Below are 127,500 nucleotides of genomic sequence, written 5' to 3'. Positions count from 1 at the left end.
CACGACGTCCAAGGTGGGTTGTGTTATTGTGTACCGTCAACACAAGCCTTTCTTTAACCCCATTGAGAAGCTAGATGTAAGCTCTTTAAACACACACACACAAACACACACACGTTTTCCATGGGAGCTAATGTTATGCGTGTAATAAGCTAGCATCCACATTATCCTAGTTATATTTACAACGACTTATTCTTTCATCTTAGACTTAGATCCATATCAGATGTCCGTAGCTGGCGTGCTTTGGAGATGAGCTAGCTTCTCCGGTTCACCAGAGACATAACGTAGTTATTTAGACAATAAGAGGCATCATTAACATTCCCCAGGGATGTAACGATTACACGTAGCTTATCATTAATGTGTAAGTTATCAGTTAGTTAGTCAACACCATCACCTGTTACAGACTTAGATCCAGATCAGATGTCCGTAGCTGGCGTGCTTTGGAGAAGAGCTAGCTTCTCGGGTTCACCAGAGACATAATGTAGTTACATAGACAATAAGAGGCATTATTTGGAAATTTTGAATGAATCTTGGACAGCTGGTAGACTGGCCCTCTCAGATTGTTCTGCTTGAATTGTATTTGTGTTATTTCAGAATAAAGTGAATGGTGTTCTATTGTGTGCAGGATGTGTTGCAATTGAATGTAACGTTACATGTCAGTTTCTTGACCTGGTGATGAGCCCTATTGAGCGAACCTGTTGAAGAGCTTTCCTACCACTGAGACAGGCCCCAATAAACACACCTGGAGGTACATGTGGACACAAATAATTTAAGGGAGCTGGTTTTCAGTACAACAGCTGTATTACAGAAGCTGTACTGTGCAGGAAACAATAGAGTTTGTATGGGTTGGAGTGGTTTTACAATCACGGACTGACTCCCATTTCCACAGTAATGCAAGATGACTATTAATCAATACTGTCCAATAGCCAACATGGAAGGGAAACCATGGTGCAAAATATAATATAGTGTATCTTATCCTGATCTCAGGAGCTTCTGCCGCACCATTATCAGGTTTAACACTTTGTTGCTTTTCCCAACAGACTGGGACACCGTTATTCATATTGCTGTGGTGGACTGCGCCCAGGATGACAACTTTGACATCTGCAAGGAATATGGAGTAAGCTTCTACCCTACCTTCAGAGTAAGTAATTGTAGTTTACTTCACCCTTCTGTAACACCTTCTAAGTATGTATAGTGTTCACAGCTACCCTTCTTTCAGAGTATGTAAAAAAATAGGGAATGTGTACGACTCTCGAAGGATGCTCTATATAAAAAACAATGCTCCATCCATTTATATTTAGCATGTATTGATACCCTAGCATCAGAGTGTGTGTTATAAATGTCCTCTTCTACCGTCATGTATAGCATGGAGTTATGCTGCTTGGATGTGAGTGTTTGTTCTTGTTAAATAACCGACTATGTCTGAACCTTCTCTTCAGTATTTTGGAGCACATGCATCCCCTGCTGACTTGGGAAAGACGTATAGAGGTGAAATTTCCTTCCTCATCTAACTACTCAAGAAATCATTGTTAAAGTGTAATTCTGGTGAAAATTCTGGTGAAATTTCCTTCCTCATCTAACTACTCAAGAAATCATTGTTAAAGTGTAATTCTGGCGAAAATTGAGCCCAGGATTTTTGTTTTGGCATGTAAACCCATCAAATAATCAGATATGCGGATACTTTTTTCATTGAAAATCGAGTATAGAGTTTGCCCGGTGCAATTTTTGTCCTCCATGTTATTGGCTAGGAGCACAGCGAACGCTTCAAAATCTGCATTTTTTAACCACTAATAAAGCTCAAAATAGCACCAAACCTCTGCAGTAGCATGATTTGTGTCCCTACACATAAAACGAAGCATCAACCATTTAGTTAAAAAATGACCGGTAGGTCCATATTTCCAGGAACACAAGTCGATTACCAGACACAGTAAATAATATAATAGAGACACAAACAAATTTAAAACAGCCAAGTATCAAGAGGGGAGTTTGTTAAGTTAAATTTGTTGGCGCCTCTATTATATTGTTTAGGGTATTTTATGGTGCTATTTTGAGCTATATTAGTGGTTAAAAAATGCAGATTTTGATGCGTTCGCTGTGCCCATAGCCAATAACATGGAAGCCAAACATTGGGCCGGGCAAACTCTATACTCGATTTTCAATAAAAAAGTATCTGGAGGGCTTATTTGATGGTCTTACATGCCAAATCAAAGACCCTGGGTTAAATTTTCGCCGGAATTACACTTTAACCAGCCCGTCTCTTTCCAACTCGCAGCGACGACCACCCAGACGGGAAGGGGTGGGACGTTTTATTCACATGATGTGTTCTCAAAAAGCAGAACGATACTTTGTCACATCCATCCGGATACAGCTGATTCACCACATACATACACAATAGCATGGTCTGGGTTTGTAGAGACTCAACACACTTTGGGACTTCCGTATGTAAGATTAAATAAAGGATGTAAATATCTTCAGACGACAGTCCTGCTATCGGGACCTTTAACAATGCAAAAATAACTTCAAGACTGCAAACCGACATGTTGATGTTAACCAATACCTGTTGATAAATCATGTATAGATTTCATCGAATGGGATTAGATTCATTTAGCACGCCTGTCCCTTCCTCCCTTGACCAAACCTCTGTGGTAAAATCAGATTGCAGTGTTTATTCAGCCTTAAAGGACAATTTCAGTATTTTGAACATTGAGCCCCCTTTCTGGCTTGTCTAGGATGAAATAGAGTGGTAAACACCGAAATTTTGAATACTGGTCCTGTCTCGGGTATTTGGCTAATTTCGAATCGCCCCTGGCTGCTTCACAATGGCTGGCTATGGGCATTCACAAACCTGTCCATAAAACACCCCTAAACGTTTGCTTTCAGAAATGTGAAACTCATAGAGTGGTTAGTGGTGTTCGTTGATGTTCCTTATCAAGTATCATAGCGAAATACAGTTTCTGTCGTGTTTTATTTGGCATTTTGTAAATCCATTGAAACAGAAACCGGACCGGAACCAGAAACGGAAAGGGGGTTGGTTGTAGTCTTTTCGCTCAGTTCTCCGTATCAACAGTAGGGCTAGAACCGAGCGAAAAGACAAAATGCCAAATAAAACACGACAGAAACTGTATTTCGCTACGATACTTGATTAGGAAAATCAGCGAACACCATTAACCACTCGATGAGTTTCAAATTTCTGAAAACGAACGTTTAGGGTTGTTTTAAGGACAGGTTTGTGAATGCCCATAGCCAGCTATTGTGAAGCAATGTTCAAAATTTCGGTGTTAACCACTCTATTTCATCCTAGACAAACCAGAAAGAGGGCTCAATGTTCAAAATACCGGAATTGTCCTTTAACCAAACTAAGCTTTGCATGTTCATCTGTTCATGTTCGTCTGTCCTATTCGTCTGCTTCGTCTAGGTGCTGATAGAGGGGTGCAGACATTGAGAGAGTTGATGATCAATTTCCTCCAGAACCACACCAGGCTTGGGAAGCCCGACCACTGTCCACCGTTGGAACCCTTCAAGTAAGACCCGCTCACACCAGCACAAACCCTCTGGAGTATCCCCAGAACAGAGCACGATACACAACTCGCTGCGAAACCAGCAGCCCTCAGTCTCACATAAGCATATCTTAGAGACAAATGGAAATTGGGTTATGCGTGCATGTTGTTTACCTAATGTGTTATATTTCCAAGAAGAACAGCTTATTCTAGAACAAAGTACAGTTATAAATAAATGGTAATGTTGTGGCATGTTGTGCTGTTTTCCTCTGGGAAATCAAACAAAGTTTGATCACACTTAGTTTCTTAATTCTTTATTTTCTTACTTATTTTGCTGCGTCACTTCGGTTGGCCATCAGAATTCAAATCAGTGAAACAGACGTTTATAAACAACAATACACCATTAATTAAACAATAACGGCTGTACAGCAGACACCGCAACACGCCACCAACAAGACATCTAGACAAACACCAAAACAAAACCACCACATCAGTCCACTAAAAATCCATCAACACCGCACACCCATGCGCATGCAAATAGCCAGCCATAAGGTCGGCAATGCTCTGACGTGGTCGTAAATAAATGTAAATGGACTGCATTTATATAGCACTTTTCTAACCAGTGGCCTCAAAGCACTTTACAATATTGCCTCACATTTACCATTCACGCACACATTCACACCCCTACGGCAGAGTCAGCCATGCAAGGCGACAGCAAGCTTGTCAGGAGCAGTTAGGGTTAGCCTTGCTCAAGGACACCTCGACACTCAGCTAGGAGGAGCCGGAGATCGAACCAGCAACCTTCAGGTTACTAGCCAACCCGCTCTACCTTCCTAGCTACTGCCGCCCCAACATAACGTAACAGCACAGGCATGGCTAGGGTCTATCTAAACAAATCCGCACCATTTCCTCAACCATCAGATGGCCAGCGATCCGTGAGCTTAAATAACCCCTTAACTTGTAAAATACTAGCAGTTAACAATATTGCAACAATAAAGAGCACCGCTTCAAAATCTTCGTCCTAGACTCAGTTGCCGGAAATGATGTTACAACTCTGGCATTGGCCTCCGTGTGTCTAATTGTACAGGTAATGACATGGTAATGCTTCGAGAATCAGCTGATGAACATTAAATTAGGCAACAATTTTTTTTTCAGCAAATATATGTATGTATGTATGTATGTATGTATGTATGTGTATATATATATATATATATATATATATATATATATATATATATATATATATATATATATATATATATATATATATATATATATATATATATATATGCAGTATTTATTTAGTTTGCGAAATCCCACGTTGTCTAACGTCCTGGCTGACGGAACATGGCAGGACTACGTTAATATGCTTGTGAGACAGGTCGTTATTAAGATCTCTATTTACTGGATGTACTAATAGGGTTACGTCTGCGTTCCATTGAAATCTCATGTTAACTGAGTGGGTTCCGGGCATTAGTCAGAGGCATATATTTCTCCGGTCTGATCATTTGTGTTTCCAGGAACACAACAATGGTGCAAGCTAAACTTTACATTTTGAGATGGACTCTGCAACAATATGACCCTTATATTTGAGTGATTCCCAAGTGGCCATGGTGTAAGCGGGATGAGACATTATCTCTGTTTTAAACGGTCTGTCTGTCTGTGCTTGTGTCTGTAGTTTGGGCGACCTGCTTCCTCTCTTGGGTCAAAAGTCAGCCCACTACACTGCCATTATCATTGAGCAGCCAACTTCGTACGTAGGACGAGAGGTAACACATCCACTCCCACATGCACATGTGATACTTGATACTTGATTATAAATGTAGCTTGCAAATCTGAAAACACAAACACATTATCAATATTACCCACGGATGAAGAGAAATCCATAGCAAAACACACTCACCGTCAACACATTAGATGGGTCATCAAAAGAAAAAGCTACACCACTTGTCATCCTGTCCGTATGTACAGTATTCTTTACCCTTCTATTTATCCGCAGGTAATACTGGACCTGTCGAAGTACACTGGGATTGTTGTGAGAAGAGCTTTGTCTACAGACACCCCCCTAGTGGATAAACTGAAGATCACAGCCTTCCCATCAGCCTACTTGCTACATCCCAATGGAACACACACACACCTGCACTTGTGAGCACACACACACACACACACACACACACACACACACACACACACACACACACACACACACACACACACACACACACACACAGCCAATAATTGGGTCTGCTATTTCAGTAGACCCAATACAATACCTGTTCTCTCATCTAGGTATATGCAGCTGCGTTTCTTCTTCACGTCCTACCTGAGAGGGTTGCTAGGAGTTCAACGCAGACAGACTGAGGACCACAGCACCCCCAACCACATGGGGGAGCTGTCTGAGCATCGCAGCACTGATCCCTGGAGGGAGTTTGACAGGTGAGACTTGAGCACATCCTAATCATACTGTCCAGAGAGTCTGGTTGAAACACACCTGGGTTAGCTCCAGTCTTTGTTTGTTCGATTTGTGCTGTTACTAGTCCAGGAAATGCATTGTCTTTAAATGCCTCTCTCTCTGTTTAATCGATCCGTGTCTTCCTGTCCATCTGCCTTGTCCATCCATCTGTCTGTTGGTCTCTCCAGCTCCAAAGTGTACATGGCTGACTTGGAGTCCGCCCTGCACTACCTGCTGAGAGTTGAGCTGGCTACCCACAATACTCTGGGAGGGGAGGAGCTCAAGACATTCAAAAGCGTTGTGACAGTGATTGCTAAGGTACCCTTCATCCTTTGTGTGCGTCCAACACTTTTGTTCAATTTGTGCCTGGGTTGTTTAATGTGTGTTTAATGTTTGTGTGTGTGTGTGTGTGTGTGTGTGTGTGTGTGTGTGTGTGTGTGTGTGTGTGTGTGTGTGTGTGTGTGTGTGTGTGTGTGTGTGTGTGTGTGTGTGTGTGTGTGTGTGAAGCTGTATCCAGGGAGGGCCTCTGTGCAGAAGGTGATGGAGAACCTACTGGATTGGCTGGTGAGGTTACCACTGGAGAGCATCCCATACCAGGCCATCCTAGACCTGGTGGATGACAAGATGAGGGTCAGTAGTGACAAGCCCTTTACCGCCTAAATTCCGGGGAAACACGCAAAAACAGTCATCCAGTAGAGACGTCATTTTTTTAATATGATTTTCAATAGCAATGTATTTTACGGCATGTAGTTGACTACATCGCTCTCTCTCTCAACAACACACTGACTGCGCCCCTCCCCTATGCTGATTCCGAACATGACCATGCTTGGGAGAAGGAAGGGTTGCGTTGGTTTTTCCAACGAGAATAAATATACTCTAATGTCCGAAATACCAAAAATTTAAGAGAATTTAAGAGTTTTTTTTGTATTTCGATTCATTGAGATGTTGAACTGTCTGTGATAGTCTCCACCAATATGCACCAAGCTGTATTATATACAGTCTGTAAGTCAGTTGAAGCTGTATTATATACAGTCTCTGGTAAGTCAGTTGAAGCTGTGTTATATACAGTCTGTAAGTCAGTTGAAGCTGTATTATATACAGTCTGTGGTAAATCATTGAAGCTGTATTATATACAGTCTTGGTGCGGTACACCCACACTATAGCTTCACTGGCCACACAGTTCTTTACCTGCTTTTAACTGTTAGTCCCAGCTAGTGGGACACACTTCTATACACCAATTTGAATCCTTTGGAAACATTTTGAAAAAGCAGACATCTCCGGTTGAATACAATATAATTTAAATGAGGCTTTTGGTTAGTGAATGGTACTCTGTAATTGGCATGTTGTGTAGCAATATGGCCCAGACGATGACTCTATAGAGAGGAGGGCTGCTGCCTGACCATATTCCTTGGCAGGAAAACACCGCTAGACACAAGGGACTCATAGCACGAACCCGTCTTCAGTTCCAAACATCACATCACCCTTATAATGGGCGTGAATAACGTTGTTATTCAACGTTATTAATGTTGAATATCCACTATCTTTCTAATAAAAAAATAAAAATAAAACACTTTCAACCCTTCAGCTATCTGAATGGGGGGACATACCATACACCTATAATGTGTATTGTAACGTTATATAGTTTCCACATGCCTTCAAAGTGCTTATGAAGTTATTGTTAGTATGATTGTTTTGACCATGGTTAGTAGCATAACATTATCCCCTGTAAACAACCCCACATAACATTATCCACAGCTGTAAACTACCCAACATAATATTATCTACGGCTGTAAACTAGCCCGCACAACATTATCTACAGCTGTAAACTAGCCCACATAACATTATCTACAGCTGTGAATAGGAGGTAGATAAGGCTAGGGCTAAGACGCTTACACAATCTTGACTTGAAAAATGATCTTGCTTATTGCATTTAATTGTGCAATGAAGTATGCAATTGGCTCAGTCAATATTAGCATTATAGAAACTCAGGTGCTCAGAAATTACTGCTTACTCTGCTTTGGAATTTAAACTGGGCAGAAATGGATACCAATTACGTTTTGTGTTTAGCAGTTAGCTGATGAGAGAATAAATGACATGAGAATGAAACCCTTTGAAGTGGTGACTGCTGAATTAAAAGAGAAATTGTCTGGCTTCTTGAAGCCAACATACCCCAGCTTTAAGAGGGCTCAGTATGTCCTTTGAGCAAAGACCCTTGGTGTGGCACCTGCTGTCACGCCTCACGTTGATGTTTGAATGAGGACATTATTTTAACTAGCGTTCCTCTACTGTCTCCCCAGATCTCCAGTCTGTCCCTGGGGGCGGAGGTTCGCTGGGTTGGTTGCCAGGGCAGCAGGCCAGGGCTCCGAGGCTACCCCTGCTCTCTGTGGACATTGTTCCACATGCTAACGGTGCAGTACGATGCTAGCCCAAAGCTGCTGGCCAGTACAGGTACACACACACACACACACACACACACACACACACACACACACACACACACACACACACACACACACACACTAACACTGTGCATTGGTGGTATTGTGGTCACACAAACCACCGGTTTGAAAACATCAAGCATCTGTGATAGGAAGGGGCTTCCTGTATGTTTTCTACAAATCATGCTAGGGGTGATAGCATGAGTGGTAGCACACCTGCAGAGATCTCCATCTGAAGGCTCCAGCTCTTCACCAGAGAATCCCTTTCCCGCCACAACACAAAAAAAACAAGAAGGCTTTCCGGGCACTTCAGGCTGTTTTTAGTGGAGATGTTTGTTGTAATCTTGAAACACGTGTTGCGTGGCACTGTGTCCTAGCTCTAGAGGGTGATCCCGCGGCCGTCCTGAAGGCCATGCGGGGCTACATCGGGACGTTCTTCGGCTGCGAGCAGTGTGGCCGTCACTTTGAGGAGATGGCCGCCAAGTCCCTGGACCAGGTCAAGACCACGGACGATGCCGTGATCTGGCTCTGGTCCAAACACAACCAGGTCAACAGCAGACTGGCCGGTACGCACACAGACTACCACACACACACACACACACACACACACACACACACACACACACACACACACACACACACACACACACACACACACACACACACACACACACACACAGACCCACACGTGCACACACACACACACACAGACCCACACGTGCACACACACAAAATCTCACAAACATAACATAAGGCATTTCTACACTGCCAAGCCGGTGTTGTCGCGGCTTGAAACACACAAAAAAAGTCTTGCCTGTGTAAAACCGAGGGGGTATATTCCGCCTTCGGCACGGAACTGGCTTTCTTGGTTTGTTGGAGTAGGCGGGACTACGCAAGGAGAGTAGACCTCTTCAGAATCGTTTGCATACTCCCAAAGTTTTTTAGTTTTTTTTTTTTTTATTCAAGCCAATTGCATGCAAGAATGACTTGCTGCAAACGCGATTAACTATTTACAAGGGCAAAAACACCACCATACTTTTTATTTTGCTGACCACACGTTTTTTTATCTCCAGTTAGAACTACTCATGTTGATATTGCTGCATTGTCTCTGTTGTAGAGAAAACCTAGCAACACCTCTACCCAGGTCCTGCCCCTGGTACCATGAAGCCGTCTAATCACATTTACATGAAAATGAAACTCCCAATATGTATAGAGTTCGAAAGGGGAAATTGGGGTGCGAAATCAGGCTGGTATATTACCGCGGCCAGTGTAAAAACGAGGACCAGGGCGGGCATTTTTGTCAGTGTAAAAAGGACTATAGACTCATACAGCAGCTCCCACACTGGTTGTATCCCCCTCTCTCCGCTAAGCACAAGGCAGGTTTCCTAGATGCTTTTACTGATTGGCTCCAGGAGGAAGCCACTAAGATTGATCACAGCCAATCCCTATTGCATTGTTCTGTCCCGCAGGTTTCTTGTTAATGTTTGGCCACTCTTTAAAATAACTGCTTGTAATTCATTAAAGGTGAGAGCTAAGAGCTCACATTTGGGCGGAATTTGTTAGAAAGGCTACAGCCATCCGATATGTATTAGTGAGTGAAATGCTCTGGGAGAACGTCTGTTTTGGTCGACTGCGCGCCTGCATCTGTATGATACTATTTATATTTAGACCGCCCTCGCCTCATTGCTTACCCATCAGGGCATCTCTTCCTTGATTGGTTCCTTGATTGATTATTTCAAGTGGTTGGTTGGGCAGTTTGAAGCGGTGATTATGACTGGATTGGTTTATTTGTTAAAAGATGTGAAACAGCGTAACGTGTGAAATATATTTCCGATTAAAAAAACAAACAAAAGGTCAATTTTTGTGGTGGGACTAAATATAAAAAGGCTGTGTAATGTCATCCACTCTGACTTTGTGACGTAATCACAAAAACTGAGCTGACAAAGAGATAAAACAAGGTTTTTTTATTGGTTGTAATGTCTTTACAGAGAACCAAACACCCTGTTTGAGCAAGTAGTAGTTTTTAAGTTTTTAAGTATAGATTTGAGCTAATACATACATTCTAACCTACGATTTCAAACCTTTTTTGCATGTTGGTACAGATTTGGACCAGGATCCATCAACAGCACGACATGTATCCCACTCCATCACTTTCCTTCTAACATAAGTCATGATGGGGTTCCCTTTAACTTGCGTGTCTTGCAGGTTCCCTCAGTGACGACCCGGTGTTCCCCAAATCGCCCTGGCCCAGCCCCGCCCTCTGCCCCGCCTGCCACCAGGAGAAGGAGGGCGTCCACACCTGGAACGAGGAGCAGGTCCTGGCCTTCCTCAGAGAACACTACGGAGCTGCCAACCTCTCTCCTCGCTACCTCCCCGAGCCTCAACGCCACCTGCCTACCCGCCCTCCGGCGCCTCCCCAGGGACCCCAGGGACCCCAGGGCGCAGTCCAGGCCCTGCAGCAGCAGCAGCCCACCCCTAGGGCGACGGCGGTGGTGCTGAACGGGGGGAGAGCCCAGGGGGCCCAGATCCGGCTCCACTCTGGCTCCGGAGGGTGGATCCTGGGCTTCACCAGCGTTGACATGAGCCTGTGTCTGGTCCTGTACGTCTGCTCCTGCCTGATGCTCATGCTGCTCTTCTTCTTCTTCAAGATCCGCTCGAGACGCTGGAAGCTCAAGAACGGCCGGCTCCACGTGTAACCCGGACCGGACTTTGGGGTTTGTTGAAACCCAGATCGGACTTGGTTTTTGGTATATATATTTCTTGGACAGGAGGATGAGGTTTCTTTTGTAATGCATCGACGCCCTCCCCTGGACTCTCAGGACTGCGGTTTACTTCGTTCGGTTTACTTCACCGCACCAGACGCGTCATCCAAGCAGACGTTGTCACAGATCTCCGGGGGTCATTGGACACGACAACAGGGAGAATCAACATGGAGACTTTTGAAACGCCATTTAGTTTACAGAGCTTGTGTGTGTTGGGTGTGGGCCGGAGCGAAGGGCTTTGGCCTGGTCTCGGTTGTGTTGAACTAAAGTGGAACTTTTTCTTGAGAGGAGAATAAACTGCCATCCACTTCACGCGGCTGATTGTTTTTAGATGAGACGTATTCAGTTGGCAGGGCGCCACAGCCGCCGCCGCATCATCACGGCTGACCAGGGACCAGCTCACAATGTGCCATAGATTGATAAAACACAACCGCTAACTGGCTACAAAGAGCATCCGTCTTCTTTCTGTCGGCATTGCAGCTTTTTGTTAGGTATTACAGCAGGGTTCATATAACTTGAATCAAATGATGATTGATCCCCTTACGTTCCTAATTCTTATTCTTACAATCTGTATAGGATCATGTCATACAGGATTTGTAAACCTCAATATAGCTGTTTTCAAGAGAAGCTAACAAAAAATATACAGAAGATAAAAACACTATAGAATAGCTCTATAGAACTGACTGTATTTTGTATTGCATAGAACCAGATCAGAGCCATTTCATTTACAAAAGTCTCAGTTTTTGTATTGTTTTACATTTCGGGCAAGTCCAGCAACCGATCATGAGATGAAATGTTCGTTCTCCTTAGAGCTTCTATCTAACCAGGACCACAGTCAGTTCTATAGCTCTTGAACAAGTATTATTCAACCCCTGCTTTGCTGACTTTTTAAATTTACTTTACAGTAATCCAGCATGTAGTTGTTTTCATAGAAACCCTCGGTGAAGCAGGTATTTGTGCAAATGGTCTTCTTTTCCAAAAATATCTGAGTCAGTCCTTTTGAACAGAGTCAACCTATTTCAGGATCGTGTTTTTGTTTTTGTTATCAACTTGAAATGTGTTTGTTTGACGGTTTGAGGTTTGAAGAGCCTCCATGATACATTTCTATAAATTAACTGGAGTTTATTTTTGAGTGTAAGCATAGAAACCTGCTAAATATGAACTAAAGTCCATTTGTATGACGACGTCTTAATCATCTTAAGTTTTCTTAGTTTTTCCTTCTTTAATCAGTTGAGTGTAGATTTGTAAATTAATGATTTGTTATCTAAATAAATGTGTGATCTCATGTTTTTATATTTTTATGGATTAAAGAAGATGCTTTGAGACCCATCCCCAAAGGTTCAAAAACGCATGTTACCAATTGACAACATAGGATTGGAAAATATTTGATACATAGTATAAGAAATCTGCACTATACTGAATTTAGTTAAGTTTTTTTTTTTGATGAGTGGAATATCAGAAAAGAATTCTATATAATATACCCTTTTAATTAATTAATCTAGCCTCAATGACCTGTCATGTTTATAGTTGTCGATAAGAGAACATTTAGGGTAAAATAAATTGAGGATTCTACACCCAACTGAACGCTAGGTTAACTACATAATTTCGATCAACTACACCATAACTATAGTAAACAAAATGTCGACACCCCAATACTGGTGTAGCTACACCCCAACTGTGCTCATTTGTAGGATAGATCCACCCTGGGAAACCAATGCCTTAATTCAGGTGAACTCAAGGTTAGGTGCACCCTGTCCATCACTAGTGTACCTGCACCCCAACACTAGGTTACCTGCACCCTAGCCCTGTCAAACACTAGGGTACCCTTACCCTAACCCTGTCCAACACTAGGGTACCTTCACCCTAACCCTGTTCAACGGTACACACACCCTAACCCTGTCCAACAGTAGAGTACCTTCACCCCAACACAAGGGTACCTGCACACTAACCCTGTCCAACAGTCAGGTACCTTCACCCTAGCCTCTCAATTCAAAAATGTTGGTTGATATCTCATGTATGATGGCAGTTGTGCACATGTCTTGGGGGATAGGGCGTTTCACTTGCTTAAACATTTATTTTGACCAATCAAGTTACAGGAGACAGGGATCTGCAAGCAGCGAATTGGCTGTAAGCAGTAAAAATAAATAAACTGTAAAAAAAATATATATGTAAGGTTTTCAATCAACACCTCATGGACCAGCCACTAAAAATATTTAAATCACCTTGTGGAAGCTTCTTCCACTCTCTTAAATGAGTTTCCTTCGGTAGAATATCTCTGTAACTCAACAGAAATCAACGTGTACAGTGGGGCAAAAAAGTATTTAGTCAGCCTCCAATTGTGCAAGTTCTCCCACTTAAAAAGATGAGAGAGGCCTGTAATTTTCATCATAGGTATACCTCAGCTATGAGAGACAAAATGAAAAAAAAATCTAGAAAATCACATTGTCTGATTTTTAAAGAATTTATTTGCAAATTATGGTGGAAAATAAGTATTTGGTCAATAACAAAAGGTCATCTCAATACTTTGTTACATGCCCTTTGTTGGCAATGACAGAGGTCAAATGTTTTCTGTAAGTCTTATAAGGTTTTCACACACTGCTGCTGGTATTTTGGCCCATTCCTCCATGCAGATCTCCTCTAGAGCAGTGATGTTTTTGGGCCACACAGACTTTCAACTCCCTCCAAAGATTTTCTATGGGGTTGAGATCTGGAGACTGGCTAGGCCACTCCAGGACCTTGAAATGCTTCTTACGAAGCCACTCCTTCGTTGCCCGGGCGGTGTGTTTGGGGTCATTGTCATGCTGAAAGACCCAGCCACGTTTCATCTTCAGTGCCCTTGCTGATGGAAGGAGGTTTTCACTCAAAATCTCACAATACATGGCCCCATTCATTCTTTCCGTCATACGGATCAGACGTCCTGGTCCCTTGGCAGAAAAACAGCCCCAAAGCATGATGTTTCCACCCCCATGCTTCACTGTAGGTATGGTGTTCTTTGGATGCAACTCAGCATTCTTTCTCCTCCAAACACGACGAGTTGAGTTTTTACCAAAAAGTTCTATTTTGGTTTCATCTGACCATATGACATTCTCCCAATCCTGTTCTGGATCATCCAAATGCTCTCTAGCAAACTTCAAACGGGCCCGGACATACACTGGCTTTAGCAGGGGGACACGTCTGGCACTGCACGATTTGAGTCCCTGGCGGCGTAGTGTGTTAGTGATGGTAGCCTTTGTTACTTTGGTCCCAGCTCTCTGGAGGTCATTCACTAGGTCCCCCCGTGTGGTTCTGGGATTTTTGTTCACCGTTCTTGTGATCATTTTGACCCCACAGGGTGAGATCTTGCGTGGAGCCCCAGATCGAGGGAGATTATCAGTGGTCTTGTATGTATTCCATTTCCTAATAATTGCTCCCACAGTTGATTTCTTCACACCAAGCTGCTTACCTATTGCAGATTCAGACTTCCCAGCCTGGTGCAGGTCTACAATTGTGTTTCTGGTGTCCTTTGACAGCTCTTTGGTCTTGGTCATAGTGGAGTTTGGAGTGTGACTGTTTGAGGTTGTGGACAGGTGTCTTTTATACTGATAAGGAGTTCAAACAGGTGCCATTAATACAGGTAACAAGTGGAGGACAGAGGAGCCTCTTAAAGAAGAAGTTACAGGTCTGTGACAGCCAGAAATCTTGCTGGTTTGTAGGTGACCAAATACTTATTTTCCACCATAATTTGCAAATAAATTCTTAAAAAATCAGACAATGTGATTTTCTGGATTTTTTTTTTTCATTTTGTCTCTCATAGCTGAGGTTTACCAATGATGAAAATTACAGGCCTCTCTCGTCTTTTTAAGTGGGAGAACTTGCACAATTGGTGGCTGACTAAATAGTTTTTTGCCCCATTGTATGTGTACTCCTCCCCTTGCAGTTTCTGTTTTTCGGCCCAAGGTCTAAGATGACCTTCGCTCTCACCTTGTTCAACACCAGGGTAATTACACCCTAACCCTGTCCAACCCTAGAGTACCTTTGACCCTAATCCTGTTGAACATTAAGTATGTGGGCCTACAACCCAATTTATGTCATAGCAAGGTTGCCTACACCCTAACTTGGGTCAATACTGGGGTAACTACACCTATAGTTTCAGTACACTATGGTATGAATGCCCTAATTCAGATCAATATACGGGTATCCACACCTTAATACTAGCCAGCACAATGGATCAATCAGGACAAATATCGTACTGGATGATCAAACCATCGTAGAATTCTCTCCTGGCTTTACTCATACAAAGGTTACCAATATCATTTATCATCAAGTTCCTTGTACCGATTAGATTCATGCATTTAAAAAATTCATGGTTTTCACTTGACGTTCCATCCTTAGTAACTTTTTTCTGCAGCCTGCCAGTTCTTTGTACCAGGTCTGTTTAGCCAAAAATTGCCGGATAGGTGTTGTTCAATCGGATGCACTAACCGAAGAGGAGACAATACTTGGTTTTGCTTCTACGGTGTCCCATCTGAGAAAGGAAACACAGAGAGGAGCAGAGTGGGGATTTGTGCTGTTAGACTTGCCGTACCATGGGGAGGTCAAAGACAGGCGAACCTTCAAAGAACACCCGTCTCTGCAGCAAACATTTCATCAAAGGTAGGTAAACTGAATATTTCAGGTTTTGTATTTTAAGTCTTTATATCTTTATGTTATCGTTCTGACATAGTATTCGTATATATACTAATGAGGCTGGTGCTGAGGATGGATCACATAGGCCCGAAACACTTTCACTTTGTTCACATACTTAGTTTTGGTTCTTTTGAGAGGCGATCTAAATATTGTGGCATATTCAGACAGAAGATTGACAGGTCTGCATGATGTTGTAACTGTGTTGTCCCCTCCAGCTCTCTGCGGACCAGACAACATTGAATAACAGTTCTGTTTTGAGAAATAACATCTTGTATTGGAGATTCACTGATATTTTGTCCACAAAATCGACAATGACCAACACACATTTATTCCTAAAGACAGAAGGGCTGTATTGTCATCGTTTACATGTTATGTAGGCACGCACATGCTTAATGCTATTCGGCAGAATCAGTTCAAGGTAGTAATTCTGCCAAATGATATTGATAATGGATGTTTAAGTGAATCCAGGAGAGACGGTTGCCAGGGTTTAATCCCCCAGACTGGTATTGTTCCTTAAGGCTAGGGTAGGCATTTGGAGAAACCAGCTAGTGTCAGTTCGATTTTGAAAGTATCCAACTGAATAAACGACCCGCCTCCTTTCAGCCATCCCTCCAAAGCCACTCCACCAAAACACATGAGAACACATCTCTCTAGCTGTAGTGATAGGTCTGCCTGGCGCTGTGGAAGACTCCAGTCATGCGCAGTGAGGCCACTGGCAGAATGCAAGAAAGTAGCCGGGTAGGTAGACAGACAGGTAGGCTATTCAATCATTTCATTCGGGCCGAATGAAATGATTGAATAGCCTACCTGTAAAGCATCATCACGTCATTCTTTGACATGATGATGCTTTCATCAGGCTTTATTCTCTGCTGTCTGGATGTCAGCATGATTTTCAACAACTATGACAGAAAACCTTCGAAAAGAAATTGCCTACCCTAGCTTTAAGTGAAAATGTTTACTTTCAGGTCTAAAGGTAGGTCTTTTTCAAATAAATACGAAAACAATTCCTGAATTGGCATTGCAATACATCTAGTGAAACATCTATAAGAATATCCTCCAAATTACAATGAGGAGCTAAGCTGGTCCTGTACCCGATAACCAAGGGCATCGTTTCCAGTGACAGAGCAAAGTGACCAACACAAGGAGATAACCAAGGAAGAGTGGGATGAAGACTAGGGGAGGATTACATTACTGTGCTATGGCATTTCAGGTCACTGTGTCTCACATTTGACCGAACTTCTGATTCATAGTCTTTTTAAATCATGTTTGTATCATGTAATGTATACCAATGAAGAGCTTATTTTATTGTTTTGTTGTTTTTGTTATTTCAAACCTTGTTGTGTTGGATACCGATTGATACCCACAGCTGTGAAACAACAACAAACAAACCAACAGACTTTGTTTGCTTTTTCTCTCAGCCTTTTCTGTCTGCATGTCTGTCTGCCTGTGTACCTTTGTGTCTGTCTGCCTATCTGTCTTCCCCTCTACATCTGATATTATACAGTAATATATGGTTATGAAAGCTGAGCCTGCAACATTTCCTTGTGTGAAATGTCCTGGGCGTGTTTATGTGAGTGTGTGTGCGCTCATGCACTTGCCAGTGCCCGCTCTATATTATGTGTGTGTGTGTGTGTGTGTGCGTATGGGGCGGGGATATGGGTACAGCTCCTAGCTGGCAAAGAGACGCAGTATGCACACTATGTACGCAGCATGCCAACTCAGCTTCAACACTGCAATGCAGCGCTGTGCATTTTAACGCACACACACAGACACACACTCACACACGCACTCTCTCACACACACACACACACACACACACACACACACACACACACACACACACACACACACACACACACACAGCACACAAAAACACATACGCACACACACACACACACACACATACACATAAACAAAAACACACGTACAGACACACACACGCACACATACACACAGCTAAATGTTTGGCTCCATGTTAGTGTAAGAGACATTGTTTAATATTCAACCTGGAGCGCTGTCTGCTCCACAGAATAAAGGAACGATGTAATGCATGTCTCTCTCGCTCTCTCTCTGTCCCTCTCTTTACTTCTCTGTCTCAGAATGCTCTCTCTCTGTCTCTCTCTCTGTCTGTCTTCCTCTCTCTCTCTCTTTCTCTCTCTCTCTCTTTCTCCTCTGCAGGGCAGTTAGCCGCATTAGCTCCTCTCTGTCCTCAGATGACTCTCCTCTCTCCGCCTCCCCCCCTCCCCTCCCTCTTTCCTCTGTCTGCTGTGTGTGTGTCTATGCTCCCCCCCTCCTCCTCCTCCCACCTCCCTGTGTGACACATACACCAGACGATGCTGAGAAGCCTCCCTGATAAGCAGCCAGCCTGCATGGAGGAGCAGAGAGGAGAGCCGAGAGGAGCAGAGGATATCAGAGGACAGGAGGTGAGAGACACACACACACACACACACACACAAACACACACACACACACACACACACACACACACACACACACACACACACAGCACTTTGTTGACAACGAAGACGATTCAGAAGAGGAGAGGAGGACATGGGACTGTCTCTGTTTGTTTTTCCTAACTGTCTGTCTACCAGCCCGATTTCTTAGAACTGCTTGTCTGACTTTGTTATAACTGTTTGTGTTAGTGTGTGTGGCTGCTAGTTTGTGTCTTTGTGAGTGTGTGTGTGTGTGTGTTTGTGTGTGTGTGTGTGTGTACGTGTGCATGTGCCTGTCTGTGCGTGTCGGTGCGTTTGTGTGCATGTTTGTGTGCATGTTTGCGTGTGTGTGTGTGTGTGTGTATGTGTGTGTGTGTGTATGTATTTGTGTGTGTGTGTCCGTGCGTTTGTGTGCATGTCTATGTGTGTGCGCACCGTTGCGCACACACACGCTTCTTGTTTATTCTCAGCCATTCAGGTTGAAGATAAACAACAAGAAGGGTAGCGCTGAAACAAGTAACATTCAGATGGGTAACATTCAGGTCAGTATTCAGGTCAAACATACCCAGGTCACACCTAGCCTGGTGCTAGTAACGTAGCGCTAAGAGTTACTGGAGCCTCTTTAGAAGTCTTCATATTTTTCAAGATGGGCCCCATGAGTGGTAATAACGTCCTTAAGTGTTTTTTTATGACAGAGTAGCTCTGTGGGTTAATTTGGTTCTCGACTTCAAACTGATTCTGTGTTGTATTATGTTATAGGGGGTTATATTGTGTGTCTTTTGTGTTCATCTGTAGTGGTTCTATATGTGTCTTCTATGTGTTATTTGGGTTCTATAGATGTTATTTGTGTTTGTTAAGGGGGTTCTATAGTCGATTGGTGCCTTTATATGACCTATTGGATAACAATATATTCTTATATACTTATTTCCAGGATAATAATCATGGAAATGATAATAAAGTGTTTATACTGTACTCTTGAGTCTGAAAGTGGTACTTAATCTTAGGGTTATTGTATAAGGTGTCAGCTTGTGACAGAGGTCACTAATGTCCTTGTTATGATCAGGGTTTACAAGTGTATATATTAAGATAATTTGAAGTGTAATTACATTTTGCTATGTAGATAGATTAAGATAATACCAAGTACTAGGGGAAATCATGTATAAGGATTTAGTATAATCCTATTTTGACCTAATGGTACGCATCAGACATGGCGGTAAGTAATATAGATGACCATTTTACGATGTTCAGTATGAATTAACCTTGCGTAGGATAAGACCTCGTCCAGTCCGTCTTGTATTAAACTGCTTGGACTGCAAATCAGCTGAAACTTCTTGGTCTGAATCTTTAACTTTATTCAGGAGTATTCTCCTTTCAATCGTGGTTCTGTGAGTTAAGGGTGTTATATATGGGTTATGTGTGTTAAGGGGGTTCTATAGGGGTTATGTTTGTTAAGGGGGTTCTATATGGGTTATGTGTGTTAAGGGTGTTATATATGGGTTATGTTTGTTAAGGGGGTTCTATATGGGTTATGTGTGTTAAGGGGGTTCTATATGGTTTCTGTGTGTTAAGGGGGTTCTATATGGGTTATGTGTGTTAAGGGGGTTCTATATGGTTTCTGTGTGTTAAGGGGTTTCTATAGCCGTTATGTGTGTTTAGGGGGTTCTAAATGGGTTCTGTGTGTTAAGGGGGTGCTATAGTGGTTCTGTGTGTTATGGGGGTTCTATAGGTGTTCTGTGTGTTAAGGGGTTTTTATATGGGTTATATGTGTTAAGGGGGTTCTATAGGGGTTCTGTGTGTTAAGTTGGCTTTTGAGGGGTTCTGATAGTGTGAGGGATTTCTATATTAAGTCTGTGCGTTAAGGTGGTTCTATAGGGGCTCTGTCTGTTAAGTTGGCACTTTAGGGGTTCTATATGTGTAAAGCGAGTTCCACAGTGTTTCTGGTTAAAGCGGTATTTAAATAGTTTTGTTAAGGCGGTTCTATGTTGGTTGGTTGTTTTCAGATTGTCCTATCCTCTTCTATCTAAATTGTGTTAGAAATATGTAGTATAGAATGGAGTAAACGTTCAAAATGCTGCAGGAACATCCAAATATTGCTTAAACTGCACCAAAATCATCTGATTCGTACACAAAAACACCCAGCTTTTTGTTTTATTTTAGTCTGCATTTATGAATATTTTATGACTGATATAATTCTCTGTCATAGGCTAGTGATATGTCTAAAGATAGACGGTCGCTTTCTGATGATGTCACAGGAGGTAGAAAAAGATAGTGGAGTTGCATAGGGAGAAACCTTTTACATGATGATGTTGCTCACGTCTCTCTCTCTCTCTCTCTCTCTCTCTCTCTCTCTCTCTCTGTCTTCCAGATGTGCCGGCTGCATTCCAAATATGAGTCCCCCTCAGCCACAAGGTCTCTCCGCCTGGCCTGACCTTCCCGTGCAGCTCCAAGACTCCAGAACTTGGCACCGATAAACCAACGACCCCTCAACCCCGACTGTATGCCAACCTCTACATGAAATGGAACTCAAACATTTTCTCTGTGGCATTTGGTTTGTCCCAAAAACATAGCTGGAGTCCACCGCTCACATCCCCCCTCCGAGAGACGAGACCCTGCACGCCCCCTCGGAGAGACACCTCCACCTTCCGCCTCCTCCCCTGCCTGGCTACCAGCACCCTCCACCCACCATGTCGGAGGGGCTGCTGCAGGTGGAGATCCCCGACTTTGGCAGCAGTGTCCTGGGGAGTCTGAACGAGCAGCGGCTGCTGGGCCACTACTGCGATGTGTCCATCCTGGTGCAGGGCCAGGCCTTCAAGGCCCATCGGGCCGTGATGGCCGCCTCCTCGCTCTACTTCAGAGACCTGTTCAGCTCGGCGCCCGAGTCCTCCTCGTCCCAGGTGGTGTTCGAGCTCCCGTCCTCGGTTACACCCGCATGTTTCCAGCAGATCCTGTCCTTCTGCTACACGGGCCGACTCAGCATGGCCACCAGCGAACAGCTGGTCCTCATGTACACCGCCGGCTACCTGCAGATCCAGAACATCGTGGAGAGGGGCATGGAGCTGATGATGATGAAGGCGTCCTCCGCCTCCTCCCCGCTCTGCTGCGACTCCCAGGTTGGTGTGTCCACCAGGGTCTTGTTCAGTTCTATGGCTCAGGACCCAAAGTGGAGGATCCAGCCCGAGTCGGTGGGTCACAGGTTGACGACACACACTGGAATTGGTGCCCAACGCACGTTTGGTGATCCTTTCATTGACAAAAGTATCGCCGATTCCTGTGTGTTCGTAGTGGGGTCCCACGGATGCACTGAAATCTTTTGGGTCCCGAGATGAAAAATAACCCTGTTCTGAAGATGAGGCAGAGATCAATCCTATGTTGATAGAGTGTGTCCAATTGGACCTCTTTTTAACCATCACCATGGTAACGTCATTGATCAGCAGTGATCAGTCACTTCATAAGTTTCTTCATCTTGAATCAGACAAGTTCATCTAAATGTCAAGGTTTCTCATCTATAACATTCATTATGAAGTACTTTTCACAACCAGAAAATATTCTTCCACTATTTCTTAACTGAACCAGCATGCATGCATGAATTAATGCTATTATAAAGTATTGACATGCAAGTCATCCAAACTATTATCCATTGGAACGCTCAGTCATCGATTTCATCCCATACTCACTTCGATATTAAATACAAAAAAACATTTAAACGGCTGACATGCTGGATGCCAACTGAGTTTTACTGGTCCACAACAAACATTTAAAGACTGATATTCATTCTTGTTCTGACTATAGTCCGGCCTTGCCCCCCGGAGGGCACTAGATTGATCTGTATTTAATTCATGATTTAATGGATTGGTGGAATTGAATGGAACGCATCCCCCACAGACGGCCTCGGCGGAGGAGCTGAGCGGCTACGAGGCGTCGGGGGAACAGCAGCAGCCACAGCAGCAGCACCAGCGTCCCCAAGAGACGCTGCTCTCCTCCCAGCCGGCCCTGAGCCCGGAAGAACTGCTCCTGGCCGTCAGCAGAATCAAGCAGGAACGCGCCGACACGCCTCCCCCACCAGAGGAGATGGAGGAAACGACGGGAGAGGAGCGAGAGAAGAGGAGGTAATTGTGCAGAAACCCTCAGTTCAGGAACGGTATACTCAGCAGTCTGGAAGCGCAGCAGACAAGTCTGTTCAAGGAAGGCTGTTGGCAGCTCTGTCCAGTAACACATCAGAACCACATGTCCAGACACACTTTGTGTGTTTTTGAGTCTGTTGACACAAAAGGCTGTGATATTCACAATATGTCCTTGGTGTCGGCACAAATACAGCAGAGAGAACCAATTGGTAAGAGACTGAAATCCAAGAAAGAATTGTGGCAGGTTGCTTCTAGAAGAATGTTGTGGCTGGAATGCCATACCATTAGCCCCAATGTCAAATGCTTCCAAGATGCAAGTGTTTGATCTCCTCTCCTTGTTGTTCTGCTCCTAGTGATTTTTCCCCTCTCCTCTCTCCTTGTTGTTCTCCTCCTAGTGGTCTCTCCTCTGTCCTTGTTGTCATGTTCCTAGTGGTCTCTCCTCTCTCCTTGTTGTTCTGCTCCTAGTGGTCTCTCCTCTCTCCTTGTTGTTCTGCTCCTAGTGGTCTCTCCTCTCCTTGTCGTTCTGCTCCTAGTGGTCTCTCCTCTCTCTTTGTTGTTCTGCTCCTAGTGGTCTCTCCTCTCCTTGTCGTTCTGCTCCTAGTGGTCTCTCCTCTCTCCTTGTCGTTCTCTTCTTAGAGGGGACACTACGAGGGACATCCAGGCCACTAGGGGCAGTGCGTTGTGTTACCTTGGGGCTGGAGGAGGGTTGGTTCCGGGACTACAGTCCTATCTGCTGGCCACTGGAGAGCGCTCCAGCCCGGCCGGCTCCAGCCTACCCACCGAGTCGCCCCCCTCCCACCCTCCAACGGAAGAGGAGCTGGAGGACGACTACTACCCCCCCGGCATCTATGGACACATCTATGGACACCCAAGCAACCCCTACAGTACTGCCTCCCTCTATCTATTGTCTGTCTGTCTATCCCTTTCCCTTCTATTACTACATTGAAACAGTCAAAATTAAGTATCCACTTTTTTAAATCCTGCTGAAACTACACCTCTCTTTTCCCGGGTTAAGTCCAAGAGAAGATGGAGATGCTGCCCCTACCATTGGCTAATGAGCGGCGGCCCTGCGTGCTAATTGGTCGAGACACCATGGCCCTTCCTGCCAGCCTAGTCAGTCAGATTGGCTACCGGTGTCACCCCGCTCTCTACACAGAGGGAGACCCAGGGGAGAAGGTGGAGCTGGTGGCAGGTAAAACCTCATAACCACGAATCTCACTAGAACCAAACATTATACACACACTCAATAGACGTATTTCCGTGTGTATTAATGTGGGTTCCTGCCTATGCATGTTTGCGTGTGTGTGTGTGTGTGTGTGTGTGTGTGTGTGTGTGTGTGCATGCCTGAATGCAGGGTCAGGTGTCTACATGACACGGGGTCAGCTGATGAATTGCCATCTGTGTGCTGGAGTCAAACACAAGGTTCTCCTCAGACGGCTCCTGGCCACCTTCTTTGACAGGTATCACCACCACCATCTGGATCAGTACAGCACTAGGAAATCGTTACATTGTGATTATAGTCCTACTTAAACCACACTTCTTAACCTCCAACTTTTTACATTCAGAATTTACAAAGAGTGTTGCCTAATATCCTACTTCATTATATATAAATTTATTTTATATATATATATATATATATATGATCTATGTTGATGAATAATATTTCTTGTCATAGACGTTGAGAAAAGCAACGATTTACCATTTTGAATTTGCGTATGTTTATGGCAATGGTTTTTGTGTATGCTCGTTTGTGTGGATGTGTACGCATGTGTTTGTGCGCATGTGAGCGCACATACTGTTTGACGTATCCCTTCTCTGGAAGCTTCCTGTGTCTGCGGCGCTGCTTTACATAATGCTGCTCTGTCTGTCACACTGTCTGAGAACAGCAACAAGAACGCTGCCTATAGCAGCTGATTGGGTTATTATGGTTTCCATAGAAACACTCTGGCCAATAGCTGTGGCACAGGGATCCGCTCGTCAACCAATGATCCAAGTCGAAAACCCCTGGACAACAGAGTGTTAAACACAGTCAAACGTAAGACGCACACTACACCCACACACACACACTCTCGCACACACATACACACTACACCCACACTCTTGCCTGCACGCACCCACACACACAAACACACACACACACAACCGCACACTGTCTGTTGTGTCGCTTATATGAATGCGTAATATCGACGAGTATTTCTCACCTCCTCCCAACTTCCACTCCCTTTCTCTTCGGTCCTCCCCTCTCCTCTCCTCTCCTCTCCTCTCCTCCCCTCTCCTCTCATCCCCTCTCCTCTCCTCTCCTCTCCTCTCCTCCCCTCTCCTCTCCTCTCCCCTGCTCTCCAGTCTACTGTCAGAACTTCGCTCCCAACTTCAAGGAGAGTGAGATGAACGTGATCGCGGCAGACATGTGCACCAACGCCCGGCGGGTCCGCAAGCGATGGCTCCCCAAGATCCAGTCCCTGCTCCCAGACGGGCTACCGGCCCCCAGCCCCCACCCCCGCAAGGGTAAGAGAGGAGGAGGAGCAGGAGGAGGAGGTGGAGGAGGAGGAGGGGGGGGAGGAGGCGGGGCCCAGCGAGAGGCCAGCCCTGCCCCCTTTGAGCTTGATCTCCGGCAACTCAGTACCTCATATTTGGAGATGGAGACACCGCTGTACCCGGCGCCGCCCAGAGAGAGGGGGGAGGCGGAGAGAGAGCGGGAGAGGGAGCTAGAGAGGGCGAGGGAGAGAGAGAGGGAGGCGGCGCTGCTGCCACACCTGCAGTACGCTGGCTGTGGCGCGGGCAGTGAGGAGGGGGGGCTGTCTGGAGAGTCTGCCGTTCCTCATGAGACTGAGCTGAGCGCAGACTCCGCCCCACCCGCCAGCGCCTCCCCTCCGCCCGGAGACACCCCCTCCGCTCACAGGGGATTGGCCGATCAGGGCGATGGCGCGGCGGACCCTCTACAAGACAGCCAATAAGCTTTTGAATTGCCTCTGCCTACTACCTTTATGTAAATAACACAACAGCTACCTGTCAACTCCGACTGTGTGTCTTTCTATCGACCCGTCTGCCCGTTCTTCTGCTTGTCTGTCCTGACTCTTTCTTTACACCTGCCTCTCTGTCTTCCTATCTACCTATCTCTCCATCTACCTGATTCTGTCTCTCTTTCTATCTACCTGTCAATATCTCTGTCTACCTCTCAAGTCTCACTCTCAGCCCCTGTCTGTGTCAAACCCGTCTGTATGTTCGTCTACCCGTCTGTCTGTTTGTCTGTCTGTCCACCTGTCTGTCTGTCTGCTGCATGTTTCCGAGGCCCCTGCAGTCCAGCACACAGACCCTTAGAAGCCGGCCATCATTCAACCAATGCTTGTGGTGTCCCACTACCACCACTATGATGATGATGATGATGATGATGATGATGATGACGATGACGATGATGATGATGATGATGATACTGACAGCTCTGATGGTCAATCAATTAAAGCTTGTTGAGAACCCAATGGGTTGTCTGGATGGTTTCCTGTTCTTTGGAAAAGAGCTAGGTGACACTATGCAGAGAGAAATAATTGGCCAATGGCGCAGGACATCCCGGCTCTGCATATAGGTAAATCTTATTAAATTATATCCCCAAAGAAACTTTTCAATGTCACATACGTTTTCCGTTTAAGTCTTCCGTTCTCCGGGTATACAGAGTTGCTGGAGCAGGAGCGCCCTCTGTTGAAAGTGAGATTTATGATTAAAAATTAAAAATGTATATTATATATTTTTATTCTTCCCTTCTTACAACACAACATGTCCGGCAATAGGCCTAGAGCCCCTTAATTTTATCCTTCACACGCATTTCTCCAAAATATGGAAAATCATCACAACAATGAATTGTTGAAATGATTTTAAAAAGAATAAGAAAAAGCAGGAAACAAGTAGGCTACAGATGAATTCATTTGCCACGCAATTGAGGTTGGCTAAATAACTTATTTTATCAGTAGTATTTGTTCATAGGTACAAAATAGTTAGGAATTATATATTCTGGAAGTGCCTTTTCACGCAGGTAACATTTCCAAAGATTGTTTGCAACTTAATTTTAACTTTATGATTTTTGTCAAAATCATAAAGGTGCTTTGGCTCCTGTTGAAAGGTTGTCAGACACCAAACCCTCTACAGTTATTATGTTTAAAAGTGGGACCTGTTCAATTGAAGATGCTAATGTATGTTGCGTTGCACAGCGGACAGTAGACTTCAGTGGCACTGATGGCTGCTGGGACATGTAGTGTACATTCAGGCCAGATTGGCCTCCTAGATACTCCGATAACCAATCACAGCACAACAACACCCATGATGCTGCCGCTTTTCACCGCGCATGCGCACTCACAGTAACAAGACAGCTGATAACTCATCTATTATGCTACTTCGCTAAATAAAAAACCTTCCAGAAAACTACCCGACGATCACCGCTGGACAAACTTGAGGACAAAAAAAATAAAGTAAAACATGTCTCTTACCTAGTGCTACCGGAATGTCGCCGTAAATCGGGTCGATGTTTACATAACGTAGCGAATCCATAGGTGTCGTTTGGCGATCCTTGCTCACCGTTCGGCGCCTTGAAACAATGCATACAAAGCTCGGCTAGCAGCTAGCCTCGGCCGGGGTTATGGCTCTTAACGCTACCATATGCAGCTACAATACCTCCGCTAAATTCAGAAAACATATGGTTGAAATACATTGCACGTCTCACACACACATATATAATGAAGACATGGGCCAGGATATGCATAGCTCTGTGGTAGTTTAATGTGATTACATTATAGGTTGGAAGCTAAGCTTAGCTAGCGACCAAAGCTACTATATTGCAATGCATTGCCCGCCATCTTTTTAAAGCGATATAAATGGGATGTTTCGCTAGCTAGGAAAATACATGCATCCTTAATGCTTCGTCGATTTTACGTGTCTTGTGTTCCTATGAATTCCGACAATAACAAATCTTACAAAGCTGTAGCAGCAGAAGGTTCGTATTTGGTTAACTTAATTGTACATTAGCACTGTTTAGCATGAGAAGCACTGGCTAGCGTCTTAGCTGGACAGCCGCAGCGTGCATGCAGAGACACCAGATATTTTAGTGGTTTGATGTTTTCTAAGTGTACTCGTTGATGTTTGCTCGACTACTCGACTTAAATTGGCGGAAGCTTCTGAGGTTTGGCTCTTGGTTGTTGGCTAGCTGCAATGTGCTCTCTTTGGTACGGTGGTTTGCCTGCCGAATTCTGCACATCGTTTCAACATCTGTCCATGTTTTGATCTAGATTGTTGCTATTCTCCAATTTTCTCCGTTTATTCCTATTTTATACATGTTTCGCATTGGCTGTACTATTACTATACTACTATCAGTGTGATCTTAGCTGGAAATTTGCTACTGTTGTTATCGTTTTTTATCTTGTTATTTTAACGTTATATTCCTTGGTACCAGCAGTATTGTGTATGTAGAGACCCACGATTCAGATGTAGGTATTTTCTTTATATTGCTATTATAGCTTTATATCATACATTTTATATTACATTTTATTTTTAACTGAAACTAGTTTTGGCTCAGTAAGATTATGTCATTCAACACGCTGTGTATCGTTAGACCCAGGGAAACACTGTTTTGTTAGGAATCCTAGATTATATTGGCTCATCAAGTGTACACAGAGGTTAATAAGGGATATACTAGCACTTCCCAAATGTTAATGAGCAGAAGATTGTGGTCATGTTTTAGAATGTGTGTGTGAAGCTGTGCCAAGTTTATTTGTAGGTGTGCTAGGCAATGTGAATATGTACATGTTTGTGGAGTTGTGTTGAGCAATGTTTGTAACATCCTCCCTCCTGCTGTGCTACAGAAAGTGGACGGTCTGGCTGAGGTCTTGAGATGGGATGTTGCCTCCCCACTGGGAATAAGGAGGAAGCACTTCGGCAGGACTGAGATCCCTACCACCCATCTAGACAGAAAGTTGTCGTGTGCTGCGGTCCCTCCCCCCAGGAGACGACGCCGTTCGACTGTCGTCCAGCATGTCGGACGCCCCGGAGACCGCCCCCCCTACACCCCCGACACTCTCCAACCCCCCTCCCCCTGAAGTCACCAACCCTACCAAGCCGGGCAGGTAAGACACTAACTGAGCTCCCTCTAGACCACAGCACTGTGGTAGCACCAGTAGATGCTGAGCTCCCTCTAGACCACAGCAGTATGATACCACTATGGGAGGCTGAGCTCCCTGTAGGCCACAGCAGTATGACACCACCAGTCGAGGCTGAGCTCCCTCTAGACCACAGCAGTATGATACCACTATGGGAGGCTGAGCTCCCTCTAGACCACAGCAGTATGATACCACCATGGGAGGCCGAGCTCCCTGTAGGCCACAGCAGTATGATACCACCAGTCGAGGCTGAGCTCCCATTTGTACACAACATAGGTTTCTGGAATCAAGGAGAGAACCCCATGGGGCTCCATCTCCTTTTTTAGAGGCTATCTCTAAAAAGATGCAGTATGACAGGAAACTTGACAGAAGTAATGAGAAAAGGCTTCTATTCTCTTCTATTCACATGTTGATGCCAGCAGATCAGTTTTTGGCTTCCGATGTGTGCCAGAGCTGATTCATACCTACTGGGATCTCGTAAAGTTATTCAGTGTGGCATAGATCAAATAAATGTTCTTGTTTTATCATGTTCTGCTATTGTAAAACACAATAATTTTGGTCAGAAAAAAATTATCTTAGAATCAAAATTGTGTCCGGATAGGAACTGGATTAAAGATAGCCATGTGACTGCAAATTGGAAGGACAATGCTGCCCAGCCTCCCCTCTTTGGTTAAGATCTACACAATAGCTACATTGAAACTAAACAGCAGACATGCATAACACTGCATGTCCCCTGAGTTTACGGTCTATCTGTATATCTGTAAAACAGCTACGTGGGTGTGGTGTTCCCTCTGTTGCTCCTGCAGGAAAACCAACCAGCTGCAGTACATGCAGAACGTCGTGGTGAAGACTCTGTGGAAGCATCAGTTTGCCTGGCCCTTCTACCATCCTGTGGACGCCATCAAACTCTGCTTGGCCGTAAGTCCACACACGCACCCAAGTTATTTTATGCCTGCACTATATACTATATATTTCTAATGCAGTAATTTAGTAAAAAAAAAAAAAAAACGAGGTTTCTCAAGAATAAAAACACGCCCATCCATGAGGCAATCCATCAAGGTGTTATCTCCTCAATGAATTTTTTTCTGGTCCCCCACCATGGGAAAATTACAGACACAGTTACTGAAAATGGTTCAGCTCTAACTAGCTACTGTGGCAAAACTTATGTAGTACATGTTAATGCTAAATTACAATTGAAAGAGTCACCTAGTCGATAGACGTCTAACTGTTGACCTGGAGAGCTGTGGATTATGGAACCAAAGTCTTGAATAGGTTTGATTTAGCAGCAAGCAGATCAAAATTGATCTGTATAATCAATACTCGTGTTAAATGTTCAGTCGGTGCAAGGTTTGAATCTGTAAGGTTTGATGAGCAAAAAACGTTTTTCATTGCTTGCTTTTTCGTTCTTACAGTTTCATCATTTTTCAAGACTGTTAAATCATCAATGATCATTAAATCATTGTTACCTTTGATCTTAACTGGGGGGAATGAGGGGCAAACGTGTAATTGGGTACTCGTCAGGCCATCCGTAAACTATTATAAAAGTATTGTTTTCTAAAATCCTTCTGCGGCATGTTATGTTGCTATTTTGACAAAGTTGTGCACCAGGATACATTAAATATTCATAAACAGTGTCCGTTGTGCAGTCGTGCATTGTTGGTAAGGTTGCTAGTATTCCGGGAGTAAAGGTCTGACATAAAATCTGAAAGGGAAAATTATAGCAGCATATTTCTGCTGTGGGGTTGTATTAAAAATGTCAAGACATTTCAATAGCAGCTTATGCAGTTTGAAAGTCAGGTTGGTTTTTAACGTGGTTTGGTAAAAAAAGATGTTGGACGTATCGGCGGGTAATAAAAGACGACAGTCCCCATGTTTCTTGTGGTTTATACTGACCGTATTGAACCGATTTGCAAAAAATTAACATTTAACTTTGAACATTGTACTCACCAAACAATATACAACCCGGCCCTGCAAGCTCCGGGCTGTCAGTGTAGCGGGAGAGCTGTCTTGTGCCTCTCAGGAAGCAGATGCCATATCCTTCACAAGATCTGAGTCACAGCTACAAGTGAAGCTGGCAGGGTTGTGACGTGTTGGGTGCCAGTGTGAGGGTTAAACCTCTGGGCCGCTCAATGGGGCACGAGGTTGATTTGAGAGGGACTGGGTGACCTGTCTATTAAAGCACGAGTATAAACAACGCGACTCAGAAGCTGAAAACGGATGATGATAACTATAACAACAACTAAGATAGATATTTAATACAAATGATTTTACACCCAACAAAGTGAACCCTAATGCAACTTAAATTGAAGTGTGTGTGTGTCCCGGTCATTCACTGTCCCATAATGTTATATTTCCCCATAAATAGTATTCAATTCGCGTACTATTGATTAAATAATAGGGTTTCGGGCATACCAAAAAATGCTACACTAACGTCAACCAAGACAGTGAAAAAATCTCCAACAAGAACTCATCCAACTAACTAATTAAGCTAGTTTAATCAAGCTCAACAGGTTTTTCTGGCCACCTTTGTCTTTCGCATTACAAGCATTGCAGCCGGCCTTATCTCGGTCCAGTTTGCAAAAGTGTAAACAACCACTCTTGGACTGCATTTGGTCCGCCATTGGCCTGACTGTGTTGGAACGCGCCCCATGGACAAGCCTTGGCGTAGTCACGCGCTTGCTCTCTTTCTCTCTTACTTTTATTGTCGCCTATTCTCTCCCACCAGATACGCTCTCTGCCTTGGCACATAGTGGAAATTTGGCACCGATTTATTCATCTTGATTAGGTGCTCTGTAGTACCACGATAATTCAGTCAGCCCATTTAAGAGTTCTGAGTTCGATACCCAACCCTAGGGGACGGGGGTTTCAAGCCTCCTCTCCATGGAGCCATCGTTTGGTCAATATTTCTACCCAATAGGTGAATCTCAAAGGAGCCCTAACAGCAGCCTAACTGAACTAAATTCCCACTGGATACGTCTCACGTTTGAAAAGGTTGGATGGATATAAAATGTAGACTATTTAGACTGCTAGCTGTAATATCTGTCTGGACTATCACTGGGTATGGACTGGATGTTGATCATGATGTGTGCTTGCTAGGATTACCATAAGGTGATCAAGAACCCCATGGACATGGGCACCATCAAGAAACGCCTAGAGAGCAACTACTACTGGAGTGCCAGTGAGGCCATGCAGGACTTCAACACCATGTTCACCAACTGTTATATCTACAACAAGGTAAGACACACACATGCACAATGCCCTCTCTATGTTACCGCACCACAAACCAGGCATCACATTTAGAGTGGGTTGATGGGTATTTAGTGTGCCTTCTGTCTGTGTAGCCAACAGACGACATTGTGCTGATGGCTCAGGCCCTGGAGAAGATCTTCCTGCAGAAAGTGGCCCAGATGCCTCAGGAGGAGGTGGCTCTGCTGCCCCCCGCACCTAAAGGAAAAACCAAGAGTAAACCCCCTCTTCCTGCCACTACAGGTAACGGTCACTTACCGATCTGAGTAATGGAATCTCACCTAAGTGATGTAATCCGATCTGAGTAATAGAATCTCATTGAAGTGATGTAATCCGATCTGAGCAATGGAATCTCATTGAAGTGATGTAATGGAATCTCATGTAATTGATGTAATGGAATCTCATGTAAGTGATGTAAAGGAATCAAATTTTAGTGATGTAATCCCCTCTGAGTAATGGAATCTCATAAGTGATGTAATCCGATCTGAGTAATGGAATCTCATTTAAATTATGTAATCCGATCTGAGTAATGGAATCTCATTTAAGTGTTGTAAACCGATCTGAGTAATGAAATCTCATTTAAGTGATGTAATGGAATCTCATCTAAGTGATGTAATCCGATCTGAGTAATGGAATCTCATTTAAGTGATGTAATGGAATCTCATTTAAGTAATGTAATCCCCTGTGAGTAATAAACCTCATTTAAGTGATGTAATGGAATCTCATTTAAGTGATGTAACCCCCTGTGAGTAGTGAACCTCATTTAACTGATGTAATCCCCTCTGAGTAATGGAATCTCATTTAAGTGTTATAATTCCCTCTGAGATATAGAATCTCTTTTAAGTGATGTAATCCCTGTGAGTAACGGAACCTCATTTTATTGATGTTATTCCCTCTGAAATGTGGAATCTCTTAAGTAATGTAATCCAAGTAAAGGGTTCTCATTTATAGGAGATTACAAGGAGATATGTGTAAATTGCCACTCTCTTCCTCTCTTACCCAGATTCGACAAATTGTTGAGTTAGCATTTGCTTTACGTTATGGTAGCTTAGCTCCAGTTCATATGAGGTCAGGACACTTTTAATCAGTTTCCAAAGGTCTCGATTTGTTCAGAATAGTCGCTCATTCAAAATGAGTGCTTTAGGATTGTAGTTTGTCTGCAAACACAAAGATAATTTGGCGATATTTTCAGCGCTGTGATTATTGAGCTACCAGTCATGTGCCGCTGGCGCAGTTACATTATGGGCTGCTTCTGGCTGGGTCATCTAGGTGGAGGGTTACCTGTCAGCAGAGCATCACAGGAACCCTGATTATCACCTGAGTATGCCAAATGAACTGTTTGTAGATAAAGCACAATCTTGTTGTGGTGTTACTGGCACTCATTACGAATAAGCGACGAATGGGAACACACTGGAAATCTTTGGAAAGTAATTCAGATTGTTTTCCTCTCACTTGAAACAGATCTCGTCCAATGTAACACTGCCAGTATTGGAAGGGGCTAACAGAAAAGCTAATTCTAGCTGAGAATACTCCCCTTTTGGATGCATAATTATGTATTTGGAGTTAAAACAACTTGTATGAATCTGGGTAAAACAGGCAAACACTAAATAACAGATCTCAGCGTATCCCTGTTAATAATGTCAGCTCATCCAAGTAACGTAATCCCTTCTGGGTAATAGAAACCTATTTTAGCAATGGAATAAAATGTCAGTAATGTAACCCATCTGAGTAATGGAATCTAATTTTAGTGATGGAATCCCATCTGAGTAATGGAATCTCATCCAACTAATATTATTCAAACCAAACCATTTGTAGGGGAATCTGTTGAAGTCACAGCCAGCTGTAACTATCATATACATATAGTCCTGTTAACCCTCTCCTCTGTGCCTCCGTCTCTTGTCCAGTGAGCCAGGCTCAGGCGGAGTCCTCAGCCTCCCCTCCAACCTCCTACCCCTCCCCCTCGCCCTCCCAGACGCCAGTCATCTCGCCCACGCCCACGCCCACGCCCACTCCCACGCCCACTCCTACTCCCACTCCCACTCCCACTCCAGTCCAGACCATGCCCCCGGTCTCCGTGTCTACGCCACAGCCCACGGCAACCATCATGCCTTCTGCTCAGCCAGTCGTCAAGGTAACGACCACCCTTGTTCTCGCCACACGCAATCATTGAAAGACGTCACGAGTTTGACGGCTGCCAATGTTAGTGGACCTCTGTGACAAAGACAGACAAGAGCACAGTATAACCTGACTGTCCCGTCTTTCCTGTCCGTCTGTTTGTTGTTTCTCTGTGCGTGTGCGTGTGTGTGCGCGTGCACGCGTGTTTCCCCTCCAGAAGAAGGGCGTGAAGAGGAAAGCGGACACCACCACCCCAACCACCTCGGCCATCTCGGCAGGGCGGGCTGACTCCCCCCCGGCCCAGGACGGCGGCAAGCAGGCCAAGATGGTGTCGGCCCGCCGGGACACTGCCACGCGGCCCCCCAAGGCCAAGAAGGAGGGGAGTGGTGGGGAGGAGGCGAGCGAGGCGGGCCCCGCCGGCACGCCGAGCCGGAAGGGGGGGAAGCTCGGGGAGCAGATGAAGCACTGTGACAGCATCCTGAAGGAGATGCTGTCTAAGAAGCACGCCGCCTATGCATGGCCCTTCTACAAGCCTGTGGACGCGGAGGCCCTGGAGCTACACGACTACCACGACATCATCAAGCATCCCATGGACCTCAGCAGTGCTCGGGTAACACACACACACACACACACGCACAGAGGGTTTGGGCCTTTTTGTAAAAATATACCAAACCGTATTGAAACCAATCCCTGCCCCACATTTCTCTCAGTTCCACATGCATTAGTATGAGGGGATTAACCATTCTGATCTGTCTCTCTTTCTCCCCCCACCTCCACTCTCTCTTTCTGTGTTTCTCATCCAGAAAAAGATGGATAACCGAGAGTACAGCGACCCCCAGAGCTTTGCCACGGACGTCAGGTTAATGTTCTCTAACTGTTACAAGTACAACCCCCCGGACCACGAGGTGGTTGCCATGGCGAGGAAACTGCAGGTATACCTGCATGTCTCACCCCTCGGTCTGTCCTCCCTGTCTTTCTATCTGTCCGGTTACCCATCTGTCATTCTGTCTTGACCACTTGTCTGTCTGTTAGGCTTACCTTTCCGTTCTGTTTTTCAACTAGCTCTCTGAGACTGGTAGGCAAGTGTGGTGACCGTGTGTCGTTCGTCCGGCCGGCTGGCCTAACTTCCCGTCTCCCTGTGTGTCTGCAGGATGTGTTTGAGATGCGCTTTGCCAAGATGCCAGACGAGAGTTCGGAGGCAGCGGTGCCGTCCACCACCCCAGTGGTCAGTAAAAGCACCGCCTCCTCTGACAGCAGCAACAACTCCTCCTCCGACGAATCATCTGACTCTGAGGAAGAACGGGCCACACGATTGGCTGAGCTGCAAGAGCAGGTGGGTATGGCCTACTAGGCTTGGGACATCGCGCGCAATGTAGCAATCGTCCCATCGCGCCCCGAAGCCACCGCCGGCTGGTGATTCCATGGTGGGTGGGGCCGGGTTTTCCCTACCCAAGCTGCGTCGTGCTGCTTCATCCGACCTCGGCAACTCGCCAGAGAGTGCGAGCGAGCGACCGCTGTACATGCCGACAATATCGAGTCACTCCATAGAAATCTGACACAACATACGTGAAAAATACACATCCAACACTCCCAATTTCCCGGAAAAAAACAACGCGGCGATAGAAACACACGAGAACACATATCTGGCATTGAGAAAAATAATAATAATAATTAAGAGTAATACTAATTAAATCCATTGCCGATAGCATCGTCAATAAGCCCAAGCCTATGGCCTGCCCGTATTCAGCTGTGTAGAATAGCTGGATATATATATTCAGCTGTTCAGAGTAGCTGTAGCAGAACTAGCAGAGGGGAAGGTATGCATAAGGAAACGGTCACCAGCGTGACACGGTGCGCTTTTCGTGTGCTCCTTGTGTTTGAGGAGCACAGGGCAGACCGTTTCCCAGGGAGCGTCAGGTGGAGGCAGGAACAGGCAGTTGGTGAGCAGGAGAGAGTGGATGCAGCTAGCTCAGGGAGTGTTGCTAAAGGGTATGCCGTTAAAGGGTTGGTTGGTGTTTGTGTTTCTCTGATTTCCTTTCAGTTAAAGGCAGTCCACGAGCAGCTCGCCGTCCTGTCCCAAGCTCCCGTCAGCAAACCAAAGAAGAAGAAAGAGAAGAAGGACAAAGACAAGAAGAAAGAGAAGGACAAGGTGAACAAGGGAAAGCCAGAAGAGGAGAAGAAACCCAAGGCCGTCGCCCAGCAGGCCAAACCAGCCAATCAGAAGAAAGCTCCGACCAGGAAAGCCAACAGCACGGTGACCGCCACCAGGTATGAGCACCGTCCGAGAAACGATGAATGCAGACTCTCCTCTACTATTGTATTGAGCACCTTCAGCATCCGACCAATGAGAATCGCTCCCTCCAGGCAACCCAAGAAGGGGTCCAAGGCGGGCGGCCCAGCCAACGGAGAGGAGGGGGAGGAGCCATCGCTGCCCATGTCCTACGACGAGAAGCGACAGCTGAGCTTGGACATCAACCGTCTTCCCGGGGAGAAGCTGGGCCGCGTGGTGCACATCATACAGTCCAGAGAGCCCTCGCTGCGGGATTCAAACCCCGACGAGATCGAGATCGACTTTGAGACGCTCAAGCCGTCGACACTCCGAGAGCTGGAGCGCTACGTCAAGTCCTGTCTGCAGCGCAAGCAGAAGAAGCTACTGCGTAAGGGCCTCCTCGTGTGTGTGTGTGGGGGGCTGTGTTGGTCTGTGTGTGTCTGTGTGTGTGTAAATCCTAGGAATGTGGATCAATACCCAAGTACTGAATTTGGAAGGCACTATTCGTTGCCCAAAAGCTCCAATAGAGTAAAATCCAAAAAGTGTTTTGGTAGCCGGTTGTTATGGAGGTTTGCAGTAGATAAATATGGCAACTAGAAAGAGTAGCGTGTGGATGTATTTTGATAAAATCAATCAGTCTTATTTCATTACTCTATCATAAAAGTAAAAATTTGATGCTTAATAATTATTCTTTGTGAATTATTATTATTATTATTAATAATTAGTATTATTTGAAATGCCCATCCCTAACAGATCCTAGTCAAGACGGTATGGTTGTATTGACACTGCTTCTGTTTCTCCCTCTCTTTCAGAGAAGGCAGCTGGGGGCGTGGCATCGGCGGGCGGGGCTAGCCGTTTGAGTGGCAGCTCCTCTTCGTCCTCGGATGACAGCTCCTCGACAGGCACCTCCTCTTCCTCAGACTCTGACTGAAAGCACACACAAATCAAACACACACACACACCCACACGTGCATTCTAATGCTAAGTTTTATACTGTAAAAAGACCACACACATACAGAAATACATATATATATATTAACACACACACACAAACACATGCAGATATGCAGACACACAAATACATACGTGGCCAGATTGGGAGACTGTGTAAATAGGCTGAGCTGTTTTTAGTTCCTAGTGTCTTTTATTGAAACCTAGACAGACAGACGCACCCGACCAGACGTGCAGGACAGAGCGAGAAAGACGGACGTAGAGGAAGGAGCTCTCCTCGATGCGACATGACCTACCGACCTGTTGACTGACTGTCTGACTGAGGGAAAGGGGGGGTGGGGGTGGTGGTCTTTCCTTTTTGTTATTTTTTCTTCCCATCATGATTTGCCCTCCGAGGAACACTGAACCTTGTTGCTGTGGAAACCAAGATTTTTTTTTTTTCCTCTCTCTCCTACTGGGATGGCCTGCCCAGACCTCTGAAAACATTCCAGAGCCAGCAGTAGGTTGTCACATGAGCAAACAGACTCACCACAGGGTGGCGACATCACAGGAAGGGGTGTGTCCACACCCCCTGTCCTCCTTCCTACGCCCGTCCCGCAGGCCTCCTCCTCGCGGCTCCTCCACACGACGGCGGGGTCCTCGGGAGCGCCTTCATCAGAATCCTCTTGGGGGCACATGTGTGTGTGTGTGTGTGTGTGGCTCTCACCAAGGCCGCATCGCAATTTCAGCTTGTTGGAAATAAACTGCTCTTATTGGCAGAGCTGTGCCCGTGCAACACAGGTCATGTATGTGTGTGTGTTTGGTTGGTATGCGTGCAGTCGGGCTGGGCTATGATTTTTTTTTCCAAGGCCCACACATTGCCCCTTGTATCTGCTGTCATGGAAACAGTGAGCTGCCTCGGATTTGGTCCGCATTACCCACAACTCCCTCCTGTTTCCTGCATCGATGCAGTGCTAGCCGATCAAATCATCTCTCATCTCTACCACCCTCGGCCTGTATGTCTTTGAGTTGGGGCTAGAAGCCCTTGGGTTACCCTTTGACCTCTGTGTAAGAGGGAATCTGTGGATGCTCTGTCCTGTGTTGTTGTGGAAACCAGAGCTGGTCAGGATTATTATGGGCTGTCATCAGACTTGCCAGACACGTTCAGACACTAACACCCCACCCTCTCCCCCTTTAAAAAAAAAAAGTCCCTTCCCTGCATATTCACCTCTTTGTTTTTAGTTGATGGTCGAGCGATGACTATGATAATAGCTAATTTTTGTATTTTAATAAGAAAGCTGAAAAAAAGTTTTGTGTATTTGCATGCACTCCGGCTGTACGTTTCTTCTGTCTGTTTTGAGCACTGTAAAGTAGCCGTACGCTTAGAGGGACGCTCCGCTCGCTAGAGTAGAGACAGACACGCAAAACCAACTAGTCCAATATTTGATGTAATTACTTATATGGGATCCTTATTTTCTGAGTTTCTTTGTTTTCATAAATAAACACATAAACCTACCCCAGTCTCGCTCCCTTATGCACACATAAAAACAAATGGTTTTGATCATGAAGATCACGTGAGTAAATTAATTTATTGGAGAATTCATATTCAACCGCCAACGATAGTCGCACCACGAAAGGTGGTGTTTGATTAATACTAATAGAGCTTTGCGACGTGTTAAATGAAAGGTGGATCCTATATAAATCTTCAGCTTGATTGACTGCCACTGCCGCGTGTTAGTGTTACCATGACAACCGGATCGGGACAGGCGCCTTTTCTCGATCCGACTGCTGCTGCCGCCACCCCATCCCCGAAGTTCATGAATACGAGTACATCCACAAACACCAGGCTCCCGAATAATTCATAGGTTGGAAAGATCGGCGTGTTAGACTACATGATGAGGCAGATCTTGGACCTGCTGCCCTCCGTGGGAACGACCCCGTCCCCTAAGGTCTTCCTGTCGCGGACCACCACGGCCTGGTTCCCGTGGCTGCTGTACCAGGCGGACTGGCTGCGGCTCAGGTAGTTGGCCGGAGGGCCGCTCTCCAGCTCCGTCTGCTGCTGCTGCCAGATCAGCAGCGAGGTGTCCCGGTACCGGAGTCGGGCGTAACCCTCCGCCAGAGCCTTCCGGGCTAAGGGAGGTCTCTCCTCCGTGGTGGGAGCCTGGTTCACTTCGGCACCACCGAGGGAGTCATGGGCTAAGGGAGGTCTCTCCTCCGTGGTGGGACCCTGGTTCACTTCGGCACCACTGAGGGAGTCATGGGCTAAGGGAGGTCTCTCCTCCGTGGTGGGAGCCTGGTTCACTTCGACACCACCGAGGGAGTCATGGGCTAAGGGAGGTTTGAGCTCCGTGGTGGGAGCCTGGTTCACTTCGGCATCACCGAGGGAGTCAGACATCGCAGCCCGGGACGAGGCATGGTGACGGGGGTCACGGTTCTCCTCACCGAAGCGGGTTACCGTTTAGGCACAGAGCACCAGAAACACACGTGAACTCCACTCATCAGAGAAACGTTAAGAGCTCTTCTGGAAGAACCAATCGAATAAGATCCAGTGAGTTACCTCAGAAACTGCTACGTCGGCGGACAGGCTGAGATTTAAATGCCGTGGCGTCGTCGTCGTCAAGCAGTTGATCCGTTACCAAGCAGCTCGGATATGACCGTTTCCTTTCCAACTCGTTAAAGTACAAGATAATTAAGCGAGAGATATCACACATTTGAATCTTTGACTTGTGGATATAAATAAAATGTACAATAAACGAAAACTAGAAGCCAACAAAACGTTAGCATCCGTTCCAAGAGAGCCAAATTATAACGGTGAATACAACTTCCGGTTTGAATGGGCATCTTTATTTCAAAATAAAAGTCCTCACATATGGGAGTGAAAGCTACGTTGTAATGTAAAACATGTGGCCAATGCCCTAAGAAAGAATGCATGTTAAACATCATAATTTCGATCTGGTGGGTATTTCCCTCTGCACTTCGTACTTCCCTTTATAACCTAGTAGGGGTTAAACTAAGGATGATTTTATAAGTGGTGGTTGTTTATAACATCAGGTGCATAAATAAAATACTGTAACAATATATAATGTGTTGTAGTGTAATTTTTTGCTGCCATGGTTATGCCTTGTAAAAGCTATGATTTTCCAGTGTCAAGCAGCAGCAGTCTAGAAGAACAGCTGGGGGTTGGTTCTGCAGAAAAGGGCCATGATGTCTATTTTTAACACAGCTACTCTGAGAGAGTCACATTCTGACTCTCTCTAACCCCCCCCCCCCCGATTTCCTCCCTCTCTCTCTCTCCCTTTTCCCTCTCCGTCTCTCTTCCCCCCTCCTTTCGCTCGTTCTCTCTCCCCCCTTTCTACCTAACTCTTCCCTCTCCCCCACTCTCTCTCTGCCGCCCACCTCTCTCTCTCTCTCTCTCTCTCTCTCTCTCTCACACACACACACACACACACACACACACACACACACTCACAGTCACTGATACCACCATGCCGGCCTCGGCCCGTCATCGGTCCCGGGACAATGTCCTCAACCGTCCAGAGTTCCTCTCTCTGAACCAGCCCCCTGGAGCCTCTGGTCCAGAGAGCCGACCCAGGGCTCGACCTCGTACCACCTCCCCAAAAAAGCCGCACAGCCAGGAGAACGGAGCCTTCAGGTAAGTCGGAGCCCACAGTCAGCCGCCCGCCGTAGTGCTGCGGCTGCTCCCTGCTTCATGATTCCAAACTTGGAACGGAGGACAGGAGTAGAACCTGGTTTACATGGCATGACTCCCAAGGCAGAGGCCCGGAGCTGTTTGTGTTACAGGATTTTTGCTAGAGCTCTTACCCTACTAGGGCACACGCTGGGTGTGATGGGATTGTGTATCACAGAGAAATTGTGTGAAATTCAAAGATAATACAACTAAATAATGGCACGATGGGTGACAGCAGGGGAAGACAGACAGGTGGATAGAAAAATAATACAAATAGCAGCGATTGAAGGGAGTAAATTATTGTACAGAAGAAAGGAAAGATAGAGAAAAAGGTTAATAATGTTTAGTTGTTGATTTAGGTTAATGAGGAGTCTGTACTCTCCTTGTTGTTCTGCTCCTAATGGTCTCTCCGCTCTTCTTGTTCTACTCCTATTGGTCTCTCCTCTCCTAGTGATCTCTCCTCTCTTCTTGTTGTTCTGCTCCTACTGGTCTCTCCTCTCTCCGTGTTGTTCTCCTCCTAGTGGTCTCTCTTCTCTCCTTGTTGTTCTGCTCCTAGTGGTCTCTCCTCTCTCCTTGTTCTCCTCCTAGTGGTCTCTCTTCTCTCCTTGTTCTCCTCCTAGTGGTCTCTCTTCTCTCCTTGTTGTTCTGCTCCTAGTGGTCTCTCCTCTCTCCTTGTAGATCTGCTGATAGAATTCTCTCCTCTCTTATTGTGGATCTGCTCCAAGTGGTCTCTCCTCTTTGGTGATCTGCTGACGGGGCTCTTCCTCTCTCCTTGTTGATCTGCTGCTAGGGGTGCGCGGCAGGATGTTCCGGATGCAGGAGCTGGGGGGTCAGAGGGCGGAGTGAACGAGTCCCAGCCTCCGGAGCAGGACTGCATGCAGCTCAACCCGTCCCTGGGAGGCATCGCCCTGAACTCCCTGCTGGCCATTGACATCTGCTTGTCCAAAAGGATGGGGGTGTGTGCGGGCCCCCGGGCCGCCTGGTTGTCCATAAACTCCCTGGTGGTCCTGCTGGCCTTCAGCGGCCACGCCGTGCCCTGGGTGTTGGGAACGCTCATCAGTCTGTACCGCAGCAACACACTGGCTGGACAGGAAGTGCTGGTCAACCTGCTGCTGGGTGAGAGACTCACTGACACGCACATACACAGATGCATGCATGCACGCATGCACACACACACACACACACACACACACACACACACACACAGAAGTGTGTGTGTGTGTGTGTGTATGTTCATCTTATCTTATTGTTTCTTATCCACAGAGAGGAAGAGAACATTCTAAAGTAGTTGCACCTTTGTAGGAATGAGGTCATCTTCCTTCTTAGACACTCCTATTTAAACTGTCAGCAGTGTGCAGCTCTCATCCATTGTGTCTGTTAAACAGCAACTCAGAGTAGCGATGCTGTCACGCATGGTGATGAGAGAAGAGGCCCCAGCGGTGCACAAGCTGAACTCACACTCTGACATGCACCTTTTATCTCACAGCTCTGGTGCTGGACGTTCTGACCGTCGGCGGCCTGCAGAAGTTGGTCAAGCGCAGAGGACCGTGGGGTTACCAGCCGGGGTTCTTTGACTACATCGCCATGGATACGTATTCATTCCCCGCCGCCCACGCCAGCCGAGCCGTCTTGGTGGCGGGGTTCCTACTGAACCACTTGGTTCTGGCGGTAGGTGGTCGTGTCCTCTGAGGCGTGCTGGTTAAGCTAATGAGTCTCTTGTGTAGTAAATTGCCCTCCCCCTCCCCTGATGTGCTCCCCAGGTTCCTCTGAGGATCCTGCTCTATCTCTGGGCCTTTCTGGCAGGGGTGTCCCGCATTCTGCTAGGGAGACACCACCTGTTTGATGTGGGCTGCGGTTTAATCCTGGGGTATCTTCAACTTCACCTGGTAGAGAATGTGTGGCTTGACTCTGACACCTGTCAGATAATCATCTCCATCAGCACACTTAACTGGGCTCAACTCATTTAGCAGCCCCGCCGACCACACCAGATGTTGTCACCCTGGTTTGCACAGCTTCTGTCTACCCTACAGTTCTTCTGCTTTGGACTTCTTGAGACTTCTTTAGACTGGTTCAGGGCTGTGATCTCAAGGGGGTCTAGTTTGATTAGGAGTGGGTCTGGGTTAAGTTAGGTCCAGTAGAAGCAGAACACGGGATTTGTAGAGCTCTTAGTGTTAAATAAAGCATGCAGCTCTTCAACGTTGCAGAAGTATGGAACTTAAAGGTGCTGTAGGTTTTTGAGGGCTATAATTTGAGGGTAATTCACAATTTGTAACCATCTGTCAGCTATGAGTGAGTGAAGTTCTCTGTGAGAATATATCATTTCTGGTAGAATGCCTGTATCATCAAATTTTGATGACAGCTCACTAATTTATGATCAATCAGGGCATCTCTTGCCTGATTGGTTCGGGGAATCCACCTTGCCTGTCAAACACAGGTCCACAGGTCCACCACTTCAATACTGAGAAACCTTCAAAATCATGCAGTCTTCTGTCCTCTCTTGTCAACTCTCAAATCTCACCTACAGCAGCCTTAAAAGATGGCAGCATTAAGCCTAACATAAAGTCAGATAATTTTAAGTACTTACATAGGCAGAGGTAAACTCCTATATTTTTCCAACACAATGGAAAAAATAATATACTATTTACATTTTGGTCAGGAAATAACCTGAAGTACCTCAAGAATAATTAACGCACAGAACAACAAACACATCGTTCCTATTTTCCATTCTTCCGGAACTTCTCTTCTATGTGTTTACATTTATGAGAGAGAGAGAGAGAGAGAGAGAGAGAGAGAGAGAGAGAGAGAGAGAGAGAGAGAGAGAGAGAGAGAGAGAGAGAGAGAGAGAGAGAGAGAGAGAGAATAAACATGTGCCTCCATTTGACTGAAATAAACAAAATTCATACAACCTTCCATGCAACCATTGTCCATTTTACTTACATACACAAATGCTGAAAACAAAGCCTCTTCTTTTTTATCTGCATCCAGTGGTTTGTAGTACTTGTATCTTAGAGATTTTCAATAAAGGGCTTACCCATCAAAAACAAACAAGTGTTTAGAAAATAAATAAGAATCTGCAATAAAGTTATTTAAAAGTTATATTAACCATAAAGTATTTCAAAAATAAACCTCAGATCATAACTTTCTAGAATGGACACAGCTCAAAAAAAAGCAACGTTTTCTGCGTCTGCTGCAGATGTATCAATATCATTTGTAAACCTATGATTAGTATTTGACTGATTAGGAAGAGCTCGTACATTCATCCAAGTGATGAGAGCTTTGCCCATGGTATGACCCTTACCAGTTGCCTTATGACGAAAACATTCACTTCGCGCATACTCAGTGTGTCTGCGCAGCACATTCTGGTGTTTAGCTAGTTGGGCCACACACGTCTGGGGCATTCTATAGCAGTTACGAGTCGAGCATCATAAGGTGATTCGTCAAATATCTTCATAAATTACAAATAATATCTGGTTACACTCCCTAAATATAGAATTTGTACAATACTTTAATACTTGGGCATTGTTTGCTAACACACAGTTAGCAACACTGTCGGGTATCGTTAGCTTTCTGTGAGCACAGCCACTAGGTGGATCAAGAAAACAAACGCATCGTGTAAAACGCCATTACGAACTGCTTCACCAGTTTGTCAGCCGAGACACGATGGCGACAGAAGAGAAGAAGCCGGAGACCGACAACATTAAACATTGCTCGTCGTCGGGATCTGGCAGTAAGGTGCGTTAGCTCGTCGAGGTAGCATGCTTTGACATGTCACTAGCCACCGGGCTGTCAAACAGCAAGACAATCACTGATGTGTTCTTCTGTTTAGAAGGTAGGCCCATCCAGACCTGCAACATGAATAGCCTCAGAACTAGTCCTACAGTGTGATTGTTGTTGTATACGATATACTTAGCTAGGTGTTGCAAAACGCTTCCTCTTGTCAACGTGGAGAACACGTTGTGATCTCAGGGCTCTCTGAGTGGTCAGCATTAACTTTGCTTAGTTAAACTTGTAAAAGAGTCATTGGTCATGTTTCGTTTTTTTTGCTATTCTACAATGACCTATGTTGTACATGTGTTGGATGTCTGTGGTGTATTGTCTCTAGGATTACAATTCCAGTATACAGCATCTCGGTTAATATTGTCATAATACAGACAGTATTGTTCCGTGTGGATTGACATGTGAGGATTCCTTTGTATTTCCAGTCCAACCCAGCCAAACCAAACTATGCTGTGAAGTTTACGTTGGCCGGACACACCAAGGCGGTCTCCAGCGTCAAGTTCAGCCCGAATGGAGAATGGCTTGCCAGCTCGTGTAAGTCCTTCCTCAAGCGACTGCACTGTGACAAGAAGCACAGACCACATGTGTGTGACAATCTGCATGGCATGTCATCCATTACAACCCTGCATCCCATACATCTCCTTGACAACCCTGCATCACATGTCATGACAGTGCCTCGTAACTAAGCACATCGATTAACACTTTTGGCCGTTAATCTTTGCGGTTTCACAACCAGTTTAAGCACGCTGAGTTGCACCTGAGATGGACCATCTCAGAAGTCGGGCCACAGTGAGCCCGACCCGCCCATTAGCGGGCTGCGGCGATGTTGTCCCTGTTTGCTGTTTGGAGCAAGAAGTGATCTTGAATTGTAGGAATGTCATATATATAATATACATATACAATATACTTATATGTTGGTTCCTACAAGTAAAGGGTAATGTTTAGATAGAAGTGTAGTGCAGTGGTCTTGGTTTGACAATATTTTCTTGAAAAACCAAATAGCTTGTGGAAATAGGACATTTATTTTGGATTAGTCTTCGTCTAAAGACTAAACATAGGACAATATTGCACACTATTAGACACATTTTCCACATGTTTTTTTCCTAATATCAAGGACACAAAATAAGCAATAAGTGTATGTGTTGTTGTTTCATGGAGACAAGTGCTTGACCAGTTAAAGACACACCTTCAAGCGGCTCCCCTGGTCGGAAAGGAAATGCAAATAGTGCTTGGCTGCTGCGCCTAGTCTGCCGGGCCAGAGTAGTAGGGTGGAGAAATGCCACTTGTCAACCCTGCATCCACATGCCATCTCAATGTCAACCCTGCGTCCCATGTCAGCTCCTTCATCTCGTCACTATCAGATAGTTTGTTCAATTTTCAAACAGGTGAATCTAGCGAATTTGGGAAGATGATCCCCAGGAGATTCTCTAACTGTGGTTACATCCTTTTCTGTAGCGGCGGATAAGCTGATAAAGATCTGGGGAGCATACGATGGAAAGTTTGAGAAGTCCATCGTCGGTCACAAACTGGTAAGGAGTCCAGTTAGCTCCACACCGGCACTGTTCCAGTCCAGGTGTCCTAACGAGTCTTAAAGCGAGTCTTAATGTGTGTTCAGGGTATTTCTGATGTGTCCTGGTCGTCTGACTCCAACCTACTGGTCTCCGCCTCGGATGACAAAACACTCAAAATCTGGGACAACTGCTCTGTAAGGCACACAAAATACACATTGCAGAAATACAAATGCATGCATTGAGTTCTCAAATGACCCCACACACACCATATTCATTCATGAATTGTAAACACAAGTAAATACACGCAGGCATTTATTAATTCTAGACACTCTCACTCACTCACTCACTGACTGACTGACGCACGCGTGTGTGCTGATATTTGGAATGGCATACAGATCTTTAAGCTAAAACTCTCGCTAGTTTACAGCTAACGACTTAAAGTCTGTCTGTTTGCCCGTGTGTCCAGGGAAAGTGTCTGAAGACGTTAAAGGGACACAGTAATTATGTCTTCTGCTGCAACTTCAACCCACAGTCCAACCTGGTGGTTTCGGGTTCGGTAAGTCCTGTGTTAAATACTACTAAACTGTACTCATTAACCTGTCCTCACTAAACACCACACTGCAAACGTGTCATCATAAACGACACCTAATCAACATGTACTCGTAAAGCCAGCCCTATAATATATATATAATAATGTAATATACAATAATGCTTGTCCGAAAAGCAAACTTATAAACATGGCCTCTAAAGCCCATGTCCTGTTGAGGAAAAAGCTAAATGATCCATCTTGTCTCACCGTCTTTGCTTGTGTGCTTGTAGTTTGACGAGAGTGTTCGTATCTGGGACGTGAAGACGGGGAAATGTCTGAAGACTCTTCCGGCACATTCTGACCCGGTCTCAGCAGTAAGTCGCACCACTGACCGCTCAAACGAAGCATGTATGCTCTGTGTATTACTCTATTAAGGATGTGTGTTGGTCTCCAGGTCCACTTCAACAGAGACGGTTCGCTCATCGTTTCTAGCAGCTATGATGGTCTTTGGTACGTTTATTTACTGACACACCTATGGGCACACACAGATTCTGACTGAATTCTCTGCTTTGTAGGCTATCAAAAGGAGTATTCCTCTAATAGTAATAAAGGTAGCCTTCCATCAAAAAATCTTGATTCAACCTTAGCTACGCATCGGATTCTAAACCAATCTACCTGTTTCTAGCCGTATCTGGGACACAGCTTCAGGACAGTGCTTGAAGACACTAATTGGTGAGTAGTGGGGATGTATGTTGTATTAACATGACACATATTTAATTTGACATGTCATAAAGAGGATTTAATGGACTGTAACATGACCTAGACGTCTAGTTTATAGATCTGGCAACCATTGTGCTGTTTCCTCTAGACGATGACAACCCTCCGGTTTCGTTTGTCAAGTTTTCTCCCAATGGGAAATACATCCTGGCTGCTACTCTTGACAAGTCAGTATTAAAACATAAGTTTGCCCCAATTATGGAAAGTGGCATTTGTCTTTCATCAAAAAATTATCCAAAGAACGTAACATGAGATTTCTCTATGTTGCTCGAAAGTTTGAGCCAAATCTTGCATATCGCACCTTTTTAATGAATTCTAGTTGGTTTTTGGTTGCTAGCTAGGTGAGTTTTGATGTGAGTAGGCGTACAGCTCTCTGATACTCTGTTGTGTTTCACAGCACATTGAAGCTTTGGGACTACAGCAAGGGCAAGGTACGGTCTGTCTGCATGTCGTCATGTCTCCCTGTTGTGTCTGTGTGTTTATGTATGTGTTATCTAAACTGTGCTGCTCCTATAAAGTAGTAACATCCTCTTCTGTTCCACTAGTGTCTAAAGACATACACAGGACACAAGAATGAGAAGTATTGTGTCTTCGCCAACTTCTCCGTCACCGGCGGCAAGGTGTGTATATGTGTCTGTGATCGTTAAAGAGATCAAATGATATGATCAAGTTCTTGTGAAACCTTGTTTGAGAAATTGTAAATGAGTGTAGAGTTCAGGGATGTGTGTGACTTGAAGACTCCCGTTCAGCCACCTGTTGGTTTTTGTAAAACCTTACTGCTGGACGACGAGCAGTCCTCCTGTGCTAGAGGCCATCCTGAGTCACTGGCCAGGCTTGAACCTATTCCCCCTGTGTTGTAGTGGATCGTGTCGGGGTCCGAGGACAGCATGGTCTACATCTGGAACCTGCAGACCAAGGAGATTGTCCAGAAACTACAGGGACACACAGGTAGGACCCCGCCCGCGACCTACCTAGCCTGCTCTCCTCCTCGCTGCTTCTGCACACAGGCCCGTGTCTCACCCTCTGTCCCTCAACCTCTGTCCCTGTGTGTCTTCAGACGTGGTCATCTCCACGGCGTGTCATCCCACGGAGAACATCATCGCCTCGGCAGCTCTGGAGAATGACAAGACCATCAAACTGTGGAGAAGCGACATTTAGAGCAGCTCAGCGGTTGACTTCATGTTCAACGGACTGACGGCTCGACTGTTTGATTAACTGACTATTACACAGATTTACCACGGACTGAACTGTTTGACTGACAGCTGGATTGATTGATTTGCTTTAGGGAGGACTTGGAAGAAGAACTGAGCACTTGCCTGACTGTCGGGCTGATTAGCTGCTGTAGATAGTGGCTGTCAGAGAATGTACTTTAGAAGAATCTCTTGGCTGTGTTATCACGGCAGACCAGATGATGTTCTACACACGCTTCAGGAGTGGAGAGCTTTGTCCCGAATGTATCTTGGGTGCGGGTTGGTTTCTGTTAATAGCTGCATTTATCTGGACACATCTGAGCCTCTAGACTCACCCAGCACCCGGTCCTCACATCCCTCGGTGCGCTCGTGGATCGGTCCTCCCATTGACCGGTTCCTCACGTTAACACCACCCGTTTTCTTCAGCTCTTTCATTTTAATCAGTAGTTTTGAAGGTCTAATAATTGTAGTCTCTCTTCTTTTGTCTCCGCTCTTATGACACTGCTGTCATGCCTTCAGACGTCGTATTTGTAAATCTAACAGAATACTGCAGTTTATATCCGGCTTGAGAAGTCCACTGGAACGTTTAGTTTTTCCAAAACCCATGACCACAAATGTCCGCCACCAACACCATCCAACCTTAGCGTGGATGACTTTTTTGTTGTCATTTATTTCCTTGTAAATAAATATTGCTGTTTTTGCCTACGAGGCAATGGTGTTGTTTGTTTACAGGTAAACATTGAGGAAAACACGAGATCCTTAGCATTGCTTTGGGTGCATAGTAGACATCTGTTTAGATCTAAAGTCGGATGGCAGACGGGCTCAGATGAGGGAAATTGGCTGTAAAGGTTTCAAACCAACACTGTAGAAATACATTTATTTAAAAATGTCAACCTTTTTCACAAATTATTTTTCTTCAATATAAATTAAACGGGACACAATGCGTATCTCGACCCCTTGCAGTTGTATGTTTCCATGCTCTGTCCTGTCTCCCCAGAAGTTCTGCTAGAACAGGTATGGTAACGGTGGAATGAGCTCCCTACTGACATCAGGACCGCTGAATCCCTATCCACCTCCCGCCGCAGGCTCAAACATTTTCAGACATGTGTAATTGAACAGTTTAAATTAAATATTGACATATTTAAACAAAACAGGAAACCCAGCAATCAAGGCAAGCTTGGCCAATTCAAATACAGGCCACATGCCACAGGCGTGTTCTCCCCATCGATGTGTGGTTCTACCGCCACCTGATGGACACTCTGGACAGAAGAAAAATAGGTATCAACTAAGATACACACTATTCAACATTGCTGATATAAAAGTGGATGTATAGTTTTAGAAAATGACAAGTTATGGCCTATTCTTATTTTATTATATATTTAGTCTTGGACATGTGTGACACCATATGTACCCCTGGGCTGTTCAAACTTCCACATCGGGTCACATTATCTTACCTCAAAAAGCATCAGTGCGTGTCTTGTTAAGACATTCGTATATGAGTACAACATAAGTGTAACCGTCATTATTTACACCCTCACAGTTAATCTACTCTTGTTTCCCTTGGACGTATGTATTACCTCCTTCATGTAGATATGTACAAAAATGGCAACTGTATTTATTATGTAAATTAATATCGCATATACATTTATAAACATATTTGATTAATCTACTTACTTACGCTTTTTCATACTTTTTTGTATTTCACTTGTGACAGACCATGTTCCAGTGGGTGGCAGTAGTGTGCAGGTTCTGCACATTTTTAAAAGCAGAAGAAGGGTTTGGGTTATCGGTTGTTCTTGTGATGGATGCATGATCTTTGACCAGATGTGTTGTTGAATTTACAATTCATATTCTAAAAAAGAGCTTATTTGAAACCATGGCAGGAGGAGTTAAGTGTCCGGAGGTCTACCTGGACATGCTGTCGCAGCCCTGCAGAGCGCTGCACATTCTCCTCAGCTTCAACAAGGTGCCGTTCACCGTCCGGACCGTAGCGCTAAGGAAGGGTGAGCACAGCCGGTCAACTAACTCATCGGTGAACTAGTCAACTAACGATGGGCAGTCAGTACTTTGAACTCATTGAGATTTCTGCCTCGAGAACTTTCTCTTGCGGTGACCTTTGACCGAGTAAGACAGCGGTGGACTTTGGCAGGGGACGCACCTTACCTTCAGTTTTAAACCCCCTTACTAACGGCGTACTAAACTACCTTTAAGCATGGACCTAAAACGTATACCTAAACACAGTACAATGCCTCACAAGGAGTCGTCCAACTTTCATAAATTTGAAAGATATTCATGTTGACATTCGCACTTTCGACATGACTTGTATACTATTGGTTTGTGATACAAGGGATTCATTTAATCATTACCAAGGCATCAAACAAAACCACTACTATCGTGTCTATGTGAATAGCTTAATTCTTCTTGGATATATAGGTACGTCGTACCACTTGTGTCCATCACAAATAATAACACAGTATGTATCCTATGTTGTATATGCACATTGCATACACATTGCTTGTCTGCAGGAGAGCAGAAGACTCCTGAGTTCACAAGTTTGAATCCAATGCAGAAGGTTCCAGTCTTGGTGGACAACGGTTTTGTCCTCACTGAAAGGTACAAAGACTTCCTAACGTGACCTTTGACCCTGGACTGAAGGCTGTTTGGTTGACTATGTTTTTGTGTCAGTGTTGCCATTTTGAAGTACCTGGTGACCAAGTACAGCCTCCCCGAACACTGGTATCCAAGCCAACCAGAAAGGAGAGCTAAAGTAGATGAATACATTTCTTGGCATAACACAAACACTAGGCCGCACACCGCCAGAGTCTTTATAACAGAGGTAAACACAAACACACACACACACACTGTACGATTTGCACAAACCGTTTCTCTTGCTCACTATTCCTGTTGGTCTGTGTTCCTACCTGCGTGTTTGTCCGGTGTGTGTACTCAGGTGCTGATCCCCCATATGACTGGTTCTGCTGTGGATGGCCTCAGAGTGGAGAGGGCTCTGGCTGAGCTGAAGGACACTCTGGATATGCTGGAGTCCATGTTCCTCAAGAGGCAGCCCTTTCTGTGTGGGGACGACATCACTCTGGCTGACCTCCTGGCTGTCTGTGAACTCATGCAGGTGGGCGCCCGGACACGCAGGCCATAACGTCTTTCTGCCAAGTCTCGTGGCAACACCAAGCTAGTGGCATTCTGGCTAGTATTCTAGCCATTCTTGAGATGTTTATCTCAGGATGGAGTCCCATCTAACTCAATTGGAGATGGTTGTAACTTGGAGCCATTTTGGTTTAGAAACGACAAAGTTAAATTATCAGGTACTTTCTCTTTTTCATCCCAAAACCTCATTGGGATGTTTCATGTTTGCTTACAATCTATACTTTTATCACGCTACACCCAGAAATTGATGAATAAATTAAAGTCATCGACCAATATGGTCACAACCTCTTTTTTTATATTCCCATTAAGAAGTCAAACATCTCAGTACCACCATGGGACAAACTTAGAGCTGACATTTTGTTTGGGGCACACTGGAGTCTTGAATAACAGAATAATTGCCATTCTAAGAAATCTATACACTGAAAGTATTGAATGACGCATAGCATAAATACTGCAATATATATATATATATAAATATATAACGTTTCAAAATCAGTTTAAATTGTTCGATTGACTATTTCCTCTTCTAGCCACTAGGGGGTGACAGAGACGTGCTGAGCGATCGGCCAAAGCTGCAGCGATGGAGAAGCCGCGTCCAATCAGCGCTTGGGGAATCATTTGACGACGCCCACTCTGTGTTGTACAAAATTCGTGACAACTTTAAATCCAAACTCTGATGTTCTTTGACATAACACAGGATAGCCACAGAGCTGTCAAACATCACAGTGCCTTCTTTTTGCTAGAATGTTTTTTATTCAATTAAGTGGAATGCAATTTGCAAACGTGCTTGCTTTTATAATCTAGAATCCATCAGTACCAGATACCAAACTCAGATTCTTTAATTTACACATTGAATTCAGAAAAGGTTGTATAATACGGTGTGTTGTTTAATCAGGGGACTGATTGCTGTGGTCTGGTCTAATAACTAACCAGCCTACTCTCCTCTACTGGCGTCCTTTAAAATGAAATGAGTGATGGGACTGTCAATGTTGTCGTTAATGAAACCTTTTCGACAGAGAGCCTTGGCCCATACTTCCATTATCATGGTTGAGTTGTCTCCTCGGAGATCACGATAAGTGTCATCACACGTTGTCAGGCTACATCATGATTTTTTTTTTTGTCCATGATTTGAAAAGCAGCATATAAAACAGACCAACAAGCCAATTCACCAGTGAACAAAAAATGGTTTAATTATAAAAACATATTTACAGTGACTCAGTGATGTTTGCGGTCATTGTACGGTCCTCTTGGGGAAATGTCCGTCTTCTCCCTCCTCGTCCTCTCTTGGCCTCTTGTTATGCGAGAGTTCCTGCTGGGCACACAAACACACTACAGTGGGCGGCGGTTCACGTTCCTCGGCGTGGCAGAAGCAAACGTACGCCGTGCTCAGGTTTGGGCTCTACATAAATAGAAACCTAAATACATGTTGGGGTCCAATATGTGTTACCGTGTCTGAGTCTTTAGGAGGGTACATCAATTTATTGGCCAGGGCCAACATCACAGGGTCCTGAAAAGCACACAAGTCACTTATTCAATAACAATGTCTGAACACATGGTGGACTAATGAGAGGGGTTTAGATGACAGTTCATGCTTTAGCCTTTAAATGTTTCTATCTGTAACTCATAGTTTAGGGGGAGTGCTTTACCTGTAACCATGGATGTTGTAAAGCTGACGTGATGGACAGTCGGAGGGAAGGATCGACCACCAACAACTTCCTCACCATGTCCTTGGCTGGAACACAAAGTCCAGTTTTAATGATGCTTGCACACCACCACACAGCCCCCTTTAAGAGTGCGTCAAGTGTGACATCCAGGGATTGCATAATTCAATGGAGATTAACTATGCCTGTGACCTTAAGAGGGATACAAATAAAGCTTTAAATCTACCTCCATGTGTCCTTTTTGCTTTTTCAATCTCAGTACATAGCCAGAGAAAAATCATAAAGTTACAGGAAAACTGACAAACGCTAATGGCAGAGTAATGCGTATTTCCACATTCAAGGAGAATGTTCTGTTCCAAACCATGTGAACGAATATCTACATCAAGTTGAAATCCACTGAGCCCCTCAGATTTCGTCTTACTTGGCACCTTTTGTGAGGCGAGCTTGTCAAAAAGATCGGACATTTGATTGAAGGCTGTGTAAACCCTGGCTTTATTCTACATTGAGAAGATACGAACTAAACGCGTGTATGTTTAGATCTGGATGTAGCCAGCGCCGGTGGACAGGGTCAATAGAACAGGTCATAACGAGAGTTCATCAACCAACTGCAGAAGAGAATACGGGTTGTACTTGAGGTGTATCTTGATGCTCTGAACCTCTGTATGCCATGAGGTTCAGATTGGAAACCATATGAGCCATATGACTCAATTGGGCTATTGGCACTCCCTGTTCCACTATTGATGGAACAAGGGGAATCGGGACACTAATTAAGAGCAGGATATCTATCGCGTGGCGTGTATTGGACGCATTATAAACAAGCCAACCAATTAGAAGTCCCTCCATGGCAGATTTATGGGCTTTGGGGTGTGTGTAGCATAGTGTAGTCTTTGGGGTGTGTGTAGTTAGTATATAGTCTTTTGGTTGCTTGTAGATAGTGTATAGTCTTTGGGGTGTGTGTGTGTATATAGTCGTTGGAGTGTGTGTAGATAGTGTATAGTCTTTTGGGTGTGTGTAGTTAGTACATAGTCTTTGGGGTGTGTGTAGATATCATGAGGTATGTAGTGTTTGAGTTGTGTGGGTGGTCTTCGGGGTGAGTATAAATGGCATGTAGTGGTGGAGAGGATACCTTGGTCAGAGATCCCTTTCCATTTAGAGGGCACCATTGTGAACTCCCCCTGGATGATCTGCTCCTGCACCGAGGGGCGGGACGGGTGCTCGTGGAACGGCGCGTAGCCCCCCAGACTAGAGGGAGACACGGGACCATGGGGTCCGTAGAGTTTACATAACAAAGGCACACACGGTCAATGATAGTGTCTTCCTACTGTTAATATTCCTATCACCCATTGCGGGGATACACTTTGTGTTTTGTTTGTAGTTCTTAATGAAATAAAAACCTAAAAGAACCCTAAAGTACCTCTTTGGTTTACATGACTGTGCTATTCTGTCTGCTGTGACGCACTCATTCCCTCTCCGGGATTCATAAATATCCTCTCATTATTTAAATCAATAAAATCCCCCCCCCCCCCCGTGGGGTAAACATGGAAGAGAAAGAGGAGACTGAAGAGAAAGCTGTAGTTTTTTTTTCATGCCGACACACACTGAAGTGCGTGTCTTCTAGCAACAGGAAGGCAGCATTAAGTGCAGTGTGGGGGGGGGTGAAGAGCTTACCAGACGAAGAGCAGGACCCCAAGGCTCCAGGCGTCGACGGCAGGCCCGTAGCCCGTGGTGGCAGCGAGGGTGAACACCTCTGGGGCCAGGTAGGACGGGGTCCCACACAGGGTCCGGGACAACGTCTCCCCCTCCAGAATCTTGGACTGGTTGAAATCTGTGACCTGGACCACATGCATTGTGTTGACAATACTGGAATGCATGTACCTTATTGTGCATATACCTTGGTGACACAGATGTGTGTGTAGCCCGGTCAGAGGTGTGTACCTTAATGAGACAGGTCTTTGCCTGAGAAGCCAATAGAATATTCTCGGGTTTCAGATCTCTGTGGATGATGCCATTCCTGTGGAGGTACTTCACGCACGCACGCACACGCACACGCACACGCACACGCACACACACACACACTCCGGGTTAACTTTGTGTTTGGAACCAAAACCACAGCTGAGAGTCAACAGACACGACGACCTCCGAACTCCCAGAGTGGCTGTGAACCAGTCGTCTCACCTCCACTGCCATCAGCATCTGGTAGAAGTAGAGTTTAGCCACAGCCTCATCCAGGCCATGTCCCGCCTTCACCCTGTTAAACAGCTCTCCCCCCTCCATCCTGACAGACAGACAGGCAGACGTCCAATCAAGAGAGTTCCTCAGAGTTCGTTGAAAGGCTTGAGGCGGTCGTTGACTTACAGCTCCAGGACGATGTAATACGTGTCCTCTGTCTGGTAGAAGTCTTCTGTTTTGATCAGACATGGCTAGAGGAGGAGAACAAACCAAGTTACGGGCTTAACAGTCTAACGAGTGTCTGGGGCCAGCACATCTCGGTTTACACACACCAGGCAGATTCACTTGGTGACCAAAGACTTAAGAGTCCTACTCTAAATGAGAGAAGATATAAATTACGACCCAGTGTTCCTTGCTCTGTCAAAATGATTCTATTTTGAAATTGTGAAATTTAACTTTAAACTTTTAGCATTCGAAACATGTCCAGTGGAGGTACGCAAATCACTTTACGCACATTTTAAACCTCAGACAGTACATCACAAACTAATTATGAACACATCAATTATTTTGTAACATAGAACATTGTCTGCGGTGTCGGTCAATGAAGGTATAATAATGTCTCCCGACACTTTCTAACCTTTTTTTTCTGTGCAAAATTTAATTAATACAAGAAGCTTGAAAGAAAAAACAAAAATGAGACACGCCAACCAGTCAGCATCAGATAGCCCAGCCTCTCCCCCCGGCCCACCCCCTCCCAGGCAGGACCCCCCACCGTAGCCCACTCACGTGGTCTATCCGCCGCAGGATCTCGATCTCCCTCTCTGCGTTCCTGGTGGTCATCTGAGCACAAACACAACACATGACTGCTCAGCCAACGGACAGCCGGAAGACAACAGCCGAACTCCAGGCCGCCGCCAGGTGTACCCCCGTCTTTTTCAGTTAACGTGGTGGGGGAAAGGGGGGCGGAGCTTGCTGTGAAAAGTGAAACTAGTGCAGCGTTAACAAACGGGTGCCACCTTCTTGATTTGCAAAGCCTTCTTTGAACTATATGAACATATGCGCTAATCATGGCACTATTCAAACAGGGTTCAAAATGATTTGTCTCTCGCCACTGAGGGCTGTGCATATTTTCTCCGAAATGGGGAATAGCAGAACGGGAGGGGCTGAGGATCTATAGAGTTGAACAACTGACGAGGCGACACAATAAGGGAATTTAAGTGCATTTATTACTCTGTGTATTTAACAAGGACACCTGTGAAAGTACCCTGGGTGACTCCGAATATCTGATACTACTTGTGTCCACAGCGGTCCGTGCTGGTCTGAGGATCTGACGTTGGGCGTAGTGCAATGCGTTGCAGGGGTACAGGAACAGGATCCACACCGACGTGTGACTCACCCCTACTGAAGGGAAGTTCTTCTTGTTGATGATTTTGACCGCCACCTTTTTACAAGTGGCCCTCTCAAAAGCCAGCTTCACCTCGCCGCACACACCCCTGGGAGAAGAATTAAAACAGAACCACCAAAAAACAATCAAATGTAAAACCGGCCGAGACAAGCATTGATGTTGAGACAGACTAGACGTACGTTCCGATGCCCCTGGACACCAGGTACTTCTCCTGAAACTCTTTGGGGAAGCTGGTCTGGTCGTCGCTCATGAGGTCCATAAACACAAAGACTGCAGAGACATGGACAGATGGGAGACCGTTAGAGACAGACAGTTATAGAAAGACAGACTGTTATAGAGAAAGACAGAGAGACAGACTTGCAGCGAGACAGAGGGAAAGCCCGTAATTGAGACCGAGAGTTACAGACAGGCGGTTAACGAGAGATAGTTATAGAGACAGAGATACGGACACAGTTATAGACCGACTAATGCCAAGCTCACACAGCCTGATTAACATTAATAAACACCACTCCTGTTGCGTAGCATTAACCAGCTCGTAATTCCCTCTCTTCGCGCCATGCCCACCTAATCTTCTAATGACTGTCAAAACAGCTCAACAGTTTTTGTTGGCATGATTGATAGTGTGCAGGTCCAATCATCCCGACTGCTTTACTTTCCGCCACATTCAGCAACCCTAAACCCCTAACACCCATGACCCTATGAATGGGGATTCATATGTTACGTCATACGTTGTTCCTAACACCCTGCAGGTCCTCTTTAACACTGTAGCTCACATTCTTTATGAGTGTTTGTGATGCACTTTGTAACAGCGTGTTTGAAATAAAGCTATATAAATAAAGCTTTGTTAACTTTCTTTCTTACATTACAGGACTTTCGATCCGATTCTGTCATCAAAGAATTCCTCAAGAGAAATGTTATGGTCCTAGTGTAATCTGTGAACGGTGATCTGTCGACCCGAACGTTTCTCTGATCTGAGGTGATCCAAGACACGATTATTATTATCCTAGAGTTCTTGGTATTATCCGAGAGACCCCTTGGTGGTTGTATCCTACCTTAATCAGCTAGGCTGTGCTAGATTTAAACTGCTCTCCTCGGATGGGATTGTGAGAGATTTAAAAGTCCTTAAGTGTGGGCTTGGCACCACCGTCTGCCTATCACTGACTCTCTCTCCCGTCTCTCTAAAAAGACTAGTTATAGACTCACTCAAAGCTCCCTCCTATCCCGACCGAGCGACCGACTAGACACAGAAAGAATCAAAGACAGCAAGTGATAATACCGAGCAATATAAATAATAATACTAATACTGAGGAGGCCCTCCCGGACGCCACGCACCGCGGTTGCGCTCCTCCGCCAGAGAAACCACAGAGTTGTTGACCAGCGGGTGCTTCTTTCCCTTCCCCACCAGCGTCCCGTCCACAAAGGTCCCATTGTTACTCAGGTCCTCCACTAGGAAGTTACCCCCCTCCTGGAGGAGAGAGTGATGCATGAAAAGAGAGAGACAGACAATGTGACCACGCTGCAGACATGACGACGTCAACCGCTTGACGTCGAAGAACGTTGAAGTAGGTTCTATTATAAAAGACGATGATATGGACGGTCAAGACGAGACACATCCAGATTATCATAACAGGACGAAGAGTTTCCTTGATCCTTGATATAATAAATATAACCCAAGTAAACCAGAAACAATTATAAAATGGAGATTGATGTGTGAAACAAATTATTATTAAACAACCTAGTGGACGGCTCAGGTTAGCTTCGGACCACCTGCGATCATGGTCTCTGAACCATTTTTTTTGTGAGATCGATTATGGTTTTTGTGAGACACGCCAAGGCTGTTAGAAATCAATGGTTGTTGTAAGACAGACTACGGTGGTTGTGAGACACACTAAGCTTGTGAGACGGACTAAGCTTGTGAGACAGACTATGGTTGTGAGACAGAGGGTTGTTGCGAGACAGACTATGATGGTTGTGAGAAAGACTATGTTGGTTGTGAGACAGGGCCTCGGTAGCCATACAGGCCCTGTCTGTGTGATGACTGGGTTTGTGCAGCAGGAAGGAGTACCCTGTAGATGCGGAAGTGCTTCTTGCTGTAGATGAGGAATGATTGGAGCCGTGGGTCCCCAATCACATAGTCACATTTGGAGTCCCGCCCAAACAGGTATGCATCCTCCACACAATCTGGTAACACATGAAGAAAAGGTAGCTCTGTGCCAAGCCCAAATGATGCTTTTTGCAGATGCCAGATTGCGGGTTTACTGAGATCACCAGTGTTTACCAGTCTGCTGTCACCACTTGAGGGAATTGGGTACTGCTGTCCCGGATCAATTGCTTTCACAAAAATCCCACGCTGTGCTAAAGTATCCCTCCATCATAGCTATGCAATGACTGTGCTTGTTATGGATCAGCATCTCAATAGATCCTTTATGCAAGAGTTGTGCAGTGTAATGTAAACATGTAGTAAAAGATCGTTACTGAAAACATTTACTTGACATGTCTTGATTAACATAAACAATCTCAGGCTGAGGCTGTTTTTATCCGCTGAACAAGGTGCCTGTGCATATACATTTAACAGGAATGAACATATAAGTATTATGCCATCCTCAAAGTCAAGGTAAATCTGCATTTCATGGGATATCGTTTAGATATAGAGATAGTATAGATAGTGTTCTTCCCTACGAGCTACCAGCCAGGCGGCCCGTGGTTCTACTCACTGAGGGAGCGGAAGCCCCTCTTCATGGGCAGCATGCGGCCCCAGGGAACCGGCTCGGGCTCCTCCGGCACCGAGGCCAGCGTCACCGGGATGGTTTCCACGCTGCTCAGCGTCCCCGATGACTGGCTGCTCGAGGTCGGCCCGCTGGAAGAACCAGATCCAGTAGCAGTACCAGAACCAGAGCCAGAACCGGCCTGAGCCTGGCTAGCGGTAGGAGGCGACTGTGTCGGGGCCTGGGAGTTGGACAGGCTCTCCTCCTCTTTAGAGATATCTTCAGACATGTTGACCTGAGGTGGAGTGTCAAGTAAGTTAATCTGCAGTGACAGCCTGGGGGACTTTCTTTGTGATGGCTGTCCATTGTCATTTCATGACCAGGTTTCATGACCAAACGTGTTGTGAAAATGTGATGCACATTGTGCACATTCCCTAAGCCCGTTTCGGGTTTAGGGAATAGATAGAATGCATTGTTTTAAAATATTAGAAATCAGTTTTCAAACAGTGTGAGATACACAAACAACAGGAAGTTGGGCAACAGCTAACTGTTAGCGGACACTTGACTCAAAACAGGCAAAGTAGTCACTCACGAGTTTCTAGGATGCCAGGTTACAATTCATTTGTATTTTTCCGTCCACACATTCCCTCCAAAAGGCCATCCACCAATCACTTAACGTTATTCCTAGTAATCACAACTGATAGCTAGTGACCCTTAGCCCAATTAGCGTCTACATTCAATCGCTAGTATGCAAATCGGACCGCAGTGAACGACATACCGCCAGGCTCACACTTACAAGTCGGGATATGTGTGTTCTGGTGAGGCTTTAAATCAAATCAGCTCCACTGGCAGGCTCGCGGACGCTTTGTGCAGCTCTGTGCAGTTCCAGCTCACATGTGGGATTTCCCGGGACTTGGACACACCCCGCCCACCCCCTACGTCACAGCCATACGGTAGCCAATGAGAAGTTGACAATTGAACACGTGTCCTTCCTGTTATTTATTTCTGTTGATAGATCCCTTTCCGTGTTATCGTACCCCGTTTCAGCTAAACATTTGGATGTTCTTGTTTTTAGAAAGGATTAGCGGCTTCGGTTTTAAGGCTTGAGAAGAAACCGTGCGGGCTTCCTCTGCTGGTCAGTGAAGTGCTGCTCTACGATGACGCAGGATCTTTGACCTCCCTGCTGGTCTTCAGACTGCTAGTCTTCAGACTTCAGACTGCTGGTCTTTAGACTTCAGACTGCTGGTCTTTAGACTGCTAGTCTTCAGACTTCAGACTGCTAGTCTTCAAACTTCAGACTGCTGGTCTTTAGACTGCTAGTCTTCAGACATCAGACTGCTGGTCTTAGGGTGTCTCACTGTCCAGAGACATGTCCAAAAACAAGAGCTCCGCCCTCCTCATCGTAGATGGTACGTATCTCACTACTCTGGGTACAATCAGAGATGAAATAATATAGGAATGCAATCAAATGGAAGTTGTCCTTGCAATACGTTGACGTTGTGTTGCTCTATTTAGCAGTGTGTTACTGTGTTAATACATATCATGCTGTGTTACAGGGGACGACGAGGTCCAGGAGGCTGAGGCCAACCCCTTCTCTTTCAGAGAGTTTGTCCGCCACCATGGACCCGCGCCGGGCTCCGAGGAGACGAGAGGCTCCTACAGGAGGAAGGTAGTCCGATGGCCTGATCGGCAGGGCACACATGACTCACAGCTGCAAAGACAAAGCAGTACAATCCGACAGTGAAACTATGCAAACACCAGCATATCTTGACTGCATATTAATTATTTTAATACTTTAAATAGTAATGGCATGTGGAATTTGTTTATTGTTGACAATTTGTCTTTCTGAGGTACATATTAACATTAATGTATGCATCTTGACCGATCTTTTTATTGTCTAATGCTTGGCTCTTCTAGTAGATGTCCAAATACTTAAGGTTATCTTACCCTGACTGTTGAATATGGCTTGTGGGTGTTATGATTAACGACATTAGTTTTCTAAGAAACATCACTCACTAGATAAGTGATTGTATGTATGACATGCATGGGTTTTAAAAGGTTGATGATGTGTGTCTATTTAGGTGCATGACACCACCAGCAGCCAGAGCAGAACGCCCACCTTTGCCCCGGCGATGGAAAGCAGTTTCTTCTGGGAGCCCCTTCACAGTGTGCTGAGGGCCCAGGTAGGTAGTGAAGATGAAATCATTCAAGTCTATCCATCTCACTCACTGGCTTGTTTGACCTTCCTCTCTGCTCAAAAACAAAAGACAAATGCAAGTGCTTTATGCTTTCCTGATTACTACATTTCTCAGTGGGAAAAACTGGGATTAGGTTTCCCTCCATTCAGAAGTTTGCTTCCCCCTGCTCTCTTTAAACCAGTTGATATTCTATAGAGTGCTGCTTGACACGTCTTGATCTTTCTCCGTCGGTCTCTCTCCCCCTCTCTGTCTCTCTCTCGCTCTCTGTCTCTCTCCCCCCCGTCTCTCTACTCCTCTCTCCCCCTCGTCTTTCTCCCCCTCTCTGTCTCTCTCTCTGGAGGAGGATGAGGAGGGAGGGGCAGAGTCTGGACTGGCTGCTGCTGCTGCTGAGGAAGAGGAAGAGGGGGACAGGAGCTCCTCTCTCTGGCTTCCAGACGAAAACGAAGAAGAAGAAGAAGAAGAAGAAGAAGCTAAGGAGATAAGGTAGGCCAGAGAACAACAACAACTGATATTTTGTGTTTCGGATCAGATTTTACACACACAGCCGACATCTGCTCTCAGACCGTTGCAAAATATGTTTTATATCGCGTCTCAGCAGGACTGGAGGAAGAGGAGGGGAAGATTATGAAGGAGATGATGAAACTACCATATTGGAGATGCCAAACTCTCTCAGCAGAAAGAGTTCAATGCAGCAGGTTATGACACACACACGCTGACACACACCCACACACACAAATGACACACAGTAAGAGACTCATTCAAATAAGTGTGTGTGTGTGTCTGTGTGTGCAGCTCCAAGAAGAGAACATGGTTCTGAGGAGGCGCGTCAGCGATCTCCACAAGTCGTCCAGCGCCTATAAAGAAAGGTGAGCTCTGCTCCCTCCTGCCTACACAGGAAGTCTGGCCATAATTGACACAGCATGCATCTCTTCTCATCCCTCAGGATCCAGCAGCTGTCGGAGGAGCTAATCCGCCGAGGGCACGAGGAGGAGAAGGAGGCGCAGGCCCTGGAGAGCATGGTCCACTCGGTGGAGCAGAACCTCCAGCTCATGACCGTAGGTCCTGACCCCCAACCCTGACCTCTGAACCCTACCCCTGACCTCTAGCTCATGATCCTAGGTCCTGACCCCTGACCTCTAGCTCATGACCCTAGGCCCTGACCCCTGACCTCCAGCTCATGACCCTAGGTCCTGACCCCTGACCTCTAGCTCATGACCCTAGGTCCTGACCCCTGACCTCTAGCTCATGACCCTAGGCCCTGACCCCTGACCTCCAGCTCATGACCCTAGGTCCTGACCCCTGTCCTCTAGCTCATGACCCTAGGTCCTGACCCCTGACCTCTAGCTCATGACCCTAGGTCCTGACCCCTGACCCCCACCCCTGATCTCTAGCTCATGTCCCCCGACTTCTAGCTCATGACCCCTGACCTCCCCTTGACCACCCCTGGATGAGCCATGTCGAGGCTCTAGAGAACCAAGCAGTGCCCTCAAAAACCTCCTCTTTTCAAAATAATGTGTTCTAAAAACGTGTATTCGGTATTGCAAATCAGTACTGTGATATTTGTAGGTACACGTGGTAACTTAGTCACCATGGTATGGCTTGTTTTGATGATTAGGTTATGGTTTGGTTCTGATATAGCATAATTTGGGTCAGCCGCAAACCCTTTGGAGTTCTTGTATGGGCCTTGAGCCTCTAGACCAGAGCCTTTATTCCTACAGACCAGACCCAGGAGAGGGTGGTTATACGTCTAAGTGTGTGTGAATATCTGTGTTTCAGAAGCGAGCTGTGAAGGCAGAGAGCGGCGTTTCCAAACTAAAGCAGGAGCTGCAGCAGCTCCAGGTACAGCCTCCCAGTTGTGTGTTGTTTTGTCTAAAGCACAGTAACAACAACAGTCAGAAGTACTAGTGAAATCATTGTGTGTGTGTGTGTGTGTGTGTGTGTGTGTGTGTGTGTAGGGTCACATGGAGATCATTAAATTAGAAAATGAACGCCTTCTAGCAGAGCAGCTTGAAACCATGACAACCATGAAACAAAATGCTCAGACGGCTGCAGATTACCTCGGCAAGACTGCCATCCAAGCTCGCTCTTCTATCAAGTCAGTATGAAGTCCTACCCTGCTACCTCCCAGGACCCTACCATCCTACCTCCTCACCCCTAACACCCTACTATCCTACCTCCTAACCACTAACACCCTACCATCCTACCTCCTAACCACTAACACCCTACCATCCTACCTCCTAACCACTAATACCCTACCATCCTACCTCCTAACCACTAATACCCTACCTCCCAGGACCCTACTATCCTAAACACTAACACCCTACAATCCTACCTCCTAACCACTAACACCCTACCATCCTACCTCCTAACCACTAACACCCTACCATCCTACCTCCTAACCACTAACACCCTACCATCCTACCTCCTAACCACTAACACCCTACCTCCCAGGACCCTACTATCCTAAACACTAACACCCTACCATCCTATCTCCTAACCACTAACACCCTACCATCCTACCTCCTAACCACTAATACCCTACCTCCCAGGACCCTACTATCCTAAACACTTACACCCTACCATCCTACCTCCTAACCACTAACACCCTACCATCCTACCTCCTAACCACTAATACCCTACCTCCCAGGACCCTACTATCCTAAACACTAACACCCTACCATCCTACCTCCTAACCACTAACACCCTACCATCCTACCTCTTAACAACTAACACCCTACCTCCCAGGACCCTACTATCCTAAACACTAACACCCTACCATCCTACCTCCTAACCACTAACACCCTACCATCCTACCTCCTAACCACTAATACCCTACCTCCCAGGACCCTACTATCCTAAACACTAACACCCTACCATACTACCTCCTAACCACTAACACCCTACCATCCTACCTCCTAACCACTAACACCCTACCATCCTACCTCCTAACCACTAATACCCTACCTCCCAGGACTCTACTATCCTAAACACTAACACCCTACTAGGGATGGGCGATATGGCCTAAAATCCATATTGCGATATACATTGCAGCATCTTGCGATAACGATATATATCACGATATAAAATCATAAAATATCAGTTTCAAAACAGGTTACATAGACTCTAAGGAAAGCCAAACTGCTAAATGTATTTTAAAAAAAGAGAAATATAGCATGTCATTTCGAGAACATTTATTGTGAAACACTGTAATCATTCAACATAATGTTGCAGATAAATAAAATTAGTATTGGGTTTCTTTCCTTAAGTGCAAACCATTCTAAAAGGCACAATACTTAGTGTAAGTCCTTTGTTCTTAAATGCCACCCAAGATGCAGAGAACAGGGAAAACTGGTGTCTTTTTAGATAAGGAACAGACACTGACAATTAGGGATGGGCATGATTAATTGATGATCGATCATTGATTGTTAAGATTTTTGTCGATTACGTGGTATTTTTTATCGATCAAAAGGAGGTTGACCCAGCCGGAGAGGTGGTCTCGGCTATATTCAGAATATTGTTGCTAGATGCCACTATCTAACTCTTGTCTGTCTGTCTGTCTGTCTGTCTGTCTGTCTGTCTGTCTGTCTGTGAAGACAGCTGTTGGGAGAAGCAGAGAATCTCCATTTAGTGTCACAGCTGCTGCAGTCAATCGACAAGATCTCAACGCACACCTCTGACATCCACTAGTGCAGTGTTTCCCAATTTTTTTTCTGGGGACCCATTTTTTTAAAATTACAAACCATCGCGACCCAATATAAAAAATAGTACAGTAAAACACGTATCTTGTTTTAAAAACAATCAACATTAATTAATTCATAAAGATAAGATAAGATTGAACTTTATTAATCCCCCGAGGGAGAAATTTGGGTATTTCAGCAGCAAGAAGTAAGCCAGTCAAGAAAAAGTAAACTTTTTTTTTTACATACATTTATTTGGCGACCCAATTAAATCACGTGGGTCGCGACCCAGTCTTTGGGAAAGACTGCACTAGTGCCATCTGGCCATATCCACTCAAGCCTTCTCACAGCTACTCGTCTGGTCTGATCATTTCCACGGAGACCTCCTGAACTAACTGGACTTCTTGTGAATTTTTCTTTTGTCTGTTCCTTGGCTCTAAAAATACCATCAGCTGAGACTATTTATTTATTCTTCAAAGCCAGATCATAGTTTGCCTTTTAAACAATTTTGAAATGCTAAATATAAGACGGAGCATCTAAATAGCTCGATATTTAATTTTTCTTATAATGTATTTTTTATTGTCATGAATCCTAAATGGTATATCACAGATATTGAATACTGCAGATAGCATAATTAATGCAATGACACTTTTATATAACATTAATCTAGAGGTCTTGGTTAAGCATTTTCTTGTAAACTATTAACCCCCCCATGTGCTATGTTTGATAAAGATTTCTTTGTGATAGAATATTGTAATGTAGACGAAGAGGCCATATGAACGCAGCTTCTCAAAAGGCCAAGTAATTTCTGTCATGCTGTTCAGTTTACAAATGGGTTTGATTCCGTGTGTTTCATAGCCCTTCAAAGTGATTGAAGCACTAAAAAGTCAAAGATTGCGATGGGGGGGAAATATTGACGCACTTGAACTTCCAAAACCAGTGCTGGAACCACGCTGCGATTATTAGGATGGCAGGGTGGACTAAATCAGGCTAAACAAAAGTCAGCACTATACTATACTATATATTTTGTTATATATTTTACAACGGGATAGATGGAGATACAACTGTTGAAACAACCTCTCCTTTTTGAACAATTATTGTATAAGTATTTTTATTGAACCCTTAATAAATCAGCTCTGGGACTGACGGTGTGTCTACTCTGTTTTGAGCGTGCTCAAAGTATTTATCTGTTGCTGCCAGTGGTGAGTCCATCTCTGCAGCTGGACCAGCAGTCGCTCTCTGTCCATCCTGAAGCGCTCTGACTCTGCTTTGGAGACGTCCTCATAGCGCTTTACACACACACACACACACACACATACACAAGCACACGCACAAAGACAAAGACACCTTATTTTCCAATCTGAGCACACACCGTACAAACTATTTATACTTTATTTATATGCACTGTTTTGCTTTGTAGGCAATTATAAATATACTACCTGAATATGAATATGTCCTGCACATGGGTGTATTTTGATATCTGTTTGGACGTGTACTACAAGCTGCATACATGTATAGATAATAGTGTAACTATCATGATTACCTTCAAAGCTATGTCTCTGTGTAGAAGGATTTCCTGGTGTATCGGGCTGCTGACAGAACCAGCTGTTGCCATGGCATCAACACAGGTTTCTATAGTTGTTTGACTAGATGAGCTTGTTTCCATGGTTACAGTGGACGTTGCATTGGCCATGGTCATAAGGGTTTTGTCTTCGGTAGCCATGGTTACCGTGGATGCTGTCGTATCATCCACAAGGGACTGTGAGATAGGAAGTCCTGTCCCAATCCTGGCAGACACAAAACGCGCAACACATAAACAAAACAAACACCACAACATAATAAAAGCTCCCCACACACAAAGGAAAATAACGGAGGATACTCGTGGACATAGTTTTTTTTTAAAGGCATGATATTATGCCACCAGGTGTGAGTGGGATTACAAGCCGATGAAAATCTGCCTTTTCCTGTGTTTTAGTGACATCACAAGCGGCTAATCACACTCACACCTGCTGGCATAATATCAGCCCTTTAAGTTATTTTCCCTATGTTTGATGACACCAATGAGCGATCCATCCGCGACAAATGACAACGGTCATGGCTTCTCCTTGGACACCTTTAGAAAAGGCCAAAGTTTCGGTCATTTCGATGGAAGGTATCTGTCGTTAATGTGATCGAAATACCCTTCTCCTGAGGTGTGCAGGTTGTATTCTTTAGGGTGCTTCATAACGGTCATTATGTATTCTTTGGTTTGAATGGTCTATGATAGCGATATACCAGCATATCGTTTGAGTGGGATAGTTTGAATTGACGGGCATCTTTTGTGGTTTCACCTCCGAGCTTTAAGGTTACCTGCTGTCTGTCTGGACGCTGTTGGGCATGAGCAAATCCTTTCCAGCATCAGTGTCTATGGTGACAGAAAAAACAGTAATAATGATGATAGGACGTTCAATCCTGCAGTACATGTGCTTATCTGAAGAGGGGTCAAAGGTTACCTGGAGTAGGGAGCTGTTCTGAAAGCTCCAATGTAAGGAGGTTGTCCACTTGGCAAACTAAACTCTCTGTCAGGGACGACAGGGATGCTGTGATGTCCTCCTGTCTGGCCTGCATGCACTCCTAGAGGACAGTGTGGTGGCTGAGGTTATTCGTTGGTAGTGGAGGTTATCACGTTCTGCTGTTGCACAATGTGATTCACCTAGGTGAGTTAAATGTTTGTCGTGAGGCAGAACGACTTCAACTGGCCTAACTACTGTACTTCAATGAATAAATATAGATAAATATTTGTAGAAAATAAGTACTGCAGGTGCAAAAATGTTTCAAATGTATTTGGCAAGCCAATTCCTTCATACTAGCTTCATAGTACCTAGAGGACTGGACTACACACCTGTAGTTCTTCATACTAGCTAAAGGAACTGACTACACACGTGGGGCCTCTACGGATTCTGTTTTTTGCTTAGGAAATTTCCTTTCCTTACGAGAGGAAAGGTGCCTTGATGCAACCTTTAACCTACCTTTAGCATAGGTTACTCCTGACCAACTTTTACGAAAGTAAGGAGATGTTTGTAACCCATATTCCTTTACGGCGGCAATATTTAAAGCAACAGGCCACCGACGAAGTTTACAGACTCTACGCGTAGACGCATGAGAGACGCGGAAAGCAGAGGAAGAGAAGAGAAGAAAAGAAAGAAAATGCCAACTTCACATTTAAGGAAGATTGCTGGGGGCAGTTTATTTCAAAATCAACATAAGTTGATCTTCTTTTTTTCACATGTGAATTGGGATTCAAGAGGCCTAAAATATTCCTGTAGGCCAAGTCCGACCTAAGTGATTCTCACTGTTGGCGACAACCTGATTGAAATCAATAGAACAAGAATGCATGGATCAAAAGAGCGCTTGTTGTAGTCCAACTTTGGAAAATAGTAGTTTCACACTAGAGACTCTAGAGGTCAGCAATACTCGCAGTCGCGTAATGACGTCGGTTAGAAAAGTGGAGTTTAATTCATTTTAAACAGTGCTGTCTTTTCCTATATATTTGAAAGGAAGCACCTTTTCATCTCGCCATGACCCGATGACGTTTTCCATAAAGGTTATGGAAAGGTGACATAAAGGTTAGGAGATTTGGCTTTCCAAATTGGGCCCTGTAGTTTTTCATACTAGCTAGGGGAACAGACTACACACCTGTAGTTCTTCATACTAGCTAGAGGAGTGGACTACACACCTGTAGTTACTCATACTAGCTAGAGGAACAGACTACACACCTGTAGTTCTTCATACTAGCTAGAAGAGTGGACTACACACCTGTAGTTCTTCAAACTAGCTAGAGGAGTGGACTACACACCTGTAGTTCTTCAAACTAGCTAGAGAAGTGGATTACACACCTGTAGTTCTTCATAAATCCTGTTGATGCTGCTGCGGTACTGGCTCTGTCTGTCCTCCTCTCTCCTCCTCAGGGCATCCAGCTCCTCTTTACATGCTGGATGTCCCAGGCGCACTTTCAGCTGGCTGGAATGCTTCCTCTGCACACACATTGTATTACTTTATTTAAGTCCACATAAATACCAAAGATAATTCAGGATATAAAGAGAAGACAAGCAAAACAAAGGATGCAATGCAATACACAAATTACACACTAACAAATCCTCATCATGGATACAAAAAGCTGCGTGCGTGCGCACACACAAACACACACTCACACACTCACACCACTCTCTCGCACACACACACACACACACTCTCTCTCACACACACTACTTACTCTCTCTCACACACACACACACACACGCACAGACCTGGCTGTGATTGGTGGCGCTCGCCGTCTCCTCCATCCTGGTCCTGAACTCTTCCACTGCCTTCATCAGCTCCTCCTCCTGCCGTTTCCGATGGTTACCAAACATCACCGGTGCCAACGTGCGGACCACCTCCTCTAGCTCACACAGCTGCTGACCAAACTCTGTATGATACACACACCCACTCACTTTGAGTTAAAGGGAAAACAGTAGTGCTGTGTGTGTGTGTGTGTGTGTGCATGTCCGTGTATGTGTGTGTGTGTTTGTGTGTGTGTGTGTGTGTGTGTGTGTGTGTGTGTGTGTGTGTCCGTGTGTGTGGGTGTGTGTGTTAGTTTTACCTTGTATACTTGTGGTATTAAACTGCTTGGCCTGTTCCTGGTATCCCAGCAGCCTCTTGATAAACCTTTCAGCCCATTGGTCAAATTCCTTCTTCCTGTACAAATCCTGCGCAAGCATTCAAGCATATATATATGCATTATACAATGTGTGTATATTCTTTGCAAAATATTAAAGCATATTAATTAAAATTTCCAACACTTGATAGAAGTTTAATTTCTACTGTTTTCTATCCCAAAGTTTTTCTGTGTCATTATACACCGCCAGCAAAAATAGTGTTAATAAACCCCTGATCTGATTGGATGGAGGTTTGGAGGGAGAATTGCGGAGAAGTGCGGATTGATGGCAGGATTCAATAAATGGGCGGGGCTATAGTGTTAAATTTGAACTATTGTATCTATGTTGTATCTAATTACAGCATCTACTTAAAAAAGTTAAAAAAAAGTCTGATGACTCCCTCTATGCCCTAGACATGTCCAGAAATTATTATTTCCTTCTACAAGGTATTGGATTCAATCTCCCTGGTGGGTCTAAGACCAATCGCTGGCCCAGCAGTCTTTCTATGTTATAGCAGACCAAAAACGGCCTTGCCTCTTGTCTCATCTCTTATGGAGATGCTCTACTGTAGAGGTCTCCTTTGTGGACTGGATGAAGCTTCCCATGAGTGTATTTGTACATTGGCTACATACACAGTGTTGGTTTGAAAGCTTTACAGACACTTTTTAACAGTTAACCACTGCTGACCGAGTTTGTGTTGGCTGTTAACAGCCAATCACAGGCTTACAGATACCCGCCAAATAAGAATTTTGCGGGGATAAGTAGCGAAATATAAGAAGCGAAAGAAAAAGACACGGCCTGTTCACCCAGATTTGAGTCTGCTGTCAGACTTCAGATGATCTGTGAGAGTAGTCTCAGAGCATCCAGCCGACAGACGGACCAATCGGAGGTTGCCGTTGTTCTAGGAGGCGGGTTATGATGTAAGGGAACAGGCAAGGTGCCGATGTCTCCCTCGAGTTGCCTTTTGACAAACCGAGTGTCTCAGGACTGAGAGTTGGTGTTCACTAGACGTTTACCTCGGCAGCCTGCAGAAGCACTTCATTTGCCGTCCTCAAAAAACTGTTGACAGTTAACTTAAAGGACCTGGTAGGTAAACACGTACACATGCACGCACACACACACACACACACACACACACACACACACACACACACACACACACACACACACACACACACACACACACACACACACACACACACACACACACACACACACACACACACACACACACACACACACACACACACACACACACACACACACACACCGGACACAGATAAAGCATTTGTTCAAGCCTGTTTTCTCTCTTTGATATAGAATTATTTTCTGTCAATGTTGCAAAACAACAATAGATGTCACCTCCTGGAAGTTTCTAGAGGGAACGTACCGTGTGTTCTGCACCAGGTCTGGGTCGCTTCCAAACATTTGAACCCACTTTTCATTCTTGTTCGTCCGAGGCAACCTTCTCAACCTAAACACACATATACACATTTTAATATATTTTTCCCCTGTTCAAAAATGTATTGTATACAAATATATACCGTATAAAATATATATTATATATATTTGAGTTATAATTTGAGACTGTCAGCAGAAAAAGGCTACCTTAGATTCAAATATTTTAAGGTAGGGGTTATTAGGTGCAAGTGCAATAGCAACCACCAATATGGAAAAGAGCTAGAGGAGTACTAGCAGGCTCCTCCCTGGTTCACCAAATACATATCTTTTAGTCAGAAAAAAAAAGTATGTTCCAATTCAAGGGTTTACTTACCCTTTAATCAAAACTATGATATTCAAGTAAAAAACATGAATGCATTAAAATTATGGCACAATTGATTTAAGTCTCATTCATTTGAATATTTACTTGTTGAGCACTCCCATGGTGATGTCCTCAGAGGAGGCTCCGCTCACAGCAGCAGCAGCCAATGGGAGCTCTCCAGTGGGTCGGGTCGGAGGTCTGGGCAGCTTGGAACGAGGTCTGGCCGCCACAGCAAACGATCCCTGCAGAGTGTGCTGTAGTGCAGGAGACCCAATGCTGGAATCCTACACACACACGCATACACACCGAACACACACACACATGGGAAAACACCCACCACACACATACACAGACACACAAATACACGCACACAAACACACACACACACACACACACACATGGGAACGCACGCACCGCACACATACACACAGACAGACACACATATACACATACACACACACGGAAACAAACTCACCACACACGCACACACGTTATATACATAAGGAGGTACTACATAATCTGACAGATTATAAAACGATAGATAATATGGAGTAATTAATAAAGAGTAATAACTCTCAGAAGGATGTGAGATGCAGAAAACCAATTAAGAGGACAGGAAGTAGCATCCTCTGCACAGGAAGTGACATACCCTGTTGCAGTCCAAGTACTGGTAGCGTTTCTTTAGCTTTTCACCAAGGGCAGACAGACTAGTAAACACCTTCTCCTGAGACACCTGCAGAAACACACACACACACAGACACACACACACACACGCACACACATGGATAAACACACACACACACACACACACACACATATACGCACACACACACACAGACACGCACACACACACGCAAACACACACACAAACACAGACGCACACACACGCGCAAACGCACACACACACACACACACAAACACACACACACACACCCATACGTAAGCGGGTAGACGATAAGACAATTCGAAGATTCGATGAATATGCCTAGCACTACAAAAATATAAAAAAATACACAAACAAGTATACTATTCATTTGATGACTCAAACTTTGAGGTGTTGTTAACTGAGGTTGATTGCTACAGGTATTGAAGTAGGGCTTAAGTCATACCTCAGCTGTCTCTGTAAGTCTCCTCAGGTCTTCAACCTGTCGGCTGATCAACATCTTCTGCTGGTTACTATGGGCTGCCTAACACACACACACACACACGTATACGCACACATGTACACACAGACGCACACACACGCACACACACACGCACACACACACATACACACACATACACAAAGTTTAACTCGGAATGAGATATGTTCAGGCAGACAGACATGCAGACAGACAGGTACCTCAGCCTTAATTTGGACCTGGACATTTGACACCACTTTCTGGATCTTCTCTGAGAAACTTATCTCCACCAGGAGTGGGGAGAGCTTCTCCTGCAGGCGATCCACCGTCCCCTTCACCTGTCAAGGGAGGAGAGGAAAGTAGCAGAGGAGAGAACATAGAAACAGAGAGAGCAGAAGAGATAAATAATACAACGCAAGGCTGAGCTCGGGTCAGAGTCCAAAACTCCAATTGTCTCTCTCCAGGTTAAACACTTGGACACTGAGAGGTTTGTAATTTGATTTGCTAATGTAAAATGTCCTGGTCATTTTTTTTTGGTTTACTTCCTCCTTCAACATACATTTGAACAACTTTTAAGTACTTCATTTTCATTCAAAAAAGAATGCTTTGGCTGCGATGGAATCAGTTACTCAGTTACTAACTAAACTGTTTCCCTGCATTCAGATTTAAAATGAACCCATTGCCAAAAATGTATCCATCATCTTTGCTTATAATTCTACCTGGCTGCCTCAGTTTCATGTCTTTGAATGTATCACAGTGCTCTTCTTTGTCTTTCTGCGGTCGCACCTGGCTTTCTCGTCGGGGGTGAAACCAACGAGCATCTTCAACTCAGTACCTGCTCTAAACAGGCCATCTCCAGTTTCTCCATGTCCGCCTGGATGCTGTCTTCCAAGGAATCGATCCTCCGGGACGTCTTTTCAAGGAGCCTCAGCAGCTGGTCCACCTCCTTGGGGCTGAAGTTCCCTCCTTCACCGAACAGCCTACCGTTGGAAAGACGCACGAGCAGAAGGGGCTGCAGCTAACCATCACGATCATCGTCCATTCATCTCACTTTAGTATATGCTACACGTGAACCTCCTAAGATGGCGCAATTTGATTGGTTCGCTATCTCAGGATATTGGGCAATATCCCATGATTGAGATCTCAAACTCGTGATATCGTTTTCATCACATCGTCATGCTAATAAAAACGAATAAACCCAAGAGTGTTCATGTGTAGTATACTAAAACAATTATTCACCTCAGGCTCCGTGAATTATTCGCCGAAGGCTTTGGCGAATAATTGTTAAATATCTAGTTTTTCTCTTCGCCGTCTATAAAATTTCATTGATTTGTATTTTAAACACTAGAAATCCCGTCTGCCCGTGCATGTTTGGTATTTGTTCGTGATGAATGAATGTTGATTCTTCAGTTTATCTTTGATCAAAGAAAAATAAGAATAAAAACAGAAGATACAAACAAAAAAAATATGAAATACTTAAATACAGTAAGGCAATAGCATCAACAAATGTGAGATATAGAAATGGTTGCATAAGCACAAAAATGGCCGTACAATATACTAATGTAATGTAACCTTAATGCGCTTCATATGGTGAGGTATTGGACAATACATTAGAAATATGAATGCTGTCTTATTGTACACATTCCGCAGTAGCATCTGGGCTGTACCTGAAGGATGTGACCAGCTTGGCGTTGCTGTCTCGAACCTGCTCCAGGCGCTGTTGAACAGAGTGCCTGAAGGCCCGCAGAGAGAGCTGGATGTCCTGGATATGCTGAACCAGACGGTCCTGCAGGTTGGAGCTAAACCCCTTCAGACTGGGGAGCAGGGGGAAGAGTTAGGAAGGAATGAGTGGGAGAATATCAGAGAAAATTAACCATTGTTTTCATCTATTGTCATCTTCTGTCATCAACAATCATATCTGTGTTCCGCTATTGTGCCAAGTATAGAACAGGAGTTGGCAGGTGAGCTACGTTTCTTCAACGAATTGAAGAGTGGTGTCTGTGTTACGTGTGAGAGGTGGTCGCTGTGTTACGTGTGAGAGGTGGTGTGTTACGTGTGAGAGGTGGTGTGTTACGTGTGAGAGATGGTGTGTTACATGTGAGAGGTGGTGTGTTACGTGTGAGAGGTGGTGGCTGTGTTACGTGTGAGAGGTGGTGGCTGTGTTACGTGTGAGAGGTGGTGTGTTACGTGTGAGAGGTGGTGTATTACGTGTGAGAGGTGTTGGCTGTGTTACGTGTGAGAGGTGGTGTAATACGTGTGAGAGGTGGTGTAATACGTTAGAGAGGTGGTGTGTTACATGTGAAAGGTGGTGTGTTACATGTGAGAGGTGGTGTGTTACGTGTGAGAGGTGGTGTGTTACGTGTGAGAGGTGGTGTGTTACGTGTGAGAGGTGGTGTGTTACGTGTGAGAGGTGGTGTGTTACGTGTGAGAGGTGGTGTAATACGTGTGAGAGGTGGTGTGTTACGTGTGAGAGATGGTGTGTTACATGTGAGAGGTGGTGTGTTACGTGTGAGAGGTGGTGGCTGTGTTACGTGTGAGAGGTGGTGGCTGTGTTACGTGTGAGAGGTGGTGTGTTACGTGTGAGAGGTGGTGTATTACGTGTGAGAGGTGTTGGCTGTGCTACGTGTGAGAGGTGGTGTAATACGTGTGAGAGGTGGTGTAATACGTTAGAGAGGTGGTGTGTTACATGTGAGAGGTGGTGTGTTACGTGTGAGAGGTGGTGTGTTACATGTGAGAGGTGGTGTGTTACGTGTGAGAGGTGGTGTGTTACGTGTGAGAGGTGGTGTGTTACGTGTGAGAGGTGGTGTGTTACGTGTGAGAGGTGGTGTGTTACGTGTGAGAGGTGGTGTGTTACGTGTGAGAGGTGGTGGCGGTGTGGAAGCGCTCCTCCATCGTGGAGACGCTGGTGATGAAGCGGAGGCTGCTTGCACTGGTGGAGGTCTGGAGGTCACTCATGTCGCTCCGACACGCATCCAGCACCTGGAGCACAGCCGCACCCTGGGACAACACACACTCCCTGTGGACATGGAGCTCAGCTACAAACACACACACACACACACACACAAACACACACACAAGACAAAAATAGATGAAGAAACACATTACAAGCTAACAGACACAAACACATGTTTGATTAAACTTGAGTGTGTGTGTGTTTGTGTATGCTACCAGAGCGCATGTTGTGTATGTCCATCTCAATGCGCTGTGGGCGGAGTTTGTGCAGCTGCAGGCGGAGCTCTTGTTCTGAACCCAGTGCTTTCTTTCTGCTGGCGACCGTGGCTGCGCTGGAACTCAGGACGTCATGGAAGTGCTGCTCCAGGTGATCAAAGAATAATGTACGCAGCCTGGAGAACACACACACGCTATGTCATCTGCCTTTGCGTTTGCAGGACAGCGGAGGATGTTGTATATGAAATGGGTTTGTACATGAAACAACATAACAATGTCTACTCATCATGCCTCCATTTATGCAGGTGAGGGTTATTTAATCCATTGTCATGGTTCTATCGTACGAGGTCTTCATGAACAAAATGAAGAGTTGGCGGAGAAAGCTACCAAACGTATACCTCACCGAACTTCTTTTACTATGTTTCTAGCACTTTGCCAAAATTGCTGCCATGTTAAACTTCCTGTGCGATTAGTCAGAAAGTCAAGGCCTAGGTATGCTGGCCGCTGGTAGCTGATGGTAGAGGACATGGTTGGGGTTGTTCTAAGGAGTTACTCTGTTATTTACTCTCAGGATTATACAGCTAATAAACTACATTATAGTTATGTTTCTACATTGTTCTACTTTGACATACCTATAATGTTTCTACATCATGTCTCCACTATGTTCTGCAATTATGCATACGTGGGTGTGTGTGTGTCTGCATGCTTGCATCCGTGTGTTCGTCTGGGTGCCTGTGTTTGTGAGTGTGTGTGTGTGTGTGTGTGTGTGTGTGTGTCTGTGTGTGTGCATGTGTGTGTGTCTCACTGGGTCAGTGACTGGGTCAGCGTCTCAGTGGGGAACAGGATGAATTGGACTTCATCCCCCAGGCTGCCAAGAGGATTCTGCACCGGAAGTTCAAAGGCGGGGCCACTGTAAGCCCCGCCCCTCTTGGATGTAAAGGTCACTTCAGTGTCAGAGATATAAATCTCTGCAAGAGATGACTCTGCCTAGTTCACCAACACACACATACACAACAAGAAAAGAGATTGTGAGCCTTTTGACAAACTTTTTTAAAGGCCCCATGGCATGAAAATGCCATGAGGTTTTTTAACATTAATATGAGTTCCCCTAGCCTGCCTATGGTCCCCCATTAGCTAGAAATGGCGTTAGGTGTAAAACGAGCACTAGGTATCCTGCTCCGCCTTTGAAAAAACAAAGCTCAGAGACAGCGATTTGGAATGTTGTTGCCTCCCCTTTCTCTACTTCGCCCGCCCAGAGAATTTGGCCCGCCAATGAGACAATGAGCTACGACCCTGCGAGCGCCAAATGTGTGTGTGTGTGTGTGTATGAATAAACACACTGTAACGCAAGTGTTGTACACTTCTTTGTTATTTGGATAACCGTTCTGCTGTTGGTGTTATGCGCATAACACGTCAGGTTCTCTGACGTCTCTGGTATTTCCACAACGAGACTCGTAGTGGGGATTATCTCAGCCATGGTTATTCTCAGCCAAGTCTATTTCAGATTGATGTGAAAGTGGAAGAACCGGAGACGTCGGAGAACCCGACATAGTCGTTTGAGATTCATAATATCGTCTGGAGGCGCACACAGCTTTTGGCCGTGATAATATATATTATATGGTATAGATATCTATGTATAATATGATATAATTTAGATATAGAGCTCCAGGACTCCCGCTAGAGCACCCGGAGTGTTCTAGAATATTATTTACAGAACACAGCCAAAAGCTGTGTGTGCCTCACCATTGCGATACATCCACTGTAAACATGAGCGCATGGTACCGTGGCCGCAAGCTGCTCAGGGCCACAGGTCAGGAGTGAAAAAAAGAATGTTACCGGTCAGTTATTAAGTTTATATGAAGCCTAGCCAATTGGCTTACACACCGGAAAACCTCTCTGTATCCTATTGGACGGATCTTACCTCCTTCAGTAGTCCATCCTGGGGATTCTGGGTGAGGTCAAGCTCATTCTGTGTGCTGATTGGAAAGCTTCCGAACTTTTCTATACTTTTCCAATCTGAAGGCACAAACAAAAACGATTTCCGGCTAGCTTAGATGAAACTAAACCATTATGAGTCAAGACAGGTGGGTAATCATAAAGACGGTTGAGGCAGACAGAGAGACAGACAGGTTAACAGACTGACCAGGGTTATCACAATGGTAAAAGGAGAGAAGTTCTTCTTGTTTCTGTGAAAATAAGTAAACATTTTATAACACATCAATAGATATTCACCTCCCTAGCCTTGACATCTGTGTGTGTGTGTGTGTGTGTGTTTGTAGATACTATAATTACCAGGGTGTGGACTTCGCCAACATGGTAATATTGGCTGACAGCAACGCTGTAGGTGTTAAGCTCATCCACAAGAACAGCTGGAAAACTCTCCAGCACTTCGTCCATTTTGCTGTACCACTCTCTAGAGCTGCAAACACACAAACAGGCAGTGCTTTCTTCATGTTTGCTATTGTATGTCTTAAGGGATCCATATTCCCATAGTTATTATAGGATGATATGCATTAGGTAGGATGCCTCCCAATTCAACCAGTAATCATATCACATGTTTTAGTCTATCTTGACTTGATTTCGATCTGGCATGCTTGGTTTGTCACTTTTGCAAGATCCAATGAAATCCTGATGCATTGCATCCCCTCCCTCCCTAATGTCTTGCTCTACCTGGGGATGCATCATTCATGCCTGGTTGGTTTGGAGGCGGCTCACCTGTTGGGCATCTCATCCAAGTAGGCGAGGGCCACATCCAGGGACTTCTTCAGGGCCTCCTCAGGGCTGTCCTGGCGCAGCCGGTCTAGTAATACGTCCAAATGAGCCTCTTTCCTCTGGGAAAAAAAGACCGTAAAGCACCATGGGGGAGTTTGGTTAGACTAAAAAATACTATTTACTCCCTTAGTCATTTAGCAGACGCTTTTATCCAAGGAGAATACAGGGATTTTTTAACCTCGAATATACAGGCAATTCATGAGCAGGTAGGAGTTCGGGGCCTCTGGCTCCAGGATGCCTACAGGTAAGACTGTGGACACTGGGCTAGGAGTCAGAACACCCTAACCAAAGAACCTTCTCGCCTTCAAGGCTTTGGTACTTCCTTTCTGCGTGCAGACCTTTATTTCCTCTTCCTGTTGACATCGAAGGAGGCGGAGCTGCTCCTCAAGCTGCTGCTCTCTGCTCTCCATAGCCCGGCTGTGCGTCTCCCATAGCAATGCTGCTCCGCGTAAAACATTCCAGACAGTCCTACTCAATATCCCAGCATGCCTTGCCACCACGTCCACGTCTCGCTACAGGCACAAAAACAGAAGGGAGAGGGTAATTAAGAGAGGAAGAGATGAATGAAGATGAAAGAAAGGGCAACGTGTGAGACAGGAGACAATGCAGAGAAACAAACATTGAGAGTGGAACAGAGTGGAGAGAAATGACGGTGAGCATTTGACTGACATCTAAGATGGCCACTCGTTCCTCAGCCCGCCTCTGATGTGGCCCCATCAGAGGAAGGATCTGGGAGCTGACGATGTGCTTGACCTCCTGCTCGGACAGCTCTAGACCACACAGCGCCTGCTGTGGGAAGAAGCAGGAAAACAGGATTTGTAATGTTGGGAATGGCAGTTCCGTGCCACAAGCATTTTAGGCCACATATCATCGGAGAGGGCACACCTACATAGCGATAACATGTCGGATGGGCCTCGAAACCACCACCCTTCAAAGTGAGGACATCTGTTTTTCTAACAGGTGTGTTGCCATTTTGGATGAGTTATTGTAGGTTAGCTCTATTTATTCAGATGAGTTTGAATAATGAATAATATACCTTGCATCGCTCCACTTCCAATAGACTGGCCTGCCAGCTCTGGTCAAAGCTGCACTGGAGCTGACGTACAAAGTTATCATGACAACCATCTGGAAAAACACACACGCACGCACGCACGCACACACACACACACACACACACACACACAGTAATACTAACTTTACACAAACATTTATACACAGACCTATACACCCCATTTATATTAATATATTCATATATAACAGTGACAGTAACAGTAGATGGTTATTGGAATGGGAATTACCAATCTTTTGATTGAGAGCTGTCAATTGGTTGTACCAATCGGTGACCAGAGCTGTAGTGCAGGTGGGCGGGGCCAGAGAGCTGTAAAACAGTGTTATGGTTTCATATCATCTGTGGCCCTAGGATACAAAGTTACAGCCAACCCTTTCCTCAGGATACAGAATCGTACGGTAGTCCTGTGACGACCAATCACATAACGCCTGTCATCCCGTGATGACCAATCAAATTACCCACGTTATTATGTCATAACAAATCACATAACCCATGGTATCCTGTGCTGTCCAATCACATAACACATGGTATACTGTACTGACCAATCACATAACACACAATATCCTGTGATATCCAATCACATAACACATGGTATACTGTAATATCCAATCACATAACACACGGTATCCTGTGATATCCAATCACATAACACATGGTATACTGTGATGACCTATCAAATAACACACGGTATCCTGTGATAAGATATACTTTATTCATCTCAGCAGAGAAATTTAGGGATGATGACCAATCACATAACACACGGTATCCTGTGATGTCCAATCACATAACACATAATGTCTGTGACAGTGTTGAACAATCCTGGTACCAGATGTGCTGGATGAGACGTCTCTGTTCTTCAGACAGAGCTTGTTGTGTCCTTCTGATCTCCACAACTGCTTCCTGGACAGAGTCAGGGTTCTGGACTGATTCATCACTGACCAGTTCCCTGCAACACACACACACACACACACACACACACACACACACACACACACACACACACACACACCGTGTATATATATATACAGTGGGGCAAAAAAGTATTTAGTCAGCCACCAATTGTGCAAGTTCTCCCACTTAAAAAGACGAGAGAGGCCTATAATTTTCATCATAGGTAAACCTCAGCTATGAGAGACAAAATGAAAAAAGAAAATCCAGAAAATCACATTGTCTGATTTTTTAAGAATTTATTTGCAAATTATGGTGGAAAATAAGTATTTGGTCACCTACAAACCAGCAAGATTTCTGGCTGTCACAGACCTGTAACTTCTTCTTTAAGAGGCTCCTCTGTCCTCCACTTGTTACCTGTATTAATGGCACCTGTTTGAACTCCTTATCAGTATAAAATACACCTGTCCACAACCTCAAACAGTCACACTCCAAACTCCACTATGACCAAGACCAAAGAGCTGTCAAAGGACACCAGAAACACAATTGTAGACCTGCACCAGGCTGGGAAGTCTGAATCTGCAATAGGTAAGCAGCTTGGTGTGAAGAAATCAACTGTGGGAGCAATTATTAGGAAATGGAATACATACAAGACCACTGATAATCTCCCTCGATCTGGGGCTCCACGCAAGATCTCACCCTGTGGGGTCAAAATGATCACAAGAAAGGTGAACAAAAATCCCAGAACCACACGGGGGGACCTAGTGAATGACCTCCAGAGAGCTGGGACCAAAGTATCAAAGGCTACCATCACTAACACACTACGCCGCCAGGGACTCAAATCCTGCAGTGCCAGACGTGTCCCCCTGCTAAAGCCAGTGCATGTCCGGGCCCGTTTGAAGTTTGCTAGAGAGCATTTGGATGATCCAGAACAGGATTGGGAGAATGTCATATGGTCAGATGAAACCAAAATATAACTTTTTGGTAAAAACTCAACTAGTCGTGTTTGGAGGAGAAAGAATGCTGAGTTGCATCCAAAGAACACCATACCTACAGTGAAGCATGGGGGTGGAAACATCATGCTTTGGGGCTGTTTATCTGCCATGGGACCAGGACGTCTGATCCGTGTGACGGAAAGAATGAATGGGGCCATGTATCGTGAGATTTTGAGTGAAAACCTCCTTCCATCAGCAAGGGCACTGAAGATGAAACGTGGTTGGGTCTTTCAGCATGACAATGACCCCAAACACACCGCCCGGGCAACGAAGGAGTGGCTTCGTAAGAAGCATTTCAAGGTCCTGGAGTGGCCTAGCCAGTTTCCAGATCTCAACCCCATTGAAAATCTTTGGAGGGAGTTGAAAGTCCGTGTGGCCCAAAAACATCACTGCTCTAGAGGAGATCTGCATGGAGGAATGGGCCAAAATACCAGCAGCAGTGTGTGAAAACCTTGTAAAGACTTACAGAAAACGTTTGACCTCTGTCATTGCCAACAAGGGGCATGTAACAAAGTATTGAGATGACCTTTTGTTATTGACCAAATACTTATTTTCCACCATAATTTGCAAATAAATTCTTTAAAAATCAGACAATGTGATTTTCTAGATTTTTTTTTTTCATTTTGTCTCTCATAGCTGAGGTATACCTATGATGAAAAATTACAGGCCTCTCTCATCTTTTTAAGTGGGAGAACTTGCACAATTGGAGGCTGACTAAATACTTTTTTGCCCCACTGTATATATATATATATATATATATATATATATATATATATATATATATATATATATATATATATATATATATATATTTATACATGGGCATTTCTAAGAAATAACTAGGGGTGTGAATCTATTGGCACCTCACGATTCGATTCAATTCCGATTATGAGGTCAACGATTAGATTCTAAAACAATTGTCGATGCATCTCGATGCAACAAAAAAATGTATGTATATTTCCATGCGTGATTTTCCAAAAGATATATATACATCTGAGTTTGCTACTCAGAGATTGCTAATCACTTCCTACTTTTGTGATGATCATTAAAGACATCAACAGATGAATTAACTTAACTAATATTTTATTAGAGAAAAAGCTTTTGTCACAAATATGACTTTCTATGAACAATGCAATAATCATTTCAGCTTGCATTACAAAACAATATGGAAGTATGTAAAAAATAGGGTTCGGTTTTCTTTTCTTTCTAATCTTTCCTTTCTATGTCATTAAAGAAAAAGCTGCTCTTGAATTAGAAGCAGTTCTTGTGTCTGGCTGCGAGTTTGCGTGCATGCTATGCGTAGGCTGAATGGCAATCGTGTCAAGACAAATCAGATTGGCCAATACACACTGAGGATAAATTAAATAATTTTAAAATTACTAAAATTATCCCTCTCTGGTGAACAGAATGTTGCAGCAGGCGAAAAAATAAAACAAAACAAAAAAAAGAAATCACGATGCATCGAAGAATCGATTATTTTTCCCCCTAGTAATTACACTCCAATTATAGCTCATAAATCCTACCGATAAGTAACAACGTTGTAACTTAAGAAAGATACAACTTAAAAAGTTAAAAGTTAAAAAGTTACAATTAGCTTTTACCTCTGTTTTAGAGAAAGCAGCTGTAATCCTTTGTCTCCCATTAACACTACGTGAACGTTCCACTCTGAATCTGAAGCTACCTCGGGTAACGCCGAGGTGCCTGAAAGTGTACACATGGATGTCACGATGTCGAGCTAAAATGTATGGGATGGTAACAGTACATGTATGAACCAATCGATTTGGCACAGGACTGTTGGTTTGCAGTTAATTCTAGAATTTTTCAACCCACCAATTACAATTACTGAACCGAGACACCTTAACCAAGGGATATACAGTGAGTTCTTCTGTGTGCCATTACAAAAGTACTGCAGCAAGCCTTGAGACATACCGGAACCTTTCTATCTCCTGTTGTACCCTGCCAGCCTTCCAGGTCTTAGATATGTCTTGCCAGCGATGACGAAGGACAGACTCTTTTTGCAGATCTTCCTCCAGAAGATGAAGACGTAGACGGGCGATGCTACGGCGGTTAGCGAGCAGGGCGGTGTTGATCATCTGTATATATAACAATCAGACAGGTTAAGGAGAGCTGGTAGCTAGAAATCAGAATCGCAGGTTAAATGGCTATTACTACCATAGTACCGATGACCATAGTTTCAGTGGCCTCATTCAGAGGTTAAAGGTATGCGTAAACGTACCCATAGGTGGCAAAGTCATAGGGCAGAGGCAATACCATAAGTTAAGTTAAGTTAAAAGCTAACGTTTATTGATGAGTTCACCCATGTCACTACCATAGCCTCTGCGTCGAGCAGTCTGTAGAGGTCACAGGGGTTTAGGGAGCTGATTCTCTCCAGAAGAGTGCAGTACTTCTTGAGTAAATCAGCGATCTAAAGAGAACACAAAAACACATTATGTTTGTAATCGACATAGTCAACATCGATGGATATTTAATCAAATGCAAATGAAGGAGTAAAGAAGAATAAGGGATTCCTTCTTTGTCTTCCTCCTAGAGTGGTTGTTAGAAGGACTAGTCTTGTCTTTACCTGCTGTGTCCGTTGGATTTCATATCCATTCAGATTTTGGTCTAATTCACAGATTCTTCCTCTCTTTAAAACAGACGTTTCCTTGACCTGCTTCCAAACATTGTTCAGCTCCTACACACACACACGCACATACATATTATATACACAAACACAGATCTAATATGCATTTTATGATGACAAATGATATTATATGGCATTTATTATCTTAATGTGGAAGCATTTTCCATGCATCAAATGCTGAGCTGTTGTGTCGTACATACTGTGTAACATATGGTATACCTGAAGGCTGGTTGGTTGCTGACACTCCATACCCCCCATCAGGGTCTCCAACCTCTGGTCCATCTCTTCAAGGCATGAGAGCAGGTCCTTACAAGTACTTCTACTTCTCTCCTCATAATCCTATGGGGCAGGAGTTTTTAAACCTTTTCATCTCTGGACCCAAAAGACAATCTTTATGTGTCCGTGTGACCAAACTGCACACATAGAAACTAGAAACTGCACACACAGTAAAAAGAGTTTTTAGTAAGAGGTTTTCCTTTGGGCCCAAAGATGAGCACTCAGGAGGAGTTTTCGGAGTGTTCGGACTATGTGTTGTTTAGTCGCAACCTACCTGCTTTTTTGACTCTAAATACAAAATGAATCTTAAAATATGATTATGAGGAAAATTATGCTATGAGGCTAAGGATATTGAGCCATTGCGTTTTTGCATTTGTGAAGTTTATGGTGCACAGTACTTAGGGTATATATAGTGTGCAGTGTATACTTACCATTGTGTACACTTTGTCATATGTACACAAGCTGGGCTATAAAGTGTAGTTTGTACATGTGAATGTATAGAATATCCATTTTACAGGGAGGCGTATAAAGCGTATGTCTAGCCTACCTTGCCAAGCACCGCCAGGTCTCTGTGGAAGTTCTTTACAGTCTCTCTGTGGTCTAGCTCTCTCTTCACTCTCAGGCGCTCAATCACATCAGCACTCTGCCTTTCAGCCACTAGAAAGGGTAGTTCATAATGGAGTTATTAATGTTATATTGAAATAAGTTCGGCAAATGCCTTCCTACAAAATGTTATCTATCGGCAAATGTATATTATGCACAGGGAACATTCTTTACATGTAATGACAAGCATACACAGCTAAAAGCTATAGGAAAGTCTTTAAAAATGTATGCATCAGCATCGTCAGAATGTAATACTGTGATATGGAAGCTAACCTAGCCTATGGTTTATCATATGTAGTCTACTACACTGGATGAAATAAGATAGTATGCATTTCGGAGTGGTAGATTAGAAATAACTACAGAGGAGAGCATCTCATTGCTATCCTCTGTAGTTTTTCACTGGCCTTTTTCAAAGATGTTTAATAATAGGTCAGAAGACAGGAGTATCTCATGGAGTTAATTATGGGTATTGGCATGCCTATTGCCGACATACAGCCATAATAAACGTAAATGATGTAGCTACACCTTTTTTGGTCCCTACTATTACACTTGTGTGATAAAGGCCTACAACACAGAGGCCCACATTTGACGAGTACAAACCAACAACATCTGGAAGTCCTCTGACTTCTTCCTCCAGCTGCTGCTCTGCACTGGTGGGCAGTAATCTGTCACAAACACACACACACACACACACACACACACACACACACACACACACACACACATACAAATACCAAACCCTGTAAGGTTCAAGACGTAGAATAATATACTGTACAAACTCTGTGTGTGTGTGTGTCTCTGTGTGTGTTTACCTGTTGTTAGTGGTGTACGTTTGTGTTTCAGGAGCAGTCCTTTCTCCTCGACTGTGATGGAGGGAGAGGGACAGCTGGACCTAGTAAACCATTCACCCGACAGGACTCTAAGCGTTATGTATAACACATACATATTGATACTGAGAAACACTTTTATAAGCATACTGTTGACACAGTTTTATACTAAGGTCCGCTGACCTGTGCGTCAAACATCTGTCTGTAAAGCCTTCCGCTGGGGATCACCCTGCTCTCCGCCATGCTAGCAAACAGGCAGGCTTATTAGGTTGGTAGGTCGTCAAGTTGAATAAGACAAACCGTCGGTTGATACCACGCTAAACCCGTACGCCTGGATGAAGGAGGTCATGCGGCTCCGATATGTGTAACCTTAGTTTGGTTTAGCTTCGGGTGAAACGTATTATCCTCTTTCAGGTTTGATGGTTGAACTGTTCGCGCGTCCGTTGCCATGACAACTAACCGCTATACGCCACGAGCGCCCTCCTCCGGTCCGGCAGCATCCTGTTGTAAACATCCACCTGAGATCCGCACATGGACCACACAGCAAATTGACGACCCCCAGGCCTATTTATAATAATAACAACACAGTATTGATGCGACCCCGCCGGGGTCGCCTAGGGGATCCTGGGAGTTAAGTGTTTTCAGGTGATGAAAGGGGCTTTTGAAGTTCTTGTTTGTTACTAGGTTAAGTGGGGTTAATGGGTTCGGGGTGTTATTTAGTTGTGTGTTGTTCAATGCTAACATGTGTGTTTATCGTTGTCGCCACCATCACTGACTATGTCATGTTTGTTCATTGGGTGTGCTGTTTTCTCATGCGTTTGTGTGTGGAATAAAAGTAGCCTGCAGTCGTTCAAGAGATACAGTTGAACCTGACTCCGCATACTTCTTGGTCGCCGCGACACTATGTATTCAAGTAGTACATTAGTGTTTGCGGATATTGAATATGAACTGTGCGCTCCAGTAAGCTCTTTTTTTATATATATTTTTTTACGACTATCAGACTTGAGCGGCGCAGGCAGAGATGATTTAATAAATATCTGCTTGTATAAGATAGCAGAACTAAGCGCTGATTATGTCAATTTATTACAGATTCTAGTATGCCGTTTTGTGGGCCGTTAGGGTAGTAAATGTGCATTTAGCATTTCGTTTCAGTGATCTTACATAAAGTATGTTCCATAAGCTTATTCAAATGTGTGGTCTGTGGTGCAAATGCAAATGGTACCATTAATTTTGTCTGATCATATGATTGAAAGCCAAATTGGGATATTAAGATTTTTTTAAAAAGTTACCTATAAGGCAATGCAAGCTATTTTTATAATTTTCCTTTGCATCACATCAGTATCAGAGGTTGCTATTGTTGCTTTCTGAATCAGTCTGAGCTTGAACCATCAGCAGTGCTGGATTAAGATTTAGCTGATGATGATAGAAAAGTGAAAGGAAAAGACAGATCATAGAGAAATATCATCAGAAAAAGAGAAGGGATATGGAGAGACTTGAAAGGAGAAATGTCAGAATAAAGAAACATCACATACCACTTAGTCCTACTAACAGAAAGCTTGGTGGGAAAACAACCATTTTATTCTTATTAATTAACATAAACACACAACACACAAACTTCTGACAATAGCAAAGCTATGGTGTTGAGAAAATCTCTACAGCTTGACGCACGCACACACGCACGCACTTTAGTTCAACACTGTTTGGATCGAGGCATGCTGACAATTGCATTCAGTCTGCTAAGCTCCTTAACAAGGTGCTTTAGATAAATCTCCAGGGTTTTGTACGCAGCCTGGCACCAGCCTGGCCTATACAAGAGACTCCAAACTTCTTGTACTGCATCATTATTTAAATATGAGCTTGTTATAAGGTTGTTTTTGGTTTATTCTCAGCTGGCCTGGCCTGGGATCAAGGTGTACTGTACTCTGTTCTGTCATCACTGCTGTCCTGGTCCTGACTAGAGTCCTGACTAGAGTCCCGACTAGTGCCCTGACTAGAGTCTTCGATTTCCACGGGTCGACATGTGGTGATGCCAGTGAAGTGAGTGGCAGGAGCGCCTTCCCCTTCCTGTTGCAGTTTGGTATTCTGGGAGGAAAACACAGAAAAGACTAAAGTACAACAGACCAAAACACAAAAAGGATAACGAAACACTGTGGCACTTGATACTTTACTATACACATTTTGCCTGTTTCTGTTTATTTTACATGACAGCTCTCTGGTGCTACGGCAAGTTAAAGTCGGTTAAATCAGAATTTTTGATGGTTGAATTCTTAAATAAGGGTTTTCTTTGATTAAGATAAAAACTAAGTAAGTGTGAAGATATGAAAGACACAATAGACGTGAAAGTCACTTCTGTCGCCTTTCTTGCCGTATTCAGGACCTTCACCTCTTTGATTGGCTGGATGGTGGCCAGGAGGGCGGGAACCGTGAAACAGGACAGGAAGCGTGCCTTCAACATCTGGTAGGCAGGATTTCCAGCACAGTGCTTGGCCACTAGTTTTCGCACCGCAGCCACATTTTCTTCTGCTGTAGCCTCACGTCTAGAATCTAAAAACAAGGACTGCTATGAGACACTATGTACCGTATTTTCCGCACTATAAGGCGCACTTAAAAGCCGGTAATTTTCTCAAAAAACGACAGTGCGCCTTATAATCCGGAGCGCCTTATATATGGATCAATTGGTTAATTGGTTGATCCATACTGGTTGTAAACGGCGCTCTGTCAAAATGTTTCAGTATGAAAAACCAATAAAAACAATTTAATAATAATAATAAAATGTTTCACTACGACTACGATAAAGCCACACCGCTTGCAGCATTACGGCTATCGTAGTCAGTGCACACAGCATTTTACTGCGCTTACTCACGGAAGGTCACACTATACGATCACAGAGCCAGGAAATCGGGCGGAAGACTGGCCACACTACAAGATTCGAGGGTGCGATGCTCTACTTTGTATCATTCACGTTTGCAAGATATTTAAAAAATCTAAGGTTTGGAACTGCGTAATTGTGTTTTACTTTTTTGTCATAAAGGTTCCAGTTTTATATCTGCTAAATGCAGCAACTCGTCCTCACAGTTGCGTTGCGCGTGACGAGCTATACAATAAGCACAGCTCTATCTAGTGGATGCATAACGCATCCCCAGTCAAACGTTTGACTGCAGTATCTTCTATGCTATGCGCTTTATAATCCGGTGCGCCCTATTTATGAAAAAAGTTCTAAAATAGGTCATTCATTGAAGGTGCGCCTTATAATCCGGTGCGCGTTATAGTGCGGGAAATACGGTACTAGTTTTACTTGCAGGGCGTAAAATAATAAATTGTATAAATAAGACTACAATGAAGAACAGTTATATATACATTCTATGTACAGTATATATTCAGAAATAACAAATAAATGAGTGACTACAGTATCGCATTAGCATGACATTGTGATTAAGGGCCATCTAAAGGGCCATCCACTTGACACAAGGCAGGTATTTCTATGAATTAAATAACAGTGATTCAAGTAATTGTAGATCCTGCAGAAATCAATTTGCAGCTCTCAATGCTACCCCTGTCCCTGAGGTACATTAAATACAACCCAATGAGCCGGCATGTGTTTGGCATGTACCTGGGTCCTCGGGGTGGGACACCTCCTCTCTACCAGAGGCCACGCTGTAATTGTGATCTGGAGTCTCCGTGGTTAGCAGCAGAAAGGCATTCTTGCTAAGGCGCTCCTTCGAGGCCAGCAGTGCGTGCAGCGTGTCCAGGCTGGCGACAAATGGCGGCAAGTAAGGCAGGGCCACGCCCAGGCCCGGTGCCTTCACCCCCCCGGCCCCCCTCATCCAGCGCTGCACCTCGTCAGCCGGCTCACAGAACATCAGAGCGGGGTCGAACTGGAAGGGGCAGGCCGGCAGCCCCGCTGGCCTGGGGGCCACCTGCCTCCACTGGGGACTCGGCGGAGGAGGAAGTCCCTGAGGGTGGAGGGACAGTGGAGCCGGGCAGGTGGAGACAAAGGCTGGTCTGTCGGCCGTAGGGACGGAAGGTGGTGGGACGGCGGTAAAGACACTAGGTTGTACAATGGGAGATAAGTTGGGCCTCTGCTGGAGGCATGTGGAGGTAGCCTGGGGAAGGGTATGTGCTAATGGCTGAAGGAATACAGGCCTGGGGAAAGCTGGGGCTTGGTGCCATGGTGGAAGGGCCATCTGGAGGCCTAGAGCTGGCGCACTGACCAGTCCATTCGGCGTCATTAGGAGCACCATCTTGTCAGGATTCAGGACGAAGCCATTGGGTAAGGCTAGAGGAACTGCTTTCCCAATTTGCTCCTGTCTCCGCGTTGGTGGTGTCTTACATTTGGCTTCGGTCTAGGTGCAAAAAGCAGGAAAGGTCAAATGACATCAAGTGACGGGCCTACAAAAGGTTTTTATATGTACGCAAACTGTATATTAATGCTGCTTCTCAAAGATCAAACCGTACCCTACTGAAACGATATAGCCCCTTTTATAATTTACAACTGTAAAAGGTACAGAGTTAAAGGTAAAACTGTAAAAAGTGATCTGTGCAACTGGTGGAATATATGACTGACGATTGCCTTATGCCGTCCCCGTTTGTTTTTATGCCAAATGTTTACATTCTGTATACCCACAGCCCAATCTTTATGTAAAAAAATATTCAAAACTCTGTGTTTGGCAGAATAGATCCATAAGCGGTTCTAGTTTATGAAAACGAGCCGTCCTGTGTTAAGAAAACACCCCAATCCTTTAAAAGAGAACCAATCGGCAGAAATTAAGGAGAACCTTCTTATTTTATGTTTGCATTTACAGATACTTTTTTTTAAAGCAGATAGTCAAGTGTGTGTTTCACAACGAATATCAGTCAGGCCCTGGCTGGGCAGAAGTGATATCCACTTCAAAACTCACAAAAACTCCATTCCATCAGATTAAATAACTTAATGTCATACCTTACCTTTAACCCATAAATGATAACCCTAACCCTATTACATACAAGTTGTTGATTTCCATATTACACCAAATGATGTTTATCATCTATACTTCATGAAATAGTTACTATTATCAATATTTCACTACCTTTTGACTTCAGTTAAAGTGTATTGTTAATTTGTTGAATGTTGCAAATGCAGGTACCTTGGCCTGAGCCTCTGCTTCCATAGCTTTAGCCTTAGCCGTCATCCTCCGAAATCTCTTCCCCTCTTGGGTCTCCTCGGCACTGCTCTGATTGGCTGACAGCCCTGGGGAAGGCTCATTTGCCCGCCCTCTCTTTACTCGTCTTAATGGAGTAAACCCAGGGGACAAAGGGGAAGCTGATCCTGGTGTGGATGGAGATGCTGGTCCGGCTGGTGGCGCCGCTGAGGAGGGGGAAAGCGAGGGCCGAGCCTGAATTGGAAGCAAGGCCTTGGCAGGAGAGCAGGCAGGGGCAATACGGGGCAGTAACCTCACCACTCCAGGGCTTTGCTGCCGAGGGACCAACACTCTGGGAGGAGGAAACCGGAGAGCAGCCATCTGAGGAGGTACGACGGGCTGCATGACGGGATGAACGGTAGACGGAGCGCCTGGACTGCTGCAAGGATGCACATTAAGAGGCATGCTGGGACTCTGAGGCGCCATCTGAGGGATGAGCATCAACGGGACTTGTGGAGAAGGTGGCGCCTGTGCCTGTTGCAGTAGAGGCTGTTGGGCTGGGAATTGCCAAAGCTGAGGCAGACATTTCTGTAGTTCTTTGCGTTCCTGAGCCCGTTTCTCATGGAGCATACCCTGCACTGTAGTTGGGTTGGGTATATGGGGAAGGAGGCGCGGGGGTGGACCTCGGGCTTCCCGTTGCCTCTTTTCTATAATGTCCTTACAGCCCAGCAGGTCCACCTTGAGGACCTGCAGGAACAGCCGGAAGAAGGGGGTGCTGCCCAAAGACAACGCCTGCATCCTCTGCCGCAGGGCATACGCCCCCGTCTTGCCGCCAGCGTTGGGATCCGGGACCAGCAGTTTCCCGATCCACGGGGTCACCGCGGCCATCAGCCGATAGTCCATGGACGGGTTGTTCCTGGCAAACCAGCGCCTCTTGCCTGGTTTCTTCTGGGAGACGCTGTTTTGCTTGCAGTCGGCGCGTCTTGTTAGGAAGTCGAAGAGCTCCCCACAGGACACCTGCAGCAGGGCCAGCGGGCTGTGCTGGCCTCCACACAACAGGACCTTGGGCTCCAGACCAAGCAATGTTTCCAGGAAGTTTCCTCTGGCGTCCACTAGAGTGGAGCGCACCGGCTTTTCCCTGTGCTGGACAGGGCCAAAACAGGGCATCTCCACCACCTGGTAGCTAAAGGTACCTAGAGCCTCCCGTTTCTTCTTGGTGGGACACTTTATGGTCTCCGGAGGTCTCTCCTCTGGCGCCACCACTGGCTTTGCCTCCTCCTCCTCCTCCTCCTCTTCCTTATTCTGCTCATGCTCCTCCTCCTCTCTCTCCAGTTTCCTCTCTGCTTCCATGACTTGCTTCATCTCCTCGTCATCACTGTCCATGTACACCACTTTTTCATCATCCTCGTCCTCATCTCCTGTGCTCTCAGTCAGCACCACCTCTTCCTCCTTTTTAATAGCACGCTTACCGGCCGGTAAACGCCTCCTTCTCTTCTTCTGCACCGGCTTCTCTTTTCCCAAGAGTGTCAAAGTGGCCTCCTGGAGACCATTGAGACAGAGAGGTAAGGCAGATGTCCACAGAGACAGGTAAGAGAGTGTCACAGACACGTATACACAGTGTTCCTTTCTTCGTGTGTGTGTGTGTGTGTAGGTATGTGTGTAGGTCGTGTGTGTTTTCGTGCATATGGAAGGCCAAAAGGGTCAAAATTATGTCTCAATGTGTATGTACATTGCTTTAAATTGATGTAAAATACGGCATTCAAGCTTTCAATAATGACACATTTTACAACATCGCATTCTATTAATTCTTTTTTAAGTATGAATTTTCTTTACCCAATATTGACTATTTTGGCCTTCCATATGCGCTTTCGTGCCTGTGTGCTTCTATTTACTTTCTTAACAAACTTCCTCCATTCTCTGAGACACTGCGCGTCATAGCGATTTGGGATTTCAGCCGCAATTCGAGACCAGCGCCCTGCAAAACAATGAATCAATCAATATGTGGCGTGCATGAGGTGAACATGGGTTTGTGTAACTGTATTTTTATGTTTTTAAGCAGGTTACTCACCCACTCCATGTTTCTCGACAAGCGTGACCAGCAGAGCTATCTCCTGCTCATCAAAAGGTCCTCTCCTTATTCCTTCCCTCAGACAGTCACAATATCTATACACACATACACACACAAAAATAAACCATCTCCCATTATCCAATCAGATCTTATAAGCTGTGCCATTATCCAATCAGATCTTATAAGATGCCCTATTGTCCAATTAGATCTTACCTGTCCCTACAAGCGCCGTCAGAACGACCTGGGACTTCTAACCTTATTACAGACCAATTTCTTTCTCCAAGACGAGCTACAGCTCGTAGCAAGGCCTGCAGACAGACAGAGAGGGAGTGTGGTTTATATGATGGAAAATGGAAAACAAAATCATCAGAAGTTCAATGTGATCTTAAATTTGCAAATATCATAAATGACCCGAGTCCATCATTATCAAATGTATAAAAAATGAGTTGCTGTCGAACTGACCGACACGTTTTTCACAGGTCAGTAAGACAACTACTAGGATACCCCTTCTCACTGAGCCTTACACTTTCAAAGTATCCTCGTTGGAGAATATTGTGTGTGTGACACGATTGTGAAATAAATACAATCTGTAACTACCCTCATACCACTGTACTGGTTGCCAACTCTTCCTGAGAGACTCCGCCCACCACCCTCACCTTGTCCTCCTCCTTGGACCATGGGCCCTTCCGGAGCGCAGGGTCAAGGACCTGGGCCCAGCGGTACATCAGTTGGCTGGGGTCACGACCCTCGATGAAATAGCTCACTGAAAGACAGACAGACAAGGGGAGAGCGACACAGATGGGTCAGGCCAGATCTTATTTCCCTTTGGATCAATTAAGTATTCTGAAACTGAATGGGAGTTATTCTGTGTGGAGTATAGCTTGTAGTTATTATGTCCCAATATTGTATAAGATAGTACTCAATGGATCCTAGCATGTACAGGACAGTAGCAGAGTAAAATGAGATCACACAAACATATAGACAGAATATGTGTCGATAGTGAGGAGTAGAGACGGAGCCGGAGACTCACTTTGCGTGTACGGTATGAAGTTTCCGATCCTCATCTTATCCACCAGCTCCTTGAGCACCTCGTCTTCCGCCGCAGACCAGTAGCTCTTCTTCAAGGTCTTTGACAAGAACCTCTGGTAGGTCTGGAAACACATAAAGACCGTCCTGCCTGTCTACACACAGGCACACGGATCACAGACCGCATTATTGACAGGTAGGTTTGCAGATGCAATGAATGATTTAAAAATGATTATTCTTACATAAAGGAGACTAACGGGTATATGAGACAGATGCACAGAGGGAGAGGGAAGCATGAAGACTTGTCATCACATTCTTCATAAGCACACGCACACGCAAACATCCTCACCCCCAGCTCTTCAGCGACACTCTCCCAGTCTCTCTCTTTATGTTCTTTGACCAGTTCATCCAGACGTTCAAGCTCCTCTGGAGTCCAGCTGGACTTGTTGACCGATGGGTGGAGAAAGTTATGCCAGAAGCAACGCAAATCGTCCGCCTCCCTGGTCCCCTCAAACTGAGGAGATAGCAGAGCAGAGGAGACAAGCGGAGAAGCCACTATAAAACAAGTTCTTAGGGGATTTACCTGACCCTTGTATTATAATAACAATAGCAGGCACAGCATATCCACTGAGGTTGTTACGGTAGGCCAACAACACCAGAACCCCATGTTGTTGTATTCTTTTCACTCGTAGCAAACTGTCTGTTTCTGGCTGTTTTTCAAAAATTGTAATATAATTCCACTTAACTACAAAAAAAATACAATTACATGATTCAATTAAAAAAACAAGTGTGTTTAAAGTGTTTGCTACTTCAGGCTTATAGCAGAATCTGTTAAATAAAGCACAAGTCTGTTCACGTTCTGGATGGCAACATGAGTGCAAGGGTCCTGGTATTTGCATTTGACGCCACTACTGAAAGTACTTCTATAAATATTTATTGCCTGCATTTATTGTAATGGCCATTTGAAAGCGTTGTTAATCTTGCATACTTTGAACACTCTGGGCAAAAGATCAGAGCAGAGCTGAAAAATCAACATCAAGCATTAGGCCTGTAATGTAACGGTAGCATGTCAGGGGCTTAAGACTGATGCATAGAGTGTGCAATGGCCTACGTCGATGTTGGAGATCTTCTGCCAGTCATGCTCATCATAACGACCCCCGACAAGGTCCTCCTCCTTCTGGGTTCTGACCAATCAGGAAAGAGAAAGCAGCAACATTATAAGAGAATACTCACTGGCCACCATTTTCAATCTACACGTCTAACAGGAGAACAGGTACCTGAGCTGCTGAATGTCTTTCTCCAGCTGCCCTATCTGCCCGCTCAGTGCCTCTTTCTCTTCTTCACATGCTTTATACATCTTCTGACTCAGATAGTCCACTCTGGTCAGAGGGTACAAAGGAGAGGAGACGGACAGGTAAGGAAACCAAAAGACAGACAAGTGGGAGAACAGAGAGATTTTAGAAGCTGTAGGGTAGTAGCACTATTGGTCCATGGTATTGTTATTTATTAATAGTTTGTGTACTTTGACAGTTTGGGCTGGATCTGCCTCTTGAGGCTGTCCTTGGACACAGCGTTTATTAACAGCGTCTTCTGCCAGCCTTCCCCTACACAGAAAGCACACAGGAAGAACAAGAGCGCTCAGCTCTGACATTTGAATTAGCCTACATTTGATCAATTCAATCACATTTTGGAAGATTTGTGAGGAAACCAAGACTTTTTGTGTTAACAACAAATTCCGACGTGCGGACAGGCAGGAAATATGCTTTTCTCACATCTTTTCATTTGTAGGCGTTTGTCATCAAGATGGGAGGTCATCCTGGATGCCCTGTCCTTGCTCTCCGGATTGGCTGGAGGACCCTGGCATCAGAAAAAAACACAACAGCTCATTGGTACATCTTCTTCTACGTCTGCCTGTCAAACTTACCATTATTTGTACCGCACTTTATTAACCCAAGCAGCTGTGGCTGGTGTGTGTCTCTATCTGTTTGTTGTACAACCCACCAGTCCAGTGAGTTTATCCTTGAAGTAGGGCTTGTGGAAGCGACCCAGGTACATTTTGCAAGGCTGTTGGTAGGAGGTAGGCGTGCGGTTGGCGTCCCTGGCGTCCCTGGCGTCTCTGGTTGGTCCAGCCATCTGAAACAGCAGCTCTTTCTAAAAAGGGGGAGGGAATTTATGTTTACCCCATCATCCCTCGACGTTGAGGAGAACTAGTAGGCTATACATGGTGCAATAATATCAGTATCAGATATCAGTATTAATTAACTAATTAACTAATAACTAATTGCGTCACAAATCAACTCGGGTTACATAGCATTTTAAGCTTCTCTCCTCCAATTTAATTCATAGATTTCACCACTGGATCATTCGTCCATCAGCTGGACACGTGACAGTAAAGAACAATTGTATTGTCCCCAGGAGGTTGAACATGTGCCTTTTGCCTCATAAAAACAAAGACATACATTGGACATAAGCTAAAGGGGAATGGAAAACGTTGCATGGTAGGTTGAAGAGAGCCCAAAGGGAACCTGTGCGCGTCTGTTCTGGTCGAGCAGGTGCTCCAGTTGGCTGAGTGAGTCGATCAGAACCTGCTGGTAGACCAGGTTCAACTGGAGGCACCCCTCTTCTGTCTCTGGGACGTCCAGGTCCCCCTCGCTCTGAGGCAGGAGGACGCACACACACACACACACACACACACACACACACACACACACACACACACACACACACACACACACACACACACACACACACACACACACACACACACACTTAGACTTTGTTGAATGGACAGAATAGACTGCTTGATAAATAGTTTGCACCAATCAGAAGACCTCTCCGCTGTCGTTGCTGTCATTGCCGGACAAACCGATGACATTCTGGGATTGCAGTGCGGTCTGCAGCTCTTCAATCTCCTGTTGGATCTGGTCTCTCTCGGCCAACAAACCGGGAGATACCTACACACACACAAAAAAGCATTCACACACACATCCACACACAAACACCAACACAGAGTTACATTTTTACTTTGTTATTAAATGTAGACAAAGTCGCCCATCTCAGTATGCAGGAATTAAATAAATACGTTACAAATCAAGAAAATACTTTAGATACATTTATAACATGTCACATTAATCAACAATGAATGAAAATGTGTATGCTGGTAAGCTTTCTTTTGATAGTAACCCAAAATATTGTACAATTGAAAAACAAATGATCAAACATTTTGTTACCCAGTAAATATGTATGCCCCCCACACACACACACACACACACACACACACACACACATAAACTTAAGGAATTAGGGAAATTTGTGTTTGGTTGATTATTTCTCTGTGGAAACAATGCTTTTTGGCAATAAATCTTATATCGTTCGAAACCCTGTATAGTTCCCTTTCAAATGGTGCCGCTTTTGTAAGGAACATGCACTTGTGGGATGAGCAGCAGAGCTGAGTACGTGGGTGGCGCCCATGAAAAATTGGCCAAATCTTCTCTGCCAATGCCAAACAGCTTATTCTGTCATTGACTCGTTTGGTGTTTGGTGGATTGGATGATTGAAGTTTGAGGAAACCAGACATATTGGCATTCATTTCACAAACAGGAGCCTCAGTAGCGTGTGGAAGAACCACACACAGCCACAACAGCCTGGCACCTCCTCCTCATGCTGGTCACCAGCCTGGTCACACACTGCTGTGGGATGGCATCCCATTCTTCAACCAGCATTTGTCGCAAGACAGCCAATGTGATTGTGTTGGTCACTCTGGCACGAACAGCACGCCCAAGCTGATCCCACAAGTGTTCAATGGGGTTGAGGTCAGGACTGCTAGCAGGCCATTCTATCCTCTCCACTCCCACATTCTGGAGGTAGTCTCTGATAAACCCCGCCATGTGGGGGCGAGCGTTGTCATCTTGGAGGATAGAGTTCGGTCCCAGACTGTGGAGATATGGGATTGCCATTGGTTGCAGAATCTCATCTCTATATCTCTCTGCATTGCATCCAATGATGACAAGCCTCGTTTTTCCAGTGAGGGAGATTCCGCCCCTCACCATCACACTGCCTCCACCAAAAGATGTTATTCTATCGGTGCAGCAATCAGCATAGCATTTTCTGCGTCTTTTCCACACTTTGACCCTACGATCCTACTGCCGTAGGCAGAATCTGGACTCATCACTAAACATAATGTTCCTCCACATGTTCAGGTTCCAGTGCACGTGTTGCCGACACCAGCGCAAACGGGACGGTGAAGGGCAGTCATGGCAGGACTCCTGGCAGCCCTATGAGACTGGAGATTGGCTGCGTGTAGTCTGTTCTGGATTGTCTGGGCAGAGAGCCGTCGGCCATATCGTCCTGCAAACCTTGACTGCAAATCTGTAGAAGACAGCCTACGGCACCTAAGTGCTGACAGGGTGATGAAATGGTCTTCTTGGGATGTCGTCTTCTTGGGATGCCCACTTCGCGGCCTGTCTTTGACATCCCCCGTTATATGGAACTTGGCCTTCAGTTTGGAGAGGGTACAAGGGCTCACTCCAAACAATGCTGCAACTTGGTTTCGCGGAACACCAGCTTGAAGTTGCCCTATCGCAAGGGCCCTATCCAGATCTGTCAAACGCGGCATGCCAATTCTTGGAGCAGACACTTACTGACTGTAGCTGTACTTACAGTAGTAGGGCCCATGCTCACAGGTGCTGCCAATCAGGTACCTGAATGGCAGCACCTGGGGGTACCAGAACATGTATGAACGTGCAGATGTTTGTATGTCTTACCTGATGGCTTTGCTCCACCAGTTGCATCTCGTCATCTGATCCATCATCTGACAAATCACAGAAAGTGCATCTTGATTGTAATAATTTGTGAAATCGGAAAATACAAAAGGGAGACAGACAACGAAAGGGCAAATAAAAGTAACAGGTGAGGTTCTGTTCCACAAATTAAAATTGGGAATGGGGTACTGAGCGGCACAGGTTTACGGAGGATGTAGGGGATTAAAATTGGGATTGGGGTACTGAGCGGCACAGGTTTACGGAGGATGTAGGGGTACACTCACCATATCGTCACTCAAAATTACCTTGTATATTTTTCAAGGTAAAAATAACATTCTTACTCTTGAAATATCTTAGTTACCTGAGGATGTGTCACTAGAAAGAAGGTCCAAGTCGACAGGAGCTGCGCCCAGGTTCTGTTCCAGCTCCTCAATCTGTCTCCTTATCCTGTCTCTCTCCTCTGCAAGACTAATAGACATGTCTGTCTCTCTGTCCAACACAAACACACAAGTATTATTACTCCACTAATGGGTCATCATTTCTCTCACACTTCTAACCAGAACCAATATATAGACAACTCCTTGCTTTTCGACATCACATTGCTGTGCGTTCCCCACCAAATGCGTTAACCACCATAACCCCTCATAAGTTCAAATCATGTACATTTTCGTTTTCTGTTGTTGAATTATTATCTTTAACGCGTGGACTTAAATGGATTTACAGTGTAGTAGACCTGTCCTGTAGAGAAGTGAGATGATAAAACAATAGAAACTCGGTTCAGTGTGCTAGCAGAAAAACAAAAAAAAAATAGGCTAAAAATACACTACCGACCTGTGACAGAGTACAAACAGCGCGGGAAATGTCTTATTGTTGCGCTGACGAAGTTTAATTTATAACTTTCTATCATTTGTGTCCTTGTGCAGCTTCGCTCCAATCCTGATGCAGCAACGTTTCTGGATCGTTAACATATAGCCCATGATGCACCGCGCGAAGCATCTTCCTGGGTTACATTTGCGTTTTGTTAAAACAATAAGCGGAGGAAAAAAATATTTCGAATTTAGTTAAAAACAGGTAGAACAGTTGAGAAATAACCTTTGATGACCGAAAGTAAGTGCAAAATCACCGTTGAGCAAGTTTAAAGAATAAACAGTACCCACAATGCAAAGCTGTTCGATGCGTCCCTTTCCTGCAATACTACTGGTCGTTTTCAGAATATCCTAAATATTACACTTTTAATAGATAAATGGTTACAAATTTCTCGAAAAACTTCCATTATTAAGCTGTTTTTATTTAACCTGAGCGAATGCTAAAAATAGTATAGTACAAAAAAGAATATATATATATAAACAAGTACATGATTAAATACGACCAGTAAAACTATGTTAAATATGGTAGCAAAGCACAGATGACATTTTCAACAGTGGACAGTACCACAAGGTTTTGTTTTGTACGCAGAGCACGTTTCTCAAGGCTGCAGTTCTCTTTTCTCTCTACAGATGTCGCAAATAAACGGTTTAAACCAACAGAACTTGACATTGCATTCGTCTCGGCATCTGTTCTCAGCCTCTCCCGTTCAGTCCCAAAATCGGATCGAATAATTTAAAACAACACTTACTTGTTAGCAGACATACGGTCGTTTTCAGAAATGTAATATCCGCCGCATGCAATTTATATAATATAACTATTGAGTGATGATTTTCTATATAAAAAAAAAAGTTTTTTGAGACATATACCTAATTTTAGTCAAAGAATACATAAGCAGACAAAATTCATTGAAAGTTTTATTCGTAAAATACTGTTTAAGTAAAAGCACTGTGCGTGATTTCATGGTCTCCTGTAAAGAATATCCCAGGAAGGCTGCCAGCGCAGGGCTTGCAGTTGATTGGCTGACAGTTCTGGGCTTCCGTAGGTCAAAGGTGAGAAGCTTTTGTAGCACAGGTAGACAGAGCAGAGTCCTGCAAACGCAGACACACATCCGGCACGGTGCTGAGACTTCCCACTGGGAGAGAAGAACAAAAAAATAACAGGTGTTCAAGGTGTGTGGTTGTATCTGTGTGTGTGTGTACTTGAGCAGGTGAGAGAGAGGGAGAGTCTGCGTGTGTGTGAGTACCTTAGCAGATGAGTGTGTGCGTGTTCAAGGAATGCGGGGAGCAGCTGTAACAGGAAAGTGTATGCTGGCAGGTAGTGATACAGGAAGAGGGTGTTCTCCATCAGGAAGAAAGGCAGAAAGTTGACCAGCCACCCACCCACACACACCACCCCCACCCGCTGGAACTGGCACCAGGCAGCTGCAATTCACACAAACATTTAGCACTCCATTAATAAAAAACATGCACATGTAAACCCAAAGCAGAACAAAAGCTATTGTAGTAAGGGTGTGCACTATTTGCGCATTTGTTGTATGCTATATGTTCATGGTGTGTGTGTGTGTGTGTGTGTATAATATATATATATACATATATATTAGTGTGTGTGTGTGTGTGTGTGTGTGTGTGTGTGTGTGTGTGTGTGTGTGTGTGTGTGTACCCTCGGGTATATCTCTGATGGCCCTCCTCCTCCTCAGCAGGTACCAGAGTGCTAGAAGCTGATAGGCTGCAAGACTTAAATTAGCCATGCCCCAAGACACTAGATTGCCAATCAGATGAATCTGGGCCTTAGGGTACAACCAATCACAGTGGAGCATGTCAGCATCAATAGCCTTGCAATTAATTGTTTCCATTTATCCAGGAGGCCCTTGAAGTAATGTCATATGTATGCACACATGTTTATATGCATCTTACATTGGTAGAGTGGTGGAGCCAGTAGACTATATTGGTTGTCATGGAGATCCATTCCAAAGGGCTCGAGCTATATTTGTGTTCCGACTCCTCCTGTTTCACGGTGAGCATCTTTCGCTGCCACGGCAACAAAAAACATAATCACTCTTCTACCCAGGGTAACAACAAATCTCAACATTCTAACTGCAGAAGAATGTCCTGGCGACAAATATATTTATAGAAGTACTTTCAGTAGTGGCGTCATTGTAGTAGTACAAATAATAGTATGAGTAGCACTTTAGACAACAGTAATGCCAAGTGTAATTGAATTGCAGTAGCAGTAGTGTGATGGTGGCATCTGTATTCCTTTTAGAAGTAGTGGTAGCATTAGTAGTACCTGGAGCTCTATAAACTTGGACAAGAAGGAGATGTTTGGATGGACATCGATGTGAGTCGGTGAATGAAGCTCTACCTCTCTCTCCTTTTGCTCGTGACCTAAACAAGCACAAGGAAATTCAAAGCACACACACACAGACAACAACAAACCAGGATGAATTTCTTAAAACCTTCCTGTAGTGAAGCATTTCTTAAACTATGGGTCTGTAGTGGATTACAATCACAGTGAAGGGAGGTTGATATGTCCGGTAGTTCCAGAACACAAAGGAAGGTCATTTCTTACCTGAGGTTGCATAGTTAAATCTGGTCAAAATAGTTGAAGTATCTGGTAAGCTAATTAACTGCACCAAGAACCCAACAATTAAAGTCAAACAACACAGGGACACACAACAACGACCAGTGTGGAGTTATAATTGAGTTACACACTGATGCAAGGCTGCATAGTACAGAAAATGGAAAGGAATAAAGACATAAATGGTTATTCTACTGGACGACTCACTGGTCCCATAGCGGTGCTCCTCTACGTTCCACACCAGGCTGCTGTGGTGGGCTCTGGAGACACGGTCGGCCACCACCTCCAGCTGTCCAAACCCCCACTCAGGGAGGGTCCCTCCACTCAGCTGTAGGGGGGGAGCGGCGATGTATAAATGAGGGGACCTTATGGAGACCCTAAGTGGGTTGGAGGTGCCGGCTCGCTGCCTGACGGCAACAGAGCCCACTGAAGACTCTGAGCACTTCAGAATTGCTGATACTTTCTTTATGGACCAAAAGCAATTCCGGTGTGCTTTTCTTGTGTTTTGGGAGCGTGCAATCAAGTCCTAAGGATCCACTGAAATGGTTGTTTGGTCTAGGGTGGAGGTTGCTCACCAAACATCATTATTTTGTTATTCCAACTATTCTAAAATTGAATTGGTATGCATATTGTAGATGTGCTTTGATAAGATATAACAAGATGACGGGTAACAATTCAATTCAATTAATAGTGTAAGACTGTGTAAGATATGTAAGATTGAGAAAGTCCTTGTCAATACTGGCCCCTTTGGCTGATTAGTGAACTACAGCCAGCTGGAGCTCATGCGCTCAGAAGTAGTTTGAGCTCCGTGGGTTGAGATAATTACAATCATCAACTATTGTTAGTTAGAATCATAAATAAATGTGTCTTTAAAATGGGTATAGAATTCTAAACATCTGGGGTCATGTCAGCGAATGTATCATTCATGTTATGAATGTATGTAATTATATGGCTGGCGTGGGGGGTTATGAAACCATGGCAACGTCCAGGTGGGGAGGGGAGGTACCTTGAGAGCCGCCGAGGTATTGACGTGGACCAATCGCACATCAGACACAATAGTCTTCCACACCTCTGACTCAGCCTCCCTGTTGGAGATGTCCTGAACACACAGACACGAGCACACATCCGGCCTCACCATCATCATCATCACCATTAAAAACCCAGTGGATTTACAAAACGTAAAATGTCACACTTACCACCCTCCACAGGTTCTGTATCACCATGGAAACATTGAAGTCAATGTACCCCGACACTTCCTGGGCGTGAGGACTCATTGGAGCAGCCACATCGTGACTGAAAGCACACACACACACACACACACACACACACACACACACACACACACACACACACACACACACACACACACACACACACACACACACACACACACACACACACACACACACACACAAACATTAGGTGGAGTTGATCAAATGTTTGAATTACAGAGGAGAAGGAGGGTTGCTATGGTTACCTGTTGAGGAAACGAGACGTCATGCCGTGGAGGAGCTGGATGACGTCGCCGTGGCGAACGGGTCGGGGGGGCGTGTTGACCACCAGCTCCTGTCTGACACAGATCAAATGTCCCCACATCCACACAGTGGAACCAGATTCAACACTGACGCCATTGCCAGCCTGCTGTGGTCAGGATCTGACTTGAGGTTGGTCTTCACCGTTTCAAAGAAGGACTTTTGTTTATATTTATAAAGCATTGGTTTCCCTACCGCCCCTCTATATTTTTTATATCTCAACCTGTTAACACATTAGTGCATTCCTTCCCAAAATGACATTACTCGAGAACAATGTATTTTAAACTATGTGTCAGGACCCGCGAGTATTTTATCATCACTGTAGGATATATACTCTTACTATGTACTTAATAAATAGAAACATCAATCTGTCCCAATAGTAAACACCACGATCATCTAACCAAAGGTAGGATTATGACCTTATAGACGGTTTCTATGGTAACCCATGTGTCTGCTTTAGAGTAAAACGTCTGTCCCAATAGCAACCTAATCATGTTTCCATAGCCTCCCCATCTTACTTCATTTTTATTTTCGTATGTTGTCATGGTAACCTACCTGCCAGGGTCCTTGATAATCCACCAGTTGTTGACGTCTTTAAAGGGATAACAGGTCACCTGCTGCTGGTGGGAGCTGCCTCTCCCGTCCTCATACCTACAAATAAAATCACACACACGCACACGCACACCCACACCCACACATTAGAAAAACATAAAATACAGACTGATCTGATTGAATAGTTGGAGAAGCATGAGTTTTGTGGCAATACCTTATTGGATAGTTAGCCTTATGGGAGTGTAGCCAGCAAGGGATGGTTTGAGAGGCGGAGCTTCGTAAGGTAACCTGACTGCCAAAGGCCACTTCTAATGGCTGGCCCCGAGTTATTCTCGACAGGCCACCCTACACACATACGTATTTCATATTACCATACAGCTAAAAAATAAATTCAAATTTTGCAAAATGTCAACATCTGTAACCGTGCTAGAAATGATAATGATCAATTGACCTAAACAACCAATCTCTTAATATTGAAGACACAGGAGTTAATGTTATTGGATATGCCTAGATGTACGTTCATTACCTCCAGACTAGCCTGGAACGCACTGCTCATCAGCTGGTCATGTGGTCCACTGTGCCGAAGGACAGTCAGATGGACGTAGAAACAGAACACATAGAGTAGGACGGGAAGCACCACCAGGCACACGGCGCGACACCCACATTCCACAAACACTCTCAGCTGAACCACACACACACACACACACACACACACACACACACACAAACAATTGTTATTCTAGAGTAACATTTAATTACCCTGCAGAACACAATTCATCTCGATTAATGTTTCTACTCTAAGAAAAAGGTGAAACTCACATGACTGACAGCCCGCTGGCCAATCAGCTGCCAGGTGTGCACAGAGGCTATGCCCAGCAGCAGGAGGTAGGTGAACACACCTACATACTTTACCCTAGGGAGCCACAAACACACACAGGAAATAACCTAAAATAACTCACTTTCAAATGTACACACAATATACTGTGTGTGCACTGAATACCCATAACATAAAGTGTCTCAGACACACGCACACACACACACACACACACACACACACACACACACACACACACACACACACACACACACACACACAATTACCCCACAGCTCCAGCACAGGAGGATGCAGCTACGATGAGCCACAAATACTTGGAGCAACTGCAACAGATACACAGGAAGAGACAGGCAGACAGGAAGTATCAGTGTATCAGCATATGCAGGAGTGGGTTGACTTGTGGCAGGGGAGAGTGCTACCTGTTTGAGGCGTTGTAGAAGCGCCAGTAGGAGAAGAAGGAGAGCAGCTGAAAGAAGATCAGGACAGACTCCAGTAGCATGAAGCGGGATTGGACGATGAGAGAGTTCTCTGAAATCAAACAACAATGTGATAGGAAGGACCACTGTCTCAGATGGGGCTGCACTAACCGCGGAAACAGCAGTCCTACCAATCTACACCGCAAGCTCTGAGGGGAGACCGCACAGCGTTACGAAGATATTCTACCAAAGAGAAACTGACTCACATGAGGAATTAGGCTTACAGAAGGGGATTTTACGACGTGTCTTCCTACAGTTGTGGTGTGGATTTGAAACCTTTTACAGATACATTTTGACGAAAATGAACGCCCTTGTCTGCTTTGTGAGACGAGGGCTGATTCAGAAGGGCTACACACAGGAGAGATGCATTCAAAATCAGAAAGTCATTTATGATAAGTCTGCTCTGATGGGAATGGTCGATTTGGATAAGGAGACCAACCCATGAGGATGAGGAGAGAAGCTCCCAGTGCGGCGTAGTGGGAGCTGCCCAGCTCCAACTGGAGCAGGTAGGCCAGGGGGACGCACAGAGCCCCACACACTGCGGGCAGGAGGCGCAGGCCCCACACACTCATACTGCTGGGGTACTCTAGTAGACAGCGCAACAAAAACATCCACAGCAACAATGAGAGCCATCTTTGTCAACTGATGCATCACTAGTTTCAAGACTCAATAAAGACCTATCATTTAGGATATAGAAATTATTATGAACACGCATTGTGCAGCATGAATGAATTGTGAACGTCTCTCACATAAAGGCCAGTTACCTGCAGCCGTTTTGAGGTTTTCTTGTGTCTAAAACATGTTTTCCCTCTGGTCAAATCTGTTCTGAAACCCATTGGCCTTTCAACTTATTCACTTATTAACTTACCTGCACCTATTCTGTTCCATGGGAAGTTTCCATCGAAACCACCCAGGTAGGCTGTACACACACACACACACACACACACACACACACACACACACACACACACACACACACAGGTTATTTGTTTTACACACATCTACTCACAAGTAGATCAACTAAACAGTTCACATAATTATGAATATAGCCACATCTTTTCTTATCTTGAGTAGCATCAAAGAACTCACCTCCGAAGGCCAAGATCATGTGACCAAGGGGCGGTCCACTCTCATCAACAAAGAAGACCCGCTTCATGTAGAGAGACACAAACTGGCCATAGTATACTTCATCAAACCTGAACACACAAACACAGAGACACAAACACTAATTAGAGATGCAGACATGCAACTTTTTCTTGATTGTACAATGAGGGGCTTTTTCACACCTCGACTTAATAGGCTATGGTATAATAGAGGATCATTTTGGGCGGTTACATTTTATATATCTGTGTCTAATCTTATCTAACAAATAACAGATGAAAGAAGCGTTTCTGTTGGACTTAATCATGTCTTGCAATAAGGCTAGAGTCTACTCACACCACAGCCCTAGGGTAGGAAAGGTTTCTGAGCCGCGTCCAGAAACCAAGCATAGTGACAAGAACCAGCACCAGGTTAATCTCAGTTTTGATCACAGGTGGGAACTTCAGGCTGCTGAGTCCGAGCATGGTTCCAGCCTGGAGTAGTATACTGTAGAGAAAACGAGACATACAGCAAACGGTGTGTAAAGCATAGCTCCAAATATAACTGACAGTAATTGATTTTGTTTTGCCTAATACATAATACTGTAGTTAATAGGCTTTGTATAGCTTTACAGCATAATAACAATTATGCATTTTATGACAGGGGCTGCATAATTTACATAGGCGTATCTTTTGCATTGTTTTAAAAAAATTGTATAATGATTGTCATCGATCATGAATCACCAAAACATTGCCATGCTGATAGTACCGTTACATTCATTCATTCATATTTAGCTAACTAGCTGTCAGTAGCTAGCCACGTTCGTCTACCTGCTTGTTGGTTCTTTACTCATTTGGTTCTGAGGTGGACTTCCGTGTTCATATTCGGCCCACCGGACACCTTATCATAATAATCTGTTTAACATTTTCCTTCGGATACTCAATAGTTTTTGCCAGCATGTTTAGCAAAGCTAAACAACCAGCTAACTAGTGCTCCTTGATCGATTATTCTGGTCTAGGTGCTCCGTTCTCGATTAGAATGCGTTACCGTGGTTACGCGAATGCTACTTGCTTGTGGAAGCGCAGCAGAGACATGAGTGTATGGCCTTTTTCATATGGACTGTTTGGTTTCAAAACGTAAACTAAGCAAAGCCGCTCAGGACAAAATGTAAAACAACCGATATCTAATACCTGTGTGAGCAAGGAACATCCAATATGTAACTGGATATTCTCATTTGATCGTACTCATTCATTCTATCTTTGGGTTACGCAAAGATGGTAGCAGAATGTGTCCAGACTTGTTTTTGATTAGTGTTGTTATTATTATTATTATTATTATTATTATTATTATTATTAGTAGTAGTAGTAGTAGTAGTAGTAGTAGTAGTAGTAGTAGTAGTAGTTATTTTAGCAAGGAAAAGGTTTTACACTGCAGTTCAGGCTGGTATACATTGTTTTGTACTATTTACCACTGTGTACTTATATTTAGTCATTAGCAGACCTATTCCTTGACATATTGATGGCCAAAATAACAAATTATGACAAACACACCACATATACAGTACAGATATAGGCACACGTTAAGGCCCTTGGTGAAGACATGTCCCAACGATAGGGGCCGTCAGATGCTCACACAATGCACACACTCATTCGAATCTATCTGATAACACTCAGCCACAGCCCGGGGTGCTCAAGGCCAGACAGGTGCTCTCGAGAAACCCCCACACCAGCCTTGACACACACAACTCGCAACACACAATTCGCTAGAAGAAAACACATAAGACTGATACACCCTGAAGGACATGACGCTCATTTGAAGCAGAACCTCTACAGAGGCGAAGCTCCGGACGACCTCAGCGCTGTTGGGGACTTAGACATTTTCGCTCGATCGATCTCTTACGCTCTATAGCTCAGTATAACCTTTTTCACCTTACTAAATAAATCCGAGGCCCTCGTGCCGACAATTTTATCTCCTCTCCGTCTCAGTTTATCTGTTCAAGTAACTAGGCAGACTATTTTTTCCAACAATATGAGCAGGATGAGATGAGGCCTCTTGCTTACTGGCCCGAGACTATAGTCATGACGTTTTCATTTTACTAGCCAATGACGTTGAGTATGTTTTATGCTGCTAAAAAACACAAAACAGACCCCTTGATACAAAAAGTACAGACATTTATTGAGGGTACATACATATGACTTAAGCTGATATATTGCTTTGAATGACATCGGATTATTGCAGCCTTAGTGGCTAGCGATTAAACATGTCTCCAAAGACAGGTAGGTGCGGATCAGTTTCTGTATGTCGTCAGACGTTTCTCCTCATTACATTGGCTCACTGTCTTCTAGGCTCATCTCTGATTGGCCTTTGGAATGTTGCGTGGGCGGATCTTGAGAGAGAGTTCCCATAATGCCTCTTCAGCCAAATGGTCGCTGAAGTCATTGAAGAATGACGAAATCTCACTTTTGGGCTGAAGGGAGTAACAGCTGGAGAAAGATTTAGAAAGGGCAGTTAGAAAAGGTGGAGAAATAATAGGAGAAGACCGAGATAAGAAATAACTAGTAACTATATAAGTAACATGACACTCCACATATATATACCTTTACAGGATGACCTGTAAGCAAACACAAACCTACAGATAACACGATCAAAATAGTGAAATTATTTACATTTGTTGGAAGCTCCTCAGAGTGTCCAGGATGTTGAACTGCTGCCATCGTTTGGAGAAGTTGACCATGGACCCCTGTGACGTCATCAGCCGGTCAGGATTCCCCAGGTGGACAAACGTCAGATCCTGCAGGATCAGTCCCCTGGAGGCAAACACATGAGGGAGACAGGTGAGATACTGAGCACTGTGTGTGTGTGTGTGTGTGTGTGTACAGCGCTGTAGGATGTCAGGCACTTCAGGTACTGATGAACTAGACGGATAGATGGAAAGAGACGGACAGGGAGACGAACAGGGAGACAGATAGGGAGACTGTTTACACTCACACATGCACGCACGCATGCACACACACAAACAAGTACAGTGTCTACAGGAACAAGGCACAGGTAAGTAATAACAATATAGTACAGGTAGGATTCATAGGTGGGGTATACATAGGTTAGTTAAAAGCATGTATATGCATGTGTGGTTTATTCAGGTAAGGCATAGATAGGTAGACTACATACATGTATTACTTAGACCTACAGGTACGGTATTTATACATGGTAGAACTCAACCTGCATGGTAGAATACTACCTGTATAGAACCTGCCTATATATATAAAGGCAGGTTCTATACAGGTAGGGTAAATATATAGGTAATACTCAAAAAAAGCTATACAGGTAGGGTTTCAGTAGTACTTTCAGGTAGGGTATACAGGTAAGGTATTAGTAGTACTTACAGGTAGAATATATAAGGTATTAGTAGTACTTACAGGTAGAATATATAAGGTATTAGTAGTACTTACAGGTAGAGTATATAAGGTATTAGTAGTACTTACAGGTAAGGTATATAAAGTATTAGTAGTACTTACAGGTAGGGTATACATGGTGGTTCCACCTCAGAGAGAGCTGTTCTGTAGGTTCTGAAGGATGATGAACTGTCAATCAAAGCACTGAATTCTTCTAAGGCCTAGAAAGACACATACACGCACGCACAAACACACGTTTACATTCCTGACACTGGCTTACTCATGTTTGAGTGAAGTATTGTCTAAACTGCGGCAAAACCAAACCTCAAAACAACGTATTTCAGATGAACGGTGATGTAGTGGGTTACATAATAGTGCTATGGATTCATCCTCATCCAAATCTCAACTTTCAATGCAAAGTAAAAAAAAATTATGATAAGACTTAAATATAGACTCAGATTGTCCTCTATAGGTTCAAAGCATGCTAGTAACCTGTGGGTGACCTTTTACAGGCTGTTTTGGGTTACCAGGTTATATCAAAAAACATTCTGGCTAAACCAACCCAAATCAGCTTGCAGTGAGTGGAGACAGTGGAGCTGGAACAGCAATGAAGCCCTGTCACACTCACTAAACGTTTGTACCCGAAGTCTGCCAGAAGATTGCAATCAAGATTCAAAGATCTTGATTGCGGGTGGTGACCAGCTAAAACAGGGTGTTTGGTTTGCCTTGAAAACACACTCCTTGAACTACGTACCTCCGCTGTGTGTTTCTGCCAGTCTAGTCTTCGCAGGGGGGCGGAGTCAAGGGCCGACAGGATGGACAGGTAAGAGTTAAAATTATTCAGTTTCCTGAGGTGCTAGAAGACAAACACAAACACACACACATACACACACACACACACACACAGTTAGAACCTTCTTGCTATGACAGTCAGTCTCCTTGGATATAGTTAAGCATGTGAGTCTTAAGTGTACCTTCATGACTTTGAGGAACTTCAACACTAGCTTTTCTCGTTCCTGAGCTTTCTCCTGCAAGATGATAACAGAACGCACCCTAAATCACACACACACACACACACACACACACACACACACACACACACGCAGACACACAACTAAGTATTAGTATGCATGTTTGATTCTGGCGGTGATGATAACTTGGTTCATGTGACACTTGCACAGTTTGTGCAAGTGTCACATGGTCCAGGGCCAGAGAGGGTTTACCGCCTCCTGTGTGGACACGGACAGCTTATCATCACCAACACATGGATGACGCACCAGAAGGAGACGTTGTTGAAGTGTTGGGTGAACTCTGTCAGGTTTGGACTCCTCTCCTCATTCTGCTCCATCGACCACAGCAAGACCTCCGGCAGCTAGACAGGTCGCCGACAGAGAGACGCAGTCATACAGCCAGGTGAGAAATGGTCCACAAAACAAGGTAAGAGAGAAGTTGGACTGAAACCCGCGACGGTGTAATAGAATATTATCAAGTGGACAAAGAGTTCAAGTTGAAAGTCCTACCTCTATTTTATAAAAGAGTTTGGAGTCCATGAAGGTCAACTGTTCTGCAACATCCTGACTTTTAAAGTCTAGAAGAGACCCGGGTCTAGAGGAGAGGAGAGGAGGGCAGAGGAGAGAGGGTGTGAGTAAGGGAAGAAGAGGAGAGTGGAAGGGGAGAATAATATAAAGGAGAAGAGGAGGTCTTTCAGGCTTGATGGCAGGTGGTATTTATGCCGCTATAACTATAGATTGATAGGTACATAATTATACATAATTATGTTATTATATACTTTTTTTCTACACTATGATTTTTCTATTGTTATCAAGTTATTTTTATGAAATGATGAGGGCAGAGGTTACCTGGCAGCCACACCCCTGGCAGAGAGAGGGCGGAGCCACGAAGGAGACTCGATCAGCTGACGCCTCTCCTCCAGTTTTGATAGGATGTTGGAGCGCAGAAGGCGGGCCAAGCCCAGCTCTCCTTTGATCACCAGGCTGAACACCAAATCCATCAGAAGGAGCTGCAAATCACCATCCAGCTCCATTGAACTGCAAAAACACACACATTCATGGTGTATCATGTATATGCCTGTGTTGTATGTGTGTGTTCATGTGTAGGTAGATGTGTGTGTGTGTGTGTGTGTGTGTGTGTGCCTACCAGAGTTCATCCACCACTCTTACTAGCAGTAGGAAGGTGTTCTTACTGACTCCGAGGACCGAAGGTTCAATTCCCTGACACAGGTGTTTGTACGTGTTTCTTATTAAGGTCAATCCATTTAATACAATGTCATTATCTATTCCTTGTCATCTATTCCTTTTAAAGTACATTTTGCCACTGCCGGCTGCCAATTGCGACAAGAATTCAGCCTTGAAATTGAATATCAGGACGAAAACATTGACGATGTAAGCATTAAAGAGCTTTCGCATGAAAGCACTGGAGTGCGAGCTCCGTAGGTTCAGACAATACCAATCCTCAACAAAATAGTTTGTTTTAATCATAATTAAGCATTATTTGCAAATAGAAAATGAGAGTGTCATGAGTGGATAGAATGCACAGACCTTTACTTCAATGCCGTTCTAACCAATGCAGGAATTCGGGGAAGGTCTCATTTAGTTAAATTACGACCTTTTCATAAATCTGCATTTACAGCAATACATCCATGTACAATCCTACACATAGTCCTTTAAAGAGAGAGACAGGACATCCATATGGAGAGGCACATTAGACGTGTGCACTGGTAGGATATCTGAACTGTAGTTTGCCGATGACGTCATGAGGGCTGATGAAGGTTCTGTAGGTGGAGAGGAAGACCTCACAGTACAGGACCTGTTCTGTACACACACAGTCACACAAAGTAACAAACTCATTAACAATTAGTGTAACCTCCAAGGTGTTTTCTGTCAATAAACTCAAAAGCCTATGGATTGTCCAAAAATTAAAAACTTTGGATGGTCTACAGATTGTTAAAGGTGTAACAGTAGAATATGACGATTTGCCGGCATAAGGAGCATGGACACTTTCTTACCATTACTGTCCGTCAAAGTGGCATGGACCAATAGGATGTCTGGAGACGCTGCTTTGACACCTGGCCCCTCCTCCCCCTGCGGCAGAGAGCAGACAGAGGAATATACATGGCGGTGACCAGCTTCGCTTCGGGAGCAGGTAAGACGTGTGAGGAACCTTACCTCTGACTTCATGGTGAGTCTATCAAGCACTTCCTGTCGGCTAACCAGCAGCAGCTCTTCATTCTCTTCCTGATCTTCACTATTGCTTTGGTTACACTCCTTCCCCTGCTTGGAACTGAAGCCAAACGTTTAGGGACCATACAACATCCAGTGTGTGTGTGTGTGCGCGCGTGCGTGCATGTGCTTGTTTGTGTGTGTCACGGACGTGCATGCATATGCTTGATATGTGGCTGTGTATCTATGTGTGCCCTTGTGTGCGTTTGTATGCTTGTGTAAGTTTGTGTGTGTCTGTGTGCTTGCATGTGCGTGCGTGTGCTTGTTTGTGTTTGTGTATACGTGTGTATATACGTGTGTATGGATCTTACCTGTCTTCAGTGTCGTCGTTGTCTTCTTGATCGTTCAGAGAAGAATCCTGATGACGCCAAGCAAAACAACAAGGACACGCACAGGATTTAGTCTCCCTGACAGATCACGGCCCTTCTGTGTGTTACGAAGAAGCGCTGAGGATCAAAGGGTTTAAGGACAAGGAGGCAAGCAGAGACACTCACCACCATTCTGCTCTGAGGGCAGGATGACAGAGAACAAGGGGGCGGACAAGCAGAGGGGAGGGAGGGCTGTAGGCGAGGAGGGGAGACAGAAGCCTGAGAGGTCTGCAGGAAGAGGAAGAGGAGGAGGAGGAGGAGGAGGATGAAGGGCATACGTGGGTTAGCAGCAGTTATATAAGTTTGATAAAGGCTATGCTAATCACTCTAGGAACGGACACCGAACAATAGGGGACCGGTCCGGCTGGCTTTGAGCCTCACAGTAGGCCTAGTTGATACAATGTATGTTCATAAAGGGATCGCTATTTAATAGGGGAGGGGCTATTAGCAGATTAGCAAAAGCTAACCTGCTACAACGAAAGGCTTACAGGCCTGCGTGTCATGTGTTTGATAGGTGCTTTATCCATGGTCCGTGGGGGGCGTGTTGCCACCTCCCCAGGTGGGATTCTCGAGTCCATTCATAGGTGGGGAGAAATGCCAGGTGGAGCTTTGTTGCCATGACGCCACAGAGCGTAGCCAGCACTTCACTCGCAAGGTAGCAGCGCTCCTTTCAAAAAGTACTTCCTAATAAAGTAACTCCAATAGCATCAATGAAATAATTGTCATGTCGACCGAGGGACTTTGTTGAGGACTTTGAACATGTGCTCCCGGAGTGCGTCTCTGACTAGGGCCGGGCGGTTAATCCAATTTTGATCGGGATTTCGATTTTAGCGTCAAACGATCACAAAACTAATATAATCGAATTTTCGATTATTATTATTATTATTATTTTTATTTTTTTTCATTAAATGTTTGATAGAAATTGCAGCTGGACATTATTTTAGATTTGAACATTTTCTTTTTGTCCATTATGGGTATTTTTTTACGGAGAAATTTCAAAGTTCTCAGTTACAAAGTGTTTATTGGGAGACATGCTGAATAAATACATCACGTTTTCAAACTCAAAAATAATCGTTTGAATAAGCGTGATTTCAATGTTGAGCAAAATAATCGTGATTATGATTTTTTAATAATCGAGCAGCCCTAGCTCTGACAGTGCATGTGCTGGTGGTAGTGCATGTGCTCTTGACAGTGCATGTGTTCGTGGTAGTGCATGTGTTCGTGGTAGTGCATGTGCTGGTGGTAGTGCATGTGCTCTTGACAGTGCATGTGTTCGTGGTAGTGCATGTGCTGGTGGTAGTGAATGTGCTCTTGACAGTGCATGTGTTCGTGGTAGTGCATGTGCTGGTGGTAGTGAATGTGCTCTTGACAGTGCATGTGTTCGTGGTAGTGCATGTGCTGGTGGTAGTGCATGTGTTCGTGGTAGTGCATGTGCTGGTGGTAGTGCATGTGCTGGTGGTAGTGCATGTGCTCTTGACAGTGCATGTGTTCGTGGTAGTGCATGTGCTGGTGGTAGTGCATGTGCTGGTGGTAGTGCATGTGCTCTTGACAGTGCATGTGTTCGTGGTAGTGCATGTGCTGGTGGTAGTGCATGTGCTCTTGACAGTGCATGTGCTGGTGGTAGTGCATGTGCTGGTGGTGGTGCATGTGCTCCGACAGTGCAGGCTTCAGTGGATCCTGCAGTGGAAGCTAATTAATATTCGGGGGTCATCCGACCCATCAGGATGTTCGTTACATAAATGCATCTCCTCACCAGCTGTTTCCTCTTCGGGGGCAGGGCGGGAGCAGGGATCCTCGCCGCGGCCTGGAGATCGCCGTGCCCACTGGCCTGTCGCTGCGTGTCCTGGGGCGCGCGGCCGGGGGGGTCCGGGGGCGCTGTGTCGGGGCAGGGGGGGTCCAGGTGTGTGTGTGTGAGCTGGTAGGCCGTCACCAGCTCCTGCTGCCGGCTGTTGTAGCGATGGCCGAGGTCGGCGGGCCGCTGGTAGAACAGCATGTCTGCTGCTGGAGCTCTGTAGGACTCCAGGTACTTCAGGTACTGGTGGACTAGAGATGGACAGAGGGACGGATGGGGATACAGATAGAGATAATCAGGCACGTAGGAAAACCATTCATTACACAAACATATGCAACAACCCATATTCAACAACGCTATGGGCATATAGCTTACACAAGTACAATCCAAAATACAAACAAATGCAAAAGTGCAATAATATTGTGATTAAAGTATTTGAACACAAATGATTGGTAAATAAGAGAAGGATCTGATCTGTACTCACTGTGGCGCTTCTTATCGGGGAGGGGGGGTGGAGTCCCGCTGGGGGAGAGGAGGGAGGGAGGGCAGTGCTGAACTCCAGTTAGATCTACTGTGAGGGCCGGAGAGGGACCTTCAGCACCTGGGAGATCAACAAGGAGAGAGGAGAGACCACTAGGAGCAGAACAACAAAGAGAGAAGAGAGACAACTAGGAGCAGAACAAGGGGAAAGGAGAGACCACTAGTAGATGAGAGACCACTAGGAGCAGAACAACAAGGAGAGAAGAGAGACAACTAGGAGCAGAACAAGGGGAAAGGAGAGACCACTAGTAGAGGAGAGACCACTAGGAGCAGAACAACAAGGAGAGAGGAGAGACCAGTAGGAGGAGATCCAGACAAGGAGAGTTAGAAGGTATTGGAGGGTTCTGGGGTACCTGAGCTGCTACGACGTGTCTTCTGAGGCAGGGCTGGTGGGAGTGGAAGTGGAGCAAAGGAGGAGGTGGGAGGAGGCATAGTTTCGGCCAAGGAGAGGGAGTCATAGTCTGTATCTAAAATAGCAAAAGAGAAAGGCAGATGTAAGGGATTCTATGAGCGCCCAGGTAAAAACACACGCACGCGCACACACCAAAGAGACACCTGCCCAGGTAAGACGTTATGTTTTTAAACATAACTGTTCCGCAGTCGACAAACTCTCCAAGGTAAGACGTTCTGTCTATAGACCGTAGATATTGCGATAAAAGAAGGGAAGAGGCAATTTCTCACCTCGACAAGCAACGGCAGGTCGTTCATTTTGTCATATAAAAACCGTTAAATTCAAACATCGCGCCGACCGGCATATCAACACACAAGTGACGTGATCTTAAAGAGACAGTGTCCCTATAACACAACGAAAACATGTCAATAACACAGTATGGTGAATTATGTCTATAGAGTCCACCACAAGACTACACTTTGTTGCTCAAATGTAATATTACTCTCCTCCTTGAGCCTCCCAAGATGTCTTAAGATATTGTTATCCTCTTTCCCCCCTGCGGACTGTTTTAGTTGTTTTATTTTTCTTATGTTTTGTGTGTGTATGCTGTGTGTGACTGTAGGCTACTGCTGCCTGTCTTGGCCAGGACACTGGAAGAGATGTTTTAATCTCAATGAAGATTATTATTTTCAACTAACCAATAGTAGTTGCCTTGCATTTTAAAATGTCAATGCACTTTTCAGCCCTGAATAACAGCAAAAGCTATTTAATAATTGATTTGCATGCATAGTATACTACACTTTCCATTGAACAATTACCCCTGTTACCATAAATTGACTAATTTTATAATGTAATGAAATGCTAACACACTAGCTGCTTTCAGACAAACGTGTAAGTCCTGATATTCTCCTGATGGGCCATATGTGTGAAAAACATATCCAGTCATTTGTAACCTGAAAATCTCCTGAATAATACTACCCCTGAGGTAGTGTTTTCTCCATAGGAAATGTAAATTACCTTATATGTGAATGAGGAGTGGCCCCCTAACTGATAATCAGCCTGTTGCCTTTTGTTCGCAGAATGGTTAAAAAATATTAAAATGTTGGCACTGCTTTTAAGAGTCATTTGTGGTGAACGAATGTTATACATTGTAACATTATAGGCAAAATGTTATTATATTATGCTCTCAGAAATTTGTTACATTTTCGACTGGGGTTTCCACATTATTGCTATGGGTTTAATTACAACTAGAGGTTGAGGTTGAAAACTCTAGTAGGGATAAAAACATAGATACAGATATAAAGCATACCCCCCCAACCAGCCCCCAACCCCACAGATCTAACAACATACATTACATGAACAAAACATTTCAATTAATTGTAGTATACATAACCAAGAAAATATATCCAAATATACATCTAAGAAGTTCCAAATTTAAAAACCATGCACAACTTGTTTTAAGATAAACAAGTTGTGATGACTAAGAGAGACAAGGTGAAGGTGATAGAGATAACTGCATCAGACTAGCTATTCCACTCAGACGGAGCGCTGAATGAAAGGCAAGCCGCCCAGCTGCAGTGGAGAATCTAGATTCAGAGACGGGATGCCGAGTTTGCTGATACAGAGTGTTCAGTTTCAAACAGGAAGTGGCAGTGACACCAGTTTCTGTTTTCTGGCCAGCAGCTACGAACCAGGATATGTTTGTGAGTGTCCTCATATACAATCAATTGTGTGTGAGTTTGTGTGTGTGTGTGTGTGTCTTCTGTTTATACATCAATGGTGTGTGTTTGTGTGTGTATCTTTGTATGTGTGTGTGTATGTTTGTGATTCTTCTTTGAATTAATTGTTATTGCTAAACATTCAGTAAAACACCATACGTATACTGCTCCCAGTTTCTCAAATCAGTAGAAGGCTGTGGTTACACTAGGTAGCTACTGGTGTGCACCATACAAGCGGGGGTTAGATTGTGTGGGGAAATCCTCCAGTGAGCTTGTTTCAGAGAGGAAGTGTGCATTGTGACTGGTTCCTGTTTCTTGTCAGCAGCAGAGAAATAGGATATGTTGTTGGTGTTTGTGTCTCTATGTGTCTGTGTGATTGTGTGTGTGTTATTGCGAGTCTTAATGATTCTATTACCTTGGGTTTGAGGGAAGTGTGTGTTTAGCGTTTCCATCCACACACTGGGTTTAGTCACCTTGAGACACTCTTCATATTCCTAGAACGCACACACACAAACACAATCAAAATCCATTGGCATTGCTAAGAAAATAAATCAACGAGTGTGTATTTTTTAGACCATTGCGTGCCAATGCATGTATCATATATATTATACGTTGTGATGTGGTATATGGACGTCTGTGAAGATGGCTTCTCTTGTGTGTGTGTGTGTGTGATGTGTTTTAGTGTATAGTGTATTTGTTGACCTCCTTGTTTGGCTCCGACTCTCGTCTCATCGGTGCTACGATGGCCACTTTGGACAGGGCGGGGCCTGGTATTGAGTGGCGTTTCTTAGGCGGGAGGGCAGGAGCGCTGGGGTGAAGGACACACAGATGAGTTTATGCTGCATATCATACGTTATGTTACTATGTTATAGCTATTTACAAAGCTATATACATTCAACTGGGAAAGTTTCACAACTATTTTAACTGGAGACTTTTTCACTTGGGAACTTTTGAACGCAAAAGTTCCCAAATCTGTTTTGTTGCACAGTGTGCTTCCCAGGTGAGCTGTCTATTACCTGTCTCCAGCGATGCATAGGGACGGTTTAGGGGGTTTAGGAGGAGCGGGCTCCTCCGTGGGAGGCATGGGCTCCGGGTTTTGACTGTGCTCTGGAGAGACGTGCTGGTCCTCGATCTCATCCTGGCCCTCGGCCTGCAGGGATTGGTCAGAATCACGGCGGTCCCGGTTCTGCTTGTCTTTGGGGGACAGCGGTTGGATGGGGGAAGAAGGGGAGGGGCCGTCTTGTCTCTCTGCAGCCAGTCGTACCAGCTCCTAAGACACGCACACACACACACACAGGGCCAAGTCATACCAGCTCCTAAGACACGCACACACACACACACAGGGCCAAGTCAGACCTGCTCCTAAGACACGCACACACACACACACAGGGCCAAGTCAGACCTGCTCCTAAGCCACGCACACACACACACACAGGGCCAAGTCAGACCTGCTCCCTAATAACATGTATCTGGAGTGCTAAATCATACCTAATAACATGTGTCTGTAGAGTTAAGTCATACCTGCTCCCTAATAAAATGTATCTGGAGGGCTAAATCATACCTAATAACATGTGTCTGTAGGGTTAAGTCATACCTGCTCCCTAATAACATGCATATGTAGGGCTAAGTCATACCCTAATAACATGAATCTGTAGGGCTAAGTCATACCCTAATAACATGAATCTGTAGAGCTAAGTAATACCCTAATAACATGTATCTGTACTGTAGGGCTAACTCAGGCCTGCTCCCTATTAACATATATCTGTAGGGCTAACTCAGACCTGCTCCCTATTAACATGTATCTGTAGGGCTAACTCAGACCTGCTCCCTATTAACATGTATCTGTAGGGCTAACTCAGACCTGCTCCCTAATAACATGTATCTGTAGGGCTAACTCAGACCTGCTCCCTAATAACATGTATATGTAGGGCTAACTCAGACCTGCTCCCTAATAACATGTATCTGTAGGGCTAAAAGTGTTTCAACTGGAAAAATAAAAAAAATACTTCCATAGAATTGGTGACAATGACTCAAAGGTTACGACTAGCATTGGACGATGGTAAATCAGACATGCCATTCAACTGAGCCTTTATCTCCTGAAGGTCACTCAGCCGAACACGTGCGTCATGCCTGCTCTCTCCACCTCGACCTGAATCCCTAGTCACCATGTTCATCCAACGGTCAACATAATAGTCCTTTCTCGTGGTGACCCAGTGAGAGCGCCAGCCCAGCGCTTTACCTTGACCCCATCCAACACAGCTCTCGTCACCACGACAACGGTTGCTATGGCCTCCTTCTCTTCCTGGACGATCCCCTGGAGCATCAGCTGGTCAGCCCAGTGGATGAGCTGAGCCAGGGAGGAGTAGAGGCCGGAGAGACAGCAGGTCACCGTCTTACTGCAGGCCGGAGGACAGGAGGGAGAGGAGGAGAAACATGTTGTTTTACTGCGTAAAGACGGAGATGGATCTTGAAGTAATGCATGGTTTCAATGACAGAGGAAATAGTGTCCGTCAAAAAATGTGAAGTCAGCCGGTGTTTATTTATTTGAGTATTTTTATTGACATTGCTATGACTCATTTTTTGTATGTAGATATTTTCTGTATTTTTTATTTTATAAAATTAATAATAACACATCTTTATTTAGGCAACACAGTTCGACCCAAAAATTTGTTCAGAGTACTTTACAAAAATAGATAAAGTATAAATACTAAGATTATAAGACAAATAAGGTGCTAATATAAGAAATAAGGTCTAATTTTTTTACCATCCTGTACTTGATGCTTGCGGTGGCACCTGAATTTCAGGAATTATCAAGAAAATATAGTAACAGTAATAATGTAGTTATTACTATTATTATAATAACTACATTATGATAGTTATTTTAATTATAACTTTTGTTGTTATTATGCCCAATAAGTAGCGTCTCCCCCTATGGTTGTGCTGTGCTGGGGCTGGGCGTTCCCTCACCTGTTGTGTATGTGTGGCTCCAGTTGGACAAGGTTGTGGACCGTCTCCAGCACCTGGCCTGCGGAGCCCGACAGCAGGCTGTTCATCACCGGCTGATCGCCGCTCAGCTTATCCAGCAGCTTCTTAAAGTATCGCAGTGCACTGAGCACCGCCCGCTCCTGCTCTGCCAAGACACACACAGACTGGACACACATAGACACACACGAAGACGTACATGCACACACACGCGCCCACACACACACAAAATCATACATGCACACACACATGCACAAACACACATGCACACCAAATCATACACGCACACACAAGACACACACACACACGCACACACAGACATACACACACACATGCACACGCACAAACAGACACACACAAACACAGCATCCACGCACACACACACAGACGCACAAACAAACAATTAAAGCATACACACACACACACACAAAAACACACACTCGAAGACATGCAAAAAAGCACAAACACAAACACAGCATACACACCATACACACACACAAACACACTGGTTATAGACATGCTCAGAGAAATAACCAAACGCACACATTTTAGTGTCTGTGTTAATGAGCTGGCATGTTTTGACGTGTGTCTGCTTTGTGTGTTGTTTGAGACTGTGTGTGTGTGTGTGTATGTGTGTGTGTGTGTGTGTGTGTGTGTGTGTGTGTGTGTGTGTGTGTGTGTGTGTGTACCTTGCGTTGCAGCGGAGGTGTGGCAGTGAGGTCGAGATCATGGGGCTTATTAGCGGACGCTTGAGACGGGGTCCGTTTGATTTTCTCGACTGAACGTTTGATCCTGGGTGGGTGGAGCTTGTCTTTGAGTCTCATCGTGAGGGAAGCCAGCTGAGACCGCTGGGAGTCTGGGGTAGAGGGGGGGGGGGGGGTACACAAGTCAGATTGGAAATACACAGAAAGACAAAGACATTGTTCCTCATTTGACATTCAAATATTTAACATTTTGAGAAAGGACTCGAAAGACCACACATGCTGACTGAGCGGCGATGTGAGAGGCGTCCCGTGAAACGGAAAGGCAGACAGACAGACAGACAGACACCAGGGTAAACAGTAACCATGCTAACGCAGACAGGAAACGCTTACCGGTCTTATTCTCCAACCTCCCCGACATATTCGCTCCACACACACGTTGCCTTTACCGGAGGAAGGTCAAACCAGCCCCGCTTTGTCTCCACTTCTCTTGGTCTTCAGACGTTTCTTCCACCAACACACATCTCCGTGTCTATTTCTCTATCGCACTGGCCGCTGCTGCTCGTTTCCTCCGTTCCGCTTTCCTGTCTGTGTAGATGATGCTGCTGCTCATAACGATCATGATGAGTGGAGGTTGAGACGGAGGTAAATACCCAGACTCGATCTGCAGCGCCCCCTGGTGACGTCTTTAGGTTAACGTTTCAACCCTGGAATCTAGAACACGTTCCATGCTACCCATACAAAATATAATGAATATACTACTACCATTAATAATAGTAAAAAATGATGATAAAAAAATGATAATGATAATATATTATGTAGGAATTTGTTTTGTCTACTTTTCGTCCTTTTACTGTTACTGAACCTTTTCTTCACTGCGGTGAAGCAAGCTTGAAATGGATATATTATCCCACCAACATCAGGTTTACATCATGGGACATAAGTCTTCATATATTAAAGAGAGTGAGTGCGTGAGTGAGGTTAGTGAGTGAAAGAGGCAGATAGAGAGAAAGACACACTGGTAATTTTGAATAAACTTTTATCTTATCCCCATCTTTTCTGCATTCAGTACACTACAATACACAACATCGTTGCAAGAGATCACGTTTACTGATACAGACTTTACACTCACATACATACTACTATACATACTTTAGAGTAGAGCTCTCTTTGCAGATATATATATATATAGTATATATATATTGTATATATATTATATATACTGTATAAATATTTAAATAGATTTATATATTTGATATTATATGCTCCAGGCACACACACATACACACACACACACACACACACACACACACACACACACACACACACACACACACACAGGGTGCTTTCCAAGTAAAGATGATGAATGGGCGTTGCCGTGTCACATGTGAGGCCGCTTCTGAGCTATGTAGACCGCAACTTCAGCTCAATGATGACAAATGAACAATCCATGACACACTACGACTACACATCAATCATTTGAAACGCCATTTTTGAGCTTGTGGTCACTGTTTACATCAACACCATCTAGTACATAACACAGGTAGAAACACCACACTTTAATTCATCTTATATGCTAATGAGCGCCACATTTCGTCATCAACCAGGCAGGGAGAAGGAGGGACCTGACGAGTGCAAACACAGACTTGTTGAACGTGGGTCAGGGCCCCTGCAACTAACACTACAGCTAAAGAAGCACTACATTTACAACGCACACACCTAGAGCTCCATGGCATGATATCATGGAGGACTTAATATCTAGAAAGAGACACCGTTCATTGTCTTAGATCGGCTCTAAGCACCTCATCCAAACCGGTAACTGTTTGTACAGTATAAAGCCAAAGTAGAGAGACCTTTTCAATTCTGTTGCATGTGAAACACGTACAAAGCTTAACACCTCAACCCCCTCCTAAAACAAACACATTTGGGCAAACGTTTTGATTTTGAGAGCGCTTTGGTTCACCCATGTCTATGTGTAGACCATTATTGTCTGATACATTTATATGAGCTGTGATATCTAGATACATATTTCACACATTAAGGGTATGTTACAGCAAGAGCCAAACAGGCCTGTGCTTTTATTTTGAAATGTGTACAGCAGACTTTGGGTTGTATTGGTTCCCTGCTGTTTGGAGCCGTGGGACTGTCTGCGTGAGCTGGGGAGTCTCTTAACATGGAGCTCAGCATCACTTGGCCTGTAACAGCCAATACCACAGGATAACTCCAGAAGTAGATCAGTAAATAAATAAATAGATAGATCAATAAATACATGAATAAATAAATAAATAAATAAATAAATAAATAAATAAAAGCTTTGACAAATATATTTAAAAGCCGTACAGCAATATGTAAACACATTAATTAGGAAATAAATCTTAAATACATTTCTTCAATGCATCTTAACTTGAATGAACTTTCAGTCAATTTACAGTGTAAAAATTGAAAACCATTGAAAACCACCCATTAAAAACAAAAGATCTATAGTAGGAGAAAGGGCAGTTGATGAACAGACAGTAATAGATAAACAGATTGGTTGGGTAGATAGAGGGATGTCAGAGTGGACCGGTATCACAGGGCTACATCTGATTTGATATCGATCGGCTTGACAGGAAACTGGAAAGCGGAGTCCGGTGTAACAGTACCTTCTGGATGTGGGGTTGGCTCTGGTGTGGATGTGCCTCTGTGTGAACCAGATGTATCTCCTCTTATTAACTGGTCGACACACCTGGCTCACACTGGTCTAAATCAACCAAATAAAGCCCAACAACGGCAACAGGAAACAACACATAGCTCAGAGAAAGAGAGAGTGTTTGTTTGTGTGTGTGTGTGTGTGTGTGTGTGTGTGTGTGTGTGTGTGTGTGTGTGTGTGTGTGTGTGGGGTGGGGGAAGGGGGGGGGTTGTGTGTGCGTGTGAATTAGCTTATCTGTCCTAATATTTGTGCAGCTGTGAACCTGTGTATATAGCCTTATATATTTGTGTGTGCGCATGGGGTGTGTGTGTGTTTGTGTGTATGCATATATGTTTGTGTGTGCATGTGTGTATCTATGTGTGTGTCTGTGTGTGTGTGTTTGTGTGTGTGTGTGTGTGTGTGTGTGTGTGTGTGTGTGTGTGTGTGTGTGTGTGTTTAACCCTCAACAGATGACTGGGGGCTCTCTCCGTGTGCAGGGCTACCCTTGCTCTGCCGACTAAGAAACAGACAGGAGAGAGAAGGTGAAATCAACAGAAAATAAGAGTGATTACAGCAGGTGGGTTAAACAGGGTCAAACTTCGCTCTCATTGTAAAAAAGTGTAGTGTACTGGCAGTTGAAGTTTCTGATGGCAAAAAGCAGCACTGTAGAGCGCTGGGCTTGGAGAGGATAATAGGATAGGATAGCTAGAGCTGGGGAGCGTTGGAGAGGAGCAGTACAGAGCAGAGGGAGCGAAGTGGTTTGACATGGCTTTCAGGGTTTGTTGGTGTTCATGTGAGGTTTGCATGGAGATCCAGCAGCAGGCTGCGCTGTGTCAGTAATACAATAGACCACTGGGACTAGATGATGGCGGCTTCCATGAGAGGACAGAAACACTGTCGGTATGTTGTGTATCAATGGGTTTGATCAACATACAGGTATATATAGGTTCCTCCAAGCCATCGGAACAGCCAGGAGCACCTAAGCTACTTTGCCAATGAGACACAAGGAGCCAGAAAGACCAACAGGAGGTGTGGGGGGGGATATGGTAGAGGAAGACATGTTTTAACTGACCTCAGTTGTTTACTTCTTACAACTGTGTACTACAACTGATTTACTAGTCCAATGACACCGGAAGAAGCTGCTGGCATTGGACGCCAACAGCGTGTCTGTGTGTGTGTGTGTGTGTGTGTGTGTGTGTGTGTGTGTGTGTGTGTGTGTGTGTGTGTGTGTGTGTGTGTGTGTGTGTGTGTGTGTTGTGTGTGTGTGTGTTAGTGTGTGTTGGGACTACAGAGAGGATTCAGAGCTGGGTCTGGAGGCTCGAGATGGAGATGCAAAAGCCCTTCGACTGGAGAGACATGAACATAAACACACATATACACATACATGGACGGACACACACACACACACAGACACGCAAACCACCACACAAATACAGACAAAAAAACACGTACACACATGACACAAAAAAACACAGAGAGACAGAGATGATACAGTCAGTAACAGATAACGAGAAACAAATAGCTTACAAACTGCTCACACCTTACTTAAGTTCAAAGGTAACTGCTAAATGACTGGTATAGCTATGATCTCATGGTTAACTGCTAACCAACAGTTATAGCTAGGATCTCATGGTTAACTGCTATGATCTCATGGTTAACTGCTAACCAACAGTTATAGCTATGATCTCATGGTTAACTGCTATGATCTCATGGTTAACTGCTATGATCTCATGGTTAACTGCTATGATCTCATGGTTAACTGCTATGATCTCATGGTTAACTGCTAACCAACAGTTATAGCTATGATCTCATGGTTAACTGCTATGATCTCATGGTTAACTGCTATGATCTCATGGTTAGCTGCTAACCAACAGGTATAGCTATGATTAGTGGGTCCAAAACGGACAAATGCAACCGTTAATGTATTTTATTCTTATATTTCTGCCTCAAATGAAACTATACTCTCGAAAAAGATTATATCTTCTGATGAACAGAATAGCCTGTAGTTAGTTAATGTTACGTAGCTTATTTTAAACAGTTGTGACTTTCTCAATAAATGATGAGTTTATTTTTTTATATGCAGAGACTGGGGCTAATCTACATACAACAAACAATTGCATTTTGCTGCAAATTAGGAGCTCCATTGAGTTACAACATCCCCTACTTTGATAAAGTCATTCATGTGTTTAATTAGTTAATGTGTGTTAATTAGTGTACAGTAGATTGGCCTCATTAACCAGACCCTCATCTCCAGACCCGGTGCACTCCTCTAGTTATCGTGGGTATATAGCACAGAACTTTGTGTTTAACGTTGTGATTTAGTTCCAGCTTCAAACAAAAAAAACAGGTGGCATGTGATTCCTGCGTAATAATACATTATACATCTCTATGGAAACACATGTTAAACACTTAAACACGATTCATATACATGACAATGGTTTATGTAGACAGATGATTACGGATAGATGAAGTAAAACATATATGTTTCCCCCCAATCTATTGTGCTAA

General features: G+C 44.6%; 14 protein-coding genes across 24 annotated transcripts in view; 7 read left to right on the top strand and 7 right to left on the bottom strand.

The window, feature by feature from the left end:
* The window catches only part of qsox2 (quiescin Q6 sulfhydryl oxidase 2), a 12,728-nt gene extending 311 nt beyond the window's left edge, over positions 1 to 12,417 (top strand). Inside the window, exons 1-12 of the mRNA XM_079757765.1 lie at positions 1 to 13; positions 1,038 to 1,138; positions 1,437 to 1,485; positions 3,413 to 3,518; positions 5,173 to 5,263; positions 5,494 to 5,639; positions 5,784 to 5,930; positions 6,135 to 6,264; positions 6,454 to 6,576; positions 8,244 to 8,394; positions 8,762 to 8,950; positions 10,590 to 12,417. The exon at positions 1 to 13 is cut by the window's left edge and continues 311 nt beyond it. Of these exons, the coding sequence (XP_079613891.1) occupies positions 1 to 13; positions 1,038 to 1,138; positions 1,437 to 1,485; positions 3,413 to 3,518; positions 5,173 to 5,263; positions 5,494 to 5,639; positions 5,784 to 5,930; positions 6,135 to 6,264; positions 6,454 to 6,576; positions 8,244 to 8,394; positions 8,762 to 8,950; positions 10,590 to 11,080 (1,737 nt within the window). The 3' untranslated portion in view covers positions 11,081 to 12,417. The remainder of the gene's footprint in view (positions 14 to 1,037; positions 1,139 to 1,436; positions 1,486 to 3,412; positions 3,519 to 5,172; positions 5,264 to 5,493; positions 5,640 to 5,783; positions 5,931 to 6,134; positions 6,265 to 6,453; positions 6,577 to 8,243; positions 8,395 to 8,761; positions 8,951 to 10,589) is intronic.
* An 8,513-nt stretch (positions 12,418 to 20,930) lies between these two features.
* Positions 20,931 to 25,321, top strand: LOC307089215 (nucleus accumbens-associated protein 2-like; the record flags this gene model as incomplete). The annotated part of the gene is made up of 7 exons (XM_079755383.1): positions 20,931 to 21,356; positions 22,129 to 22,352; positions 23,004 to 23,251; positions 23,383 to 23,559; positions 23,722 to 23,827; positions 24,305 to 24,402; positions 24,711 to 25,321. 7 exons carry the CDS (start codon positions 20,931 to 20,933, stop codon positions 25,319 to 25,321), a joined length of 1,890 nt encoding a protein of 629 aa, XP_079611509.1.
* Positions 25,322 to 26,717: 1,396 nt separating this feature from the next.
* Positions 26,718 to 38,579, top strand: brd3b (bromodomain containing 3b). Of its 4 annotated transcripts, none has more exons than XM_079736600.1 (12): positions 26,718 to 26,824; positions 28,211 to 28,471; positions 29,311 to 29,422; positions 31,601 to 31,738; positions 31,846 to 31,993; positions 33,655 to 33,881; positions 34,086 to 34,475; positions 34,669 to 34,797; positions 35,016 to 35,198; positions 35,907 to 36,133; positions 36,230 to 36,522; positions 36,947 to 38,579. In XM_079736600.1, exons 2-12 carry the CDS (start codon positions 28,380 to 28,382, stop codon positions 37,063 to 37,065), a joined length of 2,058 nt encoding a protein of 685 aa, XP_079592726.1. In that variant the 5' UTR covers positions 26,718 to 26,824; positions 28,211 to 28,379; the 3' UTR covers positions 37,066 to 38,579. The 4 variants fall into 4 exon arrangements, with proteins under 4 accessions (XP_079592726.1, XP_079592727.1, XP_079592724.1 ...); XM_079736601.1 differs by having other exon boundaries at positions 34,083 to 34,475; positions 35,016 to 35,090; XM_079736598.1 differs by having other exon boundaries at positions 34,083 to 34,475.
* Positions 38,580 to 38,736: 157 nt separating this feature from the next.
* Positions 38,737 to 39,841, bottom strand: brd3os (BRD3 opposite strand). Its single transcript, XM_079743330.1, has one exon. It carries the CDS (start codon positions 39,457 to 39,459, stop codon positions 38,953 to 38,955), a length of 507 nt encoding a protein of 168 aa, XP_079599456.1. The 5' UTR covers positions 39,460 to 39,841; the 3' UTR covers positions 38,737 to 38,952.
* A 708-nt stretch (positions 39,842 to 40,549) lies between these two features.
* Positions 40,550 to 42,719, top strand: LOC307091128 (inactive phospholipid phosphatase 7-like; the record flags this gene model as incomplete). Its single annotated transcript, XM_079758013.1, has 4 exons — positions 40,550 to 40,716; positions 41,543 to 41,868; positions 42,239 to 42,420; positions 42,513 to 42,719. The coding sequence occupies 4 exons, from the start codon at positions 40,550 to 40,552 to the stop codon at positions 42,717 to 42,719; spliced, it is 882 nt and encodes a 293-aa protein (XP_079614139.1).
* Positions 42,720 to 44,094: 1,375 nt separating this feature from the next.
* LOC307070893 (WD repeat-containing protein 5-like) lies at positions 44,095 to 49,238 on the top strand. Its single transcript, XM_079729629.1, has 13 exons — positions 44,095 to 44,484; positions 44,955 to 45,063; positions 45,985 to 46,058; positions 46,145 to 46,234; positions 46,507 to 46,596; positions 46,860 to 46,943; positions 47,024 to 47,079; positions 47,255 to 47,301; positions 47,438 to 47,513; positions 47,744 to 47,777; positions 47,892 to 47,966; positions 48,207 to 48,294; positions 48,404 to 49,238. Exons 1-13 carry the CDS (start codon positions 44,413 to 44,415, stop codon positions 48,502 to 48,504), a joined length of 996 nt encoding a protein of 331 aa, XP_079585755.1. The 5' UTR covers positions 44,095 to 44,412; the 3' UTR covers positions 48,505 to 49,238.
* A 1,082-nt stretch (positions 49,239 to 50,320) lies between these two features.
* Positions 50,321 to 53,276, top strand: gstt2 (glutathione S-transferase theta 2). 2 transcript variants are annotated; one of them, XM_079733055.1, is made up of 5 exons: positions 50,321 to 50,539; positions 51,062 to 51,149; positions 51,222 to 51,372; positions 51,487 to 51,663; positions 52,236 to 53,276. In XM_079733055.1, the coding sequence occupies exons 1-5, from the start codon at positions 50,413 to 50,415 to the stop codon at positions 52,254 to 52,256; spliced, it is 564 nt and encodes a 187-aa protein (XP_079589181.1). In that variant the 5' UTR covers positions 50,321 to 50,412; the 3' UTR covers positions 52,257 to 53,276. The 2 variants fall into 2 exon arrangements, with proteins under 2 accessions (XP_079589181.1, XP_079589180.1); XM_079733054.1 differs by having other exon boundaries at positions 52,229 to 53,276.
* Positions 52,907 to 60,551, bottom strand: chek2 (checkpoint kinase 2). Its single transcript, XM_079733039.1, has 15 exons — positions 60,435 to 60,551; positions 59,648 to 59,933; positions 58,999 to 59,114; positions 58,266 to 58,398; positions 57,113 to 57,203; positions 56,925 to 57,021; positions 56,315 to 56,368; positions 55,715 to 55,779; positions 55,535 to 55,634; positions 55,295 to 55,381; positions 55,028 to 55,191; positions 54,486 to 54,601; positions 53,345 to 53,430; positions 53,146 to 53,205; positions 52,907 to 53,007 (listed from the first exon to the last, which is right to left on the bottom strand). The coding sequence occupies exons 2-15, from the start codon at positions 59,925 to 59,927 to the stop codon at positions 52,930 to 52,932; spliced, it is 1,527 nt and encodes a 508-aa protein (XP_079589165.1). The 5' UTR covers positions 59,928 to 59,933; positions 60,435 to 60,551; the 3' UTR covers positions 52,907 to 52,929.
* A 112-nt stretch (positions 60,552 to 60,663) lies between these two features.
* Positions 60,664 to 66,648, top strand: entr1 (endosome associated trafficking regulator 1). 3 transcript variants are annotated; one of them, XM_079739938.1, is made up of 10 exons: positions 60,664 to 61,047; positions 61,195 to 61,307; positions 61,720 to 61,821; positions 62,180 to 62,319; positions 62,432 to 62,531; positions 62,629 to 62,702; positions 62,780 to 62,891; positions 63,613 to 63,675; positions 63,792 to 63,931; positions 65,430 to 66,648. In XM_079739938.1, the coding sequence occupies exons 1-10, from the start codon at positions 61,008 to 61,010 to the stop codon at positions 65,521 to 65,523; spliced, it is 978 nt and encodes a 325-aa protein (XP_079596064.1). In that variant the 5' UTR covers positions 60,664 to 61,007; the 3' UTR covers positions 65,524 to 66,648. The 3 variants fall into 3 exon arrangements, with proteins under 3 accessions (XP_079596064.1, XP_079596065.1, XP_079596063.1); XM_079739939.1 differs by having other exon boundaries at positions 62,177 to 62,319; positions 62,435 to 62,531; XM_079739937.1 differs by having other exon boundaries at positions 62,177 to 62,319.
* A 1,210-nt stretch (positions 66,649 to 67,858) lies between these two features.
* On the bottom strand, positions 67,859 to 70,252 carry ccdc180 (coiled-coil domain containing 180; the record flags this gene model as incomplete). Its single annotated transcript, XM_079755372.1, has 5 exons — positions 67,859 to 67,917; positions 68,006 to 68,126; positions 69,389 to 69,526; positions 69,800 to 69,960; positions 70,135 to 70,252. The coding sequence occupies 5 exons, from the start codon at positions 70,250 to 70,252 to the stop codon at positions 67,859 to 67,861; spliced, it is 597 nt and encodes a 198-aa protein (XP_079611498.1).
* Positions 70,253 to 87,877: 17,625 nt separating this feature from the next.
* snapc4 (small nuclear RNA activating complex, polypeptide 4) lies at positions 87,878 to 100,245 on the bottom strand. Of its 2 annotated transcripts, XM_079746141.1 has the most exons (20): positions 100,114 to 100,245; positions 99,644 to 99,771; positions 99,286 to 99,332; positions 97,354 to 97,476; positions 97,048 to 97,176; positions 96,524 to 96,673; positions 96,295 to 96,379; positions 96,045 to 96,126; positions 95,800 to 95,901; positions 95,634 to 95,706; positions 94,872 to 95,036; positions 94,527 to 94,677; positions 94,153 to 94,259; positions 93,710 to 93,804; positions 93,497 to 93,591; positions 93,321 to 93,403; positions 91,435 to 92,967; positions 89,922 to 90,654; positions 88,695 to 88,855; positions 87,878 to 88,393 (listed from the first exon to the last, which is right to left on the bottom strand). In XM_079746141.1, exons 2-20 carry the CDS (start codon positions 99,759 to 99,761, stop codon positions 88,217 to 88,219), a joined length of 4,209 nt encoding a protein of 1,402 aa, XP_079602267.1. In that variant the 5' UTR covers positions 99,762 to 99,771; positions 100,114 to 100,245; the 3' UTR covers positions 87,878 to 88,216. The 2 variants fall into 2 exon arrangements, with proteins under 2 accessions (XP_079602267.1, XP_079602268.1); XM_079746142.1 differs by lacking the exon at positions 100,114 to 100,245 and having other exon boundaries at positions 97,048 to 97,174; positions 99,644 to 99,775.
* Positions 100,246 to 101,106: 861 nt separating this feature from the next.
* pomt1 (protein-O-mannosyltransferase 1) lies at positions 101,107 to 107,689 on the bottom strand (the record flags this gene model as incomplete). Of its 2 annotated transcripts, XM_079750833.1 has the most annotated exons (19): positions 107,559 to 107,689; positions 107,211 to 107,317; positions 106,990 to 107,040; positions 106,561 to 106,707; positions 106,065 to 106,173; positions 105,912 to 105,968; positions 105,630 to 105,723; positions 105,337 to 105,492; positions 105,025 to 105,155; positions 104,814 to 104,909; positions 104,204 to 104,296; positions 103,923 to 104,019; positions 103,733 to 103,825; positions 102,934 to 103,054; positions 102,436 to 102,533; positions 102,063 to 102,176; positions 101,809 to 101,935; positions 101,393 to 101,570; positions 101,107 to 101,281 (listed from the first exon to the last, which is right to left on the bottom strand). In XM_079750833.1, exons 1-19 carry the CDS (start codon positions 107,684 to 107,686, stop codon positions 101,107 to 101,109), a joined length of 2,172 nt encoding a protein of 723 aa, XP_079606959.1. In that variant the 5' UTR covers positions 107,687 to 107,689. The 2 variants fall into 2 exon arrangements, with proteins under 2 accessions (XP_079606959.1, XP_079606958.1); XM_079750832.1 differs by lacking the exon at positions 101,393 to 101,570 and having other exon boundaries at positions 101,120 to 101,281.
* A 1,666-nt stretch (positions 107,690 to 109,355) lies between these two features.
* Positions 109,356 to 122,896, bottom strand: LOC307071106 (rap guanine nucleotide exchange factor 1-like). 2 transcript variants are annotated; one of them, XM_079729996.1, is made up of 23 exons: positions 122,718 to 122,896; positions 122,313 to 122,479; positions 121,609 to 121,790; positions 120,881 to 121,037; positions 119,658 to 119,911; positions 119,344 to 119,449; positions 119,057 to 119,135; positions 116,886 to 116,999; positions 116,477 to 116,593; positions 115,954 to 116,243; positions 114,144 to 114,190; positions 113,779 to 113,893; positions 113,619 to 113,694; positions 113,340 to 113,424; positions 112,751 to 112,843; positions 112,453 to 112,641; positions 112,114 to 112,198; positions 111,871 to 111,965; positions 111,568 to 111,646; positions 111,348 to 111,449; positions 110,717 to 110,814; positions 109,868 to 110,008; positions 109,356 to 109,684 (listed from the first exon to the last, which is right to left on the bottom strand). In XM_079729996.1, the coding sequence occupies exons 1-23, from the start codon at positions 122,743 to 122,745 to the stop codon at positions 109,549 to 109,551; spliced, it is 2,835 nt and encodes a 944-aa protein (XP_079586122.1). In that variant the 5' UTR covers positions 122,746 to 122,896; the 3' UTR covers positions 109,356 to 109,548. The 2 variants fall into 2 exon arrangements, with proteins under 2 accessions (XP_079586122.1, XP_079586121.1); XM_079729995.1 differs by having other exon boundaries at positions 113,619 to 113,893.
* Positions 122,897 to 125,448: 2,552 nt separating this feature from the next.
* Positions 125,449 to 127,500, bottom strand: part of LOC307085535 (dynamin-1-like) — a gene marked incomplete at both ends in the record, with an annotated part of 17,827 nt that continues 15,775 nt past the window's right edge. For both annotated transcript variants that reach the window (XM_079750352.1, XM_079750353.1), the window contains one exon: positions 125,449 to 125,509. In XM_079750352.1, the coding sequence (XP_079606478.1) occupies positions 125,449 to 125,509 (61 nt within the window). The remainder of the gene's footprint in view (positions 125,510 to 127,500) is intronic.

Source organism: Pollachius pollachius (assembly GCF_949987615.1).
Source record: "Pollachius pollachius genome assembly, chromosome: 1".
In the NCBI taxonomy this organism is placed as follows: domain Eukaryota; kingdom Metazoa; phylum Chordata; class Actinopteri; order Gadiformes; family Gadidae; genus Pollachius; species Pollachius pollachius.
Note: the sequence above shows the minus strand (reverse complement) of the source record. Positions and strands in the feature narration are given on the sequence as shown.

Bases quoted from the DNA above. Each gene is read 5' to 3' on its own strand.
- brd3os (XM_079743330.1), bottom strand. From the start codon at position 39,459: ATGTCTGACTCCCTCGGTGATGCCGAAGTGAACCAGGCTCCCACCACG.
- entr1 (XM_079739937.1), top strand. From the start codon at position 61,008: ATGTCCAAAAACAAGAGCTCCGCCCTCCTCATCGTAGATG. The intron at 61,308-61,719 runs GTAGTCCGATGG...GTGTCTATTTAG, and splicing joins GAGGCTCCTACAGGAGGAAG to GTGCATGACACCACCAGCAG. The intron at 63,932-65,429 runs GTCAGTATGAAG...CTGTCTGTGAAG, and splicing joins CAAGCTCGCTCTTCTATCAA to ACAGCTGTTGGGAGAAGCAG.
- snapc4 (XM_079746141.1), bottom strand. From the start codon at position 99,761: ATGTCTATTAGTCTTGCAGAGGAGAGAGACAGGATAAGGAGACAGATT. The intron at 96,674-97,047 runs GTTCCCTTTGGG...CCCCCTTTTTAG, and splicing joins ACCAGAACAGACGCGCACAG to AAAGAGCTGCTGTTTCAGAT. The intron at 96,380-96,523 runs GTGGGTTGTACA...TTCTGATGCCAG, and splicing joins AGGATAAACTCACTGGACTG to GGTCCTCCAGCCAATCCGGA.
- gstt2 (XM_079733054.1), top strand. From the start codon at position 50,413: ATGGCAGGAGGAGTTAAGTGTCCGGAGGTCTACCTGGACATGCTGTCG. The intron at 50,540-51,061 runs GTGAGCACAGCC...GCTTGTCTGCAG, and splicing joins GACCGTAGCGCTAAGGAAGG to GAGAGCAGAAGACTCCTGAG. The intron at 51,373-51,486 runs GTAAACACAAAC...GTGTGTACTCAG, and splicing joins CCAGAGTCTTTATAACAGAG to GTGCTGATCCCCCATATGAC.
- brd3b (XM_079736598.1), top strand. From the start codon at position 28,380: ATGTCGGACGCCCCGGAGACCGCCCCCCCTACACCCCCGACACTCTCC. The intron at 28,472-29,310 runs GTAAGACACTAA...TTGCTCCTGCAG, and splicing joins AACCCTACCAAGCCGGGCAG to GAAAACCAACCAGCTGCAGT. The intron at 33,882-34,082 runs GTAACGACCACC...TTTCCCCTCCAG, and splicing joins CTGCTCAGCCAGTCGTCAAG to AAGAAGGGCGTGAAGAGGAA.
- LOC307070893 (XM_079729629.1), top strand. From the start codon at position 44,413: ATGGCGACAGAAGAGAAGAAGCCGGAGACCGACAACATTAAACATTGC. The intron at 47,080-47,254 runs GTACGTTTATTT...ACCTGTTTCTAG, and splicing joins AGCAGCTATGATGGTCTTTG to CCGTATCTGGGACACAGCTT. The intron at 47,967-48,206 runs GTGTGTATATGT...CCTGTGTTGTAG, and splicing joins TCTCCGTCACCGGCGGCAAG to TGGATCGTGTCGGGGTCCGA.
- chek2 (XM_079733039.1), bottom strand. From the start codon at position 59,927: ATGTCTGAAGATATCTCTAAAGAGGAGGAGAGCCTGTCCAACTCCCAG. The intron at 57,022-57,112 runs GTACGTCTAGTC...TTCTTCTCCCAG, and splicing joins GTGTCCAGGGGCATCGGAAC to GGGTGTGTGCGGCGAGGTGA. The intron at 53,431-54,485 runs GTATCCTCTCCA...TTTGTGTTCCAG, and splicing joins GAAAGGGATCTCTGACCAAG to CCAAGGACATGGTGAGGAAG.
- LOC307071106 (XM_079729995.1), bottom strand. From the start codon at position 122,745: ATGTCGGGGAGGTTGGAGAATAAGACCG. The intron at 111,647-111,870 runs GTGCGTCATCCA...TGTGTGATTTAG, and splicing joins TTCAACAACGTCTCCTTCTG to GGTGCGTTCTGTTATCATCT. The intron at 110,009-110,716 runs GTAAGTACTACT...GTTTGCCTCCAG, and splicing joins CCACCATGTATACCCTACCT to GGGACTGATCCTGCAGGATC.